The 144,179-nt window shown below is 39.7% G+C and overlaps 2 long non-coding RNA genes and 1 other non-coding gene across 3 annotated transcripts; 1 reads left to right on the top strand and 2 right to left on the bottom strand.

Moving 5' to 3' along the window:
* Window positions 1–4,944: 4,944 nt before the first annotated feature.
* Window positions 4,945–9,005, bottom strand: LOC133252806 (uncharacterized). The gene is made up of 2 exons (XR_009738094.1): window positions 8,803–9,005; window positions 4,945–5,265 (listed from the first exon to the last, which is right to left on the bottom strand). It is a non-coding gene; the product is annotated as an uncharacterized LOC133252806 (long non-coding RNA).
* A 939-nt stretch (window positions 9,006–9,944) lies between these two features.
* LOC133252770 (uncharacterized) lies at window positions 9,945–118,030 on the top strand. Its single transcript, XR_009738081.1, has 3 exons — window positions 9,945–11,541; window positions 41,750–41,830; window positions 117,335–118,030. It is a non-coding gene; the product is annotated as an uncharacterized LOC133252770 (long non-coding RNA).
* Window positions 16,161–16,264, bottom strand: LOC133255038 (U6 spliceosomal RNA). The gene has a single exon (XR_009738843.1). It is a non-coding gene; the product is annotated as a U6 spliceosomal RNA (small nuclear RNA).
* Window positions 118,031–144,179: the final 26,149 nt, after the last annotated feature.

Here is a 144,179-nt window from a genome sequence, read left to right on the forward strand (position 1 = left end):
TGTTCACTTGAACCATTTCAAAGCTCTTGCTTCCTCTAGTTCTATTATTCTATGGTCTATTCACCACATGGCCACGAGGATGAGGTTTTAAACATGTACATTTGGTCACATCATTTCCTGTTAAAATGACTTTGATGACTTATCTGACATACAAGCTTTTTTCATGATCTGGTCATTTTCCTGTATGTCCTCAGAATACATCTATGCTGAACTACTTGTTCCTTCATATAAATCTATAAATCTCTATCTTGATCACAGGGCATTGGTAATAGGCTCTCAGAGCAGAAGTATTTCTAAGACATGATTCCTGCCCTCATTGAATTCTTGATTGAACACTGGAAACAGTCATTTTAAATGTTATAAATGTTATGATAAAAATGACTGTGAGTGATATAAACACTTGAGAAAATATGTAACCCAGATTGGGGGATAAAATTGTCAGATGCAAACTGGTAGAGGATAGGAGGTAACACATGGGCTAGCTAAAAGGATGAGCAAGAATTGATCAGGTAAGGAAGAAAAGGTGGCTTTTAAATTTGCAGTTAGAGGTAGCTATGTATGTAGCAAAGGGAGAAAGTGCTTTGTCAGGGAAAATGGTTGCATGAACCTGTGTGTCTGTGTTGGGGTAGTGATCAGACTGCAGTTAACAGAAGGGACTAGATCAGAAACTACCCTGTATACCAGGTTAGTGATTTGAAAATTCTTTTCAAGGCAGTGAAGAGGTATTGAAAGATGGAAATGTATGAGTGGCATGCGCATATTCATATTTTAGGAAAATAATTCTGTGATAAATCTAATTAACAGATTGGAGTGGAGCAAGAATGGAGGCAATGGAAGACCTTGGCAATGATCCAACTGGTAAATTATGAGAACTTGAGTTAAGTCAATAGTAGGAAATTGGAGAAGCTATACATGTGAAAAGTAGAAATAGTAGTAACTGATGCCTGAGCACATGGGTCAGGGAGAAGGATGAGTCAGGGGTTATTCTTAGGTTTCCGGTTTCAGAGAAGAGATTAGAACACAGGGAATGTAGGAAAAGAGCATTGGGAGGAGCATGGTCACATAGAATTAAGATGCTTATTGGATGCCCAAGTGGAGACCCGCATGCACAATTAGGTGTCATGATCTAGAGTCCAGCTCATTAGTTTGGTTTCAGATAAATATAATTTGGAGGCATGTAGGCATTATTTGATGCCATGGAGATTATACAATATCAGATAGGAAAAGTATTAGTGTGGGAAGAGAAGAGATGAAAAAAGAGGTCTTTTCAACCTCAAAAGGTCTGAAAACTTCAGCACTTAGAGATGACTGAAGGAAGGGGGAAGAGTAGAGGGACAAGGAAGGAGAGACACCATGGAAGAGTCTTAAAAGCCAAATTAGGAGACAGGTTTGTGACAAAGGAGATGCTCTACAGATTTAGTGTGGCAGGGTAGTCAACTCATAAAAATTTAAACATTTTCTTTGATTTTGGCAACAGGAAAGTCTTTGATAATGTTGGTAAGAGCAGGGTCAGAAGAGTGGTGAGGGTAGAAACTGTGGTAGAAACCACAGGGGTTTGAAGAGCCTATGGGTGTTTATGAATTGGACGTGAGTATAGACAACTTTTTCAAGTAGCAAGTAGTTTGATACTGAAGAGAATGATGAAGGGTTGTAGCTATAAGAAACAAAAGGGTCAAAAAGCAAGACTTTTCAGACAGAAAAGGTGATGATGGTATTTATGCTGCTGCTGCTGCTAAGTCACTTCAGTCGTGTCTGACTCTGTGCAACCCTATGGACTGTAGCCCACCAGGCTCCTCTGTCCATGGGATTCTCCAGGCAAGAAAACTGGAGTGGGTTGCCATGCCCACCTCCAGGAGATCTTCTTCACCTCGGGATTGAACCTGCATCTCTTATATCTAATGCTTTGGCAGGTGGGTTCTTTACCACTAGCACCACCAAAGATATTTATATGCTAAAATAAAAGAGAAAGAGTGGGAGCCGGATATATGGTCAAGAAGGGACAACTAATTTAGCAATATCCCTAAAGATGTGGAGGAAAAATTAGATACAGAGATTAGGAAAATTAGCTCAGGAAATTTAGCCAGAATTTTTCAGGGAAAATGGTAACTAAAAATAGTAAGGTAATGGCTTAAAAGACCTGGATATGAACACTAAAACTAGTTGAAATAAAGATACATCAAATGTATCTTGTTAAAATCTGAGAAAAAGTCAAAATTTTCTCCTAAATGCAAAGAAAGTGAAAGTGAAGTTGCTCAGTCATGTCCGACCCTTTGCGACACCATGGTCTGTAGCCCACCAGGCTCCTCCATCCATGGGATTTTCTAGGCAGGAGTACTGGAGTGGGTTGCCATTTCCTTCTCCAGGGGATCTTCCCTACCCAGGGATTGAACCCGGGTCTGCATTGCAGGGCAGATTCTTTACCATCTGAGCCACCAGGGAATTAATAGCAAATATCTAAGCATAAAACATAAAATAATATTAATAACAACTGAGAAGTAGTGATGGTTACTGCTGCTGCTAAGTCTCATCAGTCATGTCCGACTCTGTGCGACCCCATAGACAGCACCCAACAGACTCCTCCGTCCGTGGGATTCTCCAGGCAAGAATACTGGAGTGGGTTGCCATTTAAACATGTTTTAAGTCCAATACTTTGGCCACCTGATGCGAAGAGCTGACTCATTGGAAAAGACCCTGATGCTGGGAAAGATTGAAGGCAGGAGGAGAAGGGGATGACAGAGGATGAGATGGCTGGATGGCATCACCGACTCAGTGGACATGGGTTTGTGGGGACTCTGGGAGTTGGTGATGGACAGGGAGGCCTGGCATGCTGCATTTCATGGGGTCACAAAGAGTTGGACACGACTGAACGACTGAACTGAACTGAAGTTAAATAATAAAGCTTAAAAGGCCTTAGCTGACTCCCACTCAATTCAAGGTCTTGGCTCAGATGTTGTTTCCTCCGTAAAAAGTTCTTTGAACATCTTAGTCAAGGTGGCATCTCTCCTACATGTTTCTGTAGCATCTTTTATTTTCCTACAGTTGTTGCCCTTGTGATGCTGAGTAGTAACTGCCTGTTCACTTGCTTATCTTCAAGTAGATTTTAAGCTTTGCATGGACAAGGGCTGGGTTTATCTTTTATTTTTTTGCCATTTGATTTTCAAATATCATTATAGCAGTTGTCATAGTTCAATATGTGTTTGCTGATTGAATATATGAGTTTCATTCTTGATTCTGAAATTTGGACTTATAAATTAAAAAATGATTAAAAAATAAATATAACTATAAATAAAATTTAAAAAATAAATATGTTCCTATAAAGACTAGAATAAATGAGTCATATTATAAATTATAAATAAGAAATGAATAAAAACAACTTTAAAGGTTAGATATAATATTAAATATATAAATTATGACATATTTATAAGTGAGTTAAGCTCCCCAACTGAAAGAATAATACTTTCATGGAGAATTTTAAAAATTCAACAAAATAATGCTGAAGTAAAGCAAAACCATCAAAAAAGTTGGTTAATACAAACAAAAAGAAAGCTGGTGTCCAAAGCAAAACCATTGCCAACTTATATTGATAAAGGATAAATTTACATTTTCCCATTCTTTTTTCATTGATCTCTACCCCTTTATGTATGCATGATTTTCATTAGTGACTTGTTGGTGTTGTGTTTTAAGTATATTCCAGCAATCATATTCTTTCACTAATAACCATTTAAATTGTGTAGATGATTTTAATAATTTTTGTATCCTATACACAAAGATATGTTCCTGGAACATTAAAATATGATCATGTATCAGAACACATAAACTCATCATGTTATAGAACAGCAGAAAGGTTACAGAACACAACCTCTGAACACAATGTTGGACAAGTAGAAATTAACAATATACGCTTGATTTAAAAACCAAAAAACTTCGAAATTTAAAAAAAATTAGAGGGAAACAAAGTTGCAATGATAGGATATTTAGAATAGAATGACAATCAGACTAGTAAGATTGTACTCAAGAATTTTAAATATGTCATTTGTTTTATTAAGTTAGACAATATAAAGCTTAAACTGGCTGTGTTAATATCAGAAATTAAAAGAGGGCTATATGAGAAATCTGGGAACCTCAGTAGGAGAGAACAAAAATGATTAAAGCAGAAAATTATGAATTTAGAACCAAATTCTAGTATATACATTCCAGACACAGTTATTGAAAGGATAAATTACTGACAAACCTCAAGCAAAACAACAAAAACAAAAACAGCAACAGAAGAGAGACAGAGATATTTGAAATCAAAATGGTCATAACCACTAATTCATGATGTTTTATAGAGGTATTATATAATTCATGATATTATAGAGGTAATGTGTCTCCCCCAGATCACTTATAAATATAATGCATTTTAATTAAAATTGTAAGATTGTTTTAGGGGTAGATTTGACAAAATTATTCTGAAGTCATCTTATGATATTAACATTTTCTAAAGTTAAAAAATAAATAAAATAAACAGCATTTGATTAAACATGCTGATATGTAAAAATCATTTTAAAAAGTAAGGAGATAATATGCACAAAACTGAGGATAGTGGTTACCTCCAGGTGTGTAGGGCTTTCCTAGTAGCTCAGCTGGTAAAGAATCCACCTGCAATATAGGAAACGCCAATTTAATTCCTGGGTCTGGAAGATCCCCTGGAGAAAGGAGAGGCTACCCGTTCTAGTATTTTTGGGCTTCTTTGGTGGCTCAGACTTTAAACAATCCACCTACATGTGGGAGATCGGGGTTTGATCCCTGGCTTGGGAAGATCCCCTGGAGAAGGGAATGGCTACCTACTCCAGTATTCTCCATGAGAATCGCCATGGACAGAGGGGCCCCCCATGGTGGGCTACAGTCCATGGGGTCGAGAAGAGTCAGACATAACTGAACGAATAACTCACACACACACACACATCATCATCATCTTTATTATAATGAAGCTGGAAGGTATGTGTTGAGAGCTGAGGCCAGGTAGATTTATGATATTCTTCCTGAATAGACAGATGTGCTCACCATGTCTCTAGTCCCTCCATCAGCACTCTAACTTGTTCTGAGATGGAGAGCTAGCTGGAGATCTCCACGAACAGGAAGGTCTGAAGCAGGGGCCAAAAGTCACAGATCCACCTGGTAAATCCATCTGTCCTTGGGGAAAATAGAATGAAAGGACAGACCCAAGATGAAATGGTTGTTCCATATTTTTTCCTCCTAGGGAATTGAGCAGAGCCTGCCTCCTCTCTGTAGAAAGATGAGCAGAGTTAGGGTTAGGGTTATGTACGTATGTGTGTGCTCAGTCATGTCCAACTCTTTGAGACCCATGAACCGGAACCTGCTTGGCTCCTCTGTCCATGGGATTCTCCAGGTAAGAATACTGATTTGGGTTGCCATTTCCTTCTCCAGGGGATCTTCCCCATCCAGGGATTGAACCTGCCTCTCCTGCATTGGCAGGTGGATTCTTTACCAGTGTGCCACCTTGGAAGGGTCAGGGTTAGAAGGTTGACATAGATTCTTTGCTTAAGCAAGCTTTCCTAGGCCCATCCATGCCCTTCCTTGTAAAATCTAGTTTTAGGAAGAACTTTGCTAAGTCAGTTTGATGAGAACCCTGCACCCCTGATGCCCGATGACCTTCAATCTCTGATCAGCTTCCTCACCCCCAACCCAAACCTGCAGGTGATGTTTTCTCATTGTATCCTGAGCAAAGGATCCTGTCCGGTCAGTTTAGCCAAATGCCCTTTACTCCCATTGTTTCCTCTTAGTATTTTCTATCCACTGACCCTCACCCTGCTCTTTGGCTATAAATTCCCACCTGCCCATGCTGTATTCAGGGTTGAGCCCAAATCTTTTCTCTAGCTGTAAAATTCCGTGGCAGTGGTCCCTACACCTGTTACAATGATCCTGAATAAAGTCTGTAGTACCACCTTTAACAAGTGTTGTTGAATATTTTTTCCATTAACAGGGTTACCTCAACATTATTTGGAGGGTTTTCTGCTTCAGATCTCAATTATGACAGTCTCTCTTTACCCAGAGTCCATTATTTTCAAGGGGCTTCCCTCAAAGCTCTGTCAGTAAAGAATCTGCCTTCAATGCAGGGGACCCAGGTTCGATTCCTGTGTCGGGAAGATCCCCTGGAGAAGGAAATGGCAACCCACTCCAGTATTCTTGCCTGGAGAATCCCATGGACACAGAGGAGCCTGGCAGGCTACAGTCTATGGGGTCGCAAGAGTCGGACACGACTTAGCAACTAAACCAAACAAACCATCATTTTCAAACTGCGTTGAAAATAACTCAGTTGTTTTCTGATTGCTTTAATCTCTTTCTTCTGCCTCCCCAGTGTGACTAGCTTTCCCTCTCCTCCATGACACTTAATCAGTCTGTAGCCATGTATATTATGTTACCAGTTCCTAAATTTTCATCCAGTAGTTCTTTGATAATACTGTTTAGGTCCTCAAACCTGCAATCCTCTCATGCCATTCTTTTAAAATAAGTTTGAGCCTTTTTTCGATCGTTCTAAATTTGAAGCACTTGGGAATTTCCCCCCTTTAGGTTGTGTATATTTTCTTCTTTCTCTTTGTCACACTTTTCTTTCCTCCCTCCCTCCTTCCCTTTCTTTCTTTCTCTATGTAGCGTGCATGCTTGCCATGTGTGTTAGGTCGCTTCAGGTGACTCTTTGTGACCCTATGGACTACAGCTCGCCAGGCTCCTCTGTCTGAGGATTCTCCAGGCAGAAATACTGGAGTGGGTTGCCATGCGCTCCTCCAGGAGATCTTCCTGACCCACGAGTCAAACCTGCATCTCACGTCTCCTGCATTGGCAGGCGGGTTCTTTACCATTAGTGCTGCCTGGGAAGCCCTAGGTTGTGTATATTTCCTTCTTTCTCTTTCTCAGTCCTTTCTTTCCTCCCTCCCTCCTTCCCTTTTGTTCTTTCTATCTCCATATAGCTTTCATTCTTTCCATGTCACTCCATTTTTCTAGCTTTACTCATGCTTGGAGGCTCTGCCTGGAAACTTAATGTGGTCTGAGTGTGGGAAGATTCTTACCTCCCATTCCACCGTGCCTTTGACTTATTTCCTGACTCCACTGCTTCACAGTTTGAGTGCTGAAATTTTTTAAATTGTATTTATTTTTAATTAAAGGATAATTTCTTTACAGTATTGTGTTAGTTTCTGCCATACATCAGCTGGAATCAGTCGTAGGAATACCTGTGTCCCCTCTGTCTCGGACCTCCCTCCCACTTCCCATCCCATCCCACCTCTCTAGGTTGTCACAGAGAACCTGTTTGAGCTTCCTGCATCATACAGCAAATTCCCACTGGCTATCTATTTTACATATGGCAGTGTATATGTTGGAGAAGGGCATGGCAACCTACTCCAGTATTCTTGCCTGGAGAATCCCTTGGTCAGAGGACCCTGTTGGGCTACAGTCCATAGGATTGCAGAGTTGGACACGACTGAAGCAACTTAGTGTATGTTTCCATGCTACTCTCTCACTTTGTCCCACCCTCTCGAATGGCGAATTTTTGGTGATCCATCTACTTTTTGTAGCACTAAAGCACAGTGGTGGCCCAGAGGAAGAATTTGGGTAAAGGGATGTGCCATCGTTATTGGAAGACCTGAGCTCTGTTGTCTTGTCCAAGATTGTGTAAACCAGTGAAGCCACCTCAAGACCCACTCTACTTAGCTGGGGGTTATATTCCATTCCTGGGGGACGATGTCTTTGCATTTTAGATGGAATCCCCAATTTGGTATGTATAACTCTTGATCTTATCTCCTGGATTTTTTTTTTTTTTTTAAACCAGTTTCTCTCTACAAATCATTTGTAGTATTTTAGAGTTAGAGACACTTCTCTGGTGGCTCAGTGGTAAAGAATCCACCTGCCTATCCCTGGGTTGGGAAGATCCCCTGGAGAAGGAAATAGCAGCCTGCTCCAGTATTCTTGCCTGCAGAATCCCACAGACAGAAGAGCCTGGTGGGCTACACTCCATGGAGTCACAAAAGAGTCAGACATGACTTAGTGACTAAACAACAACCACCAGAATCATAAGAGGGGGAAAATGAGACCTCCACCCCTCTGCACTTAGCTCCTTTGAGATGTGGGGTATGGGGCGAGGTCTCTTTCCTCCTCTGAAGATGTTTATGTGCTAATCCTTGGAACCCATGCATATGTTACATAGCACATGGGACTTTGCAGATATAATTAGAGTTACTGATCATAAAGCAGGGCGATTACTTTGGACCACTCTAATCCCATTAACCCTTAAGAGAAAGAACTTTCTCCAGCTGGAGGCAGAAGGGATAAGGCAGAAAGAGAACTCAGAGAGATTCAGAGCATGAGGAGGACCTAACAGGAAGTTGCTGCTTTGAAGTGGAGGGGGCAACATGACAGGAATTCAGGCTGAGAGAGGCTCCTGGCCAACAGCCAGCAAGGAAACAGAGACCTCAGGCCAGCAGCTCAAATAACTGAATTCTGTCAACAGCCTGGATGAGCTTGGAAACCGACTTGCCCTCAGAGCCTCCAGATAAGAGTCCAGCTTGCCAACAACTTGATCTCAGCTTGTGACACCCGGGCCAGATGAACCAGCTGAGCTCACCAGACTCCTGACCTACAGAACTGTGAGATCATACATTTGTGTGGTGTGAAGCTGCTGAATTCATGGTAATTTGTTATGGAAGCTACAGAAAATGAACACATGGATAGATTAGTTGGAAATGTCACAATTTTGATAACTAGACTAGCCTGAGAACAGGATGGGAGGGTCTGGGTTGGGGTTAACTCTACCTGATTCTGCTTCAGGCTCTTGGGCACCTTTTTGGGAAGGAATATCATTTTAGACTCTGCCTTTTGTATATTGTTGAACTTATTTTGTTAATTTTGAAGTTGTGTGGCTCAGTTGTTAAGTCGTGTCTGGCTCTTTGTGACCTCACGGACTGTAGCAAGCCAGGCTCCTCTGTCTTCCACTATCTCCCAGAGTTTGAAGTACATGTGCTTTAAATCATGTGGTTTTGGAAGAGAGCACATCAGGGTTGCTTCATTCAACCATCTGAACTCGGAAATCTCTTGCTCAAGTCATCATGTATGAGAGTGAAGGAGCATTCCGTGAGTCTAGAATCAAAGTACATTTGTGAAAATAAAGGCTATTTGAAAAGAAAATAAATTATACATATGTATCTGTGTGTGATAGTTAATGTTCTGTGTCAACTTGACTGGACCAGGGGGTGGCCAGATATTTGGTTAAATATTATTTCTGGGTGTGTCTGTGGAGGTGTTTCCAGAAGAGATTGACACTTGGATTCATAGATTGAGTTAAGCAGATTTGGGTGGGCATTACATAATTTGATGAGGGCTGAGTAAAGAATCCACCTGTAATGCGGGAGACCTGGGTTCCAATCACTGAGTTGGGAAGATCCCCTGGAGGAGGGCATGGCAACCCATTTCAATATTCTTGCCTGGAGAATCCCCATAGACAGAGGATCCTGGCAGGCTACAGTCCATAGGGTCGCAAAGAGTCAGACATGACTGAGCGACTAAGCACAGCACAGTACAGAGTAGACTGAAAGCTGGGGTAAGGACTAACTCACTCTCTCTGCCTGATTGCATGAGCTTAGACACTCATCTTATACCCTTGGACTGGGACTTACACCACTGGTTCTCCTGGTTTCCTGGGCCTTTGGACTCAGAGTGGAGCTACACTACTGGCTTTCTTGGGTCTCCAGCCTACAGACAAACCATAGGACGTTTTAGCCTCCACAGTCCATAATATGCACCAATGCCTTATGATAAGCTTATATCTCTGTCTATCTATCTCTCTCTCTATCATCTGTCTCCTAGTGGTCCTGTTTCTCTGGAGAATCCTGACTAATTCAGAGTATGTGTATATTTATATGTACATACACCTATGATGTAATAGACTTTCATTTTATTCATATATTAAAGTTGAAAATATAAATTATAAAATTTTTAATTCTTTCTGCTGGAAAAGAAATGTATAAAAGATAGCATCACTTTAACTTTGAAGAGAATATCAATAATAACCCCAAACACTCATCTTGGTTGGAAGAATCAAAAATTGGAATACAAGAATCAGTTTCCTGAAAAGACCTAGATTTTTATTGTTTTGGAATTTTAGGATTTTCATTCCACAGACTCTTGCCAGGAGCCCATCATGGGTCAGTACTAGATGTTGAGGTGTGAACAATGAACAAGATAGATATTATCCCTGCCTTTAGCCCAGGAGAGAAACTTTGGCTCAGTTAAATCAGCAAGGGTAGATTCATATTGATATGAATATGGTTCACTGAAGCACTCTTCTGTATTATTGGGCCATACCAATGTTCCTGATTTAGGGTGGCCTGGGCGTCTATGTGAATAGAGGATCAAATCCAATCAGTAATCCGATAAAGATTTCTTTGAGGAAACCTGCAGGATAAATGGTAATTAGAAGCTAACTAGTCAATAGGGGAGGTCTGAAGAGCTTTCCAGGCAGAGGCAGCAGCAAGCTTGAGGACCTAGGAGGTGGAGAACCTGGTAAGGTGGTCTGAGTGGTTAGTTGTTTTGTATGGTGGGAGCAAGGGAGTGGAATGAGGTTGGCTTAATTACTGGATAAAAGATCAGCAGCTATCAGTTCAGTTCAGTCACTCAGTCATGTCCAACTCTATGACCCCATGGATTGCAGCACACCAGGCCTCCCTGTCCATCACCAACTCCCGGAATTTACTCAAATTCATGTCTGTTGAGTCGGTGATGCCAGCCAACTATCTCATCCTCTGTCGTCCCCTTCTCCTCCCATCTTCAATCTTTCCCAGCATAAGGGTCTTTTAAAATAAGTCAGTTATATTGTTACCCTGCTTATTTAACTTATATGCAGAGTACATCATGAGAAACGCTGGGCTGGAAGAAGCACAAGCTGGAATCAAGATTGCCAGGAGAAATATCAATCACCTCAGATATGCAGATGACATCACCCTTATGGCAGAAAGTATAGAAGAACTAAAGAGCCTCTTGATGAAAGTGAAAGAGGAGAGTGAAAAAGTTGGCTTAAAACTCAACATTCAGAAAACAAAGATCATGGCATCTGGTTCCATCACTTCGGGGAACAGTGGAAACAGTGACAGACTTTATTCTTTTGGTCTCCAAAATCACTGCAGATGGTGATTGCAGCCATGAAATTAAAAGGCACTTGCTCCTTGGAAAAAAAGTTATGATCAACCTAGACAGTATATTAAAAATCAGAGACATTACTTTGCCAACAAAGGTCCATCTAGTCAAAGCTGTGGTTTTCCTAGTAGTCATGTATGGATGTGAGAGTTGGACTATAAAGAAAGTTGAGCGCTGAAGAATTAATGCTTTTGAAATGTGGTGTTGGATAAGACTCTTGTGAGTCCCTTAGAATGCAAGGAAATCCAACCAATCCATCCTAAAGGAAATCAGTTCTGAATATCCATTGGGAAGACTGATGCTGAAGCTGAAACTCCGACACTTTGGCCGCCTGATTCGAAGGACTGATTCAGCAGCTATAAGGTGATACATTTTATTTGTCTTGATCAGCTACCATAGTAACTTGGGAAACTGGGAAATAGGTCTGATTTTAATTTTTTCCAGCTTTGTTGAGATATAACTGACATAGAACATTGTGTAAGTTTAAGGTATAGTATGTAGTGATTTTGTATATGTATATATTGCAAAATCATTACCATGAAAAGCTTAGTTAACACATCTGTCACCTCATATAGTTACAATTTTTTTTGTGTGTGGTGAGAAATTTCAAAATCTACTCTTCTAACAACTTTCAAATATATAATACAGTGTTGTTAACTATGGTCACCATGCTGTAGGTTGCATCCTCGGAACTTATTCATGTTATAATTGGAAGTTTATACCCTTTGACTACCTGCATTCATATCCCCTACCTACCACACTTCACCTCTGGCAACTACCAATCTCTTCTCTGTTTCTACGAGAATCATAGAAGAGCCCACACATAAGTGAGATCACACCATATCTTCTTTCTCTGACTTATTTCACTTGGGTTAGTGCCCTCAAGTTTCATCCATGTTATTACAAATAGCAAAACTTCTTTCTTTTTTACAGCTGAATAATATTCTTTTGGAGATATAGATTATTTATCAATATTTTCTTCATTCATTTACCAATAGACACTAAGGTTGTTTCCATGTCTTGGCTATTGTAAATAATGCGACAGTGAACACATCTCTTCAAGACAGTTATTTAATTTTGTTCAGGTATATACTCAAAAGTGGAAATGCTGGATCGCATGATAGTTCTATTATGAAATTTTTGAGGAACCTCCATACTGTTTTCCATGGTGCTTGTACCAATTTACCTTCCTACAAACAGTTCCCTTTCTCCCTATCCTTGTCAAACTTGTGATTTCTTGTCTATTTGATGATAGCCATTCTAACAGGTATGCTGCTGCTGCTGCTGCTAAGTCACTTCAGTCGTGTCTGACTCTGTATGACCCATAGACGGCAGCCCACCAGGCTCCCCAGTCCCTGGGATTTTCCAGGCAAGAACACTGGAGTGGGTTGCCATTTCCTTCTCCAATGCATGCAAGTGAGTGAAAGTGAAGTTGCTCAGTCATGTCCAACTCTTAGTGACCCCATGGACTGCATCCTACCAGGCTCCTCTGTCCATGGGATTTTCCATGTAAGAGTACTGGAGTGGGGTGCCATTGCCTTCTCTGCTAACAGGTATGAGGTTATAGCTTATTGTGATTTTGATATGCATTTCCCTGATGACTAGTAATGTTGAGCTCCTCTCCATGTATTTGTTTAAGCCTGATTTTTAACACATTATCTTCACTAGACAGGTTTTATCCACACTCTATAGAGTGGGACGGTTCAGGGAAAATGAGTTTGAGTCTATGGATCGATTGTTATTATCATGTTGTGTGGCTGGTGACTGTCTTATTTTTGATGGACCCCAGAATATGGTTACCAATTGCATCATATTCCTTTATTCACTCATTTCTCTTTTTTTTTTAAAAGCACTTATTGCATATTCTGTTTGTCCCCTTTAGTTTATTCTCAATCATTGGGCACATATCTGTGTTAGTCTTCGATCACTGCTAACAAATTGCCACAAACTTAGTGGCTTAAAATAACACAAATTTATTGTCTCATAGCTTTAGAGATCAGAGTCTGACACAGATCACTGGGCTAAAACCAAGATGTTGGTAAGGCTATATTCCTTCCCTGAGGTTATGGGGAATTTGTTTCCTTGCTTCTTCTAGCTTTTAAAGGCTTCCCATATTCCTTGGCTTGAGGGCTCCCTTTTAATTTTCAAAGCCAACAACATAGTGCCTCTCTGACCCTGCTTGCCTCATCACATCTCGTTTTCTGCTTCCCGCCTCCATTTTTAAGAACCCTTATGATGACATTGGGTCTGCACAGATAATCCAGGGAATCTCCCTATTTTAAGGTCAGCTGAACCTCCAACTTAATTCCATCAGCAACCTTAATTCCCTTTGCCATGTGACATGAGGTAGTCACAGGTTCTAGGGATTAGAACGTGGACATCTGCACTGGTGTCATTATTCTTCTACCATGTGATTCCTTGGACTCTGCTTCTTGTCTTTTCTTATTGGCTGACATAAAAGTTACATAGAATATAAAAGGTGATCTCTTTCTGCGGCCCTCTCCCGAGACCCCATCCTTTCTACACCTCACACACTGTCATCTCTACTTCCCTAACTGAGCCCTGTGTGTGCGTGCTAAGTCGCTTCAGTCATGTCTGACTCTGTGTGGCACTATGGACCATGCTTGCCAGGCTCCTCTGTCCATGGGATTCTCTAGGCAAGAATATTGGAGTGGGTTGCCATGCCCTCCTCCAGGGGATCTTCCCCACTTAGGGATCAAACCCGTGTCTCTTGCATCTCCTGTATTGGCAGGCAGGTTCTTTACCACTAGTGCCACCTGGGAAGACCAACTGTCTCCCAGCTCTGACGTTTTCTGGCTGGCTTTTCCCATCATCCATTATCCACTGTATTTTTGAGTTCAAGGCACATCTTTGTCTTTGGACAAGCTATTCTATTCTTCTTAATTTGTGAGTTACATGGTTAAAATGTAGAGAGTTAATCATAGCGAGTGATTATAATGAGCCCTCTATGGTTTCCCACTATGAGTAAGGGAAACTCACCCTTCTGCTTGGTGTTATGGTGTGATAGTTGCTCTTCTTAAAATTTCAGTGCTAGCTCCTGCATCTCTCTATTTTTCAATTTTCTTTTTCTTTTTTTTTTAACCCCAGTAAGAACAGTGTTAGCAATGGCTTTTGAGGAAGGTTGGGTTTCCCTGGTGGTTCAGACAGTAAAGAATCTGCAATGTAGAAAAACCCAGGTTTGATCCCTGGGTCAGGAAGATCCCTTGGATAAGGGAATGGCAACCCACTCTAATATCTTTACCTGGATAATTCCATGGACAGAGGAACTTGGGGTGCTATAGTCCATGAGGTCCCAAAGAATCTGACAAGTCTGAATGACTAATATTACTCTTACTATGAGGAAACTTACAGAGCCAGAGAGTATGAGAAGCAGTGACATAGTTTTAAATTTTTACAGGGTTTGCAAAGTACTTAGAATCAAGGAGATTATATTTCTTTGCATTTAGAGGAAAGGTTAGTAGGGAAAGAATTTTTTTTAAAGAAAAAAAAAATGCCGGTCAAATAAGCCATTACTTATATGGAAACAGTGAAGAAGCTTTTAGCTTTCACTTACAAAGATGAAGTTTAGCTGAAAATTTCACAGCAAATCTCAAAAACACACATTGATTTCACAGCTGAAGAATTTTTCAGTGATTTGGGAATGTTTTGTTTTACAATTTAAGTATTTTTCCCCATTCTACTAGAAAACTGGGTTTACAGTAAATGGGGAAAATGACCTAAATGTATTTTCATTTTAGAAAATGATACCAAATTTCTAAAATGGCAATCTGAACAATTTGGTTATATTCCATTGTAGTTACAGATAATACTCATTTTTCTTTAGTTTTTATTCAATAGGCAAAACAATATTTATTCTTACAAATTAGGTTTTTAAACCTTACATTTGTTGTGGACAAAATTTGACCTACCTAGAATGTTGACATTTTATTACTATGATAAACCAGTTTCAAGGTTCTCTAAAATAAACAATATTTCAATGAAAAGTGATCAATGAAAAAAAGAGAAAATAACATGTACTTTCATGGTTTTTGAAAAATTTCCATTTTTAAAAACAGGTCAGGCTATCAGCTGGAACATTATACCTACCATAACAAGTTTTAGATGAAAAATGTGGACTTTTTTTTTTTTTTTTTAGTACTCTGGAGCTAAATTATCTAGCTCTAAGAGTAAGGCCAAGTTTCATATCCAAATCAGGTGGAAGAATAATAATGACTTTCAGTTTATTTTGCCAATAAACAGCAATTTAGAAAAAGGTATGGAAATAATGGAAAGAAATGTCTCAACATGAGCTCTCAGAAACATACCCATGTAATTTTGTTCCTCCAGTAAAAGAATTCTGTTTAGGGGGGGGTGGTGCATATATGATTTAGTGAAAGTTTTAAATCCTGTATTTTGTATCTCTAAAGTACTGGAGAATAGTTAGAGCAATCTGTGGTGTTCATTTTAGTTTTTCTTCTAAGGATCAAAACTGAACCACCAATTTATGATGAACTCTTAGGCATTCAGATGTATTTGGTTTTTCTTGGTTGGTTCAATTGAGTGGATGGGATTGCACTGGAATTGCCATTGAGTGGATGGAATTATTATTGGAATCCAAGAATACAATATGGTTTAAAAGCATTTGAGTGAATAAGTCACTTTAGCAATTTCTATTGCCGCTCAAGTTCCCAGTCAGCTATTTGTAAAGTAACCTGCTTGCAACATTGGCAACAAATTAGATTAGTAAATATTTGCTTATCTGGCAGATCCAATGTGCTTTTTCTTTCTTTTAAAATTTTATTTATTTTACAGTTGAAGGATAATTGCTTTACAGAATTTTGTTGTTTTCTGTCAAACCTCAACATGAATCAGCCATAGGTATACATATGTCCCTTCCCTCTTGAACCTTCCTCCCATCTCCCTCCCCAATCCACCCTCTAGGTTGATACAGAGCCCCTGTTTGAGTTCCCTGAGTCATACAGAAAAATAAGGAATGCTTCACAAATTTGTGTGTCATCTTTGCACAGGGGCCATGCTAATCTCTGGATCATTTCAATTTTAGTATATGTGCTGGTGAAGTGAGCACCCAATGTGCTTTTGACAAGTATAACATATTAGGAATAAAAAGACTTTTATTCAGAAATGTTTCTACCCAGTTTGAAACATAGTCAAGCTTTCTGGGCTCTGGACTGAAAACGCTTAATGTGGTCACTGAATGTGTCAGGACTCATCTCAGAGGTCCTAGAGTTATCAAAAATCTGGGAGCAGAGAACAGATAAGATATTATATGAAATGCATAAAAAATAATTGAAAAGACAGTCCTTTATTTCTTAAAACATTGACATGAATTTTACTTAAAGAACTGATGTTTGAAAGAGACTCATGGACACAGAAAACAAACTTACACTTACCAAAGGGAAAGGTGGGAGGGGAGAGGGATAAATTAGGAGGCTGGGATTAATTTATATACTCCACTACGTATAAAATATGTAAGTACCATGGACCCACTGTATGGCACAGGGCAGTATACTCAGCTAAAGTGAGAGTTGGACTGTGAAGAAGGTTGAGCACTGAAGAATTGATGCTTTTGAACTGTGGTGTTGGAGAAGACTCTTGAGAGTCCCTTGGACTGCAAGGAGATCCAACCAGTCCATTCTGAAGGAGATCAGCCCTGGGTTTCTTGGAAGGAATGATGCTAAAGCTGAAACTCCAGTACTTTGGCCACCTCATGCGAAGAGTTGACTCATTGGAAAAGACTCTGATGCTGGGAGGGATTGAGGGCAAGAGGAGAAGGGGACGACAGAGAATGAGATGGCTGGATGGCATCACTGACTCGATGGGTGTGAGTTTGAGTGAACTCCGGGAGTTGGTGATGGACAGGGAGGCCTGGTGTGCTGGGATTCATGGGGTCGCAAAGAGTCAGACACGACTGAGCGACTGATCTGATCTTATCTGATCTGATAAGAGAAAAGTACATATGCAGAGTACATAATGAGAAACGCTGGGCTGGAAGAAGCACAAGCTGGAATCAAGATTGCCTGGAGAAATATCAATAACCTCAGATATGCAGATGACACCACCCTTATGGCAGAAAGTGAAGAGGAACTAAAAAGCCTCTTGATGAAAGTGAAAGAGGAGAGTGAAAAAGTTGGCTTAAAGCTCAACATTCAGAAAACAAAGATCATGGCATCTGGTCCCATCACTTCATTAGAAATAGATGGGGAAACAGTGGAAACAGTGTCAGATTTTATTCTTTTGGGCTCCAAAATCACTGCAGATGGTGACTGAAGCCATGAAATTAAAAGACGCTTACTCCTTGGAAGGAAAGTTATGACCAACCTAGATAGTATATTCAAAAGCAGAGACATTACTTTGCCAACTGAGGTCCGTCTAGTCAAGGCTATGGTTTTTCCTGTGGTCATGTATGGATGTGAAAGTTGGACTGTGAAGAAAGCTGAGCGCCGAAGAATTAATGCTTTTGAACTGTAGTGTTGGAGAAGACTCTCGAGAGTCCCTTGGTCTGCAAGGAGATCTAACCAGTCCATTCTACAGGAGATCAGCCCTGTGTGTAATTTGGAAGGACTGATGCTAAAGCTGAAACTCCAATACTTTGGCCACCTCATGCAAAGAGTTGACTCATTGGAAAAGACTCTGATGCTGGGAGGGATTGGAGGCAGGAGGAGAAGGGGATGACAGAAGATGAGATGGCTGGATGGCATCACTAACTCGATGGACGTGAGTTTGAGTGATCTCTGGGAGTTGGTGATGGACAGGGAGGCCTGGCGTGCTGTGATTCATGGGGTCAGAAAGAGTTGGACACGACTGAGCGACTGAACTGAACTGAAATGATAAGAGAAAAGAACCTGAAAAGAAAAGAAAAGGAAAAGAATTTATATATACATATATATGTATACACACACATATATACACACACACACACACACACACATATATATATATAACTGAATTGCTGTGCTGTAGACCTGAAACTTACATGATATACTTCAATAAAAAATTAAGAAACCTAATGTGTAAGAGGAACATAGGCAGCACAGAGAGGGGATTTTTTATGTGTGCCTCTGTGTTATGCTGCAGTAATGAGAAGAATCTAAATCACATTTCCTGTAATGTCCCAAGACTGAATATTATATGTTTGACTAAAAAAAAAAAAACACATGTTGAGAAAAAGAAACCAAGATGTCTTTTATGCTAAGGAATGGGACTTTGAGACACACTTCAGAGAACAATGTGGGTGGGGAATTTTTTAAATGAATTATCCACCTGCCACGTATTCAGAAAATTTTTGATCAAGACAGTCCTTTGAGTTTTAGTAATACATGGGATTTCACACTTTCTCTGAGCAATTCGAGTTTCCTTCTCAGAATCTTTTAACTGCTTAGCTTGAATTGTATAGTGTCATAAACTGAAAACTTTATGGGCTCAAATGTAAATTTGTTCTTAAAAAAAAGGTAGGAAAATAATCTTATACAAATTATTTAAATTATATTTTTATTATGAAGTAAAAATATTGCATAAAGTTTGAAAATTCTTATTAAATGTTGTACTCAATGGAAAAGATTTCTTAGATAAAATAGATTCTAGTGCACCACTGTTCCATCAATACTTGAGTTTATGAATTAAAATCTATATATTATAGAAGATAGATTATCAGAAATTGTATTTTAAAGTTAATTAATCAAAATACATCTTATTTGTGTTATTAAAAATTCAAGTATAAGAAACTGTACTCAGAATTGAGAGAAAAACATAGAACATCAAAGAAATCATTGGTGAAAAATGATTTACTATCAATACAAAAATCAAAATCATAAAATTTAATGGATCTTATCCTAGGAAACCTTTTAAAAGAATTAGTCAGTTTTAAGAAGTTAAAGCATAAGATTATAAATTAGTTCTTTTCAATTAATATTAAAGAATGTACTTAGTATAAACCAGAGCTTTGTTACATAAAAACCTGGGTTAGTGTAGAATATCATAGCTTAAAGGAGAAAATTAGACATTTTTGTATTGCTTCTGTGTACCTCTTTCTAAAATTCTACTGAAAGGAAGATGCTTCTGTGGGTAGCAGGCAATTATATTGTTAACTTAAATATTTAGAAAAGATGACTTGGATGTTATTCATGAATAAGTTTGAAAGTGCTTGATCTTACAACAATTAGCACGAGTCAACATGAATTTTTGGCCAATCAATCCAATCAAATGAATTGACTTTTTAAAAATGGAAATAACCATAGTCATAGATAATCCCATTTAAGAAAAAAGAAACCAAAAAAAAAAAACACCCAAAATACCACCTGTCTAGACATAATTGCTTTTATAGTTGCTATTTGATTTTAGTATTCCTGGAATATAGTAATAACACCTACTATTTGCTGGGCAGCTACTTTATGCCAGACACTTTTCTAGAAATCTTTCATGACTTCTGATTAAATTCTCAAAAAGTCACAGGGCTGTTATCCTTATATTACAGATAAAGAAAATGGTGTCTCGGTTTAAATGGCTTGTCCCAGATTATACTGTAAGTGGCAGAGGTGGAGTTGAGATATGTCTTTTTCTGAAACCTCTGTTTCCTGCCTCAACATTGGACTGCCTCACCCAAGGTCAAAGACAGCACTGGGCCTAGGATGACCAATTCTTTCTGTTGTCCCATGAAAGAGGGATTTTTGGAATGTGGGACTTTCAGAGCTAAGCTTGAGAAAGTCTTGGGCAAACCCAGGTGAATTGGTTATTGTATCTGAAGGCATGCTCTTCTGGCCAGTGCACACTCAGGAAGGCCATACTGCTGTTAGAAGCCTCCTATTCCTGTTAGATTATCTGCACTGGGGAGGCCATTTCTTTAACCAACAGGATAAAACCAGAGAGCTACCTGCCAGAATAGCTGGATAACTGTGTTGACCAGCTCTTGACACACAGGGAGAACTGAGCTTGCTATCTATCAATCAACCCCAATCTTTAGCATAACTTCAGGGCTTTCAGCTACAATTGGTTCAAGACATATTATCACAAATCTCTAATGTAAAACAAAAGGGAGCAAAAAAGATGAAAGCAAAAATTTATAAATTTTGAAAGGAAGTTTAGCATATACTTTTAAAGCACAGTTCATTGAAAGGATCAATTACTAGACAAACTTCAAACAAAACAACAAGAACAATAACAGCAACAGGAGAGAGATGTAGTCTCATCCGTTGTGTTTAATTCAAAGAGAATCAGGGTGTTCTCTGATTAAAATGCTCTTTTATTTTTCATTTTTATTTTTAATTGAAGTATAAGTTACAGTGTTGTGTTAGCTTCAGTGTACAGAAAAGTGATTCAGTTATATATGTATATTAGAGTAGGTAGCCATTTCCTTCTCCAGGGGATCCTCCCAACCCAGGGATCGAACCCGGGTCTCCTGAACTGCAGATAGATTCTTTATCATCTGAGCCACAAAGAAAGTCCATAAATACCATGTATATATTCTTTTCCATTCAGTTTAGTTGCTCAGTCGTGGCCAACTCTTTGCAACCCCATGAACCACAGCACACCAGGCCTCCCTGTCCATCACCAACTCCCGAAGTCCACCCAAACCCATGTCCATTGAGTCGGTGATGCCACCCAACCATCTCATCTTCTGTCATCCCCTTCTCCTCCTGCCCTCAATTTTTCCAAGCATCAGGGTCTTTTCAAATGAGTCAGCTCTCCACATCAGGTGGCCAAAATATTGGAGTTTCAGCTTCATTATCAGTCCTTTCAATGAACACCCAGGACTGATCTCCTTTAGGATGGACTAGTTGGATCTCCTTGCAGTCCAGCAGACTCTCAAGAGTCTTCTCCAGCACCACAGTTCAAAAGCATCAATTCTGCACTCAGCTTTCTTCACAGTCCAACTCTCACATCCATACATGACCACTGGAAAAACTATAGCCTTGACTAGACAGACCTTTGTTGATACAGTAATGTCTCTGCTTTTTAATATGCTGTCTAGGTTGGTCATAACTTTCCTTCCAAGGAGTAAGCGTCTTTTAATTTCATTGCTGAAATCACCATCTGCAGGATTTTAGAGTCCAGAAAAATAAAGTCAGCCACTGTTTCCATTGTTTCCCCATCTATTTGCCATGAAGTGATGGGACCGGATGCCATGATCTTTGTTTTCTGAATGTTGAGCTTTAAGCCAACTTTTTCACTCTCCTCTTTCACTTTCATCAAGAGGCCCTTTAGTTCTTCTTCACTTTCTGTTATTAAAAGATGTTAAGTATAGTTCCCTGTGCTATACAGTAGGCCCTTGTTGCTTACTTATTTGATACAAAGTCGTGCTGTGTGCTTAGTCACTCAGTTGTTTTCCATTCTTTGTGGCCCCATGGACTGTAGCCTCCCAGGCTCCTCTGTCCATGGGGATTCTCCAGGCAAGAATGCTGGAGTGGGTAGCGTATACCTTCTCCAGGAGATCTTTCCCACTCAGTAATTGAACTGGGGTCTCCTGCATTGCAGGTGGATTCTTTACCAGCTGAGCTACCAAGGTATGTAAGTTTTAATCTCAAACTTCTAATTTATCTCTCCCCACCCCTCACTAGCCCCCCTAACCCTTTGGTAACCATGAGAATGTTTTCTATGTTTATGAATTTATTTGTTCAATAAGTTCAATTGTATCATTTGTTAGATCCTACATATAAATGAAGTATATATTTGTTTTTGACTTCATTTAGTATGATAATCCAGAGAAGGCAATGGCACCCCACTCCAGTACTCTTGCCTGGAAAATCCCATGGATGGAGGAGCCTGGTAGGCTGTAGTCCATGGGGTCGCTAAGAGTCGGACACGACTGAGCGACTTCACTTTCAATTTTCACTTTCATGCATTGGAGAAGGAAATGGCAACCCACTCCAGTGTTCTTGCCTGGAGAATCCCAGGGACGGGGAAGCCTGGTGGGCTTCAGTCTATGGGGTCGCACAGAGTCAGAAACGACTGAAATGACTTAGCAGCAGCAGCAGCAGTATGATAATCTCTAGGTTCAACCATGTTGCTGCAAATGACATTATTTAATTCTTTTTTATAGTTGAGTAATATTATTGTATAAATATATTGCATCTTCTTTATCCATTCATCTGTCAATGGACATTTAGTTTGCTTCCATGGCTTGGCTGTTGTCAAGAGTGCTGCAGTGAGCATTGGGCCACATGTATCTTTACAAGTTAGGGTTGTTGCTGGACATATGCCAAGCAGTGTGACTGTGATCATATGGTAGCTCTAGTTTTAGTTTTTTAAGGAACATTCATATTGTTTTTCATATTGGCCACCAATTTACATTCTCAGCAACAGAGTAGGAGGGTTCCTTTCTCTTCACACCCTCTCCAGCATTTATTAGTTGTAGAGTTTTTGCTGATGGCCATTCTGATTGGTATGAGATGACACCTCATGATAGTTTTGATTTGCATTTCCCTAATGATTAGAGATATTGAAAATTCTCTCTTTATTAACATAGTGTGTCACTTACAAGTCCTTAATTTTTCTGTTCAATCTAATACCTTGTCTGTGAGTATTCTTGTAACTTTTATTTGGACTTTTTTTCTAATAGGATTGTACATTTCTTGTTGGTGGAATATATGCTTTTAGGTCAGCATAGTAGGTAAAATCATAGACTCTCGGGACAGAATGCTAATTTCAAGCTGTTGACCATGAGCAAAATTACTTAACTTCCCTGTTCCTGGTTCCTTCTTCTTTAAAATAGAGACAATAATAGTTCTTCCCATATAAGGTTGTTGTGGGAAATTAAGTGGGTTATTTTATGTGAAAAACTTATGATAATACCTGCCACAAAGGCTGTGCTAGCTATATTATCATGATTATTTTATTGGTCTTGGGTGATTCTATGCTGTCTTTGCATTTGGAACAGGCGTCACGGCTGTTGATCTGGCCAGAGTTGGGGAGTATTTGGCATCTAGCACATCTGCTGTGTTTCACAGTCACTTTTTCTAAGAAATAGGAATGTGTTATTGTTTTCTGCTTTTGACGTACTAATCAATCCTATGGTGGAACCAAGAGTATAGCAATTCTTACCAGGATTCAGACAACTCGCCATCTTGAATTTGAGGCTGGAATATTCTTCCTCTGCATAAGTGGAAGAGTCTCTCTGATCATACTCCCCACTCACTCCCCACCACCCCCCGCTCTAGTATTCTTGCCTGGAGAACCACATGGATAGAGGAGTCTGGCAACTACAGTCCATGGGGTCACAAAGTCAGACATGACTCAATGACTGAACACACATGCACACATTCCTTTATTCCTTGAATGACAGGGAGCAACTACCCAGAGAGCTGATTATAAGGCTTACTAAATGACCAGAGAGTAAATTGGATATTTGGTGCCAGTTAGCTTTCTGAAAACCACAACTTAAATAGTTATTAATATGTAATAATTGGTAATACATAAATTTATATCTTTTCCCCAGAAACTGGGGAAGGGCTTCTCCTATTCAGTGAAGCCTATCTGGAGCATAGATAAGATTCTTGGGGATGAGGCAGTCATTTTGTGACCATGATGATATTAGAAATTTTGGGAGAAAAAAATTACATATGTGGGAAGTTTTTTTTTTTTTTCTTGTGTATAAAAGAGATATTAGCACAGCTATGGCATGTGAGGAAAGTGGATGTGAAGTTCAAAAAACCCACTTGTGGTAGGTACTGAGGGTTTAATGATTTGACCTTCTATCCAGTTTCTGTCTCCTTTGCTTGTCTCTAGGATAGAGACTGAATAACAGTGTGCTCAGTATCTCAATGCCCTGGCAGACAGAAGTGGCCATGAACATGATTCTGGCCAGTAAGATATAGGCTAAAGTCTATGGGGAGTTGAAAATGATATTTTTAAATAAAGCCTTGCTGGGAGAAAGCTTTTAATCCATTTTCCTCTTTCATGAAATATTGTAGAAATGTCATGATAAAGGTCATTTGCCAAGGACAGCAGGACAGGGAGAAAGAAGCAACACGGTGGATCTCTTGCTTTGGAACTGGCTTACTTACCTCTGACACTGTGAAGTGAAGAAAAGAGAAAAGGGAAACCTGATGTGTCAGATGGGGTCCTGGCAGATACAAGAGGTGGACCAAAAGGCCTTAAAATCATTTATGAAAAGACTCTTTACAGAGTTATGAGAAAGGAGCAAGGAAATGTCAGTAATCTTTAGAGAAATAGAATCAACAGATATTCTTCCTTCTTCCTCCCTTTCCCTTTTTCCCTCTTCCCTTTCTTTCTTTTCTCTCTTGCTCCCCCCTCTCTTCTCTCTTTCAATTGGTTTCTGTGGTTGTGGGAGTTGACAAGTTCACAATCTGCAGAGTCAATATCTCAGGTTGAGTCTGAAGGCTGGCAGGCTGCCTTCAGAGAACCAATGTTCTGTTTCACGGGCCATCAGGCAGGACAATTCTCTCTTACTTAGAGGAGAGTCAGTCTTTTTGAACTATTCAGGCCTTCAACTAATTGGGTAAGGCCCATCCACTTTTGGGAGAGCAATCTGCTTTACTCAGTCTGTTACTGAAAGGTGTGTGGGGTTGGGTTACTGGGTGCTCAACAGCCAACAAACTGGCCAGGTTGGTAGAAAGGAAAGTTTGCTTTATCTCAGATGCTGGCAGCTGGGTGGAGGTGGGGGGGATGAGGGCAAAAGTCAGTCCAAAGGCCAACTAATTCCTCCTTGCCCATAACTGGTAACTAGTGGGGCAAGAGATTGTATAGATAGAAGGAGGGGGCTGCTTGTAGAAACAGCACAGTCAGCTCTGACAGTCATCTTCAAATTCATCCTCGATGGTCTGACCAGTGTCATCTCGATTGTTTTAGGTACAGTTAATCTTCAGTTCCAGGGTCCATTTGTTCCCATTTCACTGAGGCCAATTTTTTTTTTTTTTTTTTTACTGTTACATGCCTTTTATTTATTTATTTTTTTAATTTAATTTTATTTTTAAACTTTACAATATTGTATTAGTTTTTCCAAATACCGAAATGAATCTGCCACAGGTATACCTGTGTTCCCCATCCTGAACCCTCCTCCCTCCTCCCTCCCCATACCCTCCCTCTGGGTCGTGCCAGTGCACCAGCCCCAAGCATCCAGTATTGTGCATCGAACCTGGACTGGCGACTCGTTTCATACATGATATTATACATGTTTCAACGCCATTCTCCCAAATCTCCCCACCCTCTCCCTCTCCCACAGAGTCCATAAGACTGATCTATACATCAGTGTCTCTTTTGCTGTCTCATACACAGGGTTATTGTTACCATCTTTCTAAATTCCATATATATGCGTTAGTATACTGTATTGGTGTTTTTCTTTCTGGCTTACTTCACTCTGTATAATAGGCTCCAGTTTCATCCACCTCATTAGAACTGATTCAAATGTATTCTTTTTAATGGCTGAGTAATACTCCATTGTGTATATGTACCACAGCTTTCTTATCCATTCATCTGCTGATGGGCATCTAGGTTGCTTCCATGATGGGCATCGAGGTTGCTTCCATGTCCTGGCTTTTATAAACAGTGCTGCGATGAACATTGGGGTACACGTGTCTCTTTCCCTTCTGGTTTCCTCAGTGTGTATGCCCAGCAGTGGGATTGCTGGATCATAAGGCAGTTCTATTTCCAGTTTTTTAAGGAATCTCCACACTGTTCTCCATAGTGGCTGTACTAGTTTGCATTCCCACCAACAGTGTAAGAGGGTTCCCTTTTCTCCACACCCTCTCCAGCATTTATTGCTTGTAGACTTTTGGATAGCAGCCATTCTGACTGGTGTGAAATGGTACCTCATAGTGGTTTTGATTTGCATTTCTCTGATAATGAGTGATGTTGAGCATCTTTTCATGTGTTTGTTAGCCATTTGTATGTCTTCTTTGGAGAAATGTCTAGTTCTTTGGCCCATTTTTTGATTGGGTCATTTATTTTTCTGGAGTTGAGCTGTAGGAGTTGCTTGTATATTTTTGAGATTAGTTGTTTGTCAGTTGCTTCATTTGCTATTATTTTCTCCCATTCTGAAGGCTGCCTTTTCACCTTGCTAATAGTTTCCTTTGTTGTGCAGAAGCTTTTAAGTTTAATTAGGTCCCATTTGTTTATTTTTGTTTTTATTTCCAATATTCTTGGAGGTGGGTCATAGAGGATCCTGCTGTGATGTATGTCGGAGAGTGTTTTGCCTATGTTCTCCTCTAGGAGTTTTATAGTTTCTGGTCTTATGTTGAGATCTTTAATCCATTTTGAGTTTATTTTTGTGTATGGTGTTAGAAAGTGGTCTAGTTTCATTCTTTTACAAGTGCTTGACCAGTTTTCCCAGCACCACTTGTTAAAGAGATTGTCTTTAATCCATTGGATATTCTTGCCTCCTTTGTCAAAGATAAGGTGTCCATATGTGCGTGGATTTATCTCTGGGCTTTCTATTTTGTTCCATTGATCTATATTTCTGTCTTTGTGCCAGTACCATACTGTCTTGATGACTGTGGCTTTGTAATAGAGCCTGAAGTCAGGTAGATTGATTCCTCCAGTTCCATTCTTCTTTCTCAAGATAGCTTTGGCTATTGGAGGTTTTTTGTATTTCCATACAAATTGTGAAATTATTTGTTCTAGCTCTGTGAAGAATACTTTTGGTAGCTTGATAGGGATTGCATTGAATCTATAAATTGCTTTGGGTAGTATACTCATTTTCACTATATTGATTCTTCCAATCCATGAACATGGTGTATTTCTCCATCTATTAGTGTCCTCTTTGATTTCTTTCAGCAGTGTTTTATAGTTTTCTATGTATAGGTCTTTAGTTTCTTTAGGTAGATATATTCCTAAGTATTTTATTCTTTCCATTGCAATGGTGAATGGAATTGTTTCCTTAATTTCTCTTTCTGTTTTCTCATTATTAGTGTATAGGAATGCAAGGGATTTCTGTGTGTTGATTTTATATCCTGCAACTTTACTATAGTCATTGATTAGTTCTAGTAATTTTCTGGTGGAGTCTTTAGGGTTTTCTATGTAGAGGATCATGTCATCTGCAGATAGTGAGAGTTTTACTTCTTCTTTTCCAATTTGGATTCCTTTTATTTCTTTTTCTGCTCTGATTGCTGTGGCCAAAACTTCCAAAACTATGTTGAGTAGGAATGGTGAAAGTGGGCACCCTTCTCTTGTTCCTGACTTTAGAGGAAATGCTTTCAATTTTTCACCATTGAGGATAATGTTTGCTGTGGGTTTGTCATATATAGCTTTTATTATGTTGAGGTATGTTCCTTCTACTCCTGCTTTCTGGAGAGTCCTTATCATAAATGGATGTTGAATTTTGTCCAAGGCTTCCTCTGCATCTATTGAGATAATCATATGGTTTTTATTTTTCAATTTGTTAATGTGGTGTATTACATTGATTGACTTGCGGATATTGAAGAATCCTTGCATCCCTGGGATAAAGCCCACTTGGTCATGGTGTATGATCTTTTTAATGTGTTGTTGGATTCTGATTGCTAGAATTTTGTTAAGGATTTTTGCATCTATGTTCATCAGTGATATTGGCCTGTAGTTTTCTTTTTGTGTGGCATCTTTGTCAGGTTTTGGTATTAGGGTGATGGTGGCCTCATAGAACGAGTTTGGAAGTTTACCTTCCTCTGCAATTTTCTGGAAGAGTTTGAGCAGGATAGGTGTTAGCTCTTCTCTAAATTTTTGGTAGAATTCAGCTGTGAAGCCTTCTGGACCTGGGCTTTTGTTTGCTGGAAGATTTTTGATTACAGTTTCAATTTCCGTGCTTGTGATGGGCCTGTTAAGATTTTCTATTTCTTCCTGGTCGAGTTTTGGAAAGTTGTACTTTTCTAAGAATTTGTCCATTTCTTCCACATTGTCCATTTTATTGGCATATAATTGTTGATAGTAGTCTCTTATGATCCTTTGTATTTCTGTGTTGTCTGTTGTGATCTCTCCATTTTCATTTCTAATTTTATTGATTTGATTTTTCTCCCTTTGTTTCTTGATGAGTCTGGCTAATGGTTTGTCAATTTTATTTATCCTTTCAAAGAACCAGCTTTTGGCTTTGTTTATTTTTGCTATGGTCTCTTTTGCATTTATTTCTGCCCTAATTTTTAAGATTTCTTTCCTTCTACTAACCCTGGGGTTCTTCATTTCTTCCTTTTCTAGTTGCTTTAGGTGTAGGGTTAGGTTATTTATTTGACTTTTTTCTTGTTTCTTGAGGTATGCCTGTATTGCTATGAACTTTCCCCTTAGGACTGCTTTTACAGTGTCCCACAGGTTTTGGGTTGTTGTGTTTTCATTTTCATTCGTTTCTATGCAAATTTTGATTTCTTTTTTGATTTCTTCTGTGATTTGTTGGTTATTCAGCAGTGTGTTGTTCAGCCTCCATATGTTGGAATTTTTAATAGTTTTTCTCCTGTAATTGAGATCTAATCTTACTGCATTGTGGTCATAAAAGATGCTTGGAATGATTTCTATTTTTTTGAATTTACCAAGGCTAGATTTATGGCCCAGGATGTGATCTATCCTGGAGAAGGTTCCATGTGCGCTTGAGAAAAAGGTGAAATTCATTGTTTTGGGATGAAATGTCCTATAGATATCAATTAAGTCTAACTGGTCTATTGTATCATTTAAAGTTTGTGTTTCCTTGTTAATTTTCTGTTTAGTTGATCTATCCATAGGTGTGAGTGGGGTATTAAAGTCTCCCACTATTATTGTGTTGTTGTTAATTTCTCCTTTCATACTTGTTAGCATTTGTCTTACATATTGTGGTGCTCCCATGTTGGGTGCATATATATTTATAATTGTTATATCTTCTTCTTGGATTGATCCTTCGATCATTATGTAGTGAACATCTTTGTCTCTTTTCACAGCCTTTGTTTTAAAGTCTGCTTTATCTGATATAAGTATTGCTAGTCCTGCTTTCTTTTGGTCCCTATTTGCATGGAAAATCTTTTTCCAGCCCTTCACTTTCAGTCTGTATGTGTCCCCTGTTTTGAGGTGGGTCTCTTGTAGACAACATATGTAGGGGTCTTGTTTTTGTATCCATTCAGCCAGTCTTTGTCTTTTGGTTGGGGCATTCAATCCATTTACGTTTAAGGTAATTACTGATAAGTATGATCCCGTTGCCATTTACTTTATTGTTTTGGGTTCGATTTTATACACTGTTTTTGTGTTTCCTGTCTAGAGATTATCCTTCAGTATTTGTTGGAGAGCTGGTTTGGTGGTGCTGAATTCTCTCAGCTTTTGCTTGTCTGAGAAGCTTTTGATTTCTCCTTCATATCTGAATGAGATCCTTGCTGGGTACAATAATCTGGGCTGTAGGTTGTTTTCTTTCATCACTTTAAGTATGTCTTGCCATTCCCTCCTGGCTTGGAGAGTTTCTATTGAAAGATCAGCTGTTATCCTTATGGAAATTCCCTTGTGTGTTATTTGTTGTTTTTCCCTTGGTGCTTTTAATATTTGTTCTTTGTGTTTGATCTTTGTTAATTTGATTAATATGTGTCTTGGGGTGTTTTACCTTGGGTTTATCCTGTTTGGGACTCTCTGGGTTTCTCGGACTTGAGTGATTATTTGCTTCCCCATTTTAGGGAAGTTTTCAACTATTACCTCCTCAAGTATTTTCTCATGGTCTTTCTTTTTGTCTTCTTCTTCTGGGACTCCTATGATTCAAATGTTGTAGCATTTAATATTGTCCTGGAGGTCTCTGAGATTGTCCTCATTTCTTTTAATTCGTTTTTCTTTTATCCTCTCTGATTCATTTATTTCTACCATTCTATCTTCTAATTCACTAATCCTATCTTCTGCCTCTGTTATTCTACTATTTGTTGCCTCCAGAGTGTTTTTAATTTCATTTATTGCATTATTCATTATATATTGACTCTCTTTTATTTCTTCTAGGTCCTTGTTAAACCTTTCTTGCATCTTCTCAATCTTTGTCTCCAGGCTATTTATCTGTGATTCCATTTTGATTTCAAGATTTTGGATCAATTTCACTATCATTATTTGGAATTCTTTATCAGGTAGATTCCCTATCTCTTCCTCTTTTGTTTGGTTTGGTGGGCATTTATCCTGTTCCTTTATCTGCTGGGTATTCCTCTGTCTCTTCATCTTGTTTAAATTGCTGAGTTTGGGGTGTCCTTTCTGTATTCTGGCAGTTTGTGGAGCTCTCTTTATTGTGGCATTTCCTTGCTCTGTGTGGGTTTGTACAGGTGGCTTGTCAAGGTTTCCTGGTTAGGGAAGCTTGTGTCGGTGTTCTGGTGGGTGGAGCTGTATTTCTTCTCTCTGGAGTGCAATGAAATGTCCAGTAATGAGTTATGGAATGTCTATGGTTATGGGGTGACTTTGGGCAGCCTGTATCTTGGAGCTCAGGGCTGTGTTCCTTGCTGCTGGAGAATTTGCTTGGTATGTCTTGCCCTGAAACTTGTTGGCCCTTGTGTGGTGCTTGGTTTCAGTGCAGGTATGGAGGCATTTGATGAGCTCCTGTCAATTAATGATCCTTGGAGTCAGGAGCTCCCTGGAGTCAGGGTTTGGACTGAAGCCTCCTGCTTCCAGTTATCGGTCTTATTTTTACAGTAGTTTCAAAGCTTCTCCTTCTATACAGCACCATTGATAAAACATCTACATCAAAGATGAGAAGTTTCTCTATCATGAGGGTCACCCAGAGAGGTTTACAGTGTTATATAGAGAAGAGAAGAGGGAGGAGGGAGTTAGAGGTGACCCGAATGAGATGAAGTGGAATCAATAGACGAGAGAGTGGGCTATTCAGTAATCTCTTCCTTATGTGCACTCCACAACTGGACCGCTCAGAGATGTTCAGAGAGTTATACAGAGAAGAGAAGAAGGAGGAAGGTGACAGAGGTGGCCAGGAGGATAAATGGGGGGAATGAAAAGGAGGGAGACAGATCCAGCCAGTAATCAGTTCCTTAAGTGTTCTCCACCATCTGGAACACACAGAAATTCACAGAGTTGGGTAGAGTAGAGAGGGGTTAGGGAGGAGACATAGGCGACCTGGTGGAGAAAAAGGAGAGTCCAAAGGGAGAGAGAGCAGTTAAGCCAGTAATCTCGCTCCCTAGTGAAAAATGGGTACTGAAGATTGGGTTCTTAAAGGTACAAAATTGGTAACAAATACATAAAAGCAAAAATTAAAAATCTAGAGTAGAGTTTGGAATTTCAAAAATACAATGTTAAAGAAAAGAAGAAGGATAAGAAAGAGAAAAAACGAACAAACAAAAATAAACAAGGTCACGAAAATTATAAAGAAAATATAGGTATGAAATTGATAACTAATACCAAAAAGCAAAAGTTAAAAATCTAGAGTAGAGTTTGGAATTTCAAAAATACAATGTTAAAAAATGAAGAAGAAAAAGAAAGAGACAGAAAAAAAAAACAAACAAGAACTAACAAAGTCACATAAATTATAAAAAAAATACAGGTACAAAATTGATAACAAATACCAAAAAGCATAAATTAAAAATCTAGAGTAGAGTTTGGAATTTCAGATATACCATGTTATTTAAAAGAAGAAGAGAAAGAAACAGAGAAAAAGAAAAAGAAAAAACAAAAAAGGGTCACAGAAATTATAAAAAAAAAACAACAACAAACTATAGGTACAAAATTGATAACAAATACCAAAAAGCTAAAATTAAAAATCTAGAGTAGAGTTTGGAATTTCAAAAATACAATGTTAAAGAAAAGAAGGAAAAAAAAAAAACCAAGGTCAAAAAAATTATTAAAAAAATATATATGAAGTTTGCTTAAAAAAAAATAGGGTCTTCTTTTTTTTTTTTTGCAAAGTAATCGGTTATAAAAGTGAAAATTAAAGGAATAAGAGGACTTAAAAATTTTTTTTAATTAAAAAAATAATTAAAAAAGAAAGAAAGAATGATCGTACAAATAGTAAAAATATATCTAGGACTTTCTCCGGTTTTGTTGTGAGTGTTTTGGGTTCAGTTCATTTTTGGCTAGATCCTTGGTCGGATTTGTATTTCTCAAGATCTATAGGCCCCTTCCTATGTAGTTGGTAGTAACTACAGGGCTTTAATCTATTGCCTGTAGCTTCCAAGGCGGTTCCCTCTGTTATAGCTTCTTCTGTTTGCTGGTCTCTTCAGTGTCTAGTTTCCGCCCTGACACAAAGGGGACCGTGGAGGACACTTTTTTTTTTTAGGCTCACTTGTTCAATCGCGCTGAGGGGAGGTAGGGAGGGATGCTGCAAACAAATAACACTGGCGTGTGCTCGCAGTGCCTCAGCCACACCGGGTCTGCCTCCCCGTTCACAGCGCGTGTAGCCTCCCTGCCCACGCTGCTCAGGCTCTAGGTTGCTCCGCCGGAACCGTCTGTGGCCGGCCCTGGGCTGCCTGCACTTCCAGGTCCAAGCTGCTCAGGTTCAGGCACTCAGGTAGTCCTCAGAGGCGCAGACTTGGTTGGGCCTGCGTTTTGTGCCCTTCCCAGATCCGAGCAGCTCAGGTGATGAGGTGTTTGGCGCGCGATTGCTGCGACTTATCACCTCCCCGCCGCTTGGTTATCTAGGTGTGCACTGGCACACCTTCTCAGGCAGATGTTGACCATCCAGACCCCCAAGAAGTTGTAGTTAGCAAAGAAGCCTGCTTACAGTTTTATAGATAATGTCTCTCTGGGGCTGTGATTGCTCCCCTTCCGGCTCTGGCTGCCTATCACCGGAGAGGGATGGTCTGCCACTGGCTCTCTCTGTTCAGTCCTTTGTTCCGTGCTCGGGCCTGGCGGTGTCTTAGGTTAGGGCTGGCTTTTCGCGTGGTAGATATTCCACAGTCTGGTTTGCTAGCCCAACTTATTTTGCTCAGATAGCGCTCGGGGTATTCAGGCCAGATCCTTACGATGCAGCCTGCGCCACGCCTCCCTGCCCAGCCCCCGCTTGCTAATGGCAAATGCAGGCATCTGCGCTGCTTCTCTGCTGGGGGAGTTACCATAGGGCTTGCAATGTGCGGGTTTTAATTGTTTATTTATTTTTCCTCCCTATTATGTTGCCCTCTGTGCTTCCAAGGCTCGGCACAGATTCAGCAGTGAGAAGGTTTCCTGGTGTTTGGAAACTTCTCTCTTTTAAGACTCCCTTCCCGGGAGGGAACTCCATCCCTCCCTCTTTTGCCCCTTTTTTTGTCTTTTATATTTTTTCCTACCTCCTTTCGAAGACTTGGGTTGCTTTTCTGGGTGCCTGATGTCCTCTGCCGGCATTCAGAAGTTGTTTTGTGGAATTTACTCAGCGTTTAAATGTTCTTTTGATGAATTTGTGGGAGAGAAAGTGTTCTCCCCGTCCTACTCCTCCGCCATCTTAGCTCCTCCTCTCTGAAGCCAATTTTGGAATCGTGGCAGCTCGTGTGCTGGGTACAGTCTGGTCATCATGTAGTTAACCTTTCCACCTGGTGTTTTAGTATCTGTAAGACAGCTCACAGGATATGGCTCAGGATATTATCGATAGCCCTTGAGAAAGAACAAAAGGTCCTTGACTATGCTTAATGACTACATTGTTATTATTTAGTCTCCTCTGACTGTTTTCCTTTGTTTCTGTATTTCTCATTTCTCTGATTAAATTTATTCTTTGGCTAAAGTTTTCCATAGACAAAAAGCAGACAGAGGATGTGGGGTGGGAGGCAAGAACCATAGGGTCTTGCTGTTTCAAATCTACCATGTAAATGTTAATCTCATCCCCAAATACCTCTTTTGACACACTCAGAATAAAGTTTGACAAAATATCTGGGCACCATGTGGCCCAGTCAAGTTGAGACATAAAATTAGCCACCATAGGAACTCACAAGAGATGGTGCAATACCACTAGAAATGGTGGAGATTGTGATGGGTTAGGGGAGGGAAGAGTATTCAGTGGAGTCAGAAAAAACTTGAATATGAAGAGATGCTGCCTTATATGATCTTTGAGTACAAAGAAAAATAACTGCCAGAACTATAGTTACACAAGTAAAGTAGTTGGGGTGGAGATTATGGGAAATAAATATGTGATCCTTTCTCTTCCTGTTTAAGCCAGAGGGCAGAAGAGTTTGGGCGATGCTGTCTATGAAGGTCCACCTCTTGTGACAGGGAATAGGGCAGAGATTGGTGAAGGTAAGTGGGGAGATTGAAATTAACTAGCATACGTCAATAATTTCATCCTTAACTTCATTAAGTTAATTTATAAAAACCGCATAGGATATTTATGCTGTTCAATCAATTGCAATTCTAACTGATGCAGAAGGTGATAAATGATTTATTTTAGTTGCTGGACTTTGTTTCCTTGACTGAAACACTATTCATATTGGACCATATAGATGATGGCTTTTGATGTATTGTCCAATTAAGGAACATGATAGTGGGCTCCAAAATCATTGCAGCTAGTGACTGAAGCCGTGAAATTAAAAGACACACTTCCTCTTTGGAAGGAAAGGTATGACAAACCTAGACAATTATTGAAAAACAGAGGCATCACTTTGTCAACAAATGTCTGTATAGTCAAAGCTATGGTTTTTCTAATAGTCATGTAAGGGTATGAGAGTAGGACTATAAAAAAGAAGAATTGATGCTTTAGAATTGTGGTGCTGAAGAAGACTCTTGAGAGTCCCTTGGACAGCAGGGAGATCCAACCAGTCCATCCTAAAGGAAATCAGTCCTGAATATTCATTGAAAGGACTGATGCTGAAGCTGAAGCTCCAATACTGTGGCCATCTGATGAGAAGAGCTGTACTCATTGGAAAAGATCCTGATGCTGGGAAAGATTGAGGGCAGGAGAAGAAGGAGGTGGCAGAGGATGAGATGGTTGGATGGCATCACCAATTCAATGGACATGAGCTTGGGCAGACTCTTGGAGATGGTGAAGGACAGGAAGGCCTGGCGTGATGCAGTCAGTCCATTGGGTCGCAAAGAGTTGGAGACGAGTTAGTGACTGAACAACAACAGCAGCAGCAGCAGCAGCAACATAGTACAGTCGACCAGAAACATGTGGTTTGCTGATTATTTACATATTGAGCAGTTTCATATGTTTCTCAATAAATTTGCTCATTGAAATAATAAGAAATAACAGAATTGTAGATGATTTTTGGGAATGGAAATTTAGTACCTCTGTATTTCTGCTAAGGGAATGTCGAACAAATATTCAAACAACATTGATTTGAAGGGGAAGCAAATTATTAGTCTCCCTTGTTCAGACACTGGGTCTAAGGTTCTAGCTAATTCCTACTTCATGGTTTGAAGTGTTTCAAATGTCTGAAGAGACAGTTGGTCTTGTGGCTGGATGACATATGATCCAGCTACTGCTGGTGTTTCCTGGCTCTGACTAAGGCAGGGACTCAGTTTATTTGCACAGGAATCTGCACATGGGGCTGTGTCTGGGTCTTCCAGGACTCTAGTCAGTTCCTGTGGGCCTTGGAGTCTGGCTCAGAAGGCAGAAGGCAGCAGCTCTTGTTACACGATGGAGAACTACTGGGGTTTGGGCTGCTGGCCAATCTGCTCATGGAGAAGAGAAACTGTTTTCAACAAGACTGTCAAGTAGTTTATCTGATGGGTGGGTGAATACACTGACTCAGTCATGAACTCATAATTCCTACTTGAGAGCAGACATGGCTAAGTGCTTATCTAGCTCTGCTATGACTAAAGTCACATATCTTTACATGTGTGTGGGTGTGGAAGTCCAGGATGCAAGTAAGTCAAACATCTGAATTACCCAGAGAAAATAACAACTCCACTGATCCAAACTTGGCAGCTGTGCACACTGTTGTAAAATAGCTCTGACTCACAGCAGCTGTGGTCATTTCCAAGTGGCCAGAAGGATTGGATGGAAGGACAGGAATCCCACAGGGTGTGATGGTCACCTAAATTGAATGGCATGGCCCTGAGAGTGCTTGAAACCTTTCTCCAGTACTAAAGTGTGAGGCTCTGTGATGGTGGGGACCTATATGCTGAAGATCCCAGGTTTCTTGAATGGAGCATAATATTGGCATGGATCTAGATGTGGGGGACTGGGTGTTCTTTTAAACATAGCATACCACTTGGGGGTCCTTAGCTTTTATATCCTTTGAAATAAGTTGGTTGCTGGATAGCGTTCTTCATAGAGGAATATGGAAATAATCATGGAATTTTGACTATTTGTAGTTACTACAAATTTTATGGATTGTTAGAGATTTTTTTCTGATTGTATTTTAGTTTTATTTTGAGTTGTTAGCATGAAAATATACTAATGTAGCATAGGTATGGAAAACACATTTTTAAATGATATTTAGAACTTCTTCTTGGCATCATATTGTATAGTCCATTAAGGCCCATATGTCTCTTCCCATCTTGACATTCAAATGACATCTGGAGATAACTCAAAAACAAATTAATTCTTTCTAATGCAATCTCTTGAGAACATAGAGAGCCTATGTCCATAATGTCCAGTTGAAGTCTTAAAAATCTTTTCCTCCTGTATTTTGGTTATCTATTTCTGAATAGCAAACCACTCCAAGATTTAGTGGCTTAACATCATTTAGTGGGAGTTCCCCAGTGGCTCAGTGGTAAACAACCCACCTGCCCATGCAGGAGATGCAGGAAATGCAGGTTCAATTCATGGGTCAGGAAAGTCCTCTGGAGGAGGAAATGGCAACCCACTCCAGCATTCTTGCCTGGAAAATTCCATGGACCAAGGAGCCTGGTGGGCTGCAGTCCCTGGGGTTGCAAAGAGATGGATATGACTGAGCAACTGAGCACATAGCACATCATTTAGTAGTGGAGTTGATGATGTCAGCTGGGCGGTAGGTCTGTTCTCGTGCTGCAGTCATCTGGAAGCTCCCCTGGGTGTGTCTAAGAGGCCACTGCAGATCTTTTTAGGCTCAGTATTGGAGACTGTACAGTATCACTTCAGTCACAGTCTATTGGCCAAAGCAGGTCACAGATTCAAAGCAATTGAAGAAGACTCTCCCTCTTGATAGACAAGGGGCAATGTTTGTGGCCATATTTAATCCTCTAGTGGGCTTCCCTAGTGGCTCAGACAGTAAAGCTTCTGCCCAAAATGCGGGAAACCAGGGTTCAATTCCTAGGTCGGGAAGATCCCCTGGAGAAGGAAATGGCAACCCACTCCAGTATTCTTGCCTTGAAAATTCCATAGATTGAGGAGACTGGTAGGCTATAGTCCATGGGGTCGCAAAGGGTCGGAAACGACTGAGCGATTTCACTTTCACTTAATCCTCTATGGCTCATCTTTCTCAATATCCTTCACACAAGGTCACTGCACCTAAGTCTCTCTCCCCTCTCACTCTCAACTCTGCTAAGCCCTGCCCACTTCCCCCCACCCCTCACCCCCGCCGCCAGTTCTGTTTCTGAAATCTCCCCGCTGCTTCCTTTCCAGTCAGCAATTTTTATCCTTTGTTTTTCTTTGCCCTTTCTGCTGTGAAGCCAGCTAGCTTTTCTAGTTTATCCAGTATTTCTTTTTTACTTATTACCTTGATTTTCACAACAAGTTATCATTTTTTAAGGATTGTTCATAACATGATGTTTCTTAATGAGAGCAAACACATTGGGGAGTGGATGTGAATTTTATTCCTGTTATATCTTGCTTCTAGGAAGAAAAGTTATGACCAACCTAGACAGCATATGAAAAAGCAGAGACATTTCTTTACCAACAAAGGTCTGTCTAGTCAAAGCTATGGTTTTTCCAGTAGTCATGTATGGATGTGGAGTTGGACTGTAAAGAAAGCTGAGCGCCAAAGAATTGATGCTTTTGAACTGTGTTGTTGGAGACTCTTGAGAGTCCCTTGGACTCCAAGGAGATCCAATCAGTCTATTCTAAAGGAAATCAGTCCTTTATTCATTGGAAGGACTGAGGCTGAAGCCAAAACTCCGATACTTTGGCCACCTGATGCAAAGAACTGACTCATTGAAAAAGACCCTGATGCTGAGAGAGATTGAAGGCAGGAGGAGAAGGTGATGACAGAGGATGAGATGGTTGGATGGCATTACTGACGTGATGGACATGAGTTTATGTAGACTCCAGGAGTTGGTGCTGGACAGGGAGGCCTGGCGTGCTGCAGTCCATGTGGTCGCAAAGAGTCGGACATGACTGAGTGACTGAACTGAACTGATATCTATGTTCAGATGATGCACACATGGGAAATGATTTTGTTGGAAAATGATTGCTGATGACATGGGTATTCATTGCAGATGGCACCAGTTGATTTTTAGAAATGTGACCCAAGGGGAGGGCTAGCAAAGAAGGTGAGTGACTCAGGATGGAGTCCTGGAGGTTGCCTTTGGCACCTCACACCTCAGGATTGATAGGAATAGTGCTTATTGGATACCATATTACTTTGAAGAGCAGTGGTGCTGCTCCAGGGAAAATCTTTGAGCAGATTAAAGAGTTTATTGTGACTTGAGGCTTCTTAGGAGTATATTTTGAAGAAGGAAATGGCAACCCACTCAAGTATACTTGCCTGGAGAATCCCATGGACAGAGGAGCCTGGCAGCCTAACAGTTCATGGAGTCTTAAGAGTCAGACACAACTTAGTGACTAACCCAACCACCAGGAATATATTCCTTGCGGAAGTTAATTTCTGAAGATGATGAACTTTAAGCAAATATATCTTTCAGCAAGTCTGTCCATAATTTTTTCTCTGTAACAAGAGTGCTAATTGAGGTCATATAGCTACATGTCTAAATATTAAAAAATTATAACTCAGATATGTGTGTGTGTGTGTGTGTGCACGCGTGCTCAGTTGTGTCTGACTCTGTGACCCCATCGACTGTAGCCCACCAGGTTCCTCTGTCCGGAGGATTTCCCAGGCAAGAATACTGGAGTGGGTTGCCATTTCCTCCCGCAGGGGATCTTCCTAACCCAGGGATTGAACCAGTGTCTTTTGCATCTCCTACATTGGCAGGAGAATTCTTTACCACTGCGCCACTTGGGAAACCCCATAACTCAAGTGAGAATCTATTAAATAAACATTGTTATGTCTTCTTTCCTTGACAAATATATCTTTATGTTGACCTGGGAGGCTGGGTACCAATTTATGATTCTCATACTTCTCGGAATTCTGTGTTAAAATGTAGCATAGTGGGGAGAGTTGGCCCTGGCCCCTGACCGCTCCTCTTTCCTTCCCCACTACTAGCAATCTCTCATGCCAAGAGGGACCTCATCACACGTGTATAGACAATCCAGGCTGCACTTCAAAGCTGTATCCATAGTCCCTGAACTCAGCAGCCCCTCAGCCACTCCTCTGGCCTTGGGGGAGCAGACGGCCAGCGCCATCTGCTTGCAGGAGGCACCATGGTGAAGAGCTCCATTCTGGCCTTGGAAACAGACTCAGTGATGTCTGGGTGGGAAATTCCAAGGTCCCAAGTACCCAAATCCTGGTCTGTAAGGGGAGGCAAAGTTTCCAAGTGTGCAAGTTTAGGCCTATAAACTTTTACCTTGGGACATGCATGGCGAGAGTGGGGGCAGAGTGAGTCCTCTAAAGCATAGGGCTCAGAGCTAGGGCCTCATCCAGGTCAAGGGCAATGATGCCTTAAGCTAAGGTGTGCAAAAATTCCTCCGATATTTTTTAACTCAAATACAGCAGCAGAGTCTTATCCTGCACTTTTCTTCACACTACAGAGGTCCATGGAAGAGTGAGGCTGTTGGAAGTTGGATCAGAGTGTGAAGGAGAGGAAAGTACTGAGCTTAGTGGGGGAGTGAGTGAGGCTAAGACTGGCTGTGGACTTTTGCCAGGAGGGAATTAGGGAGCTGAGTTAGTGTGGGGCGCTGGACCAGGTCAAGTGATCTTGATGACTTATGGCTCTCATCCAAGGAGCCTACCTTATGGTAGACAGTTACACCGGGACTTTAAGGATTCAGATTTTTGGAACAGTCTAATGATAAGAGAATACCCATGTGTAAGCTATGCATAGAAGTCCAAAATATTGAAGGGGTTTTAAAAGCATTTCAAACTGTCCTTTGTGCTCAGAGATTAAATGAAGGAGAGGGTTTTGTACTGGATGTCCTGAACCATCCTCTGTCTTGACCTGATTCACTTTCCTTAGAAGTGCTTTCTGTGCATGGGTAATTGTTTACATCTGGTACTTTCTGAGTCACTGATGAGTGCACGTTTGCATCCTGAGATACACCTTTTAAACCAGTGTTCGGATTATTTACAAGTCATTTTCTGTGATTATATCATGCTGAGAATTTACATTCTTCCCCTGCTCATGACTGGCATCTGTGCTCTAGGAAAAGTTGGCGTCAGTTCTATCTTGTTGAATTGATGCTTGTTCTTTGGAGAGTACTCTCTTAGTGCCAGGAAATGTCTGGAACACTCTAGCCCACATGGGGATTTCAAACTCTGATGGATTCATGTTATAATCAATGTTTACCAGGCTAGATGTCTATGGAAAAAGAGAAGGGTTGGGGTTTGGATCTCCGGGGTTAACTGCCACTCAATCTTTTCCTAAAGTCAGAGACTCTATTTTGACTGCTGATAAACCCAGGTGCACAATGGTAGAGAATCTGCCTGCCGATGCAGGAGACACAGCATTCCTGAGTAGGAAAGATCCCCTGGAGGAGGAAATGGCAACCCACTCCAGTATCCTTGCCTGAAAAATTCCATGGACAGAGGAGTTTGGTGGGGTGCAGTCCATGGTGTCACAAAGAGCATGCACACACACATGCAACTCTCTCAATGACATTTTAAACTAAAATGTAAGTGCAAATTAAGTGAATCATCCTGAAGGTTGCAATAGCATGCAACATGGGTGGTTGGTTTTCTGAATTGACCTTGGGTAATCATCTGACTTCTGGGATGCACTGTGCAGTTAAATAAAACCTGAGCTTCTGCAACTCAAACAGGTCTCTATCTTTAACTAAGTTATTTTAGGATTCTTGGGTACTTCTGAGGTCCAGGTTGTCCACCAAGGGTCATCAGAATTAGTTCTTTCTTTTTTTTTTTTCATTTGGGGAAATTTACTATAGGGTAGGGCTGGAATAGGGATGGCAATGCAGAATATGTGTGTCCATGTGAATATGTACACACATGTGGACATACATATTTGCCATGTGGTTGCTCCTGGAATCAATCAGGGAAATCCAGGGTGAAGTTGAGGGAGGAACTATCTCTTCGGCTTCGAATATACTGGGAAATACAGAGTCTTTTTACATGAAAGAGAATGAGTTGCACAAGTCAACTCTCTGGTCATTCCCTGGGGAAATTAAAACTCCACAGAAGAATCAGAGCATATTCCATCTCTTAGTTCTCTACTTTTCCCCCTTATTTGGATATAAAAGGATAGAAAAGAGAAAATATTCTTATTTTTTTAATTTTGCAATTTACAGCTCTGAAATCATCAATATTATAATAAGCAGTCATCTATTTGTTGTGACTGAGAATGACAAGATTTTTCTGGTTGAAAATATCTCCCAGTTGGCAAGAAATGAAGCTGGGAGTTGGTACCATTTGCGTCACTTCATGAGGTTGTGAAGCAGAGTTCAGAAAGCTTTGTCAAAATCAGAAATGTCATTTGAGGAAAAGATACCCATTATAATATCATAAAAAAGATTATATGGGCTTCTCATAGTGGCACTAGGGGTAGTAGCTCAGAAGAACCCATCTGCCAGAGCAGAAGATATAAAAGATGTGTGTTCGATCCCTAGGTTGCGAAAATTCCTGACAGGACGACACGGCAGTCCACTCCAGTATTCTTGCCTGGAGAGTCCCATGAACAAAGGAGCCAGGTAGGCTATGGTCTATAGAGTTGTAAAGAGACAGTAAAGAATCTGCCTGCAATACAGGAGACCTGGGTTCGATCCCTGGGTCAGAATACCCTTTGGAGAAGGGAATGGCTACCTACTCAGTATTCTTGCTGGAGAGTTCCATGGAAAGAGGAGCCTGGTGGGCTGCTGTCCACTGGGTCACAGAGTCGGACGTGACTGAGCGACTACACTTCCACAGAAAGGAATGCGTTATTTTTCATCTTGAATGGAATGAAACATAGATGGCACAAGTCAATTTTATAAAGATTCCAAGGAGGAATTTGGGATGTGGAGAAGGAGGCAGGTCAGGGTGAGTATTTTTGGGGAAGTGCTGTGAGTTACCAGGGACTGGCCTGTGTGTGTTAGGAACCTGGAGGGAGCAAGACTGGAAGTGCTCTGAAGAAGACTGGGAAAGAATAGAACAGAAGTTTGGCTTTTTTACAGTTTTCCCCAGAGTAAAGCTTGACCATACTTCGCGTTTCTTATAAGAAGCTATTGTGCTTTCTGTATGCCAACGAGTCTATGGGGTCACACAGAGTCGGACACAACTAAAGTGACTTAGCAGCAGCAGCAGCATGAGGTGGATACCATTAATATTATCCTCATCATTCAGGTGAGGAAACTGAGAAAAGAGGGAGTTATTTTCCCAGGTGATACAAGTAGCTGTGACTGAAGTCTAGGTGCTGTGTCTCTGAGTCAGCAGTCTCACCACAACACATCCTACCTGCCATACATAACACAAAACTGTAATGTAAGTCAGGGTTCAGACAAAAGGATAGTTGTACTTTTCTTTGTCTTTAAGAGGATCTGATAATGATGATATATCTTGATGCTTTTGCAGACTGTCTGCTTCGATTCTTACTGTTATCGAATCACCATCTTCACATGCTAGGATGGCATTCTTCTCTAGTTCCTTCTTTGCTTACTTTCTGCCCTCATTCATTCTTGCGCAGAGCATGGCATGCTGCTGTCTTTTTAGTTTCTAATATTTGAAGGTGGACAGACTTGTGGACTATCTCGCAATGCTTGGGTTGACAAAAGTTGAGTATTTCTAGGTAAAATAAAGCAGAAATTATCAGTTAGTAAAGGTTTATTGAGCACTTACCACATGTTAGGCATTATGTTAAGTACATTACAAAAATTTGCTCATTTAATACTTAACCACAAACCTATTAGTAGCTACTGTTATTGCCTTTATTTTATAAATGAGAAAACCAAGGATTAAGGAAGTAAAAACAAAAGATGAAAAAACAGCAAAGACCAAACAAAACACCTAGAAAGTACAAAACCCAGATTTAAGTCAGCACTTAAAATGTCCACATGTATACCTGTGATGGATTCATTTTGATATTTGGCAAAACTAATAAAATTATGTAAAGTTTAAAAATAAAATAAAATAAAATAAAATGTCCGCATTAGAATTTCAGATTCACCTCCACTACTATAGGTGCAAAGAGTTAGCACGTAGAAATGACATAAACAGCAACTGGAGCAAAAGCGAGTAATTAATATAGGGTGTCTATTAGTTTTTTCAGTTCTTTTTCAAATTTTATGTCTTTTTTGTTTAGTTTATTAAACTTTTAAAAACGTAAAGTCTACATAAATAAAAAGGCACATATTTTAAAGTGTAGTACTCGCTGAATTTTTACCAGTTGAACACTCCAATGTAATCACAGAATGTGGCCAGGACCCAGAAGCCCCTTTTGCCCCCTTCCAAGCAACATCCCTCCAGTCTCCAGGAGTAACCACTATCTTGACTTAGAACAGCATCAATTTGCTTTCATCTGCTTTTGTTCTTTATATGAATGAACACATATAGTTTGTTTGTTTGTGTCAGGCTTCTTTCACTGAAATTGCATTTGTGAGATTCATCAATATTATTGCATGTAGTTAAGTGTATTTATTCTTATTTAATTACATTGTGGAAATATACCCTGATTTATTTACCCATTTTACTGTTAACAGGCATTGGTTAGTTTCCAGTTTGGGGTGCTTGTGAATAGCACTGTCTTAAATGTCCTAGTACATGTCTTTTGGTGATCATATGCTAGCTAATCTTATTAAACATTATGTACACTAAAGACCTGGAGTAACCTGGTTACCTGGAGAAACAGGCAAGCTTGGCCTTGGAGTACAAAATGAAGCAAGGCAAAGGCTAACAGAGTTTTGCCAAGAGTGCACCCTGCTCCTAACAAACACCCTCTCCCAACAACAGAAGAGAAGACTTCTCTTCTCCAGATGGTCAATACCGAAATCAGATTGAATATATTCTTTGTAGCTGAAGATGGAGAAGCTCTACACAGTCAGTAAAAACAAGACTGGGAACTGACTATGGCTCAGATCATGAACTCCTTATTGCAAAATTCAGACTTAAATTGAAGAGAGTAGGGAAAACCAGTAGACTATTCAGGTATGACCTAAATCAAATCCCTTATGATCATACAGTGGAAGTGACAAATAGATTCAAGGGATTAGATCTGATAGACAGAGTGCCTGAAGAGCTATTTAGGGAGGTTCATGACATTGGACAGGGGGCAGTGATCAAAACTATCCCCAAGAAAAAGAAATGCAAAAAGGCAAAATGGTTGTCTGTGGAGGTCTTACAATTAGTTGAGAAAAGAAAGGAAGCTAAAGACAAAGGAGAAAAGGAAAGATATACCCATCTGAAAGCAGAGTCCCAAAGAACAGCAAGGAGAGATAAGAAAGCCTTCCTCAGCGATCAATGCAAAGAAATAGAGGAAAACAATAGAATAGGGAAGACTAGAGATCTCTTCAAGAAAATTAGAGATACCAAGGGGATATTTCATGCAAAGATGGACACAATAAAAGGCAGATACGGTATGGACTTAACAAGAGCAAAAGATATTAAGAAGAGGCAGCAACAATACACAGAAGAACCATACAAAAAAGATCTTCATGACCCAGATAACCACGAAGGTGTGATCACTCACCTAGAGCCAGACATACTGGAATGTGAAGTCAAGTGGGCCTTAGGAAGCATCACTAAGAACAAAGCTAGTGGAGGTGATGGAATTCCAGTTGAGCTATTTCAAATCCTGAAAGATGATGCTGTGAAAGTGCTGCACTCAATATACCAGCAAATCTGGACAACTCAGCAGTGGCCACAGGACTGGAAAATGTCAGTTTTCATTCCAATCCCAAAGAAAGGCAATGTCAAAGAATGCTCAAACTACTGCACAATTGCACTCATCTCACACACTGGCAACCCACTCCGGTGTTCTTGCCTGGAGAATCCCAGGGACGGCGGAGCCTGGTGGGCTGATGTCTATGGGGTTGCACAGAGTCGGACACGACTGAAGCGACTTAGCAGCAGCAGCAGCACACACTAGCAAAGTAATGCTCAAAATTCTCCAAGCCAGGCTTCAACAGTATGTGAACCAAGAACTTCCAGATATTCAAGCTGGATTTAGAAAAGGCAGAGGAACCAGAGATCAAATTGCCAACATCAGTTGGATATCAAAAAAGCAAGAGAGTTCCAAAAAACATCTACTTCTGCTTTATTGACTATGGCAAAGCCTTTGACTGTGTGGATCACAGCAAACTGTGGAAAATTCTTCAAGAGATGGGGATACCATAGTACCTGACCTGCCTCCTGAGAAATCTGTATGCAGGTCAAGAAGCAACAGCTAGAACCGGACATAGAACAACAGACTTGTTCCAAATTGGGAAGGGAGTACATCAAGACTGTATATTGTCACTATGCTTATTTAACTTATGTGCATAGTACATCATGCAAAATGCCAGGCTGGATAAAGGACAAGCTTGAATCAAGATTGCTGGGAGAAATATCAATAACCTCAGATAAGCAGTTGACACCACTCTTATGGCAGAAAGCGAGGAGGCACTAAAGAACATTTTAATTAAAGTGAGAGAGGAGAGTGAAAAAGTTGGTTTAAAACTCAGCATTAGAAAAACAAAGATTGTGGCATCCAGTTCCATCACTTCATGGCAAAAAGATGGGGAAACAATGGAAATGGTGACAGACTTTATTTTTCTTAGGCTCCAAAATCACTGCAGATGGTGACTACAGCTATGAAATTGCTCCTTGGAAGTAAAGCTATGACAAACCTAGACAGCATATTAAAAAGCAGAGACATTATTTTGCCAACAAAGTTCCATATAGTCAAGGCTATCATTTTTCCAGTAGTCATGTATGGATGTCAGAGTTGGACTATAAAGAAGGTTGAGCGCTAAAGAATTGATCCTTTTGAAATGTGGTGTTGGAGAAGACTCTTGAGAGTCCCTTGGACTGCAAGGAGATCAAACCAGTCCATCCTAAAGGAAATTGATCCTGAATATTCATTGGAAGGACTGATGCTGAAGCTGAAGCTCCAATACTTTGGCCAGCTGATGCAAAAAACGGACTCATTGGAAAAGATCCTGATGCTGGGAAAGATTGAAGGCAGGAGGAGAAGGGGACGGCAGAGGATGAGATGGTTGGATGGCATCACCAACTTGATGGACATGGATTTGAGTAAACTCTGGGAGTTGGTGACAGACAGGGAGGCCTATCTTGCTACAGTCCACGGGGTCTCAAAGAGTTGGGCATGACTGAGCAACTGAATTGAACTGAAGATTTATTGAGATGCTATCAATATATAACATTTGTAAGTTTAAGATGTACAAGGTGAGGATTTGTTTTATGTATATATTGCAAAATGATGACCATGATAAGGTAGTTCACACATCCGTCTTTTTACATAATTACCATATTTTTGTGTGTGGGTGATGACATTTAAGATCTAGCCTCTTACAACTTTCAAGTATTATTTATGGTCACCATGTTGTATGTTACATTCCTAGAACTTATTCCTCTTATAGCTAGAAGTCTGTACCCTTTAATCAACATCTCTTACTTTCCCCACCCCTCAGGTCCTTAGCAACTACCATTTTATTCTGTTTCTTTGAGTTCACTTTTTTAGATTTCTCATGTAAGTGAGAACGTATAGTATTTGTCTTTTTCTACCTGAACTTATTTCACTTAGCATAATGCCCTCAAGCTTCATCCTGTTGTTGCAAGGAGCAGGATTTCCTTCTTTTCATGGCAGGATAAAATTCCATTGTCATTTTCTTTACCCAGTTACCACTTGGTGGACCCTGAGGTTGTTTCCATTTCTTTCCTGCTGTAAACCACCCTGCAGTGAACATCAGGGGGCAGCTATCTCTTTGAGATCGTGATTTTATTTCTTTGAATAAATACCAAGAAGTAGCATTGCTGGACTATATGGCAGTTCTATTTTTAATTTTTTGAGCAACTTCCGCACCGACTTCCATAATGGCTACACCAATTTACATTCCCACAACAGAACACAAAACTTTTCTTTTCTCCACAGCCTTACCAACACTTGCCTTTTGCTTCTTGATAACAGCCATTCTAACAGGTATGAGGTGATATCTCATTCTGGTTTTGATTTTCATTTCCCTGACCAGATCTTGTTTTCTCATGCTATTCGGGTTGCAGCTCAAATACCACCACCCAAAGAAGTTTTGTCTCACCACCCATCACACTTTCCCATCACACTATACCTGCCTGTTTTATATATTTTATGGATGCCAATTAATAGTGGAAATTATCTTGTTCATTTATTTGTTTACTTATTCATCATCAGGCTTCATTCTACTAAAATAAGGCTGCTGGAGAACAGAAATCTTGTTCATGTCATTTGCTGCTGATCTTTGGAGACCAAAATATTGCTGGCGCAGAGTAGGTGCTTGAAAAGTATTTGAAAATGCATGATTCAGAGAGTAAATAAATGGAGGAGTGGATACAATGTATAAACACTGGGGACTTCAAGGCCAACAGTTTCCTACAAGAATTCACAGTCTAGGTCACTAGTTCTAGAGAAATGTGCTAAGTGTTAATGGAGGCAGATGTAAAATGCTGGGGAAGAACAGAAATGGGGGACTGGAAGGCTTCAGAGAAAATATGATTACTAAGTAGATCCTCTTAGAGGATAATAGAGAATTGACCAGAAACAGAAGGGAGGAAGGACATTCTGGGTAGAAGTAACAGTATGTGAATAGCTTGTTCTTGGAAATCAAAACAGTGAGGGGAGTGCAACTCCAGGCACTCAGAAACCACTCATTCTGGTTTTCCGTGAAACAAATTTCAAAAACAACTAAGACAAAAAGAGGGGTGTCATTCCAAATCAGGGATCCTAGTACACAGACACGCGGTTCAAGAGGGTTTAGAAGAATCTTCCTAAACAATAACTATAAATCTAACAAGAAAGGACGAGCCTCTAAAAAGCTCACTTCTCCATGTTCTTGGAGCAGTGCAATGAGAGAGGTGAACCTTAAGAATTGTGTGAGGTCAGAAGAAGCTGTGGCTTGGAAAAATTCTAACAGCCCCAAAGGACTTTCAGACCCTCATTAGGAAAAAGAAATATAAACCAACAATGTAGAGCCCTTTCCTCAACTCATGGAAGTTAGCCTAATACAACAGTTGCCAGGAAAAAAGGCAAACCTTTCAGACTAGAAATATTATAAGCAGCAGCAAGTGCAGAGAATAAAGATCAAGCTGGATGAATGTTATTTTTACATAAAATTACGCTTCCAGACTAAAAACACATTTAATGAAATAATTGAAAAGTTTTGATAATGGAGATATTTATCAATTTCTCTGAAATGTGGAGAATGAGCAAAGAAAAAGAATCAGAATAAATAAATGCAAGTACAGAACACAAAGACTGTTGCTTATCCAGCAATGACCTATGTAAGATATTGTAGTTAATTCTGGTTTAAGAGGACACACAAATTACTTTCAGTCTCCAAAAAAGTACCCCTTTGGGTTATAGTCAGGGTATCTAAATCCAAACATTTCTTGGCTTGTCTTAGTTGTGAAGATTTGGATTTTTTTTTTTTTTTAATTTGTTTTTCCATTAAATTTCTCTAGACCTCAGATATTGCTCCAAAATGTGTCCTTTGGCTGAACTGTGCAATGCAGAAAATCTCTCAGAACTGCAATGCTTTGGTTTGGACATTGATCCCCTAATGAATATTAAGGAGTTATTGTAAAATATTGAGTTTTAAGGGTATATTTTCAACTTTATGGGACCTCTTATCGTTTAGATTGCAAAGATCTGCTCTTTCATTCCTAATTATTTAAAGGTAAATATATGTTCCGAATGTCTCTGGTACACGTTCATTTATGTCACATAACTGGATTTTTTGAGGTCTTTCAAGGGTAAAAGGGAGAAATGATTAAAGCATCCCTGGGGAAATATGAAGAACTCTTTGAGTCACAAAATTACCCCCAAGTAGAGCATGTTCAAAGGGACTTTTTGTCTGCATAGTGAATAAAATTATTTTTTTTCATGCAAACTACATACACTTTTGCAATTTAGAATTTAGCAACTCATGTAAACCACTGAACGTTAGGAAGTATTCCTGCCCAGTTTCTTAGAACTTTCACTCTTCCCTTTTCTTCTGAAGCCTGTTGTTATGAATATATATGTCAAAAGTGATTTATGTGCTTCAGGATAAGTCTTGGCCCACGTTATTCAAAATCTTCCTGTGCTGATTCAAGACCGCATCAAAAACAAATTTATGAGTTGACATGGTTGAGCTGTGAAAAACTGACCTTAATTAAGGTTTTAGATAGTTTTAAATTGCTTAACTGAGTTCCAAACCTCTTTCTGTTTAAATGGTTTTGAATTTTAATTTTACATTGCATGAAGACTATACATATAAAGGCATTTATCATTGGCACCTACTAAATTTAAAATTACAAGCTAGGAGGAAGCCTATCTTTTTTCACCCTCCAGATGATGAATAATCATTTAGCTATGCTAATTATATTCCAGATAATTGATATAATTTTTATGTCTCAAAGAAGAATTTTTCCAATCAGTATCCTTCTAAGTTGTACTTTCTAAACACATACATTCCAAAGCTGTAATAGCATGCACTTAAGAGGTGTTGAAAACAAAGTTTTTCTGTTCAGTCTAAAGACTACTAATAGTCTGTATGTATTGGAAAAATTTGTGAACATTCTTTCATGTTTTCCTGTCAACTTTACAGTGAGAAGGGAAGAGTTTTTGAGGGTATCTAAGAGGCTCAATAACATATTGAAACTACCTTAGAAATGCTATCAATACATATTGCAAAGTATGTTGAAATGTTCAAAGAAGTTAAAAATTATACGGGGGAAAATATAAAATAGGGAGGAACTATACTGAGGTTGATTAAAAGTCAATATAAATATAAGAGTTATGATATGAACAAATATATTTATAATCTCTATAATGGTTATCTAAAGTCAATCTCTTGATACAGGGCAGATTCTGGTTGTTACTCAAATGGAAAAGATTGTTTGCAATATAGATTTAGGGCAAAATAACACTTTTATCCCCTTCTCCCTCTCTCTCTTTCTTCCTCTCCTTTGAATATTTACCATTTGCTTTCACTGAGGTAAGTGCTGGTAATATTATAATTAGAAAGAGAGCCTCCTTGCTCTTGTGGAGACTGTCAATACAGATACAAAAGTTGGGGCATAGAGGGAGATGTCCCTGAATTCTGGGTTTTTGTAGATTTTCCAAGGACTCATGGCTGGTTTCTTCTCTTGGCTGTTTCTTTAAATGTTTGCTTGCTATTGGAGCTTCTCTATTAGTATAACTATACTATGCTCAAGACATTCAAGCATTAAAAAAAAAAATCATCCTAGATTTTCAACTCTCTTTCCTTTTTTCCTTTTTCTCCTTTACTTCTTTTTTAACAAGTGAAAAAGGTTAGACAGACAGAGCTTAAACAAACAGATGGGTTTGGTTTTCAATCTCCAAGTGAAAGAACAAAAGCCATCCTGAATTGAAAGCATCTCAGGGATGGAGCTTTGGCTGGAATCACTGGCCGTGGAGGGAAGATAAGGAGGAGATGGTATAAGGAGGACAGCTGTTGTTCTTTAGTCGCTCAGTCACATCTGAATCTTTTGTGACCCCATGGACTGTCGCCCACCAGACTTCTCTGTTCATGGGATTTCCCAGGCAAGAATACTGGAGTGGGTTGCCATTTTCTTCTCCTGGGGATCTTCCTGACCCAGGGATGAAATCTGTGTCTCCTGCATTGGCAGGTGGATTCTTTACCGTGGAGCCAGCAGGACAGCAAGAGGTCTTAAATGTTCACTTAGTTCTCACTCCACCATCATCAGGGTCTGTGTTGCTTCAGATCCTGGCAGCAACACTGGATTATTGGGAAAATAAGTCCATAGAGTCAACATTTACTAAAAGACCTGCACACAAAGAGAAAAGCGGGGGTTGACTGCCCTCTGGAAGCCAAGGACCATTATACTTTTGTTCTCTTTTTATATATGAATAAAATGCAAGATTCACCAGATCTTTCTGGGCATTGTTTCTGGATCCAAAGGTGAGGGAGATGCTTGTGCTCACAAATAAATGAACTTATACAAAGGATGAGATGGATGGATGGCATCACCAACTCAATGGATATGAGTTTAGCAAACTCCAGGAGATAGAGAATAACAGAGAAGCCTGGCATGCTGCTAACCATGGGGTTGCAAAGAGTCAGACATGACTGAGTGACTAAGCACATGCATACCACTTCAGAGGCCTCCTGGGCCTTAGAAAGCCAAGGAGGAAACATTCTGGAGTCCAGGCTTAAAAAAAAAAAAAAAAAGAAAGAGAAGGCTGTCTTGGTATGGATGCATACCTTCTTTTTAAAATTGCATTTAGCAAATAATTGCATCTTTTATAGATTGAGAGATTGAGGGTTTATAGCAATCCTGCACTGAGCAATTCTATTGACACCATTTTTTTCCATCAGTATTTTCTCACTTCATGTCTCTGAGTCACATTTTGGTAGTTCTTGCAATATTTCAAACTTATTCATTATTATTATATTTGTTATGGTGATCTGTGATCATTGATACTCCTATTGTAATTGTTTTGGGGAACCACAAACTGTGCCCATATATGACAGACATATAAATGATAAATGTATGTGTTCTGACTACTTGATCAACCAGCTGTTCCCCCATCTCTCCCCTTCTCTTTGGGTACAATAATATCAAAATCAGGCCAGTTAATAACCTTAAAATGGCCTCTCAGTGTTCAAGTGAAAGAAAGCATCATATATTCCTCACTTTAAATCAAAAGCTAGAAATGATTAAGCTCAGTGAAGAAGGCATATCAAAAGCTGAGACAAGCTGAAAGATAGACCTCTTGTGCCAACAGTTAACCAAGTTGTGAATGCAGAAGAAAAGCTCTTGAAGGAAATCAAAAGTTCTACTCCAGTGAACACACAAATTATAAGAAAGTGAAACAGCCTTATGGATGATATGGAGAAAGTTTTAGTGGTCTGGATAGAAGGTCAAACCAGCCATGACATTTCCTTAAGCTGAAGCTTAATCCAGAGCAAGGCCCTAACTCTCTTTATTCTATGAAGCCTGAGAGAGATCAGAAAGATGCAGAGGAAAAGTCTGAAGCTAGCAGAGGTAGGTTCATGAGGCTTAAATGAGAAACCATATAAGATCAAAGTTCAAGGAGAAGCAGCAAGTGCTGATATAGAAGCTGCAGCAAGTTATCTAGATGTAACTAAGATAATTAATGGAGGTGGCTACACTAAATGACAGATTTTCAAGGTAGGCAAAACAGCCTTATACTGGGAGAAGATGCTAGCTATCTATGACTTTCATATCTAGAGAGAAGTCAATGCCTGGCTTCAAAGGACAGGCTGACTCTTGTTGGGGCTAATGGTGCTGGTGACTTCAAGTTGAAGCAAATGCTCCTTTACCATCCCCAAATCCTAAGAATTATGCTCATTCTACTCTGTCTGTACTCTATAACTGGAACAACAAACTTGGATCACAGTATATCTCTTTATAACATCGTTTACTGACTATTTTAGGCCCACTGCTGAGAACTATGATTCAGAAAAATAGATTCTTTTCAAAATATGGCTGCTCATTGATAATGCACCCAGTCACCTAAGAGCTCTGATGGAGATGTATAATGAGATTAATGTTGTTTTCATGCCTGCTCATGCAACATCTATTCTGCAGCCCACAGGTCAAGGAGTCCTTTGGACTTTCAAGTCTTGTTACTTAAAAGATACATTTCTTAAGGCTAAAGCTGCCATATGCAGTGATTCCTCAGATGGATCTGGGAGAAGTAAATTGAAAACTTTCTGGAGAGGACTCACGGTGCTAGATGTCATTAAGAACATTTGTGATATATACAAAGAGGTCAAAATATAAAAATTAACAGGAATTTGGAAGAAGTTGATTCCAACCCTCATGGATGACTTTGAGGGATTCAAGAGCTCAGTGAAGGAAATAATTACAGATGGGGTGGAAATAGCAAGAGACCTAAAAAGATAAGTTGTGGAGCCTGAAGACGTGACTGAATTGCTTCAATCTCACGATAAAACATAAACAGATTAGGAGCTGCTGTGTATGTAGCTTATGCACCTTAAACACTCAAATAAAGTGTTTTTTGAGACGTATTTTACTCCCAGTACAGATGCTGCAACGATTGCTGAAATGACAAAAGGTTTGGAATATTACATAAATTTAGTTGGTAAATAGCGGCAGGGTTTGAGAGGATTGACTCCAATTCAAAAAGTCCTACTGTTGGTAAAATGCTGTCAAACAGCATTGTATGCTATGGAAAAATCAGTTGTGAAAAGAAAAGTCAATTTGTTACTGAAATAGTGCGGATTCTGGCTGCTCGCCGCTTAAAAGCCAATAAACAGGCTAGGTTGGTGGAAAGAAAAGTTGGCTTTATTTCAGATGACAGCAACTGGTGGGGAGAGGGTAGCAGACATCTATCCAACAGTTGATTCCTGTCCTCCCCACCTCCCCCCCACTGGCAACCTGTGGGGCAAGAGCTTTTATGGACGAAGTCAGGGAGAGGGCATATAGAAACAGCACAGTCATTTTCAGCCCTCACAGTCATCTTCAAATTGGTCAACAGTGGTCTGACCAGAGTCATCTCGGTTGTTTTAGGTACAGTTAATCTTCAATTCCAGGGCCCATGTGTTCCCATTTCCTTGCAGCCAATTCTCAGAATTGTGGTAGCTCATGGTCTGGGTACAGTCTGGTCATCATGTAGTTAACTTCTCCACCTGGGGTTTTAATATCTATAAGACAGCTCACAGGATGTGGCTCAGAATATTATCTACAGCCCTTGAGAGAAAACTAAACGTCCTTGACTGTGCTTAATGACTACATTGTTATTATTTCATCTTCTTTGACTGTCTCCCTTTGTCCATATTTCTCACCTCCCTGATTAAACTTCAGTTCAGTTCAGTCACTCAGTTGTGTCTGATTATTTGCGACCCCAAGGACTGTAGCATGCCAGGCCTCCCTGTCCATCACCAACTCCCAGAGTCCACCCAAATCCATGTCCATTGAGTCGGTGATGCCATCCAACCATCTCATCCTCTGTCTTCTTCCTGCCATCCCCATCCCCTTCTTCTCCTGCCCACAATCTTTCTCAGCATCAGGGTCTTTTCAAATGAGTCAGCTCTTTGCATCACGTGGTCAAAGTATTGGAGTTTCATCTTCAACGTCAGTTCTTCCAATGAACATCCAGGACTGATCTCTTATTCTTGGACTAAAGTTTTCCACAGACAAAAGGCAGGCAGAGGACATGGTGGGTGGGAGGGAGTAGGGGTGGGGTGTGGGCAAGAACCATAGGGTCCTGCTCTGTTTCAAACTGATGGAGCAAATTTCATTGTCTTATTTTAAGAAATTGTCACTGTCACCAAGACCCTCAGCAACCTCCACTCTGATGAGTCAGTGGCTATTAACACAAAGGCAAGATTCCCTGTGAGCAAAAAGATTATGACTCACTGAAGCCTCCGATGATGGTTAGCATTTTTCAGTAGTAAAGTATTTTTTGATTAAGGTATGTACATTTTTTTTAGACATAATGCAGTCATGAAATTAAAGGACACTTGCTCCTTGGAAGAAAAGTTATGACCAATATAGACAGCATATTAAAAAGCAGAGACATTACTTTGCCAACAGGTCCATCTAATCAAAGCTATGATTTTTCCAGTAGTCGTGTGTGGATGTGAGAGTTGGACTATAAAGAAAGCTGAGCCCCCCAAAATTGATATTTTTGAATTGTGGTGTTGGAGAAGACTCTTGCGAGTCCCTTGGACTGCAAGGAGATCCAACCAGTCTATTCTAAAGGAGAAGTCCTGATATTCATTGGAAGGACTGAGGCTGAAGCTGAAACTCCAATCCTTTGGCCACCTGATGCGAAGAGCTGACTCATTTGAAAAGACCCTGATGCTGGGAAAGATTGAAGGCTGGAGGAGAAGGGGATGACAGAGGATGAGATGGTTGGATGGCATCACTGACTCAATGGACATGAGTTTGGGTAAACTCCGGGAGTTGGTGATGGACAGGGAGGCCTGATGTGCTGCAGTCTATGGGGTTACAAAGAGTTGGACATGACTGAGTGACTGATCTGAAGCAACTTTTGAAGTTCAAAGTCTTAGCCAGTAATCAGGTACCTCTCACATTTTTTTGTACGGTATACAGAAATCTCTATGAAGATCTGGCTATGCCATGAGCTGATGACGTAAACATTAAAGACTTCAAATACTTGTTTATGTTTTGATCAAAACTGGACTAATTTCTCCTCTTATTCTATTGGTTTAGGAATTCCAATTAAACTTGATCATATACTATGTTCTAGCTATTACATGCCTGTACTTTACATGCTTAGAAATCATTATCAACTACATTCCAGCAATCTGAATATAATATTTTATTTCACGTTTTGCTTTTTCAAATTAAACTATAGCACCCATGGGGAGGAGAGTGAAAAAGCTGGCTGACATAAAACTCAGCATTCAGAAAACTAAGATCATGGCATCTGGTCCCATCACTTCTTGACAAATAGATGGGGAAACAATGGAAACAGTGAGAGACTTTTATTTTGGGGGGAGGTGGGGGTCTCCAAAATCACTGCAGATGGTGACTGCTGCCATGAAATTAAAAGACACTTACTCCTTGGAAGAAAAACTATGATCAACCTAGACAGCATATTAAAAAGCAAAGACATTACTTGGCCAACAAAGGTTTGTCTAGTCAAAGCTGCCTGCCATAACAGGAGATCTTGGTTCGATTCCTGGGTTGGGAAGATTCCCTGGAGAAGAAAATGGCAACCCACTCCAGTATTCTTGCCTGGAGCATCCCACGGACATGGGGACTGGAGTGCATCCATGGGGGTCACAAGAGCAGGACACAACAGCGATGAAACCACCACCATGCCTAACTTTAGTAGATTCTGGGAGTGGTTTAGTTGCTAAGTCGTGTCCAACTCTTGCGACCCCCATGAACGTAGGCTGCCAGGCTCCTCTGTTCATGGGATTTCCCAGGCAAGAACACTGGAGTAGGTTGCCATTTCCTTCTCCAGGGGATCGTCTCAATCCAGGAATTGAACCCGAGTCTCCTGCTTTGGAGGCGGACTCCTTCATTGCAGGTAGATTCTTTACCAACTGAGCTACAAGGGAAGTCCAATCTTAGTAGATTCTATTGAATACTAAACAGTTTTCCAAAGTGGTTGTTCTAATTTGCAATTCTACCAGCAATGTTTGAGCTTTCCACTTACACCATGTCCTTGCCAAAGCCTTACATTGTAGTCTTTTAAAATTTTAAATCTGTGGGTATGTAGGGTTGTCTCCTTTGGTTTTCATTTGTCTTCCCCTGATAAATAATGATACTGATTCTCTTTTTAACTTTTATTGCCCATTTAAAGTTGGGTTTTTCTGTCATTTTATTATAGATTGGGGGAATTACTTTTATATTCTGGACCCAAGTCTGTTGTGGGGATATATGTGTAATAAATCTCTCCTCCCAGTCTGTGTCTTACCTTTTCGGTCTTAATGATGGTCCCATAAATGGATGTTTTTAATTTTGATGAAGTCAGATGCATTTGTTTTCCATGGCTGCTGTAACAAATTGCCACAAACTTAGTGGCGAAAACCACATATTTCTTATCATATAGTCCTGTATATCAGAAGTCTGACAGGTCCCACTGGGCTAAACTCAAGGTATCAGCAGGGCAGTGTTCCATTCTGGGGACTCTAGGGACAATTCATTTCCCAGCTTTTTCCAGCTTCTAGGAATATAGCTTCTGCATTTCTTGATTTGTGTTCCCATCTTCCACCTTAAGCCCAGGAACACTGAAGCAACTTAATTCCATCTCAACCTTAATTCCCTTTTACAACGCAATCTAACATACACAGATTCTGGGGACTAGGATGTGGACATCTTTTGGGGGCTATTAGTCATATTTAATAGCATTTAATAATATTTAATAATGACACATCATGTTTAATAATATTTTATTTTTATGGTTAGAGCTTTTCCCCTTAAATCTCTGACTGTACCAATGATATAAAGATATATTCTATGTTTTCATCCAGAAGCTTGATTATCTTAGCTTTCAAGTTTTGGTCTATGGTTTCTGGTGGTGGTGGTTTAGTTGCTCAGTCATGTTTGACTCTGTGAGCCCATGGACTATAGCCTGCCAGACTCCTCTGTCCATGGTATTTCCCAGGCAAGAATACTGGAGTGGGTTACCATTTCCTTCTCCAGCGGATCTTCCCAACCCAGGGACTGAACCCAAGTCTCCTGCTTGACAGGTGGAGTCTTTATCACTGAGCCACCTGGGAAGACCTCTTTGGTCTATATCAAGTTTATTTTGTGTTTGGTATGAGATAAAGGGCTTTTCCCCCTCATGAATATTCAATTGACTCCAAACCATTTATTGAGAAGATTTTTTTTTTTTTCTTAACTGAATTGTACTGCTGTGTCATTGTTCACATCACTCCATGAACGTGGGTCTCTGTTTGGAATCTCTCTGTTACTTACTGTATTAGTTTTCTACTGTGGCCCTAACACAATATCACAAATAGGGTGGCTTGAGACAAAAGAAATGTCTTCCCTCTCATTTGTGGAGGCCAGATGTCTGAAATCAGACGTTGGCAAGATCAAGATCCTCTGAAGTCTCTAGGGGAGAATCCTTCCTTGCTTCTTCCAGCTTCTGCTGGCTCCATATATTTCTTGGCATAGAGCTATGTGACTCTAATCTCTGCTTTCTCCCCCAGGTGCCTGAGTCTCAAATTTTCCTCTGCTTTTCTCTTATTAGAATGCCTGTCATTGGATTTAGGGCCCACCTTAATTAGGTGGCTCAGACGATAAAGCGTCTGCCTACAATGCGGGAAACCCGGGTTTGATCCCTGGTCGGGAAGATCCCCTGGAGAAGGAAATGGCAACCCACTCCAGTGTTCTTGCCTGGAGAATCCCATGGATGGAGAAGCCTGGTGGGCTACAGTCCATGGGGTTGCAAAGAGTTGGACACGACTGAGTGATTTCACTTTAATTTAACTATATCTATGACCTAATCAGATCTATTTTTCCAAATGAGATCATTTTCACAGGTTCTGGAAGTTAGAACATAGACATATCCTTTCAGGGCCACCATTCAACCCACTGCATTTTTGTTTCATTGGTCTATTTATCGATTCTCAGGCTACTACCCAGTGTGAGCATGATCATTCACACAGTCCTCTCTGACTCTGTGACCCCATGGACTGTAGCCTGCCAGGCTCCTCTGTCCATGGTATTGTTCAGGCAAGAATACTGAAGTGGGTTGCCATTTGCTCTTCCAGGGGATCTTCCTGACTCAGGGATCGAACCCACATCTCCTGCATTGACAGGTGGATTTTTTAACAATCCAGTTCAGTCGCTCAGTTGTGTCCGACTCTTTGCGACCCCATGAATTGCAGCACGCCGGGCCCCCCTGTCCATCACCAACTCCCCTAGTGTTAATTACTATAGCTTGATAGTAAGTCATGAAATTGAATTACATAAAATTTTAACCTTCATGCTTCTTCATTATTATCTTGGTTATGTTAGGTCCTTTAAATATGTGTCTTAGAATTATCTATTTCCACAATAAAACCTACTGGGATTTCAATCGGCATTATACTGAATCTACAAGTCAATTTGTGGTTAATTAAGATTTTAATAATGCTGAGTCTTCTATTGTGGTATATCTGGCCATTTATTTAGGTCTTTAAAAAAAACCTTTCATCAATATATTTTCATTTTCATTTTAGACATCTTGTTTAACTTTTGTTAGATTTATTCCTGCTGCTGCTGCTGCTGCTAAGTCACTTCAGTCGTGTCCTACTCTGTGTGACCCCATAGATGCCAGCCCACCAGGCTTCCCCGTCCCTGGGATTCTCAAGGCAAGAACACTGGAGTGGGTTGCCATTTCCTTCTCCAATGCATGAAAGTGAAAAGTGAAAGTGAAGTCGCTCAGTCGTGTCCAACTCTTAGCGACCCCATGGACTGCAGCCTACCAGGCTCCTCTGTCCATGGGATTTTCCAGGCAACAGTACTGGAGTGGGGTGCCATCGCCTTCTCTGAGATTTATTCCTAGATATTATTTCTGATGCTATTATAGATTTTTAAAAAATTACATTTTCTAATTGTTGCTAATGTATAGAAAAATAACTTATATTTCTATATTATTTTTGTATCTAGATTTTTTGCTAAAGTTACTTAATAATCCTAAATTGTAGTATAGATTCTTTTGAATTTCATGTATATACTACTATGTCACCTGCAAATAATGACAGTTTGGTTTCTTTCATTCCAATCTTTATACCTTTTCTTTTACTACACTTTTTTAGAATTTCTATGCAATGTTGAATGAAACATAATGGTAGCTGTAGGTAATTTGTAGATACAGTTTTATCAGATTTTCAGATTAAAGGACTTCTATATATCTGATTAAGGAATTTCCCTTTTATTCTTTTTTTTTGGTGTCAGTTTTCATCATGACAAAGTGTTTCTTTAAATCAAATACCCTTTCACTATCCTTTTATGTAATCATTTCCCCCCTTTATTCTGTTAATGTGTAAAATGATATTGATTGGTGTTTAAATGTTAAAATAACCTTGTATTCCTGGGATAAACCTCACTTTCACTTCTTTATATAGTATTTGATTCTCTTTCAGTTCAGTTCAATTGCTCAGTAGTGTCCAACTCCTTGTGACCCCATGGACTGCAGCACGCCAGGCCTCCCTGTCCATCACCAACTCCTGGAGTCCATCCAAACCCATGTCCATTGAGTCGATCATGCCATCCAGCCATCTCATCTTCTGTCATCCCCTTCTTCTCCTGCCCCCAATCCCCCCCAGCATCAGGGTCTTTTCAAATGTGTCGGCTCTTCACATCAGGTAGCCAAAGTATTGGAGTTTCAGCTTCAGCATTAGTCCTTCTAATGAATAATCAGGACTGATTTCCTTTAGGATGGACTGGTTGGATTTCCTTGCTGTCCAAGGGACTCTTAAGAGTCTTCTCCAACACCATGGTTCAAAAGCATCAATTCTTTGGTGCTCAGCTTTCTTTACAGTCCAACTCTCATATCCATATATGACCACTGGAAAAACCATAGTTTTGACTAGATGGACCTTTGTTGGCAAAATAATGTCTCTGCTTTTTAATACGCTGTCTCAGTCAGTTCAGTTTAGTCATGTCTGACTGCAACCCCATGAATCACAAAACACCAAGCCTCCCTGTCCATCACCAACTCCCAGAGTTCACCCAAATCCATGTCCATTGAGTCGGTGATGCCATTCAACCATCTCATCCTAGTCATCCCCTTCTCCTCGTGCCCTCAGTCTTTTCCAGCATCAGGGTCTTTTCAAATGAGTCAGCTCTTCGCATCAGGTGGCCAAAGTATTGGAGTTTCAGCTTCAACATCAGTTCTTCCAATGAACACCCAGGATTGATCTCCTTTAGGATGGACTGGTTGGATCTCATTGCAGTCCAAGGGACTCTCAAGAGTCTTCTCCAACACCACAGTTCAAAAGCATCAATTCTGCAGCGCTCAGCTTTCTTCACAGTCAAACTCTCACATCCATACATGACCACTGGAAAAACCATAGCCTTGACTAGACGGACCTTTTTTGGCAAAGTAATGTCTCTGCTTTTCAATATGCTGCCTAGGTTGGTCATAACTTTCCTTCCAAGGAGTAAGGGTCTTTTAATTTCACGGCTGCAGTCACCGTCTTCAGTGATTTGGGAGCCCCAAGAAATAAAGTCTGACACTGTTTCCACTGTTTCCCCATCTATTTCCCATGAAGTGATGGGACCAGATGCTATGGTCTTAATTTTCTTAATGTTGAGCTTTAAGCCAACATTTTCACTCTCCTCTTTTACTTTCATCAAGAGGCTCTTTGGTTCTTCTTCACTTTCTGCCATAAGGGTGGTGTCATCTGTATATCTGATGTTATTGATATTTCTCCTGGCAATCTTGATTCCAGCTTGTGCTTCTTCCAGTCCCGCATTTCTCATGATGTACTCTGCATATAAGTTAAATAAGCAGGGTGACAATATACAGCCTTGATGTTCTCCTTTACCTATTTGGAACCAGTCTGTTGTTCCATGTCCAGTCCTAATTGTTGCTTCTTGACCTCCTGACAGATTTCTCAAGAGGCAGGTCAGATGATCTGGTATTCCCATCGTTTGAAGAATTTTCCACAGTATGTTGTGATCCACCCTGTCAAAGGCTTTGTCATAGTCAATAAAGCAGAAGTAGCAGAAGTAGATGTTTTTTCTGGAACTCTCTTGCTTTTTCGGTGATCCAGTGGATGTTGGCAATTTGATCTCTGGTTCCTTTGCCTTTTCTAAATCTGGCTTGAATATCTGGAAGTTCATGGTTCACATACTGTTGAAGCCTGGCTTGGAGAATTTTGAAGATTGCTTTGCTAGTGTGTGAGATGAGTGCAATTGTGCAGCAGTTTGAGCAGTCTCTGTCATTGCCTTTCTTTGGGATTGGAATGAAAACTGACCTTTTCCAGTCCTCTGGCCACTGCCATTTTCCAGATTTGCTGGCATATTGAGTGGAGCACTTTCACAGCATCATTTTTTAGGATTGAAAGAGCTCAACTGGAATTCCATCACCTCCACTAGCTTTGTTTGTAGTGATGCTTCCTAAGGCCCATTTGCCTTCTCATTCCAGGATGTCTGGCTCTAGGTGAGTGATCACACCATAGTGATTATCTGGGTCCTGAAGATCTGTTTTGTATAGCTCTTCTGTGTATTCTTGCCACCTCTTCTTAATATCTTCTACTTCTGTTAGGGCCATACCATGTCTGTCCTTTATTGAGCCCATCTTTGCATGAAATATTCCCTTGGTATCTTGACCCAACTTCCTTGATGGGTCAGATGGTAAAGCATCTGCCTACAATGTTGGAGAGCCGGGTTCAATCCCTGGGTCAGGAAGATCTCCTGGAGAAGGGAATGGCAACCCACTCCAGTATTCTTGGAGAAGGCAATGGCACCCCACTCCAGCACTCCTGCCTGGAAAATCCCATGGACAGAGAACCCTGGTGCGCTGCAGTCCATGGGGTCGATAAGAGTCGGACACGACTGAGCGACTTCACTTTGCATGAAATATTCCCTTAGTATCTCTAATTTTCTTGAAAAGATCTGTAGTGTTTCCCATTCTATTGTTTTCCTCTATTTCTTTGCATTGGTTCTCTTTGATAATATTTCATTAATGATTTTTGTATCTCCATTCATGAGAGATATTGGCCTATACTTATCTTTTTTTGGATGCAATTTTATTTTGCCAACTTTGTTAAATAGAATGGGAAACATTCTTTCTTTCCTTAATATCTGAGGAAATTTGTGTGAATTCTTCCTGAAATGTTGGTAATAATTCCTCTGGGCCCAGAGTAGTCTTTGTGAGAAGGTTTTAAATTACAGATTAAGTCTAATCAAGTTCAATTTATATAAAGTATATCTATGGTCACACAGCATATATATTTACATTTTAATACTGTTTCCTTAAACTTTTAATACATCTTGACATATTCCAAATCTCGCATTTATGTTTGGACTGTTTCTGTCAGGTATCTGAATGGCCTGTGTGTGCGTGCTCAGTCTCTTCAGTTGTGTCGGACTCCTTGCAACCCCATGGTCTGCAGCCCACCAGGCTCCTCTGTTCATTGGCTTCTCCAGGCAAGAATACTGGAGTGGGTTGCCATGCCCTCCTCCAGGGGATCTTCCCAATCCAGGGATTGAACCCATGTCTCTTATGTCTCCTGCATTGGCAGGCAGGTTCTTTACCTTGTGAGTTGCTCAGTCATTTCTGACTCTTTGGAATCCCATGGACTGCAGCCTGTCAGGCTCCTCTGTCCATGGAATTCTCCAGGCAAGAATACTGGAGGGGGTTGCCATTTCCTTCTCCAAAGAGCCAAAGTAAGTCTGCTAAGAAAAAGAAATATTTTCTCAACATGTGTGAGTAGATTAGTTAAAGAAACCAATACTCTTGTATGCCTACTGGGTGTCAGGAATTTTGCTAGTTAGTGGTACTACCAGCTGCTAAAAATAGAGTGAAGCCCACAGAGACTTAAACAAATCAATTATAGGACATTGTCATACACAGGCATATCAAGGAGACATTTATTAACCCTGCACAGCTGGGAGGACGCCACAGAGGAGCTAATGTTTGGGCTGGACATTGAAGGACTAATAAGATTTCACCAGCCACAGAAGAAAGGAAGGACTAGGCAGATGATGGGTTATATGCAAAGGCACAGCTGTGGGAAAAAGTCAGATGTAAAAAGGAGGGATGAGCTTGTAGTCAGAGGGGACTAGAGTGTGGGGAGGACAGTGGTAAGAATTGTTGCTCTAAAGAAATTTCAGAACCTTGGGGAGGGATCATTCTTTGCCATAATAATAAGTTGGATTCTCTTCTTTTAGGCAGGTTACAGCCACCAAAGGATTTTAAGCAATGAACTGACCTAATTAGAGCTGTCCAATGCCAGTTATTCTGGCAGTGGGGTGGAAGATATATTTGAGAAGGGAGAGACTGGAGGAAGATAAAAACAGATGGTGTACAACTAAACACAATGAAAATTTCTTTGTACAAATATCAAGGAATAGTTTGTTTCTCTAAAGTTATATGAGAACTGAGAATTCAGTACTCGAGTTCTTTTTACAGTGGAATACACAAACATTTTTGTTTGTATAACTTCTATGGAGTTGATTCATTTTTATAGCAGGCTTGGAAAGATATCACTGTTTAAATGATAACAGCCAGTGCTCAGTCAGAGAAGCAGAACCATGATGAGCGCTACGAGATCAGGGGTCTACTAAAGGAGCTCTTATTTAGTCGATAAGTCATGTCTGACTCTTTGGGACCCAGTGGACTGTAACCCGCCAGGCTCCCCTGTTTGTGGGATTTCCCAAGCATGAATACTGGAGTGGGTAGCCATTTCCTTCTGCAGGGGGTCTTCCCAAACCCCAGGATCAAACCCACAACTCCTGCACTGCAGGGGGATTCTTTACCGCTGAGTCATCAGAGAAGCCCATCAAAGGAACTAGATCTTATTAGTTGTGGGAAAAGCTAAGTAAGTGAAGAGAAGGGGAAAATGGATGATGAGGGTCACAGGCAGTAGCTAGCGTCCCTGAAATTCTGGTGCCTGTGGACAAATAAGAATGTGTCGGGGTTGGGGCTGCTGAAAAGGTGTGTCCAGCCACTGTGTCACCTGGAAGAAGCTTCACAGATGTCTTTCTGCTCAGGAAAGCTTTCCTCTGGGTAGCTACCACTTGAATGAGTCTCAGCGGAACGTCAGTGGCCCTGGGGTTACTATTGATCAGCAGGGTCAGAGATTGGGGAGAAGACATGTAATGTGGACCAGATGAGAGTGAGGCCAAGTTGAGGTTTCCTGGGCAACCCTGCCTCTGACTGCAAAATGACTTTCGAAGAACGACTTTTATCATTTTTCACTCTGCTCCAGAATCGCTCAGATGTTCCCGTTTTGGTCAACTCTAACCTTGAACAAGACATGAAAGACAGTTTGGGGAAATGTAGTTTCTAACCCTAACCATGTTAATCATAGAGCAAGTATTACATATGACACTTAAATATGTGATATAATAAGATATATGACATGGGATGTATGATATACCAAGCCTTAGGTAACACTTGTTACATGAAAATATATGTCAAGTGTTTAGTCTGAGACTTGATACATAGCAAGTGCTCAATGAATGCCATGATTATCCCAGAATCTCATCTCTATTTAAAAATTTTTTAAAAAATATTTATTTATTTATTGGCTGCCCTGGGTCTTTGTTGCTATGCGGGCTCTCTCTCGTTGCAGTGGGTGGCGGTTACTCTAACTGTGGTGTGCGGGTTTCTCGTTATAGTGGTTTCTTTCGTGGAGCACAGGCTCTAGGTCATGTGGGCTCAGTAGTTGAGGTTCTGGGCTTAATTGCTCTATGGCATGTGGGATCTTCCCAGACCAGGGATTGAACCTATGTCCCCTACATTGGTAGGGGGATTCTTAACCACTGGACCAGCAGGGAAGTCTTCATACTTAAAGTGTCCTGCACAAAGCAGCAGCAAACATGTCGTGGTGCCAGTGGTTGTGTTGGATTCGTCAAAAGTATAAAATTGAAAAAGATGAAAGGATAAGAAAGCTGTGGTACATATACACAAAGGAATATCACTCAGCCATTAAAAAGAATGCATTTGAATCAGTTCTAATGAGGTGGATGAAACTGGAGCCTATTATACAGAGTGAAGTAAGCCAGAAAGAAAAACACCAATACAGTATACTAACGCATATATATGGAATTTAGAAAGATGGTAACAATAACCCTGTGTATGAGACAGCAAAAGAGACATGGATGTATAGAACAGTCTTTTGGACTCTTTGGGAGAGGGAGAGGGTGGGATGATTTGGGAGAATGGCATTGAAACATGTATAATATCATATAAGAAACGAATCGCCAGTCCAGGTTCGATGCAGGATACAGGAAGCTTGGGGCTGGTGCACTGGGACGACCCAGAGGGATGGTATGGGGAGGGAGGTGGGAGTGGGGTTCAGAATTGGGAACATGTGTACACCCGTGGTGGATTCACGTTGACATATGGCAAAACCAATACAATATTGTAAAGTAATTAGCCTCTAATTAAAATAAATAAATTTAATTAAAAAAATAAAATTGAAAAATAGTCCAGCCGGAGCAGGTCCTCTTTGTTGCCCATTGCAGCATTCTTATCTTTTCTTTATTACCAACAAAATGCAGATTTGTGTTCTGCACTGAACCCCTGAGGTCTGTTTGTGACGAAAGTCACAATGAGAAAAAAGTCCTTGTTCCTGGTGGGGTTTCCCGGACAGCCTCTAAAAAGGTGGGCAGAATCAGGCTCTTTGATTTTCCACTTTTTTTCTTCTGCCTGGAACCCAGACATAGAGTGGTTCTTCCTGTGACCATGAGAAGTCACACACATGCTCAGGCTGAGCATAATGACAGAATAAACTTAAGTAAGTGTGGGGCGGCCCCTGCAGACCTGCTTTTCTAAGACTTCTCACATGGTGGTGTTGCTTCTGCTATTTTGTGGACCTACTTTTAATTATTTATTTTTTTTGAAAGTCAAGTTCGTTGGAATATAATTACAGGTAATAAACTATGTCTACTTCAAGTTAACAATTAGATGAGTTTTGACAGTTGTATATACTCATGAAACCACCATCACATGTAGAACAGTTACTCATTCCCCCAAGATAATTTTCTTTAAACAGTAATCATTCCAAAAACAAATCTAAGCTGAATACATAAGAGATTCCCCCCTCCCCTCTCTTCTTTTTCCCTTCTTTCTCTTTGATCTTTATTGTGGGTAACAGTGAGGTCATAAAACCAATACATGACTATGTAGTTAATGGTGAGACATGCTATTTACATATTTAGGTTGTGTGGAGAAAAGGGAAGTCTCCTAAACTATTGGTAAAAATGTAAATTGGTACAGTCACTATGGAGAACAGTATGGAAATTCCTTAAAAAACTAAAAATAGAGCTACCATATGATTCAGCAATCCAGTCCTGGCCATATATCCAGAGAAAACCATAATTCAAAAAGATTCATGCACCCCAATGTTCACTGCAGCTCTATTTACAATAGCCAGGACATGGAAGCAACTTAAATGTCCATCAACAGAGGAATGGATAAACAAGATGTAGTATGTATATACGATGGAATATTACTCAGCCATAAAAAGAACAAAATAATGCCTTTTGCAGCAACATGGTTAAAATGAGAAATTGTCATACTATGTGAAGTAAATCAGACAGAGAAGGAGAAATATCATATGATATTGCTTATATATGGAACCTAAAAACTGTACAAATGAGCCTGTTTACAAAACAAAAATAGAATCACAGATGTAGAAAACAAATTTGTGGTTACTATTGGGGAAAGGAGGGGCAGGGATAGATTGGGAGATTGGGATTGATATATACATATTGCTATACATAAAATAGATAACTAATAAGAACCTACCGTAATTGCACAGAGAACTCTACTCAATACTCTGTAATGACCTATTTGGAGATAAAATCTAAAAAAGAGTGGATATGTGTATATGTATAACTTATTTACTCTGCTGTACACCTGAAGCCCTGCATTGTAAATCAGCTATGTCCAGTTAAAAATTAATTAAAAATGGATTTACTTAAAATTTTATTTTTATACAGTTTTAAAGGTTAATTTCCCTTTACAATTATTACAAAATATTGACTATGTTCCCCAAGTTGTACACTATACACTTGAGCCTATCTTATATCCAATCCTTGTATCCCTCAACCCCCATTTTTATATACCCCCCCAACAGGTAACCACTAACTTTTCTCTGTATCTGTGAGTCTGCTTCTTTTATGTTATATCACACATAAAAAACTAATGCTTTTCTCCCTTTTCACTCTAGTGTCTATGGTGAACAATTGCCAGCTTGCAATAGAGAGGAGCATCCCATTTGTAATAAAATCCATAGATAATTCCTAAATATAATATTAATTAAAGGGTAACACCTAACAGTTTAAAATGCCCAAGCACTAGAGAATACAAGGGGTGAAGAAGGAAATGAGGAAGTCTGAGAAATGTATGTTATTTTTGGATTAATTGAGCACTGGCTACATGTTGCATTGGCTGAGGATCAAGTAAATAAAGACGTCTCTGACAATGTTATTACTTTTTATTTGCCTCCTGTTTTGCCTGCTTTTCAGTCCACCCATAACACTGCTTTCCATGTTATTTAATAAAATAACATTAAGAATTTGGTCCAGTTAGCAATAAAGAGAGACCCTGGTGTATCCAAATAACATTTTTTTTTTTTCTGGTCTGTTAGTACTCTAGTGTAGTCCTGCATTCATGTTCTGCCCCACTGGTTCCTACGGTTATGTGATGTTTCATCCATCTGATATATCGTTTGCATCCTAAGAAGGGTCTAGGATGTACTCCTAGCAGGGTCTGGAAGTACTATCCAAGACTCCTCGGCTGTCTTTGCAGCCCCTTTGGTACAACAGATTCAGTGGGATGCAATCGAAGCTGCTGATATCCATGATTCTCACCTGACCCAGGCTTCTACAGGAACTAAAAGCCAAGGGTCCAAGTGACTCATCACATACTCTGTGATGCTTACAGAGGTACTTGAAGTCTTCCCCATGATATGGGAGGAGTTGAAGCAGTGCTTTGTCTTACCTGGATCTTCCAGAAAAAAAGAAAGAAAAGTTTCTTTTTTTAAAAAATTTATTTGGCTGCACTGGATCTTAGTTGTAGCACCTGAGATCTTCCATCTTGGCTGTGGCATGTGGGAGCTTTAGATGCGGCGTGTGGGATCTCGTTCCCTGACCAGGAACTGAACCCACTCCCCTGGTGCTGTGAGCACGAAATCTTAGCTGCTGGACCATCAGGGAAGTCCTGAAAGAAAAGTCTTGTTTTGTAGCATTTACTGGTTTAAAGCCATCAATTTGAAAATGTGTATAATCAACTTTTCAATATACCACTGGGTTAAATGGAAATTGTTGTTCAGTCTCTCAGTCATGTCTGGCTCTTCACGACCCCATGTACTGCAGCATGCCAGGCCTCCCTGTCCTTCACCGTCTCCTGAAGCTTGCTCAAATTCATGTCCACTAAGTCGGTGATGCCATCCAACCATCTCACCCTCTGTTGTCCCCTTCTCCTCCTGCCTTCAATCTTTCCCATCATCAGGGTCTTTTCCAATGAGTCAGGTCTCCGCATCAGGTGGCCAAAGTATCGGAGCTTCAGCTTCAGCATCAGTCCTTCCAATGAATATTCAGGACTGATTTCCTTTAGGATTGATTGGTTGAATCTTTTTGCAGTCCAATTGACTCTCAAGAGTCTTCTCCAACACCACAGTTCAAAACCATGAAACTGAAATGGATTGAAAAAAATTTTAAGAATCAACCCCAATTTTTGCCTACTATGTTTTAATCGAAATTAGGTACTTAGCAATAGTATGCAATGCATTTCAAATATCATCTTTTGATTTAAAACATCATCCTCAGCCAGTCAATACAAGAACTGAAGGTTGAAATTGAGAAAAATCTCCTTAAATGTGTCTTTCAGATTTGTCTCAGACAAGTACTTATCTCTAAAAACTAATTTTTCACTTCCTTTCTTTCTTGAAGACAAATTTTACCACAATCTTTATGTTCAGCCTCAATAGAAACATTTCACCCTCCAGCCAGTGTGTGGACACAAAACTTTCAGATATCATTTCCGTGGTGATGCAGGGGGAGATGAGGATTGGGTGCAGGAGAGCATTTCTTACTTTATATAAGTTCAATGAAAACTCTTAAACTGCATAAAATTTAGATTTAGATGAATGAATCTAATCAATAGAATTTGGTACATATTTTAAACAGAAGGAAAGGCTGCAGCTGTAGTAGTGGAGTAGGAGGTAACATTTTGGATGTGGTAAAACTAGTGATAAATTTTATCTCATAAATTTTATCACATGTTATAAAATGAAAAGATAAATTTTTTAATTTAACAGCCATGCTCACCATGAGGAGTAGGGGGACATTTTGTCATAGTTTTCCGCTCCAAATAAAGAAGAAATATTTTGTCATTTGTTTTGAAATACATATAATCATTTTTTGTCCTAACTGAGTAAATAACTTCCTAGAAATTGATAAACAAGCACAAAAATGTAAACTTTATTAAAAAGAAAAATTTCATTTATTAGTAAACCTACTCTCATAAAAGAGAAATCAAAAGATGCAGACCAGGAGAAAGAAGGTAAAATTGGTGCATATACTTTCTGACACTTTAATGTATTGGTGTTTTTTGTTACCCAATTTTTTTCCTTTAAACTGAGTTTACAGCAGTTAATTATGTGGGTCTGCAAATGTGCTCCATTGCTTCCGTTGTGTCTGACTCTCTGAGGCCCTATGGACTGTAGCCTGCCAAGTTCCTCTGTCCATGGAATTCTCCAGGCAAGAACACTGAAGTGGGTCGCCATTTCTGTCTCCATCTGTGGGTATACCCTAACTTACCAGTCTCTTTTGATGAATCTTTATATTGTTACCAATTTTTCTATTACATGCTGTAATATCTTAATGACTACCATCTTTATAGATTACTTTTCTTCATATTTTAATATGTATTTTCATGAAAAATGCACCTAAAATTATTTTCTTAGCATATGGAGGTAGAATAACTGGATCAAAGTTAAGAAATACTACCAGAATTATTTCCTTAAAAAATAGATGTGGAATTTTAGGTCAAAGGTCAAATATGATATCCTGATTTCTTAAACATATCACCAATTATTTTTCCAAAACTTTGGATCAACTTTTATGACTATCAAGAGCTTATCACACGTGATGCAACACACGTCTCAACCACCATTTATTTTTACACATTTTCCCAATATTACATGCAAAATAAAATTACTTCTCTTACTTTTTGTATTAGGAATAAGTTTTTTACAGTGTTGTTAGCTATTGGGTCTTTTTTAGTGTCAAGTAGGATATATTTGTTGGGCTTCCCTGGTGGTTCAGATGGTTGAGAATCCACCTGTAATGCAGCAGACCTGGAACCAATCCCTGGGTTGGGAAGATCCCCTAAAGAAGGAAATGGCTACCCACTCCAGTATTCTTGCCTGGAGAATTCCATGGACAGAGAAGCCTGGTGGGCTACAGTCCATGGGGTTTCAAAGAGCTCGACATGACTTTGTGATTAACATACACAGGATGTATTTTTTACCTGCTTCCCACGTGGTTCAGTAGTAAAAAATCTGTCTGCCAGGAGCTGCAGCGGACATGAGTTTGATCTTTGGGTCAGAAAGATCCCCTGGAGAAGAAATGGCAACCCACTCCAGTATTCTTGGCTGGGGAATCCCATGAACAGACGAGCCTGGCGGGCTACAGTCTATGGGGTTGCAAAAGAGTCAGACACGGCTTAGTGACTGAGCATGTACAATTTGTTACCTATTACAACCTTAAAATTATTACAGATTTAGCCACTTAACACAATACAAATTTATGATCTCACAGTTCTGTAGGTCAGGAGTCTGGTGAGCTCAGCTGGTTCATCTGGCCTGGGTGTCACAGGCTGAGATCAAGTTGTTGGCAAGCTAGACTCTTATCAGGAGGCTCTGAGGGCAAGTCGGTTTCCAAGCTCATCCAGGCTGTTGACAGAATTCAGTTATTTGGGCTGCTGGCCTGGGGTCTCTGTTTCCTTGCTGGCAGTTGGCCAGGAGTCTCTCTCAGATCCTTAAGACTGCCTGAATTCCTCTTCATGTTGACTCTCCATCTTTAAGACAGCAACTTCCTGTCAAGTCCTCTTCATGCTTTGAATCTCTTTGAATTTTCTTGCTCCATCTCTTCTTCTTCCAGAAGGTTCTCTGCTTTTAAGGGCTCAGGTGATTAGATTAGACTTGCTTGGATAGGAAAAGCCAGGCTAATCTCCCTGTTTTAGATCTGCAAGCTTAATTAGAGTTGCAAACCCCCTTTTGCCATGTAAAGTGTTAGTTCGTATTCTTCAGAGAGAAAACATGTATTTCTGTGCACTCTTCACTCTACTTTTGAATATGTTTGAACATGTTCATTTACGGCACCCCATTCCAGTACTCTCGCCTGGAAAATCCCATGGATGGAGGAGCCTGGTGGGCTGCAGTCCCTGGGATCTCAAAGAGTCGGACACGACTGAGAGACTTCACTTTCACTTTTCACTTTCGTGCATTGGAGAAGGAAATGGCAACCCAATCCAGTGTTCTTGCCTGGAGAATCCCAGGGACGGGGGAGCCTGGTGGGCTGCTCTCTATGGGGTCGCACAGAATCAGACATGACTGAAGTGACTTAGCAGCAGCAGCAGCAGCAGCAGTTTCATATAATACAAATTAAAGAACAAAAGGTTAATCATTTAACAAAGTTAAAAGAATGCTAGTGCTTTCCTCTCATTAAGTGGATAGAAAGTAACCTTGGGAGGTATTAAAGTTGTGCCTAGTTTATATAATCACCATTATGATTCACCCATATTTAGTAATGATTGTCTCACAATATAGGAATTTCTTATTTTATTCTTGTGTCTATACATAAGGGAAAGCTGAATGAAAGAGAATGGGAGAGTCAGATTTTCTCAGGGAACTGAAGAAATGAAGCCTAAATTGCACAACATTTCTGCTTTTCTTCCTGTTTTGATGGCAAGTCTTGGGTATTTGCAGGGTAAGTTATAATAGAACTTAAGAAGTTAAGTTCTTATAATGGTTACTTAAGAATATATTTTATTATCATAACATGAGTAGTTGCCATTATTGGGCAATATGGAGGTATAAATAGACCAAAATCCATGGATAATCCAAAAATAACATTTCTGTATTTGCAATGTGTTTTCACATCATATTTAATTGAACATGTGCTGATATTCTGGGAATTTAGTTGGAACGGAATAATAAAGTACACCATAAAAATCTGGCTTCAGTCTGTGGACACCTGGCTCTGAGACTAGAGGAAGGAGCTCGTCTTTCCAAGTGTTACAGTGAAGAGAAAAATCACGACCAACTGTTTCATTAAAAAAAAAACAAAAAACTCTTCTTTATGTAAATATTTTTCAGATTAAACTACATGTAAAGATTGAAAAGAGTTGGACATGACTGAGTGACTAAGCACACATGCACAAAGTACTGTTTACAGACTCATCTTCAAATATATCATGTGACCACACTGCATTATCTCTTTTTCCCCCCGGAGTACTTAAAGTCTCCCCCCCTCCCTTTTTTTACAGTAGGCCCTTTTTGGTTATCTACTTAAAATATCGCAATGTATACACGGCCATCCTAAACTCCTAGTCTATGCCTCCCCCCACCCTCTCCCCATGGTAACTATAGGTTCATTCTCTAAGTCTGTGGGTCTGTTTATGTTTTGTAAATAAGTTCATTTTCATTTCTTTTTAGATTCCATATATAAGGGATGTCATGACAGTATTCCTCCTTCTGTGTCTGACTTACTTCACTCAGTGTGACACTCTGTAGGTCCATCCATGTTGCTGCAAATGGCATTATTTCATTCTTTTTAATGGCTGACTAATCATGGAATATTATCACATCCTCTATCCATTCCTCTGTCAATGGACATTTAGGTTGCTTCTGTATCTTAGCTACTGTAAACAGGGCTGCAATGAACATTGGGGTGTATACATCTTTTCAAACCATGTTTTTCTCCAGATATATGCCCAGGAGTGGGATTTCTGGGTCATATGGCAGCTCTAAAGTTTTTTAAGGAGCCTCCACACTGTTCTTCATAGTGACTATACTGATTTACATTCTTACCAATAGTTTAGAAGAGTTCCCTTTTCTCCGCACACTTGTCAGCATTTATTGTTTGCAGTTTTTGAGGATGACCACTTTAAGTAGGAGCTTCCCTGCTGGCTCAGATGGTAAAGAATCTGTCTGCAATGTGGGAGACCCAGGTTCGATCCCTGGATTGGGAATATCTCCTGGAGAAGGAAATGGCAACCCATTCCAGTATTCATGCTTGGAAAATCCCATGAACAAAAGAGCCTGGAGGGCTACAGTCCATGGGGTCACAAACAGTTGGACACTACTGAGCGACTAACTAGTGTGAGGTGATATCTCATTGTAGTTTTGATTTGCATTTCTCTAACAGGTAGCATTGTTGACAATCTTGGCCATCTGTATTACACTGATTATCTTTTATTCCTTCCCGCCCACTCAGTTTTGGAGAATGATGCATTCTTCTACAAAACGGAACACTCATGCTGTTAATTCCAAGTTTTCTCATTTCCTCTGGAATCATGCTTCGTTAAGTATCACTTCTTTTGTCTTTATCCAGCATTTTAATATTTTCAACCACTCTAATTTCACCGTGACTTACAAATATGATTAATTTCTATCTGAGAAACCCAATCTCCCTACTTCTTTTCCCCCTTTACCAATGAACTTCTTAAATGTCCACTTCATCAGCACCAGGTGGCTCAGTAGTAAAGAATCCGCCTGCAGTGCAGGAGCCACAGGAGACACGAGTTTGACCTCTGTGTTAGGAAGATCCCCTGGAGGAGGGCATGGCAACCCACTCCAGTATTATTCTTGCCTGGAGAATCCCCATGGACAGAGGAGCCTGGCAGGCTACAGTCCCTGGGGTCGCAAACTGTTGGACATGACTGAAGTGACTTAGCATGCACATGCATGCAGCATCAGCACCAATATGTTTTAAAATTTGCTCTAGTTTTATTTTCTGTCCCCATTATGTTTACACAGGTTTTTTTGAAACCCCCAGAAACTTAGGGACAGGGGAGCCTGGTGAGCTGCCGTCTATGGGGTTGCACAGAGTCGGACATGACTGAAGGGACTTAGCAGCAGCATCAGCAGCAGCAACTTACTATGCCCTGGATCCAATAGACATTTTCTCAGTTGTCATGCTCTTTAACACTTTGTATCAATCAACCCTATTAACCAACCTACTCACCCACCCTTTCTTTGCCGAAATCTCTCTTTTGTGTCACTTTGGTGTAGTTCTTTAGTCACTAAGTCGTTTCTTACTCTTCATGACTCCATGGACTCTAGCCTGTCAGGCTCATGGGATTTCCCAGGCAAGAATACTGGAATGGGTTGTCATTTCCTTCCCCAGGGAATCTTCTAGACCTAGGGATCAAACCCTCATCTCCTGCATTGGCAGGTGGATTCTTTACCACTGAGCCCCCAGGGAAGCCCTGTGTCACTTTCAGTTCAGTTCAGTCACTCAGTCGTGTCCGACTCTGCGACCCCATGAATCGAAGCACGCCAGGCCTCCCTGTCCATCACCAACTCCCAGAGTTCACTCAGAATCACGTCCATTGAGTCAGTGATGCCATCCAGCCATCTCATCCTCTGTCATCCCCTTTTCCTCCTGCCCTCAATCCCTCCCAGCAGCAGAGTCTTTTCCAATGAGTCAGCTCTTCGCATGAGGTGGCCAAAGTACTGGAGTTTCAGCTTCAGCATCATTTCCTCCAAAGAAATCCCAGGGCTGATCTCCTTCAGAATGGACTGGTTGAATCTTCTTGCAGTCCAAGGGACTCTCAAGAGTCTTCTCCAACACCACAGTTCAAAAGCATCAATTCTTCGGCACTCAGCCTTCTTCACAGTCCAACTCTCACATCCATACATGACCACAGGAAAAACCATAGCCTTGACTAGACGAACCTTTGTTGGCAAAGTAATGTCTCTGCTTTTGAATATGCTATCTAGGTTGGTCATAACTTTCCTTCCAAGGAGTAAGCGTCTTTTAATTTCATGGCTGCAGTCACCATCTGTAGTGATTTTGGAGCCCAGAAAAATAAAGTCTGACACTGTTTCCACTGTTTCCTCATCTATTTCCCATAGACATATTCTTATCTTGCTCTTATGCTACTCCTCCATCAACTCTTTTTTCACGTGTGATATCCACTTAGATGTAGGTGGAAAGACATCCAGAATCTAGATGGCAGTAGATAAGGAAGAACCAGCAAAGGAGGCAGCAAAAAAAGGCAAAAAGGCAAGTTAGTGTGGAATCTAGCTCCTCATTTGATATTAAGCTGTGCAGAGACAGGAATTCCATGTGCCTTCTCAGTGTTGTAGACGTTTCTGCATCTCATCCACAGAAAGCAATAATCAGTACTGACTGAATAAATAAAAACAATGTAGGAAACTATATCGATAGCAGAGAGCAGGGAGGAAGAGTCTTCCCTTTCACATCCATGTGTCTTTCCTGAATGTTCTGTCATTCTCACACTGGTGGCTCTAGCCCTGAAAGGCAGCAACTGGTAATTCTTTTATCCTTCCAGATCATGTAGGACAAGATGTTGTGGGGACCAGTTTTCTTTGCCTTTTCTAAAGTTCCTGGAAGTTAATCAACCTCCGTGAGCATCCTCAGGGAGGAAGAGAGGGCTTAGGTCTTATCTTCTAAGCTTTCCGTGTTGTCTTTTCTCTTGGTCCAACACACTGTCCTAGTTGATGCTTTCGTGTTTTGGAAGAGAGTCATTTATGACCTCTCAAAGAGACATCCACTTAGCACTGGCCCTCAGCTTAGCACTGTTTGCAGGAGTGGGCACTCCAGTGAGTCATTTTGGTCCTATTACTCTGGTGATATGGTAATCTGCATTTAACAAAGTGATTTCCTTGTTGGTGCCTAGAAACAATATATGTTGACTTAACTACAAACATTCTCTGCATGATGCAATACGACACAACATGGAAAATCTATTTCTTTTTGCCAAAGGAAAAAATTACAAATTCAATTCATGAGGTTCATAAATGTCAATAAAAAATAGGCATAGAATGGATAAGGGGATACGTTTTTGAGCTTTAGTTTTCAAAAGTTCACATACTAGTGTGAGAATTCTTAAAGCTGTTGGAGAGATGGTGACAACAAATATGTCAGGATGCCCTAGAAATTAGTTGCATATTCAGGCCAGCAACTCTGTGGGGGTAAATCCAAATTTTGAAGGAAAAAAGCAAAGCAAAGAAAAAATTGTTAGCTTCAAAAGAACCAAATCACTGACCTTCTTCAACTGCTTGCATGGTTATAAAGGTGTCAAGTACCTTTGTGATCATGGCTTAGCACATCCTTCCATTTACTGCTTTGCTGTTGCTAAGTTGCTTCAGTCGTGTCTGACTCTGTGCGACTCCATAGAAGGCAGCCCAGCAGGCTCCCCGGTCCCTGGGATTCTCCAGGCAAGAACACTGGAGTGGGTTGCCATTTCCTTCTCCAATGTATGAAAGTGAGAGTGAAGTTGCTCAGTCGTGTTCGACTCTTAGTGACCCCATGGACTGCAGCCTACCAGGCTCCTCCGTCCATGGGATTTTCCATGCAAGAGTACTGGAATGGGGTGCCATTGCCTTCTCCGATTTACTGCTTTAAAAAGACACTAAAGTGGGAAAGTAACCTCGACCTGGATTTCTAAATCTACATTAGTATGCTCATTTTGGACACAATAATGGTAAATGTTGGACACGTGGTAAAGCATGTGTCACATTTCTTAGTTAGGCCCTTGCAACTTTCTTTTAAGGAATCTATAGTAAGGGTGAAATTGCAAATTGCTATCTTACTAAGCTTGGTTTGCAAATTTCTGATGAGCAACTCTGCATAAAAATACATAATATCATGAGACAAATATGAGAAATAAATATTTCTTTTTCTGTGGGATCTCATGTTTCCTAAAACACACTGAAGGGTTTCCTTTCTCTAATTTAGAAAATCATTGTGATTATATTTTAAAAGTAACACATGCAATTTGCTACCAATTCTTGGTGAAATCTAAGAGAATAATCAAGAATTTGTATTAGGTCAAATGATTTTCAAACTTTATCAATCTTAATTGAACTTAAAGAGTTCAAGTTAGAGTCTTCTGTCAAATGAGATATAGGCTGAATAAAAAATTTCTGTGTAGAACATAGTCTTTTTATGTTAAAAGTAATTCACAGCTCATATTTTAATTTTTTACCTTTTCTCTATTTGTTGCAAAGCATTCTCAAGCTTATGGGTCATTCTTAAATTCATGGATGTCAAATATTGTGCTAAAATTCTTTCTTGGATGATAATTACAGTGGCTTTAAAAACCATTTTCTCTTTGGTTTTCTTGATTATCGTGAAACCAACGAAAAGCATCAGAAGTTTGGGTTATTGGTTGTCCACACAAAATGCAATAGACTCGGTGGCTTGGACAACAGAAATTTGTTTTCTCACAATTTGAAGTTCGAGATAAAGTGTGGGTCAAGTCTGTTCTGAAGAGAGAGCTTGTAGATATGTGCTCACATAACTTTCCTGAAGCTGAAACTCCAGTACTTTGGCCACCTCATGCGAAGAGTTGACTCATTGGAAAAGACTCTGATGCTGGGATGGATTGGGGGAAGGAGAAAAAGGGGATGACAGAGGATGAGATGGCTGGATGGCATCACTGACTCGATGGACGTGAGTTTGAGTGAACTCCGGGAGATGGTGATGGACAGGGAGGCCTGGCGTGCTGCGATTCATGGGGTCGCAAAGAGTTGGACACGACTGAGCAACTGAACTGAACTGAAACTTTCCTTGGAACATTCCTAGGGAGAGATCTCTCTTTTTTCCTCTTAAAGGGCCGTTAATCCTTTCATGTGTACCTGCTAAGCTGCTTCAGTCATGTCCGACTCTTTGTGACCCCACTGACTGTAGCCTCCCTGGCTCCTCTCTCCAAGGGATTCTACAGGCAAGAATACTGGAGTGGGTTGCCATGCCCTTCTCCAGGGGCTCTTCCTGACCCATGGACTGAACTCACATCTGTTACATCTCCTGCCTTGGCAGGCAGGTTCTTTACCACTAATGACACCTGGGAAGCCCAATCTTACCATATCAGGACTCTACTCTTATGAACTCATTTAACCGAGTGGTCACGTACGGTTGTGAGAGCTGGACTGTAAAGAAGGCAGAAAGCCAAAGAACTGATGCCTTCGAACTGTAGTTCTGGAGAATACTCCTGAAAGTCCCTTGGACAGCAAGGAGATCAAACCAGTCAATCTTAAGGGAGATCAACCCTGACTATTCACTGATGCTAAAACTGAAGCTCCAGTATTTTGGTCATCTGAAGTGAATCGATGACTCATTGGAAAAGTCCCTGATGCTGGGAAAGATTGAGGGCAGAAGGAGAAGAGGGTGGCAGAGGATGAGATGGCTGGATGGCATCACCGATGCAATGAATATGAACTTAGGCAAACTCCAGGAAATGGTGAGGAGCAGCGAGGCCTGGCGAGCTGCAGGGGTAGCAAAGAGTCAGACATGACTGGGAGACAGAACAAAAGCAACAACCTCCTAGAAGCCCCATTGCCAAAAACAATCACATAAGGGGTTAGGACTTATGAATTTGAGGGGGACACAATTCATTCCATAGCCCCAATATAGCGCCAAATCTAACTATAGCAGTATTTCCAGTATTTTAGTATTCTGCACCATGCTTCAGTTTCAGCAATCAACCTTTACAGAGGATGTACCTAACATCATGCTAGATTTGGAGTGTCATAAAGATGAATCAAAGAGTCTTCTGCCTATAAACTTACAGTCTAATGAGTGAAATTGATGTGTACACCCACAAACATCATAATACCCTGTGAGAAGCAAATAGAAATGTGTATTAGATAATTGATTGAAAATGTCTCTCTACACTGCATTTCCCACCAATATGTCTTAACTCATAGTATATACATATTTTACATAGTAGCCATCCATTATTTTCTGCTCTGATTTCTAATATAGCAAGTATTGCCCATTGAGCCACAAGAAACTATATTATGTTTTAGGCAGAGCATTTTATTCCTGAGCTGCCTTAGGATCTTGTGCCGGGAATTTTGCTTGTTTCAGTGACTGTGGCAAAGGTGATTCTTATGGCATCATTTCTCTTCAAACTTTTTTCTTCCTCAGTGTATGATCACTGTGGTTTGGAATGCTTAGATGATTTAACATCCTTAAAAAGTTAATTTACTGCCCCATCAACTGATAGGACTGTTTTTTAAAATTGAAGTATAGTGGATTTACAATGTTTCAGAAGGACACCAAAGTGATTCACTTTTTAATATATAATATATAATACACACACACACATCAGTATAATATATATTCAGTTCAGTTCAGTTCAGTCTCTCAGTTGTATCTGATTCTTTGTGACCCCGTGAACCGCAGCACGCCAGGCCTCCCTGTCCATCACCAACTCCCAGAGGTTACCCAAACTCATGTCCATTGAGTCGGTGATGCTATCCAACCATCTCATCCTCTGTCATCCCCTTCTCCTCCTGCCCTCAATCTTTCCCAGCATCAGGGTCTTTTCAAATGAGTCAGCTCTTTGCATCAGGTGGCCAAAGTATTGGAGTTTCAGCTTCAACATCAGTCCTTCCAATGAACACCCATTACTGATCTCCTTTAGGATGGACTGGTTGGATCTTCTTACAGTCCAAGGGATTCTCAAGAGTCTTCTCTAACACCACAGTTCAAAAGCATCAATTCTTCAGTGCTTAGCTTTCTTTCTTTTTGTTTAAATTTTGTTTTATTATTATTTTTTTAACTTTACAATATTGTATTAGTTTTGCCATACATCAACATGAATCTACCACGGGTGTACACGTGTTCCCCATCCTGAACCCCCTCCCACCTCCCTCCCCGTACCATCCCTCTGGGTCATCCAGTGCAACAGCCCCAAGCATCCTGTATCCTGCATAGAACCTGGACTGGCGATTTGTTTCGTATATGATATTATACATGTTTCAATGCCATTCTCCCAAATCATCCCACCCTCTCCCTTTCCCATAGAAGAGTCCAAAAGACTGTTCTATACATCTGTGTCTCTTTTGCTGTCTTGCATACAGGGTTATTGTTACCATCTTTCTAAATTCTATATATATGCGTTAGTATACTGTATTGGTGTTTTTCTTTCTGGCTTACTTCAATCTGTAAAATAGGCTCCAGTTTCATCCACCTCATTAGAACTGATTCAAATGTGTTCTTTTTAATGGCTGAGTAATACTCCATTGTGTATGTGCCAGAGCTTTCTTATCCATTCATCTGCTGATGGACATCTAGGTTGCTTCCATGTCCTGGCTTTTATAAACAGTGCTGCGATGAACATTGGGGTACACGTGTCTCTTTCAATTCTGGTTTCCTTGGTGTGTATGCCCAGCCAGTGGGATTGCTGGATCCTAAGGCAGTTCTATTTCCAGTTTTTTAAGGAATCTCCACACTGTTCTCCATAGTGGCTGTACTAGTTTGCATTCCCACCAACAGTGTAAGAGGGTTCCTTTTTCTCCACACCCTCTCCAGCATTTATTGCTTGTAGACTTTTGGATCACAGCCATTCTGACTGGCGTGAAATGGTACCTCATTGTGGTTTTGATTTGCATTTCTCTGATAATGAGTGATGTTGAGCATCTTTTCATGTGTCTGTTAGCCATCTGTATGTCTTCTTTGGAGAAACGTCTGTTTAGTTCTTTGGCCCATTTTTTGATTGGGTCATTTATTTTTCTGGAATTGAGGTGTAGGAGTTGCTTGTATATTTTTGAGATTAGTTGTCAGTTGCTTCATTTGCTATTATTTTCTCCCATTCTGAAGGCTGTCTTTTCACCTTGCTTATAGTTTCCTTTGTTGTGCAAAAGCTTTTAATTTTAATTAGGTCCCATTTGTTTATTTTTGCTTTTATTTCCAGTATTCTGGGAGGTGGGTCGTAGAGGATCCTGCTGTGACTTATGTTGGAGAGTGTTTTGCCTATGTTCTCCTCTAGGAGTTTTATAGTTTCTGGTCTTATGTTTAGATCTTTAATCCATTTTGAGTTTATCTTTGTGTATGGTCCAACTCTCACATCCATACATGGCTACTGGAAAAACCATAGCCTTGACTAGATGGACCTTTGTTGACAAAGTAATGTCTCTGCTTTTTAATGTGCTGCCTAGGTTGGTCATAACTTTCCTTCCAAGGATTCAATTAAATGTATATTCCTTTCCAGATTCTTTTCCATTATAGGATATTACAAGATGTTGAATACAGTTCCTTTTGCTATTCAGTAGGTCTTTGTTTTTTATCTATTTTATAGAAGTGCATATCTGTTAATCCCAAATTGCTAATTTATCTCTTCCTTCTCTTTCCCCTTTGGTAACCATAAGTTTGTTTTCTATATCTGTGAGTCCATTTCTATTTTGTAAATAAGTGTCATTTGCATCATTTTCTTAGATTCCACATATAAATTATATCATATGATGTTTGTTTTTTTCTCTGATTTACTTCATTTAGTGTGATAATCTCTATATCCATCTATGTTGTTGCAAATGGCATTTTCATGCCTTTTTATGAGCAAGTAATATTCCATCAAATATGTGTACCACATCTCCTTTATTCATTCATCAGTCAATGGGCATTTAGCTTGCTCCTATGTCTTGGCTATTGTAAATAGTGCTGCTATGAACATTAGGATGCATGCATCTTTTCAAATTAGAGCTTTGTCTGGATATATGCTTAGGAGTGAAATTACTTGATCATAGGGTAACTCTCTCTTTAGTTTTTAAGGAACCTCCACACTGTTCTTGATAAGACTGTTTTTAATTGGGGCTAAATCACTTGGAACCTCTGAAGAATCCTTTCTCAAAGATTCTGATTTAAATTTAAGCAAGAGTTAAAGATTGCAATAGTGTCCATCTCAGTTTCAATGTAAAATGAAATTAGGTATGTTTATCCATCAGCGTGGTATGTAATTTTTATTTGGTCACCCTTTCATTGGTCATAAATAATTCTGAAATCACTGATATCAAGAGTAGCCAAAAGACCACAGTTGATACATTTATAACCCTCTTTAAAATATCAGTGTCCCTATCAGAACTTTTCAAGGTTGTTGTATGGTTAATTTCCCAAGTGAGGCTATAAGAGGTCTGGACCACCCTGATTTTACAAGATTGAGCCTGACTTTATCCTACCAGCTTCCTCAGTACTATTGTAACTGTCGGGGTCTAAAACTGTTTCTATGTGTTTTGCCCTTTATTTATTTTAGCCAGCGGACACACCTTTTCCTTTTTAAATTGGTATGTGGATGGCCTTTCCTTGTAATAACAGTTGACATAATCCTGTTGAGCTGAAAGAAAACAGTACTAAGGAAAACACTGGCTATTTCCAACATTCTCAGACCTCTGTAAGGAGGAACGCAGGTCTCTACCAGGGTCAGGGGCAGACAGAGCTACCAATGGGTGCAACTAAGAATTTCAGGCAGAATTCTCTCGGCTTGTGATGTACATCTTTCCCCCTACCCTAGGATGCTGAAAATGAATTATAAGAAGCTATCAGCTTTTTCACCTGTTGGATTCACCAATGTTCTAAACAAGCAACAGTAATTCTCACTGGCAAAGACTCAGGGATATGCAAGTGCCCTTCCTTTAGTGGCAGGAATGTGAATTCCTCAACTGTTCTGGCAAATAAACCTGGCAGCAATTATTTGAATTAAAATGACTATATGTTTTATGGCAACTCTAGTTCTTGAATTCTACCTTACATTAAAAAAGTTACACCAGATAAAGGACTATGAGGACATAATGCTATTTGCAGCATGATTTGTAGTGTGAACAAGCCATGAACTATCTGAATGCCCATGAGTAGGGAATTGAATAAATCACTGCACACACGTGTGCTCACGCACACACACACACATTGGAAAATGATATATTAGGATGTATTAATATCCCAAATGGAAGGGAAGATCACAATATACAGTGAAATTAAATAAAACCAATTCAGAGTAAAGTGAATAATAACCTAAAGCTAAATCAAAAATTAGGTTATGTAGTCCTTTTCCCCAGCTGGAACCATGGAAAGTGCAGCAGAAAAGAAAAAGATGGTTTCTGCTGTGTCAGAAACCCTTAAAAAGGGAAGGAATTTCTTTGAGTTGAAGATTAGGTGCCTGAAGAAGAAGTTTTCCCAAATGCTTTGAAAGGCAAGGATGAATCTTATCTATGAAAAGTAAGCACAATTACAAGGAATATGGGCAGATTTATGATAATGACACATCCAAGAAGGCTAGGATGGCATAAGTTGGCAAATTCTTTGTATCTGTAGAACCCATATTGGAATTTGTCATTGGCATCGATATCCATGGTGTGACCCCAGGGTCTGTAAAGCGTTGTGGCTTCTTAGTCTTCACCGTATCTTCAATGGTACTTTTGTGAAGATCAGCAAGGCTTCAGTTAACATGCTGAGTATTATGGAACCGTATACTGCATGTAAACTGCCCTGACAGATAACATGTTGATTGCTGGCTCTCTTGTTACATTTGGGACTATCTGCGTGGAGGATCTGATTAGTGAGATCTATACTGTTGAACAATGCTTTCAAGAAACCAACAACTTCTACTGGGTCTTCAAATTATCTTTTCCATGAGGTGGAAAGATCATCCACTGTGTAGAAGATAGAGACTCTGGCAACAGAAAAGACCAAATCAACAGGTTTATTAGAAGGATAAACTAAGGTGTGTGCCTTGATTATTCTGGTAATCTAGTCAGTTAACAAATGGTGACTGCTTTCAAATTGAAGTATAAAACAAAACACCCCCCCCAACCCCGTCCAAGAAAACACCATAGTATGTGATTAACAAAAAAGAAAATTGGACAAATATACACCCAGTTCTTCACATTTGTTATCTAAGGGAGATAAGGGGGGTTTTACTTGTCATTCAGTCATTTATTCATTATATCAATAACCACTTTGGAGAAGAGTATGGAGATTCCTTAGAAAACTAGGAACGAAACTACCATATGATCCAGCAAGCCCACTACTGGGCATATACCCTGAGAAAACCATAATTCAAAAACACACATGTACGCCAATGTCCATTGCAGCACTATTTACAATAGCCAGGACATGGAAGCTACCGAGATGTCCATCAGTGGATGAATGGATAAAGAAGTTACGGTATGTACATACAACTGAGTACTACTCAGCCATAGAAAGGAATTAATTTAAATCCGTTAAACTGAGATGGATGAACGTAGAGCCTGTTATACAGAGCAAAATAAATCAGAAAGAGAAAACCAGATATCATATATTAACTCATATATGTGGAATCTAGAAAAATGGTACTGATGAGCCTATTTGCAGAGCAGGCATAGAGAAGAGACTTATAGACATAACAGGGGAAGGAGAGGGTGGGATGAATTGAGAGAGCAGCACTGACACATAGACATTACCATGTGAAAATAGATAGCTATGGGAAGCTGCTCTGTAGCAAAGGGAGCTTACAGCAGTACCCTGTGATGACCTAGAGGAGTGGGATGGCGGGGGCGGGGGTTGAGCGGGAGGCTCAAGAGGGGGAGGGTATATATAGACATATGGGGGATTCATAAACAGCAGAAACAAGCATGACATTATAAAGTGATTATTCTCCAGTTTAAAAAGAATCCTCTACTTTAGTAAATTTCTCTATCTTGCAGTCTTTGATCTTTCAGATTCAAAAATCTCCTAAATAAAAAAAAGTTTATTCATAACATGACCAAAAAAGGGAAGACACATAGAGTAAAAGAAAAAAGATGGAATACCATCCTGGTGATGGATGCTGGGTGAGAAGAGGACTGGACACCTGTATGGCAGCCAATTTCATTATCTCCTCCCTCAATGGTAGCAGAGGTCTGCCTCCTACTTATTAAGCACAGAGGTTTGGAGAAGGATGTTGCCTGAGAAGAGAATGGCTGGACCATCCAAATTGCTTGCAGCTCTTGACAGCCCCCTCCCCGCCCTCTGCTCCTTGATTGTTAGTTGGCTTTAGGTTGCCCAGTGCAGCTCTCTTCACAGTTGGGTGCAGCTGTGCAGTAATAGAATACCACGCCTCAGGAGAAGTTCTGCCTTATCAGTAACAAGCTTAAGTTCCTAGGGTAGGGAGGATGAAGGCAGCATACAGTTGTTGATGGATGAAGGTACATCTCTTCCAGATATGAGTAAAACACTTCCAGGTGAGTCAAGAAATTTGCCCCATATCCATGTTTCCCACCTCATCAATTTGTGTGTGGATTTGACTGCTCAAAGATTTGCTAGAAGAATATAGTTAGGAAAATATTTGAAGTTATTTACCCTTTTTCTTCTCACTGTATGTATCTTTTCCTCTCCCTGTTCCTCCTCATTCAAGCAGATCCTGGGGAAGTGTGAGGCAAGAGAATGTTTCTGGCTATTAATTGCCAGTGACTCAAACCCATAGGCAAAATCAGGCAAGATGGCTAGAAAAGGCAAAAAGAAGGAGAATGTATGGACATTGACCAAGTAAGTGTCTGGGCCAGCGATATAATGAGAGGGAAAACTTCCAGGCTAGAGAGTGCTTCCCATGGGAATAGGGAAGTTTAGGGAGGATATGAAGGGAGGAGTCTGTGGGAGCAAGGAGATTGGGCCAGTGCCTTGTTTCCAACTATGTTAAGAAGGGAGCAGTAAGAGTCCATGAAGGAAATGAATACTTGGTATCGGGTCAAGTGAAACTAAAAGCATCCGTTGCCACATGGCAGACATTTTGGAATTACAAAAAATGTTGCAATGAATTTTGGTTGTGTCTCTGGACAAGAGATTTTTGCAATTTATATTTCTGAAGTTGACTTTCTGGGTCCTAGCCTTCAAACTTTGCTAGATATTGTGGAAAGCTTTCAGTATTACACCAGTTTGCTCTCTCAATCGCTTCATCTTTTTCTTCTTAAATTTAAACAAAACTCCCTACTGTAAAACTTCAAAGCTCATTAATCATCAGTAATTAACACTTAAGAATTTGAAACTTCCTGCCTCCCCTACTTCTTCATCACTAGTCATCAACAAACTTTAATTTTTTCCAGTGTGATGATGTGAAAGGGTATCTTTTTAAAATTTGCATATTTCTATTAATAGCAAGTTACAACATTTTTTTCTTTATTGGTCATACAGAGCTTCTTGTCTGTGACCTAAAATTTATATTTGTTTCTTTACTGGGATTTTTGTCTTTTTCTTACTTATAGAATATTTTTATATATTCTATATATGTTATATATTCTAGATTGCAATTATTTCTCAAATGCCTTATAAATATTTTCTCTGTCTTTAACTTAGTTTATGATGTCTAAAGCATGATATGTATTTCTGTGTACAGATCTTTTGCCTCTGTAGGTAGATTTATTCCTAAGTATTTTATTCTTTTTGTTGCAATGGTAAACGAGAGTCTTAATTTCTCTTCCTTATCTTTCATCGTTAGTGTATAGGAAAGCAAGAGATTCCTGTGTATTAAGATTGTATCCTGTGAATTTACTAAATTCATTGATTAGCTCTAGCAGTTTCCTGGTGGCATCTTTAGGATTTTCTATGTACAGTGTGATGTCATCTGCAAACAGTGAGAGTTTTACTTCTTCTTTGCCAGTTTGGATTTTTTAAGTTTTTTTTTCTTCTCTGATTGTGGTGGCTGGGACTTCAAAAACTTGAATAATAGAGAACAAATTTATGGATACCAAAGGGAAAGTGGGAATGGGATGAACTGGGAGGTTGCAGTTGACATACGTACACTATTGATGTTATGTATAAAATAGACAACTAATGAGAACCTACTGTCTAGCACAGGGAACTCTACTCAGTGCTCTGTGGTGACCTAAATGGGAAGAAAATCCCCCAAAGAGGGGACATATGTACACATATAACTGATTCACTTTGCTCGATGGTAGAAACTAACACAGCACTGTAAAGCAACTATACACTAATAAAAATAAAAATGGAATAAAGAATGGTATTTAAAATAACATGTTATCAAAGTTACCCAGCTTTTAGTTTATACTTAATGGCTTGGTTTTTTGGTTCTTATTAGCCTTTGTTTCAGAGTGGTTTAGCTTCATAGTAAAATTGGGCAGAAGGTACCTAGGTATCCCGTTTAGTGCCTGCCCCCATACATGCATAACCTCCTCCATTGTCAATACCCACCAGAGTCATACATGCATTACAACTGATGAACCTTTTAATATATATTTTTTAAAATCTTTCCTTCCTTCAGTGTTATGAGGTAGTCTCCTATATTTTCTTCTAAAACTTTTGAGGGTTGCTTTTAATCTTTAAGTCTAATCCATGTGGACTTTCTATTGTATATGGAATGAGGAAGAATTCAATACATTTTAAAATTTGTTCCTCAATCACATGAGGTCATCCCAGCAGATTGGCAGATTTACCTGCAGCCACACTAAAAGCTCGAGGTTAGCAAAGCATTTCATAGCAGGAGTCAAGACTGAGCACTGTGGGTAAACTGCTGGGCTCACCGATGACCCCATAAACCAGAGAGCAAGCTAGTGGTGTCGCCTGAATCAGTGAGTGGGGTGACCTCTGTGGAATCCCCTGTAGTATGGACACCAGGGATATTCAACTGATGGAAAAAGGATAAAACAGGCCTGACGTCACAACTGGATATCAGGATCTGGACCAAAACAATTAACCAGTCAGAAAGCATAGCAGCAAATATGGCAGAACTAACACGGCTAAAGCATTTTCCAACCAAATGGAGACAATGCAGAAGAAAGTATTTTCTGGATAATATTTCCTCTATGTAATGTCACTAATTTATTTAATATATACTAAAGTCTTCTTTAAGTTCTTAAAAAAACCAATAGAGTGGAGAGAAAAGAAAAATACTATTTTAATTATTTAGTTGGAAAAAATAAACTGTATATTTCTCCTCTGCTGAAAGAATAATAAAATAAAATCAAGCTTAATAATTTAAGCATAGGCTACAATTTTATCCTATAAGTAAAACAACTGCAAGGAATTTAATGGTAATTTTAGTATTTATACAGCTTTTTAAAGAAAAGAAAATAAAACATTGAATTATAAAAAGCATTTATACTGGAGCACAAAGAACTATATTCAATATCATCTAATCTTGTAATAACCTATAATGAAAAAGAATATATATATATATACATATGTACACACATACATGTCTGAATCACTGTTGTATATCAGAAATCAGTAAGATATTGTAAGTCAAATACACTTCCATTTAAAAAAAGTACTTATGTTGGTATATGCCTTCTGAAGTAAAATTTCAATGTACATCATCTAAATTATCAGAATTGAAAAGTATAACCCAGAATCCAGTGTGTAATTTCCAAGAAGAGTGTCAGTTTAAGTCTTTGAAATACAGCTTGATCTTTGTGATAAAAAAAAAAAAAAATTCGCTGGGAATATCCCACATGCTTTCTAAATGCCCCAGTTGGCCTAGGTAATTTTTCTTACTCTTCCACAACATATGGCATTCTTTCTATGAATGACATCAATTTGGAAATACCCCGTGGTTTCTGAGTTATAAATGGATAGCTAACTATGAACTCCTGATTATATTATGATTCATACTTTCACTTCTTTTTTTTAATACTATCATTTTGAAAAGTGAAAGTGAAACGGTTTCACGGGCAAACAGTTCACTAAGGAGGAGAAAAAATATGGTTGAATGTAATGATTCACAAAATATTTAAGATTTATTGTGTAAAGAATATGGTGAAAACCATTTCTGAAGGAAGAAAACAATGTAGTTGTGGCCAAAAAATTGCTCTTAGAGAGTGAATCTGGGCATTAGCAGTGAAATTTATCAGAGTTCTGCTTTACATAGACGCACTGCTTATGATTTCTTCTGGCCTCTACCCATCTATCTATCATTCTTTTAAAACTCTTTTTCTTCATGAAACTGGTTTATGAATCCTATACCTCTAGAATTTGTTCTGCTGATCATTACACTATGATAGAAAGATGATGATAGTTAGCTGCTAGCTAGAGAAAGAATGAAAAAAAAAAAAAAAAGGGAAGAAAGAAAAAAAGAAGGAAGGAAAGAACCATATGGAAAGTTCCAATGTAACTCCAGGCTTGGAAGCCCCTTATTGATACTTCAAGTTTCCCTGGGGCAGCTGTCATGTCTGCTCATTGCAGTGTCTCCTGTACCTTTGCCAGTTCCTGGCATGCAGCAACATGCAACAAATATTTGTTCAATAAATCACACAGCAGGTTAAAAGCAATTTTTTTGTACTTCATGGTTTTCTATTGAAAACCACAAGAAAAAAAAAAAATGTTCTGAGATCTCAGCATTCTAGAAACCAAGAAGTGTCAGGAATCTAATGAGATCCTTCTCTTAAGATATCCTTCAAGTAGCAGTGAATGATATCATAAGATATGAGGTCTAATGCTAGGTGCCTCTGTGCCTTGTGATTCTTCATTTAACATTATTTGTAGAATGGGAATTATGCTGGAGATTATAACCCCTTATTAAGGCTAATGTGATTAGAAAAAACCTTTTTATTAAGTATAAATTTATCTTCCTGGGCTGTCTGTCACCAAAGGGCAGTTTCTACCAAAGAATTGCATCTTGTGAGTCAATCTGTTTTCCTGTAAATGAATTTACATTTAAATTCAATGTCCCCTTCCCAGACCAATTTTTTTTTCTACCTACACGGTTTTGATGTTTGTATTTAAAAGCTACCAACATCTTTAGCTTAAGGCATTGAAGAATGATCTTATCTAAGAAAGAAGGCAACCTTCTGTTTCAAACCATAATTAACATCTTAAAATGGGATAATCTAACACACCAATTAGTCAGTCACTCTTTGTATTTCTAAGAAGCTGAAACACAGGAGGGCTATGACTGGGTAAGTGGTAAGGAGTGCAAAATGTTTAGAGGATTGTTTCAGTTCAGTTCAGTTCAGTCGCTCAGTCGTGTCTGACTCTTCGTGATCCCATGAATCGCAGCATGCCAGGCCTCCCTGTCCATCACAAACTCCCGGAGTTCACTCAGACTCACGTCCATCGAGTCAGTGATGCCATCCAGCCATCTCATCCTCTGTCGTCCCCTTCTCCTCCTGCCCCCAATCCCTCCCACCATCAGAGTCTTTTCCAATGAGTCAACTCTTCACATGAGGTGGCCAAAGTCCTGGAGTTTCAGCTTTAGCATCAATCCTTCCAAAGAAATCCCAGGGCTGATCTCCTTCAGAATGGACTGGTTGGATCTTCTTGCAGTCCAAGGGACTCTCAAGAGTCTTCTCCAACACCACAGTTCAAAAGCATCAATTCTTTGGCACTCAGCCTTTTTCACAGTCCAACTCTCACATCCATACATGACCACAGGAAAAACCATAGCCTTGACTAGACGGACCTTTGTTGGCAAAGTAATGTCTCTCCTTTTCAATATGCTATCTAGGTTGGTCATAACTTTCCTTCCAAGGAGTAAGCATCTTTTAATTTCATGGCTGCAGTCACCATCTGCAGTGATTTTGGAGCCCAAAAAAATAAAGTCTGACACTGTTTCCACTGTTTCCCCATCTATTTCCCATGAAGTGATGGGACCAGATGCCATGATCTTCGTTTTCTGAATGTTGAGCTTTAAGTCAACTTTTTCACTCTCCTCTTTCACTTTCATTAAGAGGCTTTTTAGTTCCTCTTCACTTTCTGCCATAAGGGTGGTGTCATTTGCATATCTGAGGTTATTGATATTTCTCCTGGCAACCTTGATTCCAACCTGTGCTTCTTCCAGCCCAGCGTTTCTCATAATGTACTCTGCATATAAGTTAAATAAGCAGGGTGACAATATACAGCCTTGACGTACTCCTTTTCCTATTTGGAACCAGTCTGTTGTTCCATGTCCAGTTCTAACTGTTGCTTCCTGACCTGCGTACAGGTTTCTCAAGAGGCAGGTCAGGTGGTCTGGTGTTCCCATCTCTTTCAGAATTTTCCACAGTTTATTGTGATCCACACAGTCAAAGGCTTTGGCATCATCAATAAAGCAGAAATAGATGTTTTTCTGGCACTCTCTTGCTTTTTCCATGATCCAGCGGATGTTGGCAATTTGATCTCTGGTTCCTCTGACTTTTCTAAAACCAGCTTGAACATCTGGAAGTTCACAGTTCACGTATTGCTGAAGCCTGGCTTAGAGAATTTTGAGCATTACTTTACTAGCATGCGAGATGAGTGTAGTTGTGCGGTAGTCTGAGCATTCTTTGGTATTGCCTTCCTTTTGGATTGGAATGAAAACTAACCTTTTCCAGTCCTGTGACCACTGCTGAGTTTTCCAAATTTGCTGGCATATTGAGTGCAGCACTTTCACAGCATCATCTTTCAGGATTTGAAATAGCTCCACTGGAATTCCATCACCTACACTAGCTTTGTTCATAGTGATGCTTTCTAAGGCCCACTTGACTTCACATTGTTTAGTAGGAAATATAAAATTTAACTCCCTCCAAGATTTTTCTAGAAGCCCCCAAACATCATTTAAGATATTAGAATATCCCAATTCCAGTTATACGAATAATCTCAGCTGAAAATAACATTGAGAAATGCTGAGAATAGCAGTGGTAGTAAAAAAAAAAGGTTCCTGCTTTAAGCCATTACATTTTTTGATAGAAAAAGATGAATCATCAATAGATTATCAGCGAAGAATTGCTATAAAGATAAAATGGATATCAGTGAAAAGAATGTCAACAGTGACCTCTGAAAATTTGAGAAAGTTAGAGTGGAAATCATCTTACTGAGACTGAACCATTTATTAAAAAGGGAATAAAACTTGACTTGTAACCTGTTCAGTCAGTTGAGTTGCTCAGTCATGTCCGGCTCTTTGTGACCCCATGGATTGCAGCACTCCAGGCTTCCCGTCCATCACCAACTCCTGGAGCTTGCTCAAACTCATGTCCGTCGAGTCAGTGATGCCATCCATCCATCTTATCCTCTATTGTCCCCTTCTCCTCCCACCTTCAATCTTTCCCAGCATTAGGGTCTTTTCCAGTAGGTCAGTTCTTGCATCAGGTCACCAAAGTATTGGAGCTTCAGCTTCAGTATCAGTCCTTCCAATGAATATTCAGGACTGATTTCCTTTAAGATTGACTGGTTTGATCTCCTTGCAGTCCAAGGGACTCTCAAGAGTCTTCTGCAACACCACTTAAAAAGACAGGAATATCAGACCACCTGGCCTGCCTCCTGAGAAATCTGTATGCGGGTCAGGAAGCAACAGTTAGAACTGGACATGGAACAGACTGGTTCCAAATCATGTGTGTATTGTCACCCTGCTTATTTAACTTATATGTAGAGTACATTATACGAAATGCCGGGCTGGATGAAGCCCAAGCTGGAATCAAGATTTCTGGGAGAAATAACACTAACCTCAGATATGCTGATGACACCATTCTTATGGCATAAAGCGAAGAAGAACTAAAGAGCTTCTTGATGAAAGTGAAAGAGGAGAGTGAAAAAGTTGGCTTAAAGCTCAACATTCAGAAAATGAAGATCATGGCATCTGGTCCCATCACTTCATGGGAAATAGATGGGGAAACAGTGGAAACAGTGTCAGACTTTATTTTTTGGGCTCCAAAATCACTGCAGATGGTGACTGCAGCCATGAAATTAAAAGATGCTTACTCCTTGGAAGGAAAGTTATGACCAACCTAGATAGCATATTGAAAAGGAGAGACATTACTTTGCCAACAAAGGTCCATCTAGTCATGGCTATGGTTTTTCCAGTAGTCATGTATGGATGTGAGAGTTGGACTATAAAGAAAGCTGAGCACTGAAGAATTGATGCTTTTGAACTGTGGTGTTCAAAACTGTGGTGTGACCTGTTAAATATTTTTAAAAGAAGGAATACGTTATAAAAAAAAAGGGAGTTGGTCAGTCTGGCATATGAAAGAACAAAACAAATAATCTATGAAGTACACTTTGGCAGAGAATTCTAGAGAAATTTGTTCCTGAGATTTGTTCTTTCTGGTGCTGATTCTTGAAATTGTAGCATTAGTTATTCTTTGCTTGATGCCATTGAGCATTTTGTTTAAATCAATCCCCACTTACTCTGAATTCATACTCAAGTAAGTAATATTTTGATTATAATTTGATTTCTGAAATAAATTTACAAGGAAGGAATGCTTTGGCTAGAAGACCCTCTCGCAGTTCTATGCTATAATTAATAAGAGATTTTTTTCCCCCCTGGTTTGTACAAATCTCTCTTGAATGTAGTTTGTATGAGTTACAATTCCCAAGTCTGACCAAGTCTGGGATATCTGAGGAAATGGAATTTTTAAACAGATAATGCTGAGCAACCGACTGGGCTTCAGTGGCCTCCCCAAGGCTGTTGCCACTTTGATGAGATCTTATTTCTTATGGGGACAGTGTGAAAGAGTACCTGGTAAAATGCATGGCATGGAGTGGTGCACCGCTCATGCGAGGAAGGGGGAAAGAAAACAGTGGGCTGAGAAGAAGCAAATCAAGGAGCAAAAAAGAAAGCATTTAGCATCCTTGCTCAAGTAATGCTTTGTTGACATATTAAGCTCCAACATATGGACTTCCCTGGTGGCTTAGACTGTAAAGCATCTGTCTACAACATGGAAGACCCTGGTTCAGTCCCTGGGTCTGGAAGATCCCCTGGAGAAGGAAATGGCAACCCACTCCAGTACTCTTGCCTGGAAAATCCCATAGACAGCGGCGCGTGTAGGCTACAGTCCATGGGGTCTCAAAGAGTCGGTCACAACTGAGTGACTTCACTGTCTTTTCTTTTTTTTCTTTAAGCTCCAACATATGCAATTGTTGCATATTGCATCTGGCCAGGTGTGATGGTTGATTACATGTGCTGGCTTAACTGGGTCATGGGGTGCCCAGATACTTGGTCAAACATTATTGATGATGATGATGATGTCCGTGAGGGTGTTTGTTGAGGAGACTGACATTTGAATTGGTAGACTGAGTGAAGCAGATTGCCTCCAGCCATGTGGATGGGCCTCGTCCAATCAGTTGAAGGCTTGGATAGAACAAAAGGCTGAACCTCCTGCATGAGAGAAAAAGCCTTCTTCCTGCCTGCCTTTGAGCTGAGGCGTCAGGGTTTCCACCCCCCCCTCCACCCCATGTTCAGACTCTTATTGGAACAGTGGGTCTTCTTGGATCTTCCTGAGGGTATTCAGACTGGAACCACACCATCAGTTCTCCTGAATTTCCAGCTTGCTGACTGAAGATCTTGGGACTTGTCAGCCTTCAATATCATGTAAGCTTCTTCCTTATAATTGATCTCTTTCTTCATCTATACACCTCTTATTTGTTCTGTGTCTAGACAATGCTGACTAGATACATTAGGTGTCTTCATGAAATGGCAGTTACAAGATCATTTTACTGTTATAAATGAGTTAGGTCCTTAATACACTCACTGGCAGAGGAAAAATGTTTTCAGCTACCCTAGATTTTTTCTGGGACTTAGTGTGAATGTGTTTCCTATGTTTTTTGTTTTTAATGAGGATGCATCCCCTCTCATTAAAGTTGTCAGACGTGTCCTCAGTGATTAAAAATTATATGAAATAATGAACTTAAAAAGCTGGTGTCCTCTTATGTCAGAGATGTCTGTGGTTGATCTCACCTGGCTGGTTTTATTTGTGATGTTGCCACATTTGCTTTAGATTAGTAGATGCTCTGTGCTCAGCTGTGTGCTCAGTTGCTTAGTCCTGTCAAAACTCTTTGTGACCCTGTGGACTCTAGCCCACCAGGCTTCTCTGTCCATGGGATTTCCGAGGCAAGAATACTGGAGTCGTTGCCATTTCCTCCTCCAGGGGATCTTCCCGACCCAGGGATTGAACCCGCATGTCTTGTGTCTCCTGCATTGTTAGGTGGATTCTTTGCCACTAGTACCACCTGGGAAGGCCAGCTTAATAGATTCTTCTCTCAAATCCAAAATGTAAGCTTGACTCATCTCTCCACTACAGTGTCAACAGTTCCACAAGTCCTGCAAAAGTGTTTTCTAAGACATATGTATTAAAAGAAAATATAAATGGTTATACTCCCCCATGACAACAAAAGTCTATGCATTAATTCCACAAGCATTTATTGAGCACGTACCAATGTACCCAACTGGAGAAACAAATATGAAACAAACACAGACACTTTTATTAAAGAGGGAAGTCAGGAGAACAGATTGAAGATTAAGAGGAAAAGGAAAGTGCCTGATGTTTGTGGGGATTCTATGGTTTACTAGGCACTCTGTTAAAGACTTTATGATGGATATTCACAAGAGCTCTCTTAGATACATACTGTTATCCCTCACTTACGTATGAGGACACCTAGGCTCAGAGACGTTCTCCAGTTAGGAGAACAGATATTATAGCTAGCATTCACTTAGCCTTAGTGACAGAGTGGAGTTGAAACTTATGTCTATCGTTTCACACACATTCTGCTTTCTATTATGCTTCATGTAGTTGCTTTGTTCTAGCCCCACACTGTATGATATGATAGCCATTAGCTACATATAGCCATGGCTATTGGGCACTTGAAACATGGCCAATTCAAACTGAGATGTACTGTAAGCACAGGATTCAATCCAGATTTCGAAGACTTAGAATGAAAAAGAATGTAAAATACCTTGTTAATAATTTTTATATTATTTGTAGAGATGATAATATTATGGGTATACTGATGTATTTGATATAATTTTTTCCAGAGAAACAGAACTCATAGTACTTATGTCTATATATCTATCATCTATTGATCTATCTGTCATCTATCTTCTATTTTTCATCTATCTATATGACAAAGCAGAGATAGAGAATGAGAGAGAGAGATGAGAGGGGAGAGAGAGGAATTTATTTTAAGGAATTGGCTTATATGCGTGTGTGTGTGTGTGTTAGTTGCTTAATCGAGTCTGACTCTTTGCAACCCCATAGACTGTAGCCCACCAGGCCCCTCCGTCCATGGGATTCTCCAGGCAACAACACTGGAGTGGGTTGCCATTTCCTTCTCCAAAAGGAACTATAGAAAGAAGGAAAGTGAAGTTGCTCAGTTGTGTCAGACTCTTTGTGACCCCATGGACTATAGTCTACCAGGCTCCTCCATCCATGGAATTTTCCAGGCAAGAGTACTGGAGTGGGTTGCCATTGGGGCAGGCAAGACTGAAATCTACAGAGCAGGCTGGCAGTCTGGAGATTCAGATAATCATCGCACAATTGCACTCATCTCACACGCTAGTAAAGTAATGCTCAAAATTCTCCTAGCCAGGCTTCTGCAATACATGAACTATGAACTTCCAGATGTTCAAGCTGGTTTTAGAAAAGGCAGAGGAACCAGAGGTCAAATTGCCAACATCTGATGGGTCATCAAAAAAGCAAGAGAGTTTCAGAGAAACATCTATTTCTTCTTTATTGACTATGCCAAAGCCTTTGACTGTATGGATCACAATAAACTGTGGAAAATTCTGAAGGAGAAGGGAATACTAGACCACCTGACCTGCCTCTTGAGAAACCTGTATGCAGGTCAGGAAGCAAGTTGGAACTGGACATGGAACAACAGACTGGTTCCAAATAGGAAAAGGAGTACGTCAAGGCTGCATACTGTCACCCTGCTTATTTAACTTATATGCAGAGTACATCATGAGAAATGCTGGACTGGAAGAAGCACAAGCTGGAATCAAGATATCTGGGAGAAATACCAATAACCTCAGATATGCAGATGACACCACCCTTATGGCAGAAATTGAAGTAGAACCAAAGAGCCTCTTGATGAAAGTGAAAGAGGAGAGTGAAAAAGTTGACTTAAAGCTCAACATTCAGAAAACGAAGATCATGGCATCTGGTCCCATCACTTCATGGGAAATAGATGGGGAAACAGTGGAAACAGTGTCAGACTTTATTTTTCTGGGCTCCAAAATCACTGCAGATGGTGATTACAGCCATGAAATTAAAAGACGCTTGCTCCTTGGAAGAAAAGTTATGACCAACCTAGAGAGCATATTCAAAAGCAGAGACATTACTTTGCCAACAAAGGTCCGTCTAGTCAAGGCTATGGTTTTTCCAGTGGTCATGTATGGATTGGATGTGAGAGTTGGACTATAAAGAAAGCTGAGCGCTGAAGAATTGATGCTTTTGAACTGTGGTGTTGGAGAAGACTCTAGAGAGTCCCTTGGACTGCAAGGAGATCCAACCAGTCCATCCTAAAGGAGATCAGTCCTGGGTGTTCATTGGAAGGACTGATGCTGAAGCTGAAACTCCAATTCTTTGGCCCCCTGATGTGAAGAGCTGACTCATTTGAAAAGACCCTGATGCTGGGAAAGATTGGGGGCAGGAGGAGAAGGGGACGGCAGAGGATGAGATGGTTGGATGGCATCACCGACTCAATGGACATGGGTTTGGGACAGGGAGGCCTGGTGTGCTGTGGTTCATGGCGGTTGCAAAGAGTCGGACATGAGTGAGCAACTGAACTGAGCTGAACTTCTAAAAATTTTGGGGCTTCCCTGGTGGCTCAGTAAAGAATCTGCCCACAATGCAGGAGACCTGGTTTCGATCCTTGGAGAAGATCCCCTGGAGAAGGGAATGGCAACCCACTCCAGTATTCTTGCTTGAAGAATTCCATGGACAGAAGCCTGGCCAACTACAGTCCATGGAGATGCGAAATGTCAGACACGATTGAGTGATTATTGCCCCTCCCCCACAGGTTCATTGGTTAAATTAGCAGTCCCTTTTCACATCGGGCTTTTCTTCATTTGGCTACACAGATTTTTTGCCCTCTCTTTGTTCCAATGATATGCCTTCTGGTCGTATGACACATTCCTCTGCCTGCACCACCCCATGTTCTCAGAGTGTTATTCTCCTTCAGAGAAATCACCTTAATTATGATTTATTCATGGGATCCTTTGGTTATTGTCTCTGTTCCCTACTAGATTATAAGTACTCAAAAGTCCAAAAGGGACTCTGTCTTTCTTTTCCCTGCTATTGTATCTCTGCCCTAACAGAGGAGAACAAATAAATAAGTGTATGTGCTTTTTTTTTTTTTTGGTTTTCTTCATTTATTAGTTAATTTTTTTGGGGGAATGGTTTTATTTATTTATTTGAAATATAGCTGAATTACAATGTTCAGGTACACAGGAAAGTGATTCAGTTTTTAAAATATGTATGTATTTGTATACCTTTCTAGACTCTATTATATATGTATTTGCTGTTGTTCAGTTGCTAAGTCATGTCTGACTCTTTGTGACCCCATGGGCTGCAGTGTGTCAGGCTTTCCTGTCCTTCACTCTCTCCCTGAGTTTGCGCAAATTCATATCCATTGAGTCAGTGACGCTATCTAACCATCTCATCCTCTGCCACCCTCTTCTCCTTTTGCCTTCAATCTTTCCCATCATTAGGGTATTTTCCAGTAAGTCAGCTCTTTGCATCACATGGCCAAAATATTGGAACTTCATCTTCAGCATCTGTCCTTTCAATGAATATTTAGGGTTGATTTCCTTTAGAATTGACTGGTTTGATCTCTTTGCTCTCCAAGGGACTCTCAACAGTCTTCTTCAGCACCACAGTTTGAAAGCATCAATTTTTTGGTGCTTAGCTTTCTTTATGGTACAACTCTCACATCCGTTCATGACATATATACATATATCTTATATTGGAGAAGACTCTTGAGAGTCCCTTGGACTGCAAGGAGATCCACCCAGTCCATTCTGAAGGAGATCAGCCTTGGGATTTCTTTGGAAGGATTGATGCTAAAGCTGAAACTCCAGGACTTTGGCCACCTCATGTGAAGAGTTGACTCATTGGAAAAGACTCTGATGCTGGGAGGGATGGGGGCAGGAGGAGAAGGGGACGACAGAGGATGAGATGGCTGGATGGCATCACTGACTCAATGGACCTGAGTCTCAGTGAACTCCGGGAGTTGATGATGGACAGGGAGGCCTGGCGTGCTGCGATTCATGGGGTCGCAAAGAGTAGGACACGACTGAGTGACTGATCTGATCTGATCTATATGTGTATATGTATACATATATATATCTTTTCAGATTCTTTTCCATTATATGTTATTACAAGATATTGAATGCAATTCCCTGTGCTATACAGTAGATCTTTGCTTTATGCTTCATCTATTTTATATATAGTAGTGTACATCTGTTAATCTCAAACTCCTAATTTATTCCCTCCTCACTTACCCCTTTCCCCTTTGATAATCATAGTTTGCTCTCTAAGAACATGCATTTTTGTTTTGGAAAAATAAGCTGACTAGTTTTTATTTATTTTTTTTTTCTGATACTTTTATTTTATTTAATTAAATTTTTTTTAAATATAAATTTATTTATTTTAATTGGAGGCTAATTACTTTACAATATTGTATTGGTTTTGCGATATATCAACATGAATCTGCCACGGGTGTACACTAGTTTTTAATGAAAAGTAATTAAGAGAAAATAACCTTTGATGGTTCCATAATCAGGAACTCTGGATTTTTTTGATTAGGTAGAAGAAAGATATGAACTATTCCAGATATTATGCAAGAAAAACAAATATATTGAGGTAAAGGCAGGATGGTTTAATTCAAGGAGATCAAAGCAGTCAATCCTGAAGGAAATCAACTCTGCATAGTCACTGGAAGGACTGATGCTGAAGTTGAAGCTCCAGTACTTTGGCCATCTGATGAGAATAGCTGACTCATTGGAAAAGACCCTGATGTTGGGAAGGATTGAAGGCAGGAGGAGAAGGGGATGACAGAGGATGAGATGGTTGGATGGCATCATTGATTCAATGGACATGAATTTGGACAAACTCTGGGAGATAATGAGGGGCAGGGAGGCCTGGCATGCTGCAGTCCATGGGGTAGCAAAGAGTCAGACACAACTGGATGACTGAACAACAACAACAAAATAAATATATTGACACAATTTTACCATCTCTAGTAGCAATAATCCGAATGATTTGTCAGTTATATATTTTTTATTAAGTTGGATCACATAAAATTGATGATGTTTGATCTTTTTTGATCATAAAACAGCATATTCTTATGGTTCAATTCTCTGTCTCTCCTCTGTGACCCAGGAAAACTTTATTTCTCATCAAGCCATTTATAAGAGGCCAACTTTGATTGACTTTGTTGACTAGAATGTTGATTCTTTTTTCTTTCTCATTACCATGTGAGCACCCATCTTGAATCCAGATTCTATGGACTAGTTAGAGGGAATCTACCACTTGATCAAGGGTAATGAGGCCCCATGTAGCAAAAAGAATGGAGGAGCTCACGAAACACCAAAGACCTACTGTACTTATAATTTCATTTTAAAGAAAATGGCCTGAAGCAGTATCTTTCTGCAAATTTTGATATGACTCATGGCAATTACTCATGTTGAATGAAAACCATTGTTTCATTGGTTTAGACTAGGGATCAGGAGATAAAGTCTATTTTAGAGAGAAGGAGGTGAGAAATCATGCTGACCAAGAGAGATGATCTCAATTTCTGAATTTTCATCTCCTGATCTGTTTTTAAGAGGGCCTGCTGTACTTTATATTTTACCTATGAATATCCATGACAATTTCCTTTTGTAGCCTTACAACAAAACTCCTTTTCTTTGCCTTTGTTAGAGAAAATGCTTTCCCTCATCACCAAATAATCACTGGCCAAGACAAGAATTAAATGGAATGATATATGTGGGTTCTTTTTCTTTTCTTCTGTGAACTATTATGAAGGCCAACTATTTTTAAAAAGAAATATTCTTTCTCTTGGGAAATTTGGCTTTCAGAATGGAAATTTATTTCATGTTGGCCAATTATATTGTGAAAAACTAGTAGCCAAGCAAAGGAAGATGTGACTTCAATGGAATATGAAATGTATGCTATTAGCTGGGTTTTTATCTTAGACAGTTGGCATAAATGTACAAGCAAATATCATTTATTTCCAATCCAGAGGACTTTAGAAGGGTTTTCCCTTGTCCCTTCAGAAAGGATTATTCTGAGCTCCTGGTATTTATGGATAGCCAAAGAGATTACCTCTGATCACACTACAAGATTTAGTGATACAGGCAGAAAATCAATTGGCCTAGACCTTAAGTTTCATTCCTTATGAAAAGATTTCATCCCTGTAGTTGTATGAACAAGTGTCTTTAGAAAAATTGTTTGCTAAGGCATAGAGAGACACACTGGAGAATATCACAAATGCATTTTATTTATTTTACAAACCTTTTAATTGGCCTTCAGAGGGGTTATTCAAACAAAGTTTGAGCTGAACTCAAAGGGTAAATATTTGAAATCAGAAAACTCTTTTTTTATTTTTACAAAAAGATTATTTTAATTTTTATTTTTGGCTGTGTTGGATCTTTGATGCTCCATGGCTTTTTTGTAGTTGCGCCGTGCATCTGCTCATTGTGGTGGCTTTTCTTGTGTGAAGCTTGGGCTCTAGGCACATGGGCTTAAGTAGCTACAGCACATAGGCTCAGTAGTTGTGGCTCCCAGATGTGGTGCATGGTATTAATTGCTCCGTGGCACATGGGATCTTCCCAGCTCAGGGATGGAACCTGTATCTCCTGCATTGGCAGGCAGATTCTTTGCCACTGAGCCACTAGGGAAGCCCTCATCTTTCTTTTTAATAGATATATGTGTGTGTTAGTTGCTCAGTCACGTCTGACTCTTTCCAACCACGTGAACTGTAGCCCACCAGACTTCCCTGTCCATGGAATTATCCAGTCAAGAAAACTGGAGTGGGTTGCTATTTCCTTCTCCAGGGGATCTTCCCAACCCAGGGATTGAACCTGGATCTCCTGCACTGCAAGCAGATATATGTATATGTATAACTAAGTCACTTTGTAGCACACCTGAAGCTAGCACTGTAAGTCAACTATATGCCAATATAAAAAAAACAAAAAAGGAAGAATCATCTTCCTTTTCTTTATTTCAGAAAATCAATTCTTCATAGCTCTCTAAGATCTGGCCTTATCTTTGGATAAGAAAATCTTGGGTTGACCTACAGTTCCTTTTATAATGTTTATTCAGTAGATTTAGAGCAAATATCTTCATCTTTTCATGTGTTATCAGTAGGATATAAAGCCATCTGGGGACTTTCCCAAGAGTAAATGATGAGAGTAGATGTCACATCAGAAGCCTATAAGAAGATAATGTGCCCCAGTGACAGTCTCTCTGAACTGGGAGCAAAGATTGGATATGAGGGATCATGTTTCTTATTCCCGACAAGTAATACGTCTCATACAATGGGATGTCGATTTTATGGTGATTCCAGAGGGATTGAGCTTGGAGGGAACTTTTTATTATGAGATAAAAGCACAAATTCTCATGAAAGCGTCTTCCTTCAAGCCGAGCTTGAGACTTTGTCTAGCCTTTCGTCAATGCCTGCAATCATTCAGTCACTCTAGGATCAATAAGAGTGTATCAAAATTCTGAAGGCTCTATTAATTCTGTTTGCTTGCTATTGCTTCAAGATTTCACTGACCACTGCTATCAACCAGGGGGCATTCCATAGCAAATGTCTGTGCCCTTTAAATATCTACTATGTACCAGTTGCTAGTTGGGCAAGATGATGTCATTCTGTCATGTTTAAGGCAGTGTACCAAAGCCTATGTACTATTTTGTTTTAATCTTAAAGGAAACCCTAGAAAAGATATTATTGAAACATATTTTACAGAGACTGGAGTTTAAAGAAGTGAGCCTGGATGCCCCGTTCTATACATATGCACACAATTATTAAGTAAGTGGAGGCTTCAGGATTCAAATCCAAGTTTATTTTGTTATGAATCTGGTGTTCTTAACTAATATGCCTACTGCCTCCAAGTACTATATATATATATATATATATATATATATATATATATATATATATTTTTATTTTTATTTTTTGCCTTCAGGGTGAAACCATGGGTAATCATTTGTTAAATCCATTTCACCTGTTACCTGCCTTTACTAGTTAAGGTCATTTTGATTGTTGCCACAAAAGATTTGCACATCCTCCAGGTTGCAGGTAGCTGAAACAATAAGATGTCTGCTTAAACCATAAGTTGTTTTCCAGAAACAGCTGTGTCTAGTTCGAGTTGAGCTGGTGAAGACTGGATGCAACTTGGCATGTGCAAATGTGTGGTTTTGAATGTAGAGATCTGTAGCTTAGTTATGCCTGCACAGGATTGATGACTATGGCACCTTTCTCCAATCACCTTTCCCTATGCTCCCTGTGCTCCCACTCCTCAGACCACCTTGCCTCCTCAGGCCACCTTGCTTCTTTACTCTTTATCCCATCAATACCCCAGCCCTTTGTCTTTAGGGAAGTGGATCTGAGATTTTTCTCTTGTTTCCATGCTTGGCTGCCCTTCAAATAAACCCTCTCTTTGCCGCATACCTCTGAGTCTCAGCATTTTGGCTTGCGGTGCATCAGGCAAGAAGAACTTAGTTTGGTAACAAAAGCACTAAACTTCTAGATATAGTGGTAAACTCGTTAGTAGTTGATCAAGCAGATTATGGTGCAAGGAAGCATGGGCACTAATATGGGGGAGACAAACTTGATGGATGGGATAAGACATGGTACCCTGCTGAAACTGATCACGCTGATAAATGAGTCAGTCAATAGTGATGGAACAAAACCACATTTCAGGCACTGGGAGGGCTATGTGCACATACTGGAAATGACATGTTATTTTGTGTAGTTGGCACACACAGTAGAATCTGAGGAGTGATTCTGGTTGGGTAGAGACCTTATAGGAAGCCATTATATGACACTCTTAAAAGATTGGATTCTACCCATAAATGAATAGGAAGACTTTGAGGATCTTATGAATAAGAATAACATGGTCAGATATGAAATTAAAAAAAAATGATCACTTTGGATGGGCTTCCCAGGTGGCACTAGTGGTAAAGAACCTACCTGTCAGTGAAGGAGACATGAGACATGGGTTTGATCCCTGGGTTGGGAAGATCCCCTGGAGAAGGGCATGGCAATCCACTTCAATATTCTTGGCTGGAGAATCCCATGGACAGAGGAGCCTGACGGCTACAGTCTATAGGGTGGCAAAGAGTCGGACAACTCAAGCGACTTAGCACACACACATGGAGACTGGATTTGGAGTGTTTTGGATTGGAGGAGGTAGGAAAACCAGATTCTGCTGTTGAAAACTAAATTATGCAAGAAGAGATGAGTTCCCAAATATGATAGTCATGATGTGGGTGAAGAGGAAGAGAAGATCTGGGAGATGTTGGAAATAAGATTTACTGAATTTGGTGACTGGATTAAATGTGAAGAGGAGACGAACAAAGAAGAAAACTTCAAAGATGATTGCTAGTTTTCTGTATTGATTGACAGTTTCATCAAAGGAGTGGCCACATAAGAGGAACAGGTTATTAGGAAAATGATGGGGTACTTTCTACAGGACACGCAAATGGGAGGTTGAGAGCTGTACCAATGGATCTGAAGCTCAACAGAGAGGTCCAAGCTAAAGATACGCTCCTGGAACTCATTACCATAAAGGTGATATTTCAAGTCCATACGGAGAATGAAATCTTTTAGTGACAGTGTGAAGAAAGAGAAAGAAAAGGAGTAGAGGAAGCTCCAACATTTAAAAGATGGGAAGAGCCAATGAGAAGAGAAAAGAAGGAAAAACCAGGTAAGTGGAAAATAATCCAGGGTTGACCATACTCGATAAAACAAAGGAGGTGAGAACTTCCAAAAAAAGGTTATATGTGGAACAGCTTCAAATTCTATAGAGAAGTGAGAAAAGATTGAAAAGCATCCTTTGAATTTAGCAATAGGATGATGATTGAGATATTCTCTTTAGTTTAATGACAACTTTTGTTGTTCACTTTCCTCTCTAGGGAAGAACTTCAGGTGGTTAGAGATGGGTGTGGAGAGAGATGTAAGCTTGGGGTTTGCACAGTGCTCCAATATCCATACAGATGTAGCATGGTAGAAAAGTATTTCTTTTGGCTCCTTGAAGTAAGCTTATTGAAATCAGCTTCATATAATTTTTCAATGGATGCGCCCTTCCCATGGAAATCAAAGAACTGCTCCTTAAAAGGAGATTGCTCCAGGAATAAGGGTTTATTCTTCTCCATCTCAGAGTCTCTCTGAGTATTATATGTAGCAAACATTGGATGAAGAATCTGTATTTTCTTTTTTTTTTTTTTTTTTATTCTTCCAATTTTATTTTATTTTTAAACTTTACATAATTGTATTAGTTTTGCCAAATATCAAAATGAATCCGCCACAGGTATACATGTGTTCCCCATCCCGAACCCTCCTCCCTCCTCCCTCCCCATACCATCCCTCTGGGCCGTCCCAGTGCACCAGCCCCAAGCATCCAGCATCATGCATCGAACCTGGACTGGCAACTCGTTTCCTACATGATATTTTACATGTTTCATTGCCATTCTCCCACATCTTCCCACCCTCTCCCTCTCCCACAGAGTCCATAAGACTGTTCTATACATTGTGGGCATCCAAATGTGTTTGTAGATTCATTTTAAGAATAAAACTTCTACCAATTTCACTGAATGAGAATTGTGCTTTGTGACACCAGGCAATTAATCAGAAATAAGAATTTTTCTTAAAAATTAGAATTTTAAGTTGGAAGTTGGGTAAGCTTGTGTATGAATACTGCCTCATACTTTCTGGGTGATCTTAGGCAAGTTAATTAAATTTTGGTTTCAATTTCCTCATAGGTGAAGTGGGAATGATGGTATCTACCTTTTAAGGTTTTTATAAATATTTAAGGAGATAATGTAGATCCCTTTGCACATCACTGGGGGCTTCCCTTATGGGTCAGCTGGTAAAGAATCCACTCACAATGTGGGAGACCTGGGTTCAATCCCTGGGTTGGGAAGATCCCCTGTAGAAGGGAAAGGCTACCCACTCCAGTATTCTGGCCTGGAAAATTGTAAAGAATTGGACACGACTGAGCAACTTTTGCTTGCACATCACCACTGCTCAGTAAATGTTAACTGCTATTATTATTATTTTAATTTCTAAAGTTAATTTTTTTCCTCTGCTTTGGAATCCATCCTTGAATGGAGTTTTTCAAGGATTGTGTTTACACCTCATCATACCCATTCTCCTTAGGGTCCTCAATCTTTCTTTTTGTTTTCTTGTTTTAAAAATTCTTTCTTGCCATTAGTCATGCCTAGACTAGAAGTCAATTACTTTAAACAAATTAACACATTTCTTTGCATCCTGATACTTAATGAATGAACTTTGAATTTATTTTCAATCAACTCTGCCAAGAGATAGTCTACACTCACTTTCATTTTTCCATTATTTGTTTTGTCTATAAACTTTGACATGGAAACTTAGCCTCCTATAACTGCTTATGGGAAGGTGGTTAGTAATGAATTTGTAGTAAAAATCAATGGCCTTTTAAAATTCTCAACCTCATGGGCTTTCAGTGGCATGCAATTCTATTGAAAATTGAAAACTCTTATCCTTCTCTGTGTCACCAGAGCATCCTCAATTTTTTCTCGCTGGCAGTTCCTTTCCTACATCCCAGTCAGTGGAATGTCTCAAGAACTAGTTTTTAGCGTTCTCTTTTCTTTTATACTCTAATTTCTTCAGAGAGTTTTCTTGAGAGTTTTCATCATAACTTTGATGCTAAAAGCATCACACCTTTATTTGTGTTCTGAGTGTTTAACTTGTACCCAACCTCCATATTTCTAAATATCTCGAATCCCTGCTATATTCTCGATCTTCAGCAGGTAAGCTCACCTTTCATCCCTTCCAGGTAGCTCAGTGGTTAAGAACCCACTTGCTAATGTAGGAGACACAAGAGACACAGGTTTCATCCCTGGTTTGGGAAGATCCCCTGAAGGAGAAAATGGCAACCTGCTCTAATATTCTTGCCTGGAAAATCCCATGGACAGAGGAGTCTGGTGGGCTCCAGTCCATGGGGTCGCAAAGAGTCAGACATGCTGGAGCACAGCACAGAAGAGCACAGCCAGTGAGGACCACTCCCTTTTCCACATTTCTCTTGTGCTGTAACATTCAGGTTAAAATCTGCTTTGAACTGAGTGAAAACACTCTTCTTCAGTAGCTTATTCATACTTTGAGGACAGCACTGAAATTGATATTTCCTGTGTGAAAATTAAATGCTTTATATTTAATTACTGTGTCTACTAAAAATGTCAGTGTTGTAGATGAAAAACAAAGCAGGTAAAACAAAACAGGAAAAGCAAAATAGGTAAACATTGGAGAAGAAATAGTTTTATACCCTAGAGTGGTATAATACTTATTTGGGAGCTTGTGTTTATTGTCAAGCTAACTTTATTTAATAATATTAAGAGACATAATTAGAATATGAGATTTAAATGTATTAAATATTGGGGGTCATATAAAACAAACATACAAAACAAATTTTTTCTTCTTTTTTTTGGTTAATTATTTGTCTTTGGAACTTAATCTCATTTATTATGTTCCTCCATAACCCATAACTCTGGTTAATAAATAAACAAAATTTTTTCCAGGACATTAAAATTGGATACTTAGCAAACATTTTATGATTCTTAATTTGGAGAATGCAATTTATTCTGAATATAATTACTTTCATTAAAATTTGTGCAGTTAATTAGAAAAAAACCCCATGGGTGGCAAATTCTGTGTTGAAGAAATATTTTGTTTTGTGGGGTATTGAGAAAGCTTTCCCAAACTTTCATGTTCTTTATTTGAAAAAATTCAAACTGAATATCAAATAAAGTGTAAACTCAGTAATAAAAAGTATATATATAAATGAAACAAGCTTCTTGATACAGCTCCACCCAAAAAGTGAGCAATTTTTCATTGAATTGAAAAAAAGAAGTATTTCTTTTATCCCTACCTAGTACACCTTGGTCAGTTTCAGAAAGCACATAGACTTGTTCATGCATTGTCTGGTTGAGAAATGACTAAGATTCTATTCTGGACAAGGTCACTTGGAAAGCTTCTTGGTGGTGATCAAACAATAATTATGATACTATTTGGGGCTATATGTCAGAATATTGAAAGCTCAATTTGAAGTCTTTTCAGCAGCTGAGTCACTGCAGTGGCCTTGAAAATGACTTTTATTTTTACACCTCAGGTTTTTCTATCACAATTCAAAGGGGAATTTTGATCTGAAAATGTAACGAATTGCTTAATGATGAGAAAAATTTGAAGTCAGGAAAAGGGAGAAATAAAAAAACTAATAAAGTCTTGAAGGAATTTTGCCAGCTGAGAGGTAAGGGCCAAATGTGGGAGAATTATAACTGAGACAATTGGATAGCACCAGTATTTTATTTTAGTCTATTCAAAAGAAATATGTTTCCAAGATGGTATATTTCTGGCCATCAACTATCAACTTTATTTGATGTGTTGCTGCTGTGCTTTTATTCATTCACTTCTTTATTCTACCAGATATGTGTTAAATGCCAACTATAAAAAAATACTAACACATAGACAAATATCCATTCTTTTTTAGATTCTTTTCCCATATAGGCTATTACAGAGCACTGAGCAGAGTTCTCTGTGCTATACAGGAGGTCCCTATTGGTTATCCATTTTATGTATAATAGTGTGTGTATGTCAATTCCAATGTGTTTATGTATAACAAATTTACTTTTTAAAAATACTGATAAGTTGAACTTTATTAAAATTTTTTTCTGTAAGAGACAATGTGAAGAGGATGAGAAGACAGGCCATAGATGAGAGTAAATATTATCTAATCACATATCTGATAAAAGAATCACAATCATGATATGCAAAGAACTTCTGGAACTCAACAGTAGGGAAACAAAGAACCCAACTTAAAAATGGGCAAGAGGTATAAACAGATACCTCACCAAGGAAGATATACAAGCAACAAATAAATTCACTTTGATGTACACCTGAACTTAATGCAACCTTGTAAATCAACTATACTCCAATATTACAGCTCTTACCCACGTGAAGTTCTTGCCATCCATCCTCACCCAGGCCTCATTTCAAGATGGGAGCCATGTGCAAGCATCATGGGATGTGGGTTTCATATGTTGGTTATTATGAGAGCCATGGGGGCTGCAGAATTGGGAAAATGTGTCCCCTGCTTCTGAGTCTGTCATATTTGCTTGTTGCCTCTCCTCTGCTGAAGTCAGCAAGGAATGGAAGATGGAGAGGTAGACCTCGGAAAGTCAGAAGTCTGTTTTATATGGCTCAAGTTCCCCTGGAGGAGGGGAAGATGATCACTGTGAGCTCCAGCTGCGTGGGTGTGGAGTCTGACTGCTAAGACTGCACTTAGTGACTTTGTGATATGTGTTTAAGTGGCAGCTGAGATTTTTATAGATGGGTCTGTTTTTTGTTTTTTTTTTTGAGAAGAGATTTCTATTCCAGGTGTGCTTTTCTTTATATTCTGTCTCCTTTCTTTCTCCCTCCTTTCAAAGATCTATTCCTTTTCCTTATAAGAAAATTTAAAAACTTTGCATTTTGTGTTCAATCATTTGTGACCCCATGGACTGTAGCCCGCCAGGCTCCTCTGTTCATGGAATTTTCCAGGCAAGGACACTGGAGTGGGTTGCCTTTTCCTCCTCCAGGGGATCTTCCCGACCTAGGGATCAAACCTGTGTCTCTGTATTGGCAGGTGGATTCTTTACCACTGTGTCACCTTGGAAGCCCTTAAAAACTTTAGAAGCTTATAAATAAACCTACACACAGAAACAACAGGATGGATCCTCCTTTTTCCAGTTAGACCCTCCTTTTACAGCTTATGAAAACAGAGGAAAATAACTTGGTTATAAATACAGTGTTTCTATGAAGCTAGGGATAGAAAGAGTAGAGAGAAGAGAATTTGCATGGCGTTTTTTTATCTGACACATAAAGTTCAACGTACTCCCATAGGGACTTGTCAGTCCTGAAGGATATTTGTTACACAGTGAAGAGACTTACTCCTGTATTACTGGTAACCTCCTACAGTTTGTCCCAGGCCAAACCTACTCTTCTAAGCATGTCTGACCCGTTATAAGTTAGAATCAGAGGGGAATTTCCTTATTTGATGTCTTGTCACTTCAGTGACTTTCTAAATAGAAATGAAAGAACCCATAAAAGTTTCGAAAAAAGTTTTAGTTCTTCCTGGCAATTACATGTTCTTTTTCTCTGTATGTCATTTGTACATGAAAAACTCTTATTACTTTAGGAACAAATATGAAACAGTTCTCTAGAAGAAGGAATTTGATTTTGGGTCAACATTTGGAAAATACTCTTTTTTTTTTTTTGCTTTAGTAATTCCATGAAAAATATATGATTGGGGAGAAAATCACAAATTTTTTTTTGCTTTAGTAATTCCATGAAAAAAATATAATTGGGGAGAAAATCACAGAATTACAAATACTGCTTCTAATTCCTGTGTATCCCTCTGTGTAAATACAATGAAGGTCATTTGAGTAATTAAAATGCAGAATGTAAAATTTTAATACTGAAAAAAAAAAACCTGTGTATTATGGCAACCATCTAGAAATTTACTTCAAATTTCCACTGACCTTCCTGTATAGAAACAGAAACTGTCTCATTCCTTTTCTAAAAAGTAAAAAAGGGAGTGAGAAAAACAAATGTTTAATGGGTCATTGATTGTAAGACTCAAGAAGACTGTGTGTGGGAGGATGTAGGTTTGTAAGAAATAACGAAAGACAGAGACAGACGGGGAGACAGAGAAAGAGGTGTCTGAAGGAGGAGAAAGAAGAGTGGTAAGTAGAAAGTGCACATCTATACTTAAAGCATAAACTTTGGTCTAGAATAATGCACCATAGAAGAAATGGCTAGAAGAGAATACTAAGGAGAAAGGAATTGGTGAGATAGGATATTGCCCACAGTAATTTAAAAATTCTATAGTTCTGGATTTATTTCCTAAGGTATATGAGTAAGTTCTGGTCACGAACTTCTAACTCAATTTATTATTTAGATTTGATTTTTGTGTTTTCCTTCATACAACTGTCAAGATGATCAAATTATTGATAACAAGGATTCAGTAAAATTAATATAATTGTTTGTATTATATTATTATAATGGTTAGATCAATGATTGAGACCAGAACCATCCTCCCAAAGTTTTTTTTTGAACTTTTTATTTTGTATTGGGGGAGAGTCAATTAACGATGTTCTGATAGTTTCAGGTAGACAGCAAAGGGACTCAACTATACGTACACATGTATCCATTCTCTCCCAAACCCCCCTCCCATCCAGGCTAACACATAACATTGAGCAGAGTTCCATGTGCTATTATACAATCGGTCCTTGTTAGTTATCCATTTTAAGCATAGCAGTGTGTACATGACCATCCCAAACTCCCTAACTGTATATCCCCCTGGCAATCATAAGTTTGTCTTCTAAGTCTATGAGTCTCTTTCTGTTTTGTAAGTGAAGTCTTTTGTGTAATTTTGTTTTCGATTCCACATATAAGGGATGTTATATAGTGTTTCTGCTTCTCCTGTGTCTGTGTGACAGTCTCTAGGTCCATCAATGCTGCTGCAAATGGCACTATTCCATTCTTTTTAATGGCTGAGTAATATTCCATTGTATATATGAACCACATCTTCTTTATCCAAAAGTTTTAAAGTCGTACAAATCAAATCTATCCAAACAGTTTGCCATAAAAGACTGAAAAACAGAGAGGCCTCAGGGAGAGTACAAAGAGAGACATATTCAAAATTGAAAGGATTCTCTTCATGTTTCAGTTGAGTTCAGTTCAGTTGCTCAGTCGTGTCCGACTCTTTGTGACCCGATGAACTGCAGCACGCCAGGCCTCCCGGTCCATCACCAACTCCCGGAGTTCACTCAACTTACGTCCATCGAGTCGGTGATGCCATCCAGCCATCTCATCCTCTGTCATCTCCCCTTTTCTTCCTGCCCCCAATCCCTCCCAGGATCAGAGTCTTTTCCAATGAGTCAACTCTTTGCATGAGGTGGCCAAAGTCCTGGAGTTTCAGCTTTAGCATCATTCCTTCCAAAGAACACCCAGGGCTGATCTCCTTTAGAATGGACTGGTTGGATCTCCTTGCAGTCCAAGGGACTCTCAACAGTCTTCTCCAACACCACAGTTCAAAAGCATCAATTCTTCAGCACTCAGCTTTCTTCACAGTCCAAGTCTCACATCCATACATGACTACTGGATAAACCACAGCCTTGACTAGATGGACCTTTGTTGGCAAAGTAATGTCTCTGCTTTTTAATGTGCTGTCTAGGTTGGTCATAACTTTCCTTCCAAGGTTTAATTATCTATTAATATTTTTCATATAAGAAAATCAATTTCCCAGAACAAATACTTTTCTGATTTGTAAAATCTTTGCTATTAGGGCATGAAACTGACCTAATTTCTGAGACCCACAGTTCTGTCACATATTAATAAACTTAGGCACCACTTTTCTTCTCTCTTGATTCAAATCTTGAATAAAAGTTTGTTTTATACCAACTGATTGCTGATGCATCTCAGTATATTTATACACACAGCATGAGTTTTGAGGTTTTGCAATGTTTTCCAATGTAATGTAGTATAAACAGAAAGTTTGATTGTGATTTCCTTAATGCTTGGTATTAACATATAGAACTATATAGTAGATAACAAATATTTTTGGAAAGAATGAAATTTTCAAATTGAATATTCTAGATGGATTGGTTAATTTTAATATGCTCCATAAAAATAAACTTCTTTCCTAAACTTATATACTACTTTGTAACTTTCTGCTGTAAGTCCTACACTCAGGATTCTTCGGTATATAGGTGTACCTGAACCAATCCATACAAAAAATGATTTAAAACTTGTCCAAGGATTATTCCTCTGGAAAAGTATCATGTATTTGTTGGTATTCAAATTAAATTGTAATCCACACATAAAAGCTAAATTTTACCCAAATTAAATGTGAAAACATAGCATCTAATTTTTTTAAGGCAGGGCCTTCATTCTTTTGAGTTGGACATTCATTAGAGTCAGACACAACTGAGCGACTTAACTTTTGGGGCTTCCCTTGTGGCTCAGCTGGTAAAGAATCCACCTGCAATGTGGGAGACCTGGGTTCAGTCCTCGGGTTGGGAAGATCCCCTGGAGAAGGGAAAGGCTACCCATTCCAGTATTCTGGCCTGGAGAATTCCATAGACTGTATAGTACATGGGGTCGCAAAGAGTTGGACACAACTAAACGACTTTACTTACTCATTCTTTTGTTTTAGTTTTTATTGGACTGTAATTGCTTTACAATGTTGTATTAGCTTTTGCTGTACATCAAAGTGAATTACTATACATATACATATATCCCCTCTTTCTAAGATTTCCTTCCCATTTAGGTCATCACAGAACACCGAGTAGGGTTCCCCAAATTGTACAGCAGGTTCTCATTAGTTATCTATTACCCTGGTTTGATCCCTGGGTTGGGAAGATCTCCTGAAGAAGGGAAAGGCCACCCGCTCCAGAATTCTGGCCTGGAGAACTCCATGAACTGTAGAGTCCATGGGGTAGCAAAGAGTCAGACACGACTGAGCGACTTTCACTTTCACTATACATAATAGTGTATATATATCAATCCCTATCTCCCAATTCATCCCACCCTCATCTCCTTGATATCAATAAATTTGTTTCCCACATATGTGTCTCTATTTCTAACATAGCATCTAGTTTTATTAGACACACTGTTGTTGAACTGGAAAAGGCAGACAAGCTACTGTGCTGCTGACCAAGGTCAGATTCAAGCAACAGCCAGCATCATGTGCACTGCATGAAGAATGTGGACTAGGTGGACATACCCATCAACCATCACCAAAGCATGTACAGGCACTCGAGGCCCCAGACACATGTTAGACAAGAGGTTATAACTCAGAAAGGAGCAACTGGTCTCTCATGTTTCTCCTTATTTCTATAAAGAGATAAAGTTTATGATGAATAATATTCATAAATATCCAAATAGTTCTAGTAAACCACTTAAAATGTATACTTTCTAGACCATGAAAATAAACAAAATTTCCTGGAACATAAATTGTTTCAGGGAAGATAAATAATCAAATGGCCTTGAGTTACAGTATTAGGCCTCCTGGCTTCTTTGTTAGCCCTTCATGAATGAATCAGTGTCTTTTCTACTATGTGTGTGTGGCTAAGCACACATTCTTAGTCATTAGTAGTCATAAGCTACTATAGAATACTCTTACTATTCCTGTAGATTATAGAATGCAAAGAGATGATAAATATCATTCATTCACTTATTTACCTCATTCATCAAATATTGAGAGTCTTAATGGGTTTACACTGAGGTACATTCAGAAAACGAAGATCATGGCATCCGGTCCCATCACTTCATGGGAAATAGATGGGGAAACAGTGGAAACAGTGTCAGACTTTATTTATCTGGGCTCCAAAATCACTGCAGATGGTGCGTGAAATTAAAAGACGCTTACTCCTTGGAAGGAAAGTTATGACCAACCTAGATAGCATATTCAAAAGCAGAGACATTACTTTGCCAACAAAGGTCCGTCTAGTCAAGGCTATGGTTTTTCCTGTGGTCATGTATGGATGTGAGAGTTGGACTGTGAAGAAGGCTGAGCGCCAAAGAATTGATGCTTTTGAACTGTGGTGTTGGAGAAGACTCTTGAGAGTCCCTTGGACTGCAAGGAGATCCAACCTGTCCATTCTGAAGGAGATCAGTCCTGGGATTTCTTTGGAAGGATTGATGCTAAAGCTGAAACTCCAGGACTTTGGCCACCTCATGTGAAGTGTTGACTCATTGGAAAAGACTCTGATACTGGGAGGGATTGGGGGCAGGAGGAGAAGAGGACGGCAGAGGATGAGATGGCTGGATGGCATCACTGACTCGATGGACGTGAGTGTAAGTGAACTCCGGGAGTTGGTGATGGACAGGGAGGCCTGGCGTGCTGCGATTCATGGGGTCGCAAAGAGTCGGACATGACTGAGCGACTGAACTGAGAGAAGACAGGAATAGCCTGCCTTCATGTGATGAACATGAAAAAGTTCTTATATATATAAAAACATTAACGCATGTATATGAAATCTAAAAAATTGATACTGATGAACCTATTTGCAGGGCAGGAATAGAGATGTGACATAGAGAATGGACTGTGGACACAGCGGGTGGAATGAACGGAGAGAGCATACGTAAAAGAGATAGCTAGTGGGAAGTTGCTGTATAGCACAAAGAGCTCAGTCTGGTGCTCTGTGACCACCTTGAGGGGTGGGATGGGGTGGCGGAGTGGGATGGAGTCGGGGAGTGGGAGAGAGGCTCATGAGAGAGGGGACGTATATATACTTATGACCTATTCACGTTGTTGTATGGTAGAAACCAACAACATTGTAAAGCAATTATCCTCCAATTAAAATAAAGTTGTGAAGGCAAAGCTTAAGGCACTATGATTGGATGTAAAAGTTGGAAGGAATAAAAAAGGAAAACAGAAGTGCACAGAACACTGATTTTTCTCGTGGCTTTAAAAAACTCATCCATGCATTTAGAATACCCCCTTTAGGGGGATGTCACTGACCATGGTCTTGCTCCCCAGGCTGGGCTGGGGGCCTCGTCTCTGCCCTCCTCATGTCTTGTGACCATGTTTGTACTTCTTTCATTGTCTTCATCGTGTTATTAGAAATGATCTCTTCATATATTTGTGTCTGTCAGTGAATCATACAGTTCATGAAGGCAGTGACAGAAAGGATTCATCTTTCAATCCCAATCAATGACAGTTTAATTGAATATGTCGATTGATTGATTTGTGGAAGGTTCAGTTTTGGGGAGGAGGCATGATGGAGAGGAAAAGCTTCGATTTTGGGAAGACAGGAAGACTGAGTTCTACTTTTAGGCTGCCACTAACAAGTCTGTTGTGCCAACTGAAAAGAAGACCAAGACATGAACTTGGTGGCTGTTTTGGGCATTGAGTTTGTGGCAGATGCTCTTGGTACCTCATATCTCTTCCTCTTCGGCTTTTCTGGTGGCTCGGTGGTAAAGAAACTGCCTGCCAATGCAGGAGACATGGCTTGATCCCTGAGTGGGGAGATCTCCTGGAGGAAGCAAGGGCAACCCACTCCAGTATTCTTGCTGGGGAAATCCCATAGAGAGAGGAGCCTGGAGTGCGACAGTCCATGTGGTTGCAAAGAGTCAGACATGACTTAGAGACTAAACAACAACATCTCTTCCTCTTAGTCCACCTCTGACTTCATACAGACATTTCCTGGGAGTTCAGACTCATCTCCCACTGGCGGACATGTCCTGTTCTCATGGGAAGTGGCTGGGGAAAGTGTAGACTGGAAGTAACCAGGTTTCAGTCCTGGGAGCAATCCTTTAAGCAAAGATGATGGGAAGCTCGTGGATAAATGCTTCAGCCTCTTGGCCTTTAGGGAACTCTTCTGAGAGGTATTTGTTTCTCTTTTCAGCAAGCTTAGCAGAATCAAACTCTCCTTTAGGATAATGCTATCTTATATTCCCTTTCCTCATGCTTTTGTTTCCTCATTCCTGTTTCCAGGGATCTCATTTCAAATCAATCACCTGTATGTATCCAAGTCCAAGGACTTGCCAGGTGGCTCAGTGGTAAAGAATCCACCTGCAAAGTGCAGGAGACACAGGGATGTGGGCTTGACCTCTGGGTCAAGAGGATCCCCTGGAGGAGAAATGGCAACCCACCCCAGTATTCTTGCCTGGAAAATCCCATGGGGTCACAAAAGAGTCGGACACAACTGAGTAACCCATGCATGCACCCAAGCCCAAGTTCCCATCTTAAGCTCTGCTGTCAAGGAGACCCAAACCAAGACGCCAGCCAAGTGGCAGAAGTCTTAGAACATTAATAACCTAACGTGGTCAGTACTTCTCTGTTCCAAGTTTCCATATAACACCCATTATGATTTCCCTAACAGCTTGCATGCAATTCCTTATTTACTGTTAGGTCCAGTCAAGGGCAACCTGACTGATATTTTTTGTCTTAGAGTATCTTTCCTCTATTTTCTATGTAAGATTTGTGTCATTTTAGTCTCATTTGTTGACAGGGAATTCTGGACTGGAAACATGCACAAACCTATGTAGGAGCCATCACAGACTCAAAGGACATGAGTTTGAATAAACTCTGGGAGTTGGTAATGGACAGGGAGGCCTGGTGTGCTTCACTCCATGGAGCTGCAAAGAGTCGGACACGACTGAGCGACTGAACTGAACTGAAATGAATGTAGTAGCCTAAGGAGCAGCTCTATTTGGAAATCTTTATAAATGTCAGTATTGGGGACCCTGAATTGCAAGTTTTCAAGAATCCTCAAGAAGAAGAATGTGTGAGCTAAGTATTCACAAGACCTTCAGCCCTCTGGAGTTCTGTGTTCTTTCAAATACAAATTCGATAACTGAGACCCCTCTGCACACATGCAGTAAATGATAGTCTGTTTAATACCCTTTCTTTTATTTTCCAGGTAAGGGAGTGAAGGAGAATGGGTACAAGATGCCTTTGGCTCATCTCGTCTTACATTTGCCATGTCTCTCAACATCCATTTCCTACCACCCTTTGTTTAACTCTGGATCTATCATCTTGCTGTACCTGTGTCCTGCCCACACCAGTTCATTTAAAGACAGGTGAACAGAGCAGTCACCTGTCCTCTGTTCCTTTGTGTACCACCAGCCTAGAGCTGCTATGGAGATTTTTATGTGAAGTCTTGGTGATGGTGGCAAGCAATTAAAGCACAAATCAGCAAACAGCATTCACTTAAGTGAATCACTTTACCTCAAGTTCATCAGCCATTTCTGCTCTACGGGAATCCTACATTTTTGTACTTTTTTCTGGACTCTCTGGTCTGTTGCCATTTTTATGGGTCTTCTCTCTCACTCTAGAGTATTTTTTCCCTCCTGTACTCCAAGTTCCCAAATTCACCTCCCACTCATCTTAAAGGGAAAAAAAATTAAAAAGATGTTATGACTGCATGTGGAATTTACCGATAATTTGTCAAGTGGAACAATTTGGCTTCCTCTTTGTCAACCTCTTCATTCCAGACTCTGCCCCAGACATTTTCTTTTAAAGTTCAAGTAATATGTCCTCTCAAATGAAATGCCAGTTTTCAATGCATATTTAGCAATCTCAGAATTGACAAAAATTGAAAAATCACAGCTTATCTTAAATTGTTTAAAGATAAACTTCTTAAGTGGTCTCAAGATCAAAGAAGTATTCACAGCTCCCTGAGCAGGGGCAAAAGCAGACTTTTTTTTTTTTTTACATCATTTATCATTATCTATTTTTTTATTGGAGTATAATTACTTTACAATGTTGTATCAGTCTCTCTGTATAATTTTGTGAATCAGCCATATGTACACACGGATCCCCTCCTTCTTGAGTCTCCACCCCACTCCCCCTGCCATCCCACTCCTCTAGGTCATCACAGAGCACTGAGCTGAGCTCCCTGTGTTATATAGCAGCTTCCCACTAACTATATTACACATCGTACTGAAGCGACTTAGCAGCAGCAGCAGCAGCAGTGTATATATGTCAATGCTACTCTCTGAATTTGTCCCACCCTCTACTTCTCTCACTGTGTCAAGTCTCTACATAGCAGAAGACTTCTTTATCCACCCCCAGAATAGGAAATCCAAGGGTCAGATTTACCCCACTTGTCCCACCCAAGACCTAATACCCCTCCTACTGCTGAATTTGGGGTGTGACCCCCTTGACAGCCCTACTGTTTGTCCTTGGAAGATTACCAGGTTCACATCCTGGGAAGGGACTGAAACTGACTGTGAACTGAAAAATTACTATGAACTTTTGATTTAAGCAACTTCTACCAAAATATGTATCTTTGAATTAGGCTTAGGATATACTGCACTGACAGTCCTCTGGTGCTGTATCATTAAGTCAATATTTTAAAAAACATTTATTTTTATTGATTTATTTTTTGGTTGTGCCACTTAGCCTGTGGGATCTTAGTTCCTTGACCAGGGATTGAACCTGTGTCCCCTGCAACAGAAGGACAGGTTCTGAACCACTGGACTGCCAGGGAAGTCCCATGAGGTCAATGTTATCCTCTTAAAAATTCAGTAAGCCAAACTCTAGCTTCCAAGGATAGTGAAGTGGGAAAATCTGGGAATTGGTGGTGCTAACTTACAAGAGTGTTATTCAGATCTTTAGATTCTTCCTCTGAATACATTTCCAGCCTCTTTCTCCTTCTTCCTAAGACTTCAATGACACATAAATTAGATATTTTATTATGGTTCAACAGGTCCCTGAAGTTCTATTAATTCCATTCCCCTGCGCCACCCCCAGCCAGTCTATCTGCTCTCTGTTTTCATATTGGGAAATTTCTATTGTTCTATCTTCAAATTCACTTATTTAAAAAAATTAATTGATTTATTTTAATTGCAGGCTAATTACTTCACAATATTGTGGTGGTTTTTGCCATACATTCACATGAATCAGCCATGGGTGTACATGTGTCCCCATCCTGAACCTCCCTCCCATCTCCCTCCCCATCCCATCCCGCAGGGTCTTTTAAAAATATATTTGCTCATTTATTTATTTGGCTGTGTCAGGTCTTAGTTGTGGTATCTTCATTGTGGTGTGCAGGCTTCTCTCTAGTTGTGGCACAGTCTCAGGAATTGCAGCACAAGGGCTTAGTTGTTCCACAGCATGTGGGATACCTTAATTCCCTGATCAGGAATTGAACTGTGTCCCTGCATCGGAAGGCAGATTGTTAACGACTGGACCACCAGGGAAGTCCCAAGTGCATCGATTCTTTACTCTGTATTCTCTATTCTGCTGTTGAGACTATCTTTTAATTTTTTTGTTTATGTTATTGTATTTTTCAATTCTAAAATTTCCATTTGATTCTTCTTTATATTTTCTTTATTTGTGCTGAGACTTTCTATTTTTTCATTTGTTTTAAACATGTTCATAATCACTTGTTGAATCAGTTTTGTAATTCTTGCTTTCATATCATTGTCAGCTATTTCTAACCTCTGTGTCTTCTTGGTGTTGCTGTTTGTTGATGATCTTTTCTCATTCATGTTGAGATTTTTTTTTTTGTTAATGTTTATTTGTAAACAAACAATCTCCCTTACTCCCTCCCTCAAACCCCCAAAACTTTGATGGACTTTTCATCTTTCTAGAGTGATTATTCTCTTTCGTGGTGATGGAAATTGCATGAGTAAAGAAAAATCTGACTGGTTTTGGTAATTAAAGAGTGTAAGAAAGTCAAGATTTCTCACAGCTGTTTTAGCAGGCAGAGTGCTTTCTGGGGAATAACAACACAATAAAATGATGAGATTTTCTTGGTTCCATTTCTTGGTGGGATGAGTTATTTTTGGTGAAAACTTGGGAGTTTTGAGTATTCTGAGACACTGGAATTTATTTTTAAAAACTCTTACTGGTGTACAACTTTGGTTGAACTTATTGGTGTTGCTTTACAGAGTTTGTTAGTTTCTACTGTATAGGAAAGTGAATCAACTATGTGTATACATGTATCACCTCTTTTTTGGATTTCGTTCCCATTTCAGTTCAGTCACTCAGTTGTGTCCCACTCTTTGTGACCCCATGAACCGCAGCACACCAGGCCTCCCTGTCCATCACCAACTCCCGGAGTCCACCCAAACCCATGTCCACTGAGTCAGTGATGCCATCCAGCCTTCCCATTTGGGTCACGTCAGAGCACTGAGTAGAGTTTCTTGTGCTGTACAGTAGGTTCTCATTGGTTATCTATTTTACACATAGTAGTGTGTGTTTGTCAACCCCCATCTCCCAGTTCATTCTAACCCCCACTTTCTCCCCTTGGTGTCCATACATTTGTTCTCTATGTATGTGTCTCTTTTTCTGCTTTGCCAAATGATGCTTTTGAATTGTGGCATTGGAGAAGACTCTTGACAGTCCCTTGGACTGCAAGGAGATCAAGCCAGTCAGTCCTAGAGGAAATCAGTTCTGAATATTCATTGGAAGGACGGATGCTGAAGCTGAAACTCCAATACTTTGGCTACCTGATGCGAAGAACTGACTCACTGGAAAAGACCCTGATGCTGGGAAAGATTGAAGGCAGGAGAAGAAGGGGGTGACAGAGGATGGGATGGTTGGATGGCATCATTGACTCAGTGGACATGAGGTTGAGCAAGCTCCAGGAGTTGGTGATGGATAGGGAAGCTTGGAGTGCTGCAGTTCATGGGGACGCAAAGAATTGGACATGACTGAGCAACTGAACTGAATTGAATAATATCCTTCATAATATTTTTCTAGATTTCACATATATGCATTGATATACAATGTTTATTTTCCTCTTTCTAACTTACTTCACTCTGCATTACAGACTCTAGGTCCATCCATGTCTCTACAAGTGATCCAATTTCATTCCTTTTTTTTTTTTTTTTTACTGTTTTTTAAAAAATTTTATTTTATTTAACTTTACAATATTGTATTGGTTTTTCCAAATATAGAAATGAATCCACCACAGGTACACATGTGTTCCCCATCCTGAACCCTCCTCCTTCCTCCCTCCCCATACCATCCCTCTGGGTCGTCCCAGTGCACCAGCCCCAAGCATCCAGTATCGTGCATCGAACCTGGACTGGTGACTCATTTCATACATGATAGTATACATGTTTCAATGCCATTCTCCCAAATCTTCCCACCCTGTCCCTCTCCCAGAGAGTCCATAAGACTGTTCTATACATCAGTATCTCTTTTGCTGTCTCATACACAGGGTTATTGTTACCATCTTTCTAAATCCATGTATATGTGTTAGTGTACTGTATTGGTGTTTTTCTTTCTGGCTTACTTCACTCTGTATAATAGGCTCCAGTTTCATCCACCTCATTAGAACTGATTCAAATGAACTCTTTTTAATGGCTGAGTAATACTCCATTGTGTATATGTACCACAGCTTTCTTATCCATTCATCTGCTGATAGACATCTAGGTTGCTTCCATGTCCTGGCTATTATAAACAGTGCTGCGATGAACATTGGGGTACACGTGTCTCTTTCCCTTCTGGTTTCCTCAGTGTGTATGCCCGGCAGTGAGATTGCTGGATCATAAGGCAGTTCTATTTCCAGTTTTTTAAGGAATCTCCACACTGTTCTCCATAGTGGCTGTACTAGTTGCATTTCCACCAACAGTGTAAGAGGGTTCCCTTTTCTCCACACCCTCTCCAGCATTTATTGCTTGTAGACTTTTGGATCGCAGCCATTCTGACTGGCGTGAAATGGTACCTCATAGTGGTTTTGATTTGCATTTCTCTGATAATGAGTGATGTTGAGCATCTTTTCATGTGTTTGTTAGCCATCTGTATGTCTTCTTTGGAGAGATGTCTATTTAGTTCTTTGGCCCATTTTTCGATTGGGTCATTTATTTTTCTGGTATTGAGGTGTAGGAGTTGCTTGTATACTTTTGAGATTAGTTGTTTGTCCGTTGCTTCATTTGCTATTATTTTCTCCCATTCTGAAGGCTGTCTTTTCACCTTGCTAATAGTTTCCTTTGTTGTGCAGAAGCTTTTAAGTTTAATTAGGTCCCATTTGTTTATTTTTGCTTTTATTTCCAATATTCTTGGAGGTGGGTCATTGAGGATCCTGCTGTGATGTATGTCGGAGAGTGTTTTGCCTATGTTCTCCTCTAGGAGTTTTATAGTTTCTGGTCTTACGTTTAGATCTTTAATCCATTTTGAGTTTATTTTTGTGTATGGTGTTAGAAAGTGTGCTACTTTCATTCTTTTACAAGTGGTTGACCAGTTTTCCCAGCACCACTTGTTAAAGAGATTGTCTTTAATCCATTGCATATTTTCCTTTCCTCCTTCGTCAAAGATAAGGTGTCCATATGTGCGTGGATTTATCTCTGGGCTTTCTATTTTGTTCCATTGATCTATATTTCTGTCTTTGTGCCAGTACCATACTGTCTTGATGACTGGCTTTGTAGTAGAGCCTGAAGTCAGGTAGATTGATTCCTCCAGTTCCATTCTTCTTTCTCAAGATAGCTTTGGCTATTCGAGGTTTTTTGTATTTCCATACAAATTGTGAAATTATTTGTTCTAGCTCTGTGAAGAATACCGTTGGTAGCTTGATAGGGATTGCATTGAATCTATAAATTGCTTTGGGTGGTATACTCATTTTCACTATATTGATTCTTCCAATCCATGAACATGGTATATTTCTCCATCTATTAGTGTCCTCTTTGATTTCTTTCACCAGTGTTTTATAGTTTTCTATATACAGGTCTTTAGTTTCTTTAGGTAGATATATTCCTAAGTATTTTATTCTTTCCATTGCAATGGTGAATGGAATTGTTTCCTTAATTTCTCTTTCTGTTTTCTCATTATTAGTGTATAGGAATGCAAGGGATTTCTGTGTGTTGATTTTATATCCTGAAACTTTATTATAGTCATTGATTAGTTCTAGTAATTTTCTGGTGGAGTCTTTAGGGTTTTCTATGTAGAGGATCATGTCATCTGCAAATAGTGAGAGTTTTACTTCTTCTTTTCCAATTTGGATTCCTTTTATTTCTTTTTCTGCTCTGATTGCTGTGGCCAAAACTTCCAAAACTATGTTGAATAGTAATGGTGAAAGTGGGCATCCTTGTCTTGTTCCTGACTTTAGAGGAAATGCTTTCAATTTTTCACCATTGAGGATAATGTTTGCTGTGGGTTTGTCATATATAGCTTTTATCATATTGAGGTATGTTCCTTCTATTCCTGCTTTCTGGATAGTTTTTTATCATAAATGGATGTTGAATTTTGTCAAAGGCTTTCTCTGCATCTATTGAGATAATCATATGGCTTTTATTTTTCAATTTGTTAATGTGGTGTATTACATTGATTGATTTGCGGATATTGAAGAATCCTTGCATCCCTGGGATAAAGCCCACTTGGTCATGGTGTATGATCTTTTTAATGTGTTGTTGGATTCTGATTGCTAGAATTTTGTTAAGGATTTTTGCATCTATGTTCATCAGTGATGTTGGCCTGTAGTTTTTTTTTTTTTGGTGGGATCTTTGTCAGGTTTTGGTATTAGGGTGATGGTGGCCTCATAGAATGAGTTTGGAAGTTTACCTTCCTCTGCAATTTTCTGGAAGAGTTTGAGCAGGATAGGTGTTAGCTCTTCTCTAAATTTTTTGTAGAATTCAGCTGTGAAGCCGTCTGGACCTGGGCTTTTGTTTGCTGGAAGATTTTTGATTACAGTTTCAATTTCTGTGCTTGTGATGGGTCTGTTAAGATTTTCTATTTCTTCCTGGTCGAGTTTTGGAAAGTTGTACTTTTCTAAGAATTTGTCCATTTCTTCCACGTTGTGCATTTTATTGGCATATAATTGCTGATAGTAGTCTCTTATGATCCTTTGTATTTCTGTGTTGTCTGTTGTGATCTCTCCATTTTCATTTCTAATTTTATTGATTTGATTTTTCTCCCTTTGTTTCTTGATGAGTCTGGCTAATGGTTTGTCAATTTTATTTATCCTTTCAAAGAACCAGCTTTTGGCTTTGTTGATTTTTGTTATGGTCTCTTTTGTTTCTTTTGCATTTATTTCTGCCCTAATTTTTAAGATTTCTTTCCTTCTACTAACCCTGGGATTCTTCATTTCTTCCTTTTCTAGTTGCTTTAGGTGTAGGGTTAGGTTATTTATTTGACTTTTTTCTTGTTTCTTGAGGTATGCCTGTATTGCTATGAACTTTCCCCTTAGGACTGCTTTTACCATGTCCCACAGGTTTTGGGTTGTTGTGTTTTCATTTTCATTTGTTTCTATGCAGATTTTGATTTCTTTTTTGATTTCTTCTGTGATTTGTTGGTTATTCAGCAGCGTGTTGTTCAGCCTCCATATGTTGGAATTTTTAATGGGTTTTCTTCTGTAATTGAGATCTAATCTTACTGCATTGTGGTCAGAAAAGATGCTTGGAATGATTTCTATTTTTTTGAATTTACTAAGGCTAGATTTATGGCCCAGGATGTGATCTATCCTGGAGAAGGTTCCATGTGCGCTTGAGAAAAAGGTGAAATTCATTGTTTTGGGATGAAATGTCCTATAGATATCAGTTAGGTCTAACTGGTCTATTGTATAGTTTAAAGTTTGTGTTCCCTTGTTAATTTTCTGTTTAGTTGATCTATCCATAGGTGTGAGTGGGGTATTAAAGTCTCCCACTATTATTGTGTTGTTGTTAATTTCTCCTTTCATACTTGTTAGCATTTGTCTTGCATACTGTGGTGCTCCCGTGTTGGGTGCATATATATTTATAATTGTTATATCTTCTTCTTGGATTGATCCTTTGATCATTATGTAGTGACCTTCTTCGTCTCTTTTCACAGCCTTTGTTTTAAAGTCTATTTTATCTGATATGAATATTGCTATTCCTGCTTTCTTTTGGTCCCTATTTGCATGGAAAATCTTTTTCCAGCCCTTCACTTTCAGTGTGTATGTGTCTCCTGTTTTGAGGTGGGTCTCTTTTAGACAAGATATGTAGGGGTCTTGTTTTTGTATCCATTCAGCCAGTCTTTGTCTTTTGGTTGGGGCATTCAACCCATTTACGTTTAAGGTAATTACTGATAAGTACGATCCTGTTGCCATTTACTTTATTGTTTTGGGTTTGAATTTATACATCGTTTTTGTGTTTCCTGTCTAGAGAATATCCTTCAGTATTTGTTGGAGAGCTGGTTTGGTGGTGCTGAATTCTCTCAACTTTTGCTTGTCTGTAAAGCTTTTGATTTCTCCTTCATATTTGAATGAGATCCTTGCTGGGGACAATAATCTGGGCTGTAGGTTATTTTCTTTCACCACTTTAAGTATGTCTTGCCATTCCCTCCTGGCTTGAAGAGTTTCTATTGAAAGATCAGCTGTTATCCTAATGGGAATTCCCTTGTGTGTTATTTGTTGTTTTTCCCTTGCTGCTTTTAATATTTGTTCTTTGTGTTTGATCTTTGTTAATTTGATTAATATGTGTCTTGGGGTGTTTCACCTTGGGTTTACCCTGTTTGGGACTCTCTGGGTTTCTTGGACTTGAGTGACTATTTCCTTCCCCATTTTAGGGAAGTTTTCAACTATTATCTCCTCAAGTATTTTCTCATGATCTTTCTTTTTGTCTTCTTCTTCTGGGACTCCTATGATTCGAATGTTGTAGTGTTTAATATTGTCCTGGAAGTCTCTGAGATTGTCCTCATTTCTTTTAATTCGTTTTTCTTTTTTCCTCTCTGATTCATTTATTTCTACCATTCTATCTTCTAATTCACTAATCCTATCTTCTGCCTCTGTTATTCTACTATTTGTTGCCTCCAGAGTGTTTTTAATTTCATTTATTCCATTATTCATTATATATTGACTCTTTTTTAATTCTTCTACGTCCTTGTCAAACCTTTCTTGCATCTTCTCAATCCTTGTCTCCAGGCTATTAATCTGTGATTCCATTTTGATTTCAAGATTTTGGATCAATTTCACTATCATTATTCGGAATTCTTTATCAGGTAGATTCCCTATCTCTTCCTCTTTTGTTTGGTTTGGTGGGCATTTATCCTGTTCCTTTATCTGCTGGGTATTCCTCTGTCTCTTCATCTTGTTTAAATTGCTGAGTTTGGGGTGTCCTTTCTGTATTCTGGCAGTTTGTGGAGTTCTCTTTATTTCGGCGTTTCCTCACTGTGTGTGGGTTTGTACAGGTGGCTTGTCAAGGTTTCTTGGTTAGGGAAGCTTGTGTCGGTGTTCTGGTGGGTGGAGCTGGATTTCTTCTCTCTGGAGTGCAATGAAGTGTCCAGTAATGAGTTATGAGATGTCTATGGTTATGGGGTGACTTTGGGCAGCCTGTATCTCGGAGCTCAGGGCTGTGTTCCTTTGTTGCTGGAGAATTTGTTTGGTATGTCTTGCCCTGGAACTTGTTGGCCCTTGTGTGGTGCTTGGTTTCAGTGTAGGTATGGGGGCATTTGATGAGCTCCTGTCAATTAATGTTCCCTGGAGTTAGGGTTTGGACTTAAGCCTCCTGCTTCCAGTTATGGGTCTTATTTTTACAGTAGTTTCAAAAATTCTCCTTCTATACAGCACCACTGATAAAACATCTATGTTAAAGATGAAAAGTTTCTCCGCCGTGAGGGTCACCCAGAGAGGTTCATAGCATTACATGGAGAAGAGAAGAGGGAGGAGGGAGTTAGAGGTGACCCGGATGAGATGAGGTGGAATCAACAGAGGAGAGAGTGGGCTAGCCAGTAATCACTTCCTTATGTGCACTCCACAACTGGACCACTTAGAGATGTTCACAGAGTTATACAGAGAAGAGAAGAAGGAGGAAGGGGGCAGAGGTGGTCAGGAGGATAAAAGGGGGGAATGAAAAGGAGGGAGACAGATCCAGCCAGTAATCAGTTCCCTAAGTGTTCTCCATCGTCTGGAACATACAGAAATTCACAGAGTTGGGTAGAGTAGAGAGGGGTTAGGGAGGAGATACAGGCGACCTGGTGGAGAAAAAGGAGAGTCCAAAGGGAGAGAGAGCAGTCAAGCCAGTAATCTCACTCCCTAGTGAAAAATGGGTACTGAAGATTGGGTTCTTAAAGGTACAAAATTGGTAACAAATACATAAAAGCAAAAATTAAAAATCTAGAGTAGAGTTTGGAATTTCAAAAATACAATGTTAAGGAAAAGAAGAGGGAAAAGTAAGGGAGAAAAAAACAAACAAACAAAAACAAAGTCACAAAAATTATAAAGAAAATATAGGTACAAAATGGATAACAAATACCAAAAAGCAAAAGTTAAAAAGCAAAAGTTAAAAATCTAGAGTAGAGTTTGGAATTTCAAAAAATACAATGTTAAAAAGAAGAAGAAGAAAAAGAAAGAGAGAAAAAGAAAGTCACAAAAATTATATATAAAAAAATATATAGGTACAAAATTGATAACAAATACCAAAAAGCTAAAATTAAAAATCTAGAGTAGAGTTTGAAATTTCAAAAATACAGTGTTAAAGAAAAGAATAAAAAAAGAAAAAAAAAAACAAGGTCAAAAAAATTATAAAAAATATATATATGAAGTTTGCTTTAAAAAAATAGGGTCTTTTTTTTTTTTTGCAAGGTAATAGTAGGTTATAAAAGTGAAAATTAAAGGAATAATAGAGGACTTAAATTTTTTTTAAATATAATAATAAAAAAGAAAGAATGATCGTAAAAATATATCTAGGACTTTCTCTGGTTTTGTTGTCGGTATTGTGGGTTCAGTTCATTTTCGGCTAGTTCCTTGGTCCGACTTATATTTCTCAAGATCTATAGGCCCCTTCCTATGTGGACGGTACTAACCACAGGGTTTTAATCTATTGCCTGTAGCTTCCAAGGCGGTTCCCTCTGTTATAGCTTCTTCTGTTTGCTGGTCTCTTTAGTGTCTGGTTTCCACCTTGACACAAAGGGGACAGTGGTGGACACTTTTTTTTTTTAGGCTCACTTGTTCAGTCACGCTGTGGGGAGGGAGGGACGCTGCAAACAAATAACACTGGTGTGTGCTCCAAGTGCCTTAGCCACACTGGGTCTGCACCCGCTCACGGTGCGTGTAGCCTTCCTGCCCACACTGCTCAGGCTCTAGGTTTTTCCGCCGGGAACCATCCGTGGCCGGCCCTGGGCTGCTTGCACCTCCCAGGTCCAAGCCGCTCAGATTCAGGCACTCGGGTAGTCCTCAGAGGTGCAGACTCGGTTGGGCCTGCGTTTTGTGCCCTTCCCAGGTCCGAGCAGCTCAGGTGATGAGGTGTTTGGTGAGCACGATTGCTGCGACTTATTGCCTCCCCGCCGCTCAGTTATCTAGGTGTACAACTGGCACACCTTCTTAGGCAGATGTTGACCGTCCAGACCCCCAAGAAGTCTTAGTTAGCAAAGAAGCCTGCTTACAGTTGTATAGATAATGTCTCTCTGGGGCTGCGATTGCCCCCTTCTGGCTCTGGCTGCATGTCACCGGAGGGGGAAGGTCTGCAGCAGGCTATCTCTGTTCAGTCCTTTGTTCGGTGCTCGGGCCTGGCGGTGTCTTAGGTTAGGGCTGGCTTTTCGCGTGGTAGATATCCCACAGTCTGGTTTGCTAGCCCAAATTAGTTCGCTCAGATAGCACTCGGGGTATTCAGGCCAGATCCTTACTGTAAGCGATGCAGTCTGCGCCGCGCCTCCCTGCCCAGCCCCCGCTTGTTAATGGCGGATGCAGGCGTCTGTGCTGCTTCTCTGCTGGGGGAGTTACCGTAGGGCTTGTAATCTGTGGGTTTTAATTGTTTATTTATTTTTCCTCCCTGTTTTGTTGCCCTCTGTGCTTCTAAGGCTCCGCACAGATTCGGCAGTGAGAAGGTTTCCTGGTGTTTGGAAACTTCTCTCTTTTTAAGAGTCCCCTCCAGGGATGAAACTCCATCCCTCCCTCTTTTGTCTCTCTCTTTTTTCTTTTTTCATTTATTTCTGTTTATTTTAAAATATGCCTAGTAGGAGATTTAAAGTTACTTTTTTTGTAAAATTTTATTTTATTTTTAAACTTTACATAATTGTATTAGTTTTGCCAAATATCAAAATGAATCCACCACAGGTATACATGTGTTCCCCCTCCTGAACCCTCCTTCCTCCTCCCTCCCCATACCATCCCTCTGGATCGTCCCAGTGCACTAGCCCCAAGCATCCAGTATTGTGCATCGAACCTGGACTGGCATCTCGTTTCATACATGACATTTTACATGTTTCAATGCCATTCTCCCAAATCTTCCCATCTTTTATATTTTTTCCTACCTCCTTTTGAAGACTTGGGTTGCTTTTCTGGGTGCCTGATGTCCTCTGCCGGCATTCAGAAGTTGTTTTGTGGAATTTACTCAGCGTTTAAATGTTCTTTTGATGAATTTGTGGGGGAGAAAGTGTTCTCCCCGTCCTACTCCTCTGCCATCTTAGCTCCTCCCCCCAATTTCATTCCTTTTTATGGTTGAGTAATATTCCATTGTATACACACACCATTGTATACACACACCGTCTTTATCCATTCCTCTGCTGATGGACATTTAGGTTGTTTCCATGTCCTGGCTATTGTGTATAGTGCTGCAATGAACATTAGGGTGCTAGTGTCTTTTTGAATTATGCGTTTTCTGGGTACATGCCCAGTAGTGGGATTCCTGGGTCTTTACAACAGTTCTATTTTTAGCTTTTTTAAAAAAGGAATCTTCATAGTGGTTGTAGAGGCTCCGGAATTTATTTAAATCTTCTGTTATAGTAGGCCTCCTTTGACTCCACTCTGGTGGTTGCAGGGTGCACTTTCCTTGTTACTACCTCATGGGAGTGGAAGTTCAAGTTCCTCACTGACACCTGTAGGAATGTTGGTCCTCCTCACTGCTATGTGTGAGTGGGAATTCTGGATTTTGCAAGCCTCTGCTGACACTACCCTGATTTGGAGGGGCAGGAGTACCTTGTTACTGCTCCCTGTGTGGCCTCTGTCAACATCATGGGTATGAGGATGTCCTTCTTATCTACAGGTAGTGATGGAAGTCCTGACCTTCCTCTAGGCCTTCTCTAACACTGCACAGTGGTGTCAGCTACAGATTGGTACTTGCCATGGGCACTTGCCATCTATCCCTATAAGCATTCAGTCATGTGCTGCTGCAGATTTCTGACCTTTAATACCCTCTGAAAAGAGTTCAGGGTGGAGAGCAGAAATGATGCACTCTGTGCTCAGGGAAAAACTGGCAGGACAGGTCTTCAGATAGTTTGATATTTTCAGGAGCCAAGTTTATGGATCCAGTTCCTGTATCTCCCCATATCTAGAAAAGTACTAAAATCCTTTATGGTGATGACTGTTCCTCTTGACTAGAAAAGTTTCATGAGACTAGTAGAAACCTTCTGGAGAGATATGTGCTTGATTGCATGTATTCCCCCTTCACTAAAATCACAGATATACTGACCTTTCCCTCTGCTTCTTTGGAGCAGTCTCTCAGAGTTATCTGAGGAGCTGTCTCCCAGGCTGTAGTCCTCATTTTGCCCCAAGTAAAATTTAACTCACTACTTTCATGAAGTACATTTTTAAAAAGTTGACAGTGGGCAGAGAAAAAGACAGATTTAGAAGTCCAGCTCCCCACTGACAGTACCAGGATGGGGTGATTTGGGGTGGGCCTACCATAAAAATCCCTGGTCTCAAGTGGACCTTATCTGACATCACTGGTGGAAGGGTAGGATGCCTCATTCCTTGCGTTCCACCTTGGCAAGGGTGGAGTCTAGGTACTCACTTTGCTTTTACTGGTGGGAGTAGGATGTGGGGGAGTCACAGAATTTTTTTTTCTGTGGTATTTAGCCAGAGTAGAATGGTTATTTTCAGAAAATTCTCTTTCTTGCTGGGGTGCCCCCCTGTGGATAATGGGAGCAAGCTTTACTTTGGGATATTTTTTCCTGGTTCTCAGTGGTGTTTCTGGGTTGCTAGCTTCTCCAGAAAGCAGTCTGGAATATATGAGGCAAAGAAAATCCAGAAAACAAAATCCAAACTTAGAGAACTCACTATCATGTCTTTCCATCAGTCCTGAGGTCCCTAGCCAGTTTTCTTTCTTCTCTTCACCTGTATCTCCATCTTCTTATTTTTATTTTATATATTGAATATAAACTCTGCCTTCCCTTTTCCACTATAGTTAGCAGAAGGAATGGCGAAAAAGTATGCCTACTCCATTTACTCAGAAGTAGAAAGTTTTGGACGTCTTTTAAGGTATACTAGTGAATAAACCCTGAATATTCATTGGATGGACTGATGCTGAAGCTGAAGTTCTAATACTTTGGCCACCTGATGCAAGGAGCTGACTCATTGGAAAAGACCCTTATGCTGGGAAAGCTTGAGGGCAGGAGGAGATGGGGACAACAGAGGATGAGATGGTTGGATGGCATCATTGACTCAATGGACATTAGTTTGAACAAGGTTATGAGATAGTAAAGGACAGGGAAGCCTGGCTTATTGAAGTCCATGGAGTTGCAAGGAGTCGGACATGACTGACTGAAAACAACAAGACTTCCAGGCTGTGCTCAACACTGACCTGTCCAGCCAACATTTGAATTATAGAAAGGCTCAGTGAGCTCTCACCAGACACTCACTATCTGGTTACCCACTTCAGCCTTAATGCTCAGCCACCCAGAGGACTGTCTGGCTACAAAATAGAGGTGTCTTTTCCAGCCCAGGCTGCTACCACATGCATTCACCACTCTGCTCTTATATTGTCATATGTGTATCTATTCATGTACAGGAAGTCTCCTATATACACTGAGTTCCATTTCAACCACATGTTCATAAGCCCAATTTGTTCACAAGTCCACCAAAGTTAGCCTAGGTACCCAACTGACACAATTGGCTATAGAATACCGTATTGTACTGTACTGTGATAGGTTTATAATATGTTTCACACAAATAATACATAAAAGCAAAACACAAAAAATAAAGAAAATGTTTTGAACCTTACAGTACAGTACTTTGGAAAGTACGATAGTACAGTACAGCAGCTGGCATACGGGGGCATCAAGTGAACAGGTAAGAAGAGTTACTAACTGGAGGAGGAGGCGGGAGATGGTAGAGCTGAAAAATCATCTGCAATAGCAGACAGATGGCAAGCTGCGATTTCACTCATGCCTGACATCGATGGAAAATGCACATTTACATCTTTGAAAGTTTGCAACATGAAGGTTCATATGTAGGTGACTTACTGTACTTCCCTCTAGGTCCTTCCCAGTGCCTAGTCTATATCTGGTGAAAAATTGAATAAAAATTCTTGATAGCCTGGAAAATGAGTCCCAAAAGGGGTACAAATAATCTCATTCAAGCTATCATTTGATAAGCTCTAATATTTGTTCAAGTAAAGTATGATCTTAAGAGTTTAGTGATTTCATTTTTAAATGAGTTTGCTTAAATTTTACAAAACAGTTATTTTCTCAAAATGAAAAGTTTTGATTCTCTTTGTAGGAAGATCATTGTGTGTGTCCTATATTGCTGAAGAGTAAAGACTCAATAATGTTGAGAATAATTGAGTAAATGATAAAAAAATTTAGCTTACAAATGGTCTCTGGTCTTGTTAAAAAAAAAAACTACTTGTATAAATATTTTAAATTCAAAATGCCTCAGTATAATCACCATTGCTTTTTTTTTTTTCCTGGCATTAAGATTTTAAAAAAGCCAGACAGGAAGAATGTGAAAGAGAATGGTTACTAATGCAGAAAGTGTGTTTAACCCCAGAACCCTAATATCAATTAAACTAATATTATGGCTTCATGATTTTCTTTCAAAAATAATTTCCCCTCTCTAAACTGTCTCTGACAACCTACTTCTTTCTTCCAGCCATGTCTCAAGGGATGTGTATTGACGGGAAATTTTGAGCATCTATAAAAGCGTTTATTGAATTTTTGAATAATTGGATTAAGAAATAATAAGCAATCATTATTTTCATGTTTGTTGAGCAACTGCTCTTAGTTGAACCACAAACTAGGGCTGCAAAATTGTAAGGAAAAGGCAGCATGCAAGAAGTTGTTTGCATGAATAACACATTCATAGTCACTAAAAAACAAATAAACCAACCAATCAACCAAACAATCAACTAGAAACAAATTGAACATGCAAATAATATTAGAGCAGTCCAATATACCTGGAGAAAAAAAATTTATAACAGTAGGTGTTAAACACAATTCTTTTCTGAAGAGTTTATCTTCGATTTTTCTCTTTTTATGCAAATTTCTTCCATTAAACGTAGGTTGGCTTAAGGTGAAGGGGATGATGCATCAGTTTTTTCATTTTCCTTCACTTATAAGGCTTCCCTGAGAGCTCAGTTGGTAAAGAATCTGCCTGCAATGCAGGAGACCCTGGTTCAGTTCTTGGGTTGGGAATAATCCCCAGAGAAGGGAATGGCTATCCCCTCCAGTATTCTGGCCTGGAGAATGCCATGGACTGTTTAGTCCATGAGGTCACAAAGAGTCAGACGTGACTGAGCAACTTTCACTTACAAAAGAAACCTAAGAGAGATCTTCGGTGTTCAGTCTCTCCAACTACAAGTCCAGTGAGGAAATCCCTTTCAAGATTACATCTGTTTGAACCAGAGCAGGGACAGAATTGCTGTCACTTTGACACAGGTTGTTTTTGTTGTTGCTGGTTTTTTTTTGTTTTTGTTTTTGTTAGCTGCAATTGTTGGAAAGTCTTTCCTCATACTGAACTGAATTGTTCTTCCAGGGAGCACTTTTAGGCTGTCTTCCATAAGATGGTCTTTAGATATTTTTTCTTCTGAATGCTAAATATTCCCAGGTGATTCAACAGACCATTTTGGCTAACTCGTCTAGACTGTTTATTATTGTAATAACCCCCTTCCTTTAATGTTCCCTATGTTACTTAAATAAGATGGGAAAGTCATTTTAAGAAAACTTCAATTCAGTTCAATTCAGGGAATAGCTATCAAGCACTTAGGATGTACCAGACGCTCTTTTGGGCCCTGGGGCTAAGTCAGTGAACACGACCATCTGTCCTTCTGAAGATCACGGTTAGCAAAGGCAGATATTCAGTGAATGATTAAGCCCAGATGAGGGTTCTGGACAAGGTTGTAAAGTTGTTTAAAGCAAAGGGAATTTAATTAATCCTGAAGAATCATGGAAGCTGTCTCTGATGAAGAGATGTTTAAGGGAAGATTTGAAGTCTAAGTATATGGAAATGATACAGCAGGAAATGATACATGGGGTTGAGAGATGTCCCAAACTCCAAGGGAAGACAGTGTTTAAGAAGAGGATTGCAAGTTCTCCTATCAGTGGAGAAGGGCCTGAGTGGTCACCATCATGATGAACTCAGTGTTCAGAAAGGAGCAAACCTTTGGCTCTGCCCTAGCTTTTTTGTGTCAGGCTACCTAGCTTCCACACTGTTTCCTCTACTTATTTACATATGATTTTAACAATTGTCCTGGTTATGTGAACATATTATCCAAAACAAAATGCTTTAAAGGTTTATTTTATTTTAAAATGCTCAAGGCGGACAATCCTGCTTATTTCTACATGGCTATATTTTTGTGTCACATGGTTAATTAGGTAAAGACTGAAACGTGGCCAATGGATTTAGAAATAAGGAATCCATTGTGACATTGCAAATGGTCCTTAGTGGCTTAGTGGGAGAGGAAATCAGGTTGAAGTGAGTTGGGGAGTGAACAGGAGGTGAGCTAGTGAAGACAGAATGCAGACACTCAAGAATCTTAGCTGTAAAGGAAAGAAAAGAGATAGGGTAAGGATCTAGAGGTAAAGAGAAATAGAGAAATGTCAAATTTTTGGAGAGGATATTGGAAAGATTAACTATTTCTGGACAGACATGTACTATTTACAGAAAGTAAGAAATATGGAAAACTTTTCCTCAAAGAATGCTTTGTCTATGACCTTTGATTGTTTCCAGCTTGGAAGAGAAGACAAATTTAACATGTAAGTAATGGCTAAGATAGGACATCTCATGATAGAGAACTTAGTTGTATGATGAAAGAAAAAAAGAAAATTAGGTAGTATATATTGAGATGATCATACATTCAAAAGGCAAGCCTGGAGATCAGCTTGGGCTGGAGGGTTAGAAGTAGAAATGATTTGGAAGTTTGTTTCCTTTCCTTTCATTCCATTTGACTTTGGGCAAATTATATATAGCCTTTCTAAGCTTCATATTCAGAGAAGGCAATGGCACCCCACCCCAGTACTCTTTCCTGGAAAATCCCATGGACAGAGGAGCCTGTTAGGCTGCAGTCCATGGGGTCTCGAAGAGTCGGACATGACTGAGTGACTTCACTTTCACTTTTCACTTTCATGCATTGGAGAAGGAAATGGCAACCCACTCCAGTGTTCTTGCCTGGAGAATCCCAGGGACGGGGGAGCCTGGTGGGCTGCCATCTATGGGATTGCACAGAGTCGGGCACGACTGAAGCGACTTAGCAGCAGCAGCAGCAGTAAGCTTCATATTTCTGTTTGTAAAATGGGCATCATGATGCTGAATTCAAAATTTTTTTTGTGTGTTTGTGAAGAAGAGATAGTTTTTGTAAAGCTTCTATTATGGTTAATGTACAATAAATGAGAGTTCATATAAAAATTTAAAACAACTTGAAGAACAGAGAGACTATTACATTATCATGCTTTGCACATAATAGGTGTTCACCAAACAAACAAACAAAACAAAACAGGGAGAAGGAAGAAAGAAGTGAAATACATATTGTGAACAAGTAGATGAAGCTAAAAGAACATATGTGAGGGCTGCTGCTGCTAAGTCGCTTCAGTCGTGTCCGACTCTGTGCGACCCCATAGATGGCAGCCCACCAGGCTCCCCCGACCCTGAGATTCTCAAAGCAAGAACACTGGAGTGGGTTGCCATTTCCTTCTCCAATGCATGAAAGTGAAAAGTGAAAGTGAAGTCGCTCAGTTGTGCCCGACTCTTAGCGACCCCATGGACTGTAGCCCACAAGGCTCCTCCATCCATGGGATTTTTCAGGCAAGAGTATTGGAGTGGGGTGGCATTATTGCCTTCTCCGATATGTGAGGGCAGATGATGACAAATTAGATGGGTCCACAATTCATGCAGCAGTGTCTCATTGGGTTCATGAAATTAAGAAAACCTGGGAGATTAGGTATTTGGAAGCTAATTCATAAACTGTCATTCATGATGTCAGTGTTAATCATATTATCTGTTATACAGATACAAATCTTAGTCCCAAATATACCAGACATGTAAGAAACATAACTTTATTCTTCTATATATAAACTAAATTCTTTGAATTTTCCATCCTCCAGGACATCAAACACTAAATAGTTTTCTTTTCCCTGACTTGTGTCTAAGTTCCTGGGAGATTTGTGTAATTTCAAAATGCCATAGGATATATCTTGTCCTTGACTCATCTGTTCACGTAGATACTTGCTGATCAATTCAAGGTCTTTTCTCACTGATCCATGCAGGAAACTGTCAAGACAACTCTTACCCTTGTGTACCCAGTGCTTCAAAGTCCAGGAGACTCTCTGCTGCTTTCACATCAGGCTTGAGAACAGGGGCATCATTTTATGGCTTCCATGCTGTTTCCCTGGGACATATGTATGGCTTCATTTGCCTTAATGCCTAATTCGTGGCTTTATTGCATCCAAGAATAAAGCAAATATCCACATCTACTATCTGTCTCCTAAACTATATCAGGGTCTTGCTCTTTCACTGAAATTCCAATATGGAAAACAGAGTCAGTAATTATCTCTCTTTAAACCACCATTCTTTGGCTATCTTGGCTCTCCTCCAGCCTAGTAGATTGTTTTTCCAATCTTCAGGGGAAATCTCTCCCTCTGTAAATCCTGATGGCTTCCCCCAAAGTCATTTTTGCTCCTAAAATAATTTTTTTATGGGTTTAGGATTTTGGAAAATATAAACAAAAGGCTTATAGGAAGTTTCTGTTTTCCACCCCACCCTGTCACACCCACATCCTCAGGAAATAACTAGAATAGAGTATTTGCCTGAATTAGGTGAGCAGGTTGGAAAGGGAAAGTGGGAACTTTAGGGAAAATCCATTTGTATTTTGACATCCTGTGATAATGACAGTACATTGCATTACCTTAAAACTTGCTACATAAATTATAAATAGAAAATTGATAAAAACCTACATTGGTTATTTCAGTTGGATCAGTTGTCTGCAACCATGCACTTCAGCACATTTTTATTCATCTGCATTCTTAATCCACATTGCTTGGGAAAAAAATTCTGAACAATTTCCTTTAACTCAACTAATGAAAATTCAGATTTGTTGGCATAAATGTGAGTGCTTGGCAGTCATAATTCTGAGATTATAGTGGCAACATTTTAAGATGGCTTAGATGGGTCTCATGACCCTTTTCACAAAAAGAAAATGACCACCAGTCTTTCTTCTCTTGGAAAAGTCTTGAAAAGTCAACATTGATTTTTGCCCAAAGTTTCTTGGTCACTTCCCAAAGGCATAAAATTAGTTTTGGCAGTTTTGTACTAAGAAGGGTAGCATATACTATTTTCAATTACTTAAAATTTTATTCAATATAAAAATCAATTAACAGGTTGGTAGATTTCCACTTTTAGTCAGTGCCTTCATGGAAATAAATTCTCCATTTCTGTTATGGAGAATTGACAAAGTATCAGGATGAGTTTCATTTGAAAGCAGGTTTTTCTAATCTGAGGAGCATTATAGGGTTTGTAATTGCTTCTATTCTCTGGGCAGTTTCTCTCATGGATACCCTCTCCACACTGAGCTCAAAACAGTGTAGCATCCCCCAGGAATACTTTTAGGATTTGATGTTCTAGTAACAATGTTTTCAAAGACATAGCAAATATATTTGAAGATTGGCAAGGTGATGGCTCATGGCATGAGTATTTGATATTGTTTTATAAGTGTCCAAATAAATATTTTGTTCTAGACTTGGGACATAAACTTCTAGTGTTACCTAGAGGAATTCATAGTTAGAGAGTAATACAGCCCCAGAGGACTTCCCTGCTGGTCCAGTGGTTAAGACTCAGTTCTCCCAATGCAAGGGATCCAGGTACCATCCCTGGTGAGGGAGCTAGATCCCACATGCTGCAATGAAGATCAAAGAAACTGCGTGATGCGACTAAGACCTTGAGCAGCCAAATAAAGAGATAAATAATTAAGAAAGAGTAATACAGACCTTCGGGAGTTTCTAAACAAGCTCGTGATCTATACTATTTGTACAAAAGCAAGAGCAAGTGTGGCTACAGGATACTCGTCATCCATGATGGCAGCAGAGCTATTGTTAGACCATACTGTTTAGCTGTTGTCAAGCCATTCTAAGTGTGAATGAGGCCATTCTTGAGCAATTAATGTCTCTGGGCCATCTGGCATTTCATGGTTGGACACTGCTTGGTGAAGTGCCAGGGGCAGGAAATTGTGGCTTATTTTATTATGCTTTGCTAATGGCTTCCCTGGTGGCTCAGTCAGTAATGAATCTGCTTGCAATGCAGGAGACCACCTGCTATGCAGGAGACTCAAGTTCTAGCCCTGGGTCGGGAACCCTTGGAGAAAGAAATGGCAACCCATTTCAGTATTCTTGCCTGGGAAATAAATATGGACAGATGAGCCTGGCAGGCTACAGTCCTTGGGACTGTAAAGAGTCAGATATGACTTAGTTACTAAACCAGCCTTGCAAAGATTCAGAAGTCAGTAACTGCTGACATTCCTGCAAGTTTCCTTTGGTTGGAGAGTCCACACTTAGACAATGAAATAATGAAGAGGTTGTGCAATGAATGTGCATGTGTGTGTGTTTGTGCAACATAGAGTCACACCAGGGATATGTGAAGTTCTGGCTTTCTTTCTGGAGCAGATCAATTATAGAGTGGTCTGACTGCCAGCACACCAGAGGTTGGACTGAGTGAAGTAATTCAAGCAAACATTTTAAAAAGGCTAGGATTTCATTTTCTGTTTCTTTCCTGACTCAGACACATGAAGTCTAAAGGCGGCCTCTTAACTTCTGCCTCTGAGTGAGTCTGAAGTTAGTCCTACAGTTAGGACACATTTACCTGGGACAATGCAGTCTAAGATGTCAGGGCCTTCATTAGAAGCATTAGAAAATTCCAGGGGACATAGACTTCCAAATTGCTTTACTTGGAGTATCAGTAAGCAGATGTCAGTTGTTCGATGGTTGCAGCAGAGTCTGACGATCAAAACCATCACTGTATTTGGGCCAGAATCTCAGAGTGGCTACCATATAATTGTACTTAAAGTCAGGAGGATAAGAGTTGAAACATAAAACCAACCACCACACTGCTTTTACTGTTGAACTAACAAAACATTAAACTTCATAAAAAATCATGGTATAAATTAAAACTTGTCTTTAGAACTTTAATTTTCCAGAGCTTGATAATTCCTCTTTGGAGAGTCTGTCATGTCCTTTTAGATCCAGAATTTAAGTTTTCTTCAAAATTCTAAGTGTTTCTCAAAGTTGCAGTCTGGCATCCTCCTTTAGAATCCTCCCCAAATTTGTCTTTTTAGCTGACATAAAAATATTCAGAATTGGGGAAAAAGATAGTTGGGGAGTTTGAGATGGATGTGTATGCACTGCTATATTTAAAATGGGTAACCAACAAAGCCCTACTGTATAGCACAGGGAACTCGGCTCAGTGTTACGTGGCAGCCTGATGGAAGGGAAGTTTGAAGAACATGTACATGTATAAGTATGAGTCCCTGTGCTGTCCACCTGAAACTATCATAACATTGTTAATAAGCTATACTCCAACAAAATAAAAAGTCAAAAGATTAAAATGTTATCCAGCCCTCCGTTTAGTTCAGTTCAGTTCAGTTTAGTTGCTCAGTCATGTCTGACTGTTTGTGACCCCCTGGACTGCAGTACGCCAGGCTTCCCTGTCCATCACCAAATCCTGGAGCATACTCAAACTCATGTCCATCAAATTGGTGATGCCATCCAACCATCTCATCCTTTGTTGTCCCCTTCTCCTCCTGCCTTCAGTCTTTCTCAGCATCAGGGTCTTTTGAAATGAGTCAGTTCTTCGCATCAGATGGCCAAAATATTGGAGTTTCAGCTTCAACATCAGTCCTTCCAAATTCAGGACTTATTTCTGTTAAGATTGACTGGTTGGATTTTTTGCAGTCCGAGGGACTCTCGAGAGTCTTCTCCAACACCACAGTTCAAAATCATCAATTCACTGGCACTCAGCTTTCTTTACAGTCCAACTCTCACATCCATACATGACTACTGGAAAAACCATAACTGACTAGATGGACCTTTGTTGGTAAAGTAATGTCTCTGCTTTTTAATATGCTGTCTAGGTTGGTCATAGCTTTTCTTCCAAGGAGCAAGCGTCTTTTAGTTTCAAGGCTGCAGTCACCATCTGCAGTGATTTTGGAGTCCCCCAAAATAAAGTCTCTCACTGTTTCCATTGCTTCCCAGCTATTTGCCATGAAGTGATGGGACAAGATGTCATGATTTTCATTTTTTGAATATTGACTTTTAAGCCAACTTTTTCGCTCTCCTCTTTCACGTTCATCAAGAGGCTTTTTAGGAGAGGAGGAGCTAAGATGGCGGAGGAGTAGGACGGGGAGAACACTTTCTCCCCCACAAATTCATCAAAAGAACATTTAAACGCCGAGTAAATTCCACAAAACAACTTCTGAAAGCCGGCAGAGGACATCAGGCACCCAGAAAAGTAACCCAAGTCTTCTAAAGGAGAGAGAAGAAATACAGCTCCACTCACCAGAACACCTACACAAGCTTCCCTAACCAAGAAACCTTGACAAGCCACCTGTACAAACCCACACAGAATGAGGAAACGCCACAATAAAGAGAACTCCACAAACTGCCAGAATACAGAAAGGACACCCCAAGCTCAGCAATTTAAACAAGATGAAGAGACAGAGGAATACCCAGCAGACAAAGGAACAGGATAAAAGCCCACCAAAGCAAACAAAAGAGGAAGAGATAGGGAATCTACCTGATAAAGAATTCCGAATAATGATAGTGAAATTGATCCAAAATCTTGAAATCAAAATGGAATCACAGATAAATAGCCTGGAGACAAAGATTGAGAAGATGCAAGAAAGGTTTAACAAGGACCTAGAAGAAATAAAAGAGAGTCAATATAAAATGAATAATGGAATAAATGAAATTAAAAACACTCTGGAGGCAACAAATAGTAGAATAACAGAGGCAGAAGATAGGATTAGTGAATTAGAAGATAGAATGGTAGAAATAAATGAATCAGAGAGGATAAAAGAAAAACGAATTAAAAGAAATGAGGACAATCTCAGAGACCTCCAGGACAATATTAAATGCTACAACATTCGAATCATAGGGGTCCCAGAAGAAGAAGACAAAAAGAAAGACCATGAGAAAATACTTGAGGAGAAAATAGTTGAAAACTTCCCTAAAATGGGGAAGGAAATAATCACTCAAGTCCAAGAAACCCAGAGAGTCCCAAACAGGATAAACCCAAGGTGAAACACCCCAAGACACATATTAATCAAATTAACAAAGATCAAACACAAAGAACAAATATTAAAAGCAGCAAGGGAAAAACAACAAATAACACACAAGGGAATTCCCATTAGGATAACAGCTGATCTTTCAATAGAAACTCTTCAAGCCAGGAGGGAATGGCAAGACATACTTAAAGTGATGAAAGAAAATAACCTACAGCCCAGATTATTGTCCCCAGCAAGGATCTCATTCAAATATGAAGGAGAAATCAATAGCTTCTCAGACAAGCAAAAGTTGAAAGAATTCAGCACCACCAAACCAGCTCTCCAACAAATACTGAAGGATATTCTCTAGACAGAAAACACGAAAACAGTGTATAAACTCGAACCCAAAACAATGAAGTAAATGGCAACGGGATTGTACTTATCAGTAATTACCTTAAATGTAAATGGGTTGAATGCCCCAACCAAAAGACAAAGACTGGCTGAATGGATAAAAAAACAAGACCCCTACATATGTTGTCTACAAGAGACCCACCTCAAAACAGGGGACACATACAGACTGAAAGTGAAGGGCTGGAAAAAGATTTTCGATGCAAATAGGGACCAAAAGAAAGCAGGAGTAGCAATACTTATATCAGATAAAATAGACTTTAAAACAAAGGCTGTGAAAAGAGACAAAGATGGTCACTACATAATGATCAAAGGATCAATCCAAGAAGAAGATATAACAATTATAAATATATATGCACCCAACACGGGAGCGCCGCAATATGTAAGACAAATGCTAACAAGTATGAAAGGAGAAATTAACAATAACACCATAATAGTGGGAGACTTTAATACCCCACTCACACCTATGGATAGATCAACTAAACAGAAAATTAACAAGGAAACACAAACGTTAAATGATACAATAGACCAGTTAGACCTAACTGATATCTATAGGACATTTCATCCCAAAACAATGAATTTCACCTTTTTCTCAAGTGCACATGGAACCTTCTCCAGGATAGATCACATCCTGGGCCATAAATCTAGCCTTAGTAAATTCAAAAAAATAGAAATCATTCCAAGCATCTTTTCTGACCACAATGCAGTAAGATTAGATCTCAATTACAGGAGAAAAACTATTAAAAATTCCAACATATGGAGGCTGAACAACACGCTGCTGAATAACCAACAAATCACAGAAGAAATCAAAAAAGAAATCAAAATTTGCATAGAAACTAATGAAAATGAAAACACAACAACCCCAAACCTGTGGGACACTTTAAAAGCAGTCCTAAGGGGAAAGTTCATAGCAATACAGGCATACCTAAAGAAACAAGAAAAAAGTCAAATAAATAACCTAACCCTACACCTAAAGCAACTAGAAAAGGAAGAAATGAAGAACCCCAGGGTTAGTAGAAGGAAAGAAATCTTAAAAATTAGGGCAGAAATAAATGCAAAAGAAACAAAAGACACCATAACAAAAATCAACAAAGCCAAAAGCTGGTTCTTTGAAAGGATAAATAAAATTGACAAACCATTAGCCAGACTCATCAAGAAACAAAGGGAGAAAAATCAAATCAATAAAATTAGAAATGAAAATGGAGAGATCACAACAGACAACACAGAAATACAAAGGATCATAAGAGACTACTATCAACAATTATATGCCAATAAAATGGACAACGTGGAAGAAATGGACAAATTCTTAGAAAAGTACAACTTTCCAAAACTCGACCAGGAAGAAATAGAAAATCTTAACAGACCCATCACAAGCACGGAAATTGAAACTGTAATCAAAAATCTTCCAGCAAACAAAAGCCCAGGTCCAGAAGGCTTCACAGCTGAATTCTACCAAAAATTTAGAGAAGAGCTAACACCTATCCTGCTCAAACTCTTCCAGAAAATTGCAGAGGAAGGTAAACCCCCAAACTCATTCTATGAGGCCACCATCACCCTAATACCAAAACCTGACAAAGATCCCACAAAAAAAGAAAACTACAGGCCAATATCACTGATGAACATAGATGCAAAAATCCTTAGCAAAAT

This window comes from Bos javanicus, chromosome 1, assembly GCF_032452875.1.
Source record: "Bos javanicus breed banteng chromosome 1, ARS-OSU_banteng_1.0, whole genome shotgun sequence".
Lineage (NCBI taxonomy): Eukaryota > Metazoa > Chordata > Mammalia > Artiodactyla > Bovidae > Bos > Bos javanicus.